We start from the raw sequence: 144,179 nt of genomic DNA on the forward strand, positions 1-144,179 counted from the left end.
CCACTGACATACAGAGTAGACCAGTGGTTCTTAGCCTTTAATCTAGTACTACCCACCAAGTACATGACAGTATCATCGAATCTCCCCACAATCCATGAGTAAAAAAATAGGACATAAAACAGCACTCCTCCTAACAAGATAACTGTATTATGGATATATAGGTATGTTTATGAGGGTCACAATATTCAGGTCTCAGGCATTCATTCCATGAAACCTGGGTTCCCCATGGGCCACAAGCCTACTCCTTGGGTGCATCTGAGCACTTTTTGGAGAACCCGCTTCTCTCTGGTTGTTGTTGCTATGGAAGTGCCCCACCCCTGCTGTTTTCTTTCAGTCTCTTTGTAAATGGATGGAAGAGCGTTATTATTGTTGTCAATTTGGGGTGACTTTTGCTCCAAAAATCAGGAAAGAGGTATTCCTGTCTGATTCCTTTCTGCTGCCGCCACTTCTTTGCGGGCCTGGGAGTGGGGAGAAATTTAGAGTCTGGGATTTTATCAGGGCGCAGTGAACAATATACAACAACTCTCCTCTGCTAGCTGTCAAAAGTTATTGCCAGAGGGAAGAAGGGGCTGCCTAAAATCCTAAAATCTCTCCATTCCCCGCCTCCCCCAAGTTCTAAATCCTACTCCCCCTCGTGATTTGTAGATCACCGTCTAGGTGGCCATATGGCCCCAGTTAAGATTCACCAGAGACGACAACACTACGTTAGGATAGTGTTGGGTCTGACCAATGGAGGCTGGTGGCTCCGAATTCAGTGGGGCTGTGAATCTATTCTGTTTCAGTCAGAACCAGTTGGAACCCCAAAGGCGCTATCTAAAGTGCTGAACCTATTTTGGGGATCGCGTTCAGCACCTTGGATGGGTCCATTAGAATTGTGGCTGGTTCAGATTGAACCCCAGAATGGATTCACAACCCCACTAATAGCATCACAGAATAGTAGAGTTGGAAGGGGCCTATAAGGCCATCGAGTCCAACCCCCTGATATCCCACCATCTCCCACTGAGTCTGACTCAGGAAAAGACGGGTCTCAACAGTGGAAAATCAAGCCCGGCTATGACACGCACTGGAAACAGAGAATTCCCGGGGACAGCCAATAGCGAAGGACCATCCTGCCTCCGTCGCTGCTGTCACCATGCTCCCTCCTGGAATTAGACTACGCTGCAGCTTCCCAGCCACCCTGAGTAAGGGCTGGCTGTTGCCTATATACGTCCTAAGCGCCTCCTAAGCTAAGCGCGGGCCCGGCTGGCTGGCTGGCTACCTCTGAGCTCCGCATTAGCCCCGCGTGTCAGCTCCGAGCTCCCCTTGGCAAGGCCGGGAGTAGGCGGGACTTTCTGTTGCATCAGGGGCCGAGGGGGCCGGACTTCGAAGACAGCTGGGTCTTCTTACATATGCATGAGAGCGGAGGGGACGTGGGCGTGGCACGGGGCGTGGCACGGGGAGAGGGGGTGTGGCAGGCGGCTGAGCCTGGAGCTGGTCTGCGGAGTGTGGCGGTGACAGCTGGGCAGCGATCCCGGAGGAGACGAAGGCGCCCCTCCTTCCGCCCTTACAGGAGGCTGCCTCAGCCCCTTGCACGCTCCCCTCTCCCGCCTCAGCCCACATCCCGCACACCCTCCTGCCCCCTCCGGAGTGGCGCCCATCCGCCACACCCCTTGGAGACCCCCCTCCGTGTAACTGCCCCCTAGCCCCCACCCCACCCCCGGAAAGCGACCCCCCCCATGGATTACAGGCTTCCTTCGGGAGAGGGAGGTATGAAGACCCTTCTGTGCCCGGCGCCCAGGGATCTGCTGCGCGGCGCTGCTCGGGAGTGACCCTGCCCGGCTTTAGAAAGGACCCCGCAGCGCTGGAAGGGAAGACCGCGGCTTCCCGGTTCCTCACCGCCTGCTGCTGCTGCGACTCAGCTCTCCTACCATGGACAGTATCCTGGAACCTTTCCCCGCGGAGCGCCTCTTCCCCGGAGGCGCCTCCAGCTTCTTGGACCTGGGCGAGCTGAATGAAGCGGATTTCCTCAGCAATGTGGTAAGGGGCGATGGGTGAGGTTAATGGGTGCGGGCAAAAAGAAGAAGAGGGGGCGAGGTTTGTAAAGCAGGCTCCCCCCCCCCGAAGGTTTTGGACGCTGGGGAGGGGTCGTCTCTTTTGGACCAAGGGGTGAGAGGGGGCAGATTCATCGGGAGTGGAAAGGAAAGGCGGAAGGAGGCGTGCTGTGTCCTGGGATGCCCCCGGATTTGCCTCCAGCCTTATGTTAAAAGAGATGTTTGCCGGCCGTCACTCATGGGGAACTACAGTGATTTTAATGCCAGTCGGGACCTGTTAAGTCACACGTGTTGCATGCGGATTTACACGACCCGTTGGTCCCCTGTGAATTCAGCCGCCTTTCCATCGCATGCCTGGCACACATGGCTCAAACTGTGGGTTCCTTCACACATGCAAGTGCATCGCTTGATTACTCGAGACTGAATGACTTGCTGCTAAATGTGTGAAGTGAATCCACTGATGTTTGCTATGACCATTCCATCGTTTGATGTACTGGCTGCAAGCCTTGACCATACATGTGTGAACTGGCCCCAGGGCTTGCTTCAAAGCATGGTGACTGGCAGGTGGACATGAAATGATTAACTATGTTTGGATCCAGGCAGATCTCCTTTGTGATCTGAGTGCAAAATGTCATTTCCCCATGGAACAAATGATTGAGTGAATCCATTCTTACATGACCAGATGGGGGATTTTAGTATAGATTTACAACACAGGGTGTGTGTGTGTGTGTTTCTATTGCAAGGGAAGGATTCCATGTGATCCTAAAGTTGTAAGTAGCACATGCTCAACACGAGTTGTACAAGTCTTACAAACCTGGTCAAGAAACAGATGAGATCCTATTAGCCTGTAGTCTTAATGCATATTTCACTGTTTGAGGACCAGAGCAGATGTGATGCAAGAGATATATGATTAGATCTTTTGTTTGTTTTATCTATAAAGTGTGTGTGTGGGAGAGCTCTAATTTCAATCAGAGCATCAGCATTGTGCATGTGGTTAACGCTTCATTCCCCATTTCAGGACATGTTTATGTGTCCATTGGCAATTTCAATTCACATTGTTACTGTAAGGACAATGTGAAAGGTGGTGGTTATTACTGGTGAATCCTTCTAGAATAAAGGGATGTGATCTTGTGAAACCTTCATGTCTGTTTTAATATGTGTTAAATACTACATCTTAGCTAACTCCATCTTGACTATTTTCTATCTGAAGAGCTTCTCCAGAAGTACAGGGAGGTCCTACTATACATGTGCAAAAATGTGTCTCATGCATGATCATAAGAGTGCAAAGACATTAGAAGTGCGGGAAAGAAATCTTTATAAAACCAAAATAAAAATAAAAAAAGACAGGGACTCTTCCGATGGGTCAGCAAAGCTGTACTAGTGACTCAGGCTAATGGAAATGACACAACCTGTATTGATATATTATTCCATTGCTTATATTTTAGCTTAGGGAAGACACTGAGATGTGGGCAGGGGAACAATATTTAAAATCTAATAGTACTGTATGTCTTGATCTGAAGCATCTCCATGCCACAAAGGAAAGGGCTGGATGAGAAATGAAGTGGGAATCAAGAAGAAAACACATTACAATTAAAAAGATGTTTTAATGCTTATTTACTTTTGGGGATTGGGAAAATAAACCCTAAGACCGCTTCTCTTCTTGGTGTAAGGTCTTTTCACCCCTAGGATGGGGGGATTTATTTCTTTTAAAAATGTTCATGTTACCTTTCCAAAATTCAGAGAACAAGGTGGAGAATGTGTTGCACAAAAACAATTACTTTCAGCTCAGGCAGCAATTCTTAACGTTTTTGGATTTTGATCCTTTCTAAATGTACTCTACTTTCTGTATCCCCCTGCTCCCAACTCAACACTAACCATCTGTTCTCAAGGTGGGCTCATAGATGGAGTTCCTTTCATTCATGGAAATTGCTATGGATTGAGATTTTATTTAGGGAGAAGCATTAACATACCCCTGTATTTCAGACCACATGTGATTATCCTCCCTCCCTCCCAATCCCCTTTCCTTTTGTGTCATGTTTTCTAGATTGTAAGCCTGTGGGCAGGGACTGTCTTAAGAAATATTTTTGTAAGCTGCCTTGAGAGCCTTTTTGGCTAAAGGGTTGGATAAAAGTACTATAATAAATAAATAAATGAATAAATGGAGGATATTATTTCTGGTTACCAAGCTAGGAAATGTTCTTAAAATACTCTGCTTTGCAGCAATTTAATCTATAATAGCAGAAGCCTGTCTATCCATCCATCAGAACCATAACCTTAAGAACTGTGAAACCTAGACACCTGAAACTTTGCGCAAGGAGACCCTAAGGAGTATGTAGCTAGTGATTATTTTGTTTTTTCAATGCATTAATTAATTTAAATAAACATAAACTGTCCACATGTTTGAAACCAGCAGTGTCATCTTCAGTCACTAGGTGGCTGACTTCCCTAACCAGCCCATAGCTTTGCAGAAAGCTTTGCTGAATCGAAACTAAGGGCTATTTAAATTCATCTGTGTGGTTGATGCATACAGTATCATTTTCAGACACTAGGAGCAGACCTCTCTAACCAGTGCAATCAGTAGAGTTTGAAGCCATGGGAGATTTGTAGGCCAAGGGGCAGTTATGCACCTTCCCTGTCCTTGCTGCTGTGGGGCAGCCCACACCTCAGGGTAATGGAGTGGACAGACCTCTCCTTTAAGGGGCTATGGGGTGCACTATCACAGGAGCCATACCTGAGGGATCCAATGGGCATGCCTATAAGTTGGGTATGTGTGTCACAATGTGTCCAACTTTGACAACTGGTGACTTTGTTTAAAGGTTTTGCTGTATCAAACTAAGGGCTATTCTATCCTGTGCGAAGCCAGGTGTATTCACTAGTATTTAATTTATGCAAGGCAAGGTCTATGAAACTTTCTCTGAATCTTGCCTTCTTTGCCTTGCCAGTTGACCGGGGCATTCCCTCCTTTATAAGTCTAATCATGGGATCATCTTGTCTCCTTCTCAGAGTTAATGGTGGCTGCAATGCCCAACTTTCCTTTAGGGATTTTTTACTTCCTTCAGCACTGTCTCTACCTCAGGTAAACCTCAGATATTTTGGGTTCTATCTTCAGAACCTAGGTGGGATCTGAAGAAGGCCTATTGCCTAGTGGGAGAGCACATGGATGGCATGCAAAAGGTCTCAGGTTCCATCCCTGGCATCTTCAATTAGGTAGGGTGACCACATGGAAAATAGGACAGGGCTCCTCTATCTTTAACAGTTATATAGAAAAGGGAACTTCAGCAGGTGTCATTTGTATGCATGCAGCACCTGGTGAAATTCCATTGTCATCACAACAGTTAAAGCTGAAGGAGCCCTTCCCTCTTTTGTATCTGGTCAAGGGGGCAGGACTCCTGCAGCTTGAACTGTTGTGATGAAAAGGAATTTCACCAGGTACCACATGCATACAAATGACACCTGCTGAAATTCCCTTGTCTATACAACTGTTAAAGATACAGAAGTCCTGTCCTCCTTTCCATACGGTCACCTTAAATTAGGAAAAGGTAGCAGATATGAAATACTTCTGCCAGAGTAGACAAATAGTCTAAGACAAAGTTCTACGTATTGAGCAATGGCACAGTTTTGCTGTCTAACTTAATAACAAATGGTACCAAATAATTTCTCCCCTCTTATCCAGTGTAGTACTGGCAACCATTTAATGATCCTGTATCAATGACTATCATTAATTAGATATTTTAATGTTTCCCACCTCGTCAAAATTGCACAGATGGTACAGCAGCCTTCCCCCAGCTGGTGCCTTCCAGATGTGTTGATTGCAATTCCCATCATTCCCAGCCAGGATGGTCATTGCAATATTGTTGAAGTGGCAAATATTAAAAGATCTAATAAACAATACTAATTACTATAGTCATAGTACAGCAACCTCAGGAAATACTGGTAAATGGTCCCTTCCTCCGCCCCCTCTAGTCTGACATGATGAAGAGCTCCATCAGATGAGCATTTTATTGCATGCTTATTACTTGGCACTCATGTATTTTCGCAGTTCCCTCTCACAATGTTGTCTGCCTCCCGAATGCTGAACGCCCCTTCTAGCCTTTTTCGTGCCACAAAAAACACCCCAATAAGTCAGACTTATTTTTAAAGGCAGAAGTTGTTGCTATCTCCTGCTGTGTGCAGAAGAAGCAGCGGGATCAGAACAGCCCACTGAATGGGCCACGTGCACGTTGTTTACTTCCTCTTTCAAAAGAGGAATTAATGAGGGACAAACACGTGGGTGGTGAAGCAACGGTAAGGAAATGCGATTTACCCCTCTGTGATGGCACTCAGTCAGAATAAAGCAGATAACATGTATCTCAGCATATGTTATGTATGAGTAGGCAATAGAGGACATATGTTGCTGTCCTCTTGTGAGGGGACATTCATAAGAATGCCATACAATTTCCATATCTGTTCACATAATCAGGGTGTTTGAAAGAAGGATGAAAATCTCCTTTTCGTCTAGAAAGTTCTGAAAGGATAGAATGGTAATGACCTCACTGCTTTTATTTTCCAGATTATCAGTCCAGGTTAAAAAGCATTGTGAGAATGTAAAATCAACAAAATGCATTTTGTATACATAGTGGGGCAGGCCATGAGTTGCAGAATGAGGTCTCTTATTTTGCCAAGTCAACCCTTTTAAGAATTTAGCAGATATTGAAAGATAACTCCAATGACGACCCTGTTCTTCCAAACAACAACAGCAGAAATCCTCCAAAAATGCAGGCTTTAAAATAATTTTGGTGTGGTTTAGATAAAATCATCCTCTTCCAAGAGTAGCGGTTTAAAAAATGACAGACCTTTCCATTCTGATAGAGTGCTTCTCCCAGTAGGAACTGACCTGTACACTTCATTCAGCATCTAAGGCTTTCCTCCAGGTGCCTCCTCTGAGGGAGGCTGAGGGTGGCAACAAGGTGGAGGGCCTTCTTGGTGATGCCCCCCCCCCGCAATTATGGAATGATCTCCCCAAAGAGGACTGCCTGGCACCAACATTATTATCTTTTGGGAGCTAGATTAAAACTCACCTGTACTCTCAGGAATTTGGCAGCATTTTTAATCAGTTTTAAAACAGGTCTTGGATTGTCTTTGGTTGATTCTTTAAAAAATGGTTAGATATGATTTTAGATACATGTTGGCTGGGTGTGTGCTTTCTGTCTATAAATTTTTATGTAAATGTTTTTGCACTTTATATAATGTATTTTAATGTTTGTTTGTTTTTAAAAAATCTTTATGAACCACCCAGAGAGCTTTAGAAATATAGAAATATAATAAATGAAATGAAATGTTCTTGTTCCCTGCTCACAATAGACTGGAGAGGGGTCAGGGCCAGAGGGGTCTCCTTCACTACATGCAAAGGCACTCTTGTAATTCTGGCGTAGCCTTGTGCTATGAACACCCACAAGGAGATTTCCCATATGTTTAGAGGCTAGTGGGGCAGAGCGGTCCAGAATGCACCACTACCTGTCGTAGCACAAGCTTAGGATTGGGCTGTCAGTTTGCAAAGATGGTTACCATTCTCACCGCAGTTATCCTCACATCACTCCTGTAAGTTGGTCATTATTAATTCTACTTATGCAGATCAGTGGTGCAACTAGGTAATTTTAGACCTTGGGCTTGGGGGTCTTTTGGCCTGGAGCAGACGGGCGGGCTTTAAACTGCCACATGTATTGCTTCCGTTATGAAGCACCCAGCTAACATTTCTCTTTGCCCCCAACTGCCATTCAATGCTTTAAAATAGCTTCTACATTCCTGATATGTTAGAACAATGGCAACCCTGATTTTAAAAAGAAGAAGCCTGCATGGCTGGCTGTGGCATGCTGGTAGCTGTAGGACACCCCCCACCCCCGTCTAAACATGTATTAGATTGTGCCCTAAGTCTCTCTGACTCCTCACTAACTGTTCCTGTCCTGCTTCTAACTAACTTCCTCCAACAGATGCTAACACCACCCATCATTCCATTCCGGCCTCTGCTGTCAATCATTCCTTTACTCACCCTTCCATTACGAGGCAAAAGAACCCAATGAGGGCTGGATATACGCAGCAGGCACAGAATATTGACTGACAGTTGCTGTTGGTGGGGAGATAAAATGTTTGGGGAGGGATGCAATGGAGTATCCTGGAAAAGGGAATAGCTGGCTGGCTAGAATCCCGAGCAGAAGCAACCCACGCTGAAACATTTTGTTACGGGTCCCCCTTATTTCTTCAATTAGGGATGTGGAACCCCTGGGCTGCGGGCCTAATCCAGCTCATGGAGGTTGTGCAACTAACCCGTGCTGCGCAAAGCCAGGGACTTGGCCAATACTGGGAGGAGCTGTTCTTCCTCGCAGCACTGGTCCTTTCTCTGTGCTGGGAGAGGCACAGAGAAAGGCCAAATGCCTGGGGGTGGAGCGATGATGTCAGAGGGCGTGGCCATGACCATGGAGAGGACCTGGTGGGGAGGGGGCAGAGTCTCTCCCATTTGACCTTTGGAGATTTGTGCTTGAGTTTCCTACATGAAAGGAGTCTAAGTAAATTTAATCTTCCTTTTCATGTTTACTTATAGATTGCCATGAACTTTCTCGTTACATTATTGTACTTGCTCATTTAACCTTTCTATCGTTAGCACTAGATTTTGGCAGTTGCATCATCTTGCCAGAATGCCCCTATTCATTCATTGTTTTTTATTAATGTTGTGACTGAGATGGCAGCTCTCACATGTCTCTTCAGACACAGTTACCCTTTGAGGTTTTGTTTGTTCTTTAGCCGCCTTTGCTAGTTTGCTCACTGGCTTTACGCCATTGACATCGGTGAGCCAATTTGTCTATTTCTGAGTTTTTAAACTCAGGGAGATTTACACACTAGCTGCTAGTAGCTGGCAACTTTAGGAATTAATTGGGGATTATATCCTCAAGGTGGTTCTCTTCTTGTTCTTAGATCTGGAAAAGGACCATGTGCTATTTATATGTTTTTTGTTTCACGATATTGCCCAATAGCTGCAGCTCTCTGGGCACTTCTCAAAACAAGACTTAACACTGCAAAGTACAATGACGTAATAAAAGCATAACATAAAAACATTTAAAACTGAATAAAACTGGAATAAAAATCAAAGTAAAAGCCAACAGAAGTGCAAAGATCTTAAAATACACTAACACAATTCTTTTTTTAAAAAAAAACAACAACCCTGAAGGTCTAAAAAGCCTGGGAGACTAATGAAAAGATCTTCACCTGGTACTGAAAAGACCACAACTTAAGAGCCAGGCAAGCCTCTCTGGGAAGCTCATTCATCAACTGGGGTGCCACAGCAGAAAAGACCCTCTTTTTGCCTGTCTTACCTCATTTGGTGGGGACACCTGGAGAATGGCTTCTGAAGATGACCTTTAGGTCTTGGCAAGTATATATGGGAGGAGATGATCTTTCAAGTAACCTGGGCCCGAGCTGTTTAGGGCTTTAAAAGTTAATGCCACCAGTTTGAACTGGGCCTGGAAACAGACTGAAAGTCAGTGCAGATTGCAAACCAAATTGTAATATGGTATCATCACATTGGCCAGTCCCTGTTAACAATCTCAGCGCCTTATCTTGGATCAGCTTAAGTTTCCTTACCATTTTCAAAGGCAAACATGTTGCAGTAAGAGCATGGCTAACTATAGCTAGGCTATCTTTCTCCAATTGGGTCATGACTGGTATATCAGCCCACTTGCATACCATTTTATGTGCATACTAGCAAAGGATGATTGGCACAACAAGCTTTGAATAGACTGGGGGAGGGGTCACCTGATGAGTTCTTGACATCAATTGCTTCATGCCCCAAATTGGTTATTAGTGTTCTTAAAGCTGAACACAGCAACCGTCTATTTAGGGTAGGGGCAGAGAACCCCTTTCAGTCCAATGGCTGAATTCAATTTCAGAGAGGCTCTTGGGGCCACTTTCCAGTGGTGGTGGGTGGGTTGGGTCTTCATGGTCCCAGGTTAGTGCTGTGTCCTTTAGAAACCCTGTGGCTTCCCACCCCCAGTGTGGTGTTGGGTAATTCTGATGCTGAGGAGGGAGTGCAGGGGTTCTGGGCGGCCATCTGGGGACTTCTTGGTGGAAGGCGACCAACTGTAGGTCGCCTTCCACCAGGCACCGCCCAGCCAAACCTCTGCTGTGACTCCAGAGCAAGGCTTTGGGGCTGTCTTAATGTTGCCTTGCTCTGGGGAAAAAAAAGTGGGGGTAAGTCCCTGACTTTTTTCTCCACAGCTTTGGCAGAAAGCCCCAGGGTGGGTGTGCGATTGCAGGTGCATTGTATAATTGACGCTGCAGCACCACGCACGCCACCCAGGGGTTTCTGAGCTTTTAGACAGCCTCTGGGCTGAAAGCGAAGGGAATGGGGCCAAAATACTCCAAAACACCAGGATATTTTAGCTTAAAGCTCTTACTGCCAGGACGTAAGTCTTTGGAGAGCCAATGTGGTGTAGTGGCTAAAGTGTTCAACTGGGAGTCGGGAGATCTGGGTTCTAGTCCCTACTCAGCCATGGAAGCCCACTGGGTGACTTTGGGCCAGTCACAGACTCTCAGCCCAAATCCAAAATATATAAATCCTCCCAGATATTGATCATATTTCCTGTGCTCATTCTGGTGGAGCCAGTGAGTGTATCACCCAAATTTTGTGGAAAAAATTTCTATTCTGAACTGGTATCATCTTCTTCTTCTTCTTCTTCTTCTTCTTCTTCTTCTTCTTCTTCTTCTTCTTCAGGTAATGGTTCAGGAGAAAAGAAAGGTTTGTTCTGTTCTTTAGTTTAGGCTTGGTTTCACTTCCTGCTTCTGAGGTTGCTGGGTGTATGGAGTGGATTTAAAAAATAAAGAAAGGGCTGGTATTTAAAAACAAAGTTTATTTTGTTTCAAATGACTAAATGTAGTTGCAGATCCTGTGAAGAGCTTCTTCGGAGACAGACTATATATCTATATTTCAATTAAAAGGCCTCCTGGGAGTCCAGGTGATGGACTTAAGCTGGGCAGATTGTGACATCAGAGTCAGAAAAGAAAGAAGAAAAGAAAAAGGAAAGAATTGGCACAGGAAGCTTCTCTATGGATTTTAAAATCACCATGTACTATTTAATTAGCATAACAGATCATGCACAGCTTTGGCAAATATAATAAATAGTTTTGGGTTTTTAATTTTTTGAAAGAAAACAGCAAATATTGTGTTCACAGTGGATGAAGAACTCACTTAATTGAAAAGGGCCATGTGCATTTAATTCTGCTTGAGTGTTCCCTCCTTCGCCCTCCCTCCCAGCCACCCCACCAAAAGTTGGAACTAAAAGTCTAGCCAGGAATTCTTACCAATTTCCAGTTCTGCTGGATTCCACAGTGCAGTGAGAAGCTGTCCCAGCTGCTGTGAGAGGTACACAGATGTCTTTGGAGTTGATGCCAACCCAGCACTGTGGCCTACATAGAAAGTGTCATGCTTTCTATTTTATAAGCTGTTAACAGTTAGTTGATGCACAGCATCTTTTGAATTGTGGTTAGTTACTGTGCTCTAGTTAGTCTAGCAGTGAGGAGTAAAAACGTTGGAAATACCTTAGGAGATGTTGATCTCAGTTAATGAAGGCTCATCTTTTACAGCCCTTTTCGAGGACTGCAGCACATAGGTTTGGTGCAGAACTGACAGCCTAACCATTACTTGATTGCTTAATAGTGGCACCCAGTTTGAGGACAATGATACATCTAGTCTAGCATTGTGTTTGCCACAGAAGCCAAACAATTGTCTCTGGAAGCCTATAAATAGAGTATGAAGACAATGCCTCTCTCTTGTTGATGCTCCCTGGCTGTTGGAATTCAGTGGTATCCTGCCTCAGATCCTGAAAGTTGCTTATAACTCTCATGGCAGGTAGCCATGGCATAGATAGACTCATTCTCTATGAATATGTCTTAATCCTTTTAAAAAGCTATCTTTACCAGCAGCCATCACCATAACCTGTGGTAGTAAGTTCCAGAATCCTCCAGAAGCAGTTTGAACTGAGATTTAGTTTGCAGTGTCAATAGATACACCATGCTGGTTCAATGTATCATACTTATCTTGGAATACTTATTCCCAAAGATATATCTCAAATGATTAAGCTTTATTTGAATAAATTGTTTAATGAGATTTCTTGGGATTTTAATAGATGGACATTTTTAAAGCTGAGTTAGTGGGGTAAGGTAAATATATTTAAGATTAATATTATACCTCAGATTGTTTATGTTATATGTGGGATCTCTTAATCTATACTGGGCAAATATTTCCAGAAAATCAGTACTTTGTTTCATACATTTTGGTGTGTGTGTGTGTGTGTGTGTGTGTGTGTGTGAGAGAGAGAGAGTTCCTCTCTGCCAAGAATATCCCTGAAAACGATGCAAGTTCCAATTAAAGAAGGTGGATTTGGTTTTCCTGATCTTGTCTTATATCATCACACTTGTACTGAATTTGACTTGTACCTGACTTGTACTGAATGTTGGGCTTTCCTATCTGCATTGAATCTTCCACCTTGGTCAATTTTGGAATCTTCTTCTCTGATTCCTTTCTCCAAATAGATGGCATTAGTTCTGAGATGTACAAGAATGCACATTAACTCTGTATTTTAACCTTATATCAATTTTGCTGCATGGTTTTATCCTGGTTGTGCTTTTTATATTGTATTTTGTATTTGTATTTTTAACTTGTTGGTTGTTTTATGATGATTTTAATTTTTGTGAACCGCCCAGAGAGCTTCGGCTATTGGGCGGTATAAAAATGTAATAAATAAATAAATAAATAAATAAATTATTTCTCCCACAGTTTCTACAGTTAGAGATGGGTGGCATATAGGGTTTAGACAATTACACTTTGATTCATTTTTTTATGCTAAATTGACTCTATGGGACAATGTAGATCTAATAATTGGTGAGAAGATGATTTTGTGATGGACTTGGACAGATAAGGAAATTTTTAGTTTGGATCAACTGGTGGGTTCCAGTGATAAGTTCTTATCATTTTCTATCCTGTGTGCCAAATATGACTTGCGAGCTATGGCTGAATGGCAATACTTGCAATTACAGCATTTATTAGTATCATCCATTTAATAAGGGATTGTCTAATTCATTTAATTGCTGCAGTGCAATACAGCTAATACTTCTTTTAAACATAACTTTTAAGTGTTCAGTAGTTACTTCTTTTGGGGAGAAGGTTATTATATGGATAAATTTTGTACTGGAAGAGTCTTTAATATTTGCTGATGTACACACTTGCTTCATGGAAATTAACGAACGGTCAGGATAAATTCATTCTCCACACCCTCTTGATAGCTAAAAGACTGATATTGCAACTTTGGAAGGATAAATGCTCAACTCCTATAATGCAATGGTTTGAGGACCTTATAATGCTTTCAGCATTTGAACAGGTGGCATATAGATGCCACCTTCAAATGGATACTTATTTGGATATCTGTTCTGCCTTTCTTGAAGCCTATGTAATTGCTAGTAAGTTGTATTTTCCTACATATATTTCATATGTATCCATTGCTATGTACATATATAAAATTCATGTATGTATATTTTTTTAAAAAAACTTTTAAAACACTGTAAAGAAATTGAATCTGGTGGACTTTAACATATTAAAAAGCAGCTGTAATTGTAAGGGTAGGCAGGCGTTGTAATGAAGTAACACTGGTGACGGCTAGAATAGGCATGTATCTTGCTCAAGAAATTGCTTTCCTTTGATACTGAAGTAGGGCAGAGGAGGGAGGGAATTATACCTCTCAAATGTTGGACTAAGCATAATATGCATGAACCATGAATTACTATTTTGTTGTCTTTTGGGAAGTAGTCATGGACAATTCCATGCATGGTTTTCTTTGTAAGCAGGTAAAATTGCTGTTTGGTATGAGTTTAGATGATAAGTAAATCAGTACCACTAGATGGTCTTCACTATCTCCCATATGGAGAGAGAGAGAGAGAGAGAGAGAAAGTGAAAGAAGGACATTTCATTCACAATGTTCTTATTAAGTGCCTTGTATTATCAGGATAGCTTCATCCCTCAAGCTCTGGCCATGGTCCTAAGAACAACCACAGATAAGAGTTGTTGTTGTTGTTGTTCTTGTTGTTATCCTTCGTTTTGGAGAAAAACTTGAGTGACATGTGTAGATAACACACATATCTAATGAACATTTCCATCCTAATCATATTTACACATAAGTAAGTCTCACCAGGTTCAGTGTGAATTACTCCCAAGTAGGTGTCCAAAAGACTGCTGCCTAATAGAATCTATTTAAAAGGCTGTTTATGATTTAATGGAGATCTTGTGTTGGTCATAGCCTTGGATTCTCACAAATGGATTCTAAATATAAAATAACTGTCCATTGATCTTTCTTTTATTTTTCTGAATACTGAAGATACTTTTACAGCATGTAATAGAAGCAATTGTTCTGTCCAATGACAGAAGCCGATATACACCAGTTGCTGGGGAACATGGGTGGGAAGGTGCTGCTGCACTGTGTCATGCTTGTAGGTCCCTGGCCGACAGCTGATTGGCCACTATGTGAACAGACTGCTGGAACAGATGGACTCTTAGTCTGATCTGGCATGACTTGTATCTTCTTATAGGAGGAAGAAGCCCATGTTACTCCATTTTGTCAGCTAATGTTTTTACATTAGCTCCTGAAACCTGCAATGGCGTGAGGTCCCTTTTGCTTTCAGTGGTTTCAGAAGATGTTTCTTTGAATTTGTTATCCATATTGTGAGGGCTTCATTGACACCTATGCCATTATAAGATAGGATGCTGATGGTTTTATTCCAGTTTTGCTTCCGGCACTGCAGGACCAAGCAAATGGGGTGTCTTCCTCCAAATTAATTTGATTTGGGGTAAGTCAAATGTATCTTGCTGATGTTTTAAAGAAAAGATATATTCTGCCCCCTTTTTAATCGTAGAATCATAGAATAGCAAAGTTGGAAGGGGCCTACAAGGCCATCGAGTCCAACTCCCTGCTCAATGCAGGAATCCACCCTAAAGCATCCCCGACAGATGCTTGTCCAGCTGCCTCTTGAAGGCCTCTAGTGTGGGAGAGCCCACAACCTCCCTAGGTAACTGATTCCATTGTCGCACTGCTCTAACAGTCAGGAAGTTTTTCCTGATGTCCAGCTGGAATCTGGCTTCCTTTAACTTGAGTCCATTATTCCGTGTCCTGCACTCTGGGAGGGTCGAGAAGAGATCCTGGCCCTCCTCTGTGTGACAACCTTTTAAGTATTTGAAGAGTGCTATCATGTCTCCCCTCAATCTTCTCTTCTCCAGGCTAAACATGCCCAGTTCTTTCAGTCTCTCTTCATAGGGCTTCATAGAGTTTCCAGACCCCTGATCATCCTGGTTGCCCTCCTCTGAACACGCTCTAGCTTGTCTGCGTCCTTCTTGAATTGTGGAGCCCAGAACTGGATGCAATACTCTAGATGAGGCCTAACCAGGGCCGAATAGAGAGGAACCAGTACCTCATGTGATTTGGAAGCTATACTTCTATTAATGCAGCCCATAATAGCATTGGCCTTTCTTGCAGCCATATCGCACTGTTGGCTCATATTCAGTTTGCGATCTACAACAATTCCAAGATCCTTCTCGTTTGTAGTATTGCTGAGCCAAGTGTCCCCCATCTTGTAACTGTGCCTTTGGTTTCTATTTCCTAAATGTAGAACTTGGCATTTATCCCTATTAAATTTCATCTTGTTGTTTTCAGCCCAGCACTCCAGCCTATCAAGATCACTTTGAAGTTTGTTTCTGTCTTCCAGGGTATTAGCTATCCCACCCAATTTTGTGTCATCTGCAAATTTGATCAGAGTTCCCTGCACCTCCTCGTCCAAATCATTAATAAAAATGTTGAAGAGCACTGGGCCCAGGACTGAGCCCTGCAGTACCCCACTCGTTGCCTCTCCCCAGTTTGAGAAGGTTCCATTGATAAGTTCTCTTTGAGTCCAATTCTGTAGCCAACTGTGAATCCACCTAATAGTTGTTCCATCTAGCCCACTTTTAGCTAGTTTGTTAATCAGAATGTCATGTGGTACTTGGCAAAAGCTTTGCTGAAGTCAAGATATATGACGTCCACAGCGTTCCCACGGTCCACAAGGGAGGTTACCTTAACAAAAAATGAGATCAAATTTGTCTGACAGGACTTGTTCTTGACAAATCCATGTTAGCTTCTAGTGATCACCGCATTGATTTCAAGGTGTTTAATAATAACCATAGTAAAGCTTACACATTGTTAATGGCATTAGCCAAGTCCCGAATGGATTTTATAAAGCAGAATGCAGTGGAATGTATACAGATGTTGAAGGAAGTCTTTTTTTACTGTTTGATTTTAACTTACAAGTCTTGTTTTATGGATTAATCTTAGATTTTTAGGTTTCTGGATGGGAATTCCTTATTTCTAGAGTCTTGTAAGGCAAATAAATAATAAATTTAAAACCTAGTGGTGTAATCCTATACATCAGCCTTCCTCAACCTGGGGCGCTCCAGATGTGTTGGACTGCATCTCCCAGAATGCCAGCAGAATGCCAGCAGAGCTGGCTGGGGCATTCTGGGAGTTGTAGTCCAACACATCTGGAGCACCCCAGGTTGAGGAAGGCTGCTATACATGTTTACTCACAAGTACCTCCCAGTGTGTTCAGTGGGATTTACTCTCAGGCAATAGTGCACATAATTGAGCCTGACTCAACAGAACTAGGAAGGGCAGAAAAATTCTTAGAAAAAACAGTACAGTGAGAATCTGAGGAAGCAAAATGCCAGATTTCCTGTAGTTTGAGAGCATACAGAATAGGATCAGATTTGTCTACAGGAGGCACAATTATCTCATATCTCAGCAACGTCACAGGGTTGATGAACTGGTTCCTATTTTGAACACCATTTTAGTACTATAACTGTTACTTAGGATGTGATGAACGCATGGGCAGTTGTGAATCCAATGGCAGGAATCAAATCAAGAACGTCAGGTGTGATGAAAGATACACAGCACTGAGCTTCGATGCATGGAAGCAGCGCTGTAAGTAGTAGGTTTTGTGCCCTGGGCAGAGCCCTGAATTTGGAACTGCTTTCCAGTTTGTTGCTGGCACTGGCAATGTGCTGGAAGGCAGCACATTGATTTTCATATGTGCCCTCCACGTGGCTGTGCTCTCAGCAAGAGCCCATGCTGGAAGTTATGTTTTAGCTATGAAAGGAGGATTATGTTTCTACTGGAATGCTGCGCCATCAAGAAAAAGGTTTGAAGGAACTAGTATGGCATTCCCCAACCTGGCTCAATCCAGATGTGTTGTACTGCAACTCCCATCACCCCCAGCCAGCATGGCAAATGACCATCTGGAGGGCATCAGGTTTGGGATGGCTGCCCTAGCTCTACAGACATCTCAGTAGGGAACACAAACTCCTGTTGACTTCAGTGGTCTCACACACAGCAGATGAAGAATTACTCTCAAAACAGCACTTGGCCTTGGGATGCAGGTCTTTCAAATTCCGGACCAGTCTTCTCTTCACAGGGTCAGGCTATGCATGCAACATGTTTTTATTAAGATATGTTCCTGAGGCAAGCATAAGCAAGAAAAGAAAGGGATTGTTTCAAGAAGAGAACGACCGGAGAAGAAAGAGTGAAAATAGCTAGAGATGTATTCAGCATACTCCTGAGTCATCTGGGCCTACTGGCCCAGCTTCAGCTGGACAGGCTCATGGGTTTATCCATGGTGTGATGTAATCGCCATAGCCCTACTCTGATATTTCCCCCTCCCCCCTCTTCCAGTTCTGAATGGCCCTGCATCTGGTGCATGTTCGGAGCGGGTATTTTGATTTCCTGCTGATATATGTGGAGATTTCCTGGCTGCTCCTCAGTTGCTTATGTTTTTTGTTGCTTTAGCAGAAAGATGCTGTCCGGCCAGAATACAGAGCAGCTGGACATGGCTTTCTTGGGCTTCAAGCCAGTTCCTTAGTGAGCAGTGTCGTTATTACTCTGAAGAACAGAAATGCAAAGGACAAGTGGCCTACTTCCATCTCACTCCTGTGGGAGGAGACATGTGACACACCACCATGCCCATATTTATGGCAGAGACGAAAATGCTTTCCCCCATTTTCAGAAGGACTCCCCCTCTTTGCATCGTCTGGTAGATCTGCATGTGATTATTGAGGAATGAAAACTTTATTTTGCATGGAAGGACCCTTCTGTTTGGGTTTCCCTACAAATAAATCAAAAGTGGGAAAAGTGAGACCTTGCCTACCAGCCAATTGGGGCTTGTTATCCTAGAATATACAGTCAGATACAAGCCAGTAAACCCTTAGAGAGGCCTCTTTCCAATCCTTCTGGCTAAACAGTGCTTCTGCTGAACATGAGCCAGGGGGGTTGAGTCATTGCTTTGGTTGGTATTAACAGAGGTAGGTACACGCCCTGGTCCTTCCATAGCTAGGAGAAAGCGACAGAGAGAGCCACACCTGTCAGTAAGAGAGCCAGAAATAGTAATGATAATGACGGAGAGTCTCAAACTCCACTAATATAATCCGAGAAAAGTTCAGAATCAAAAAGTGGAAGAGAAAAGGTGGGGAGGAAGTGTCACTGAGTCCCCACAATCTGACACGTCAGTTGATGCTTGAAGAGACTTTCCCATCTGGGTCTAGATCAAAGCAAAAGCTTCTATTGTCCAAGGTAGAACATTTCCAAAACGCTATTCAAAACCTCCAGAAAAATGAACCTGAGATGTACAGTTAATTGAAGCAAAACATCAGGAGAATGAAGAGCAATGTCTACATATTTTGAAGCTGCATTAAAGCTTAGATGGATGTAAAATAATTACAATAATGTTGTACTAAACAGTGTTGATAACACAAACATTGTGGTATCGTTAAGCTAATTAACACTGGTGCTGGAATAAAAACCTATTATTTTAATTGATGCCACAGGTGATAGAACTGAACTTCTTGATAAATGTCAATTCAGCATTTTCACTCTGGCGTGTCACAATGGAATTCCTTTATTCAAGAATGTCCACCTTATGGTAGAGTGTCCAAGGAAGTTTAAATGTTCTCCTACTTTAAAAGTAACTGTCAGCTAGATGGTCACATAATATACAATAGGTTGCAACAAAATTTGGATGCTCCTTTGTACTCATGAATAACTTGTATACTGCTGCACAACTGAATGTAGTTCAAGGGCCCATTATGGACATTTTTAATGACAACTTTGTAATCTGATACTAGGGATGTGCTCCGCTCCGATTAGGAGCGTAGAAGCAGTAGCGGATTGGCCTGCTCCGCCTTACCCAGAGGCGGAGTAGGAGCGGACCGTGGACCCCCTAGAAGCAAGGCGAAGAGAAGCGACCATTTTTCGGAGCTCCGAGTTCAGGCGGAGCGCTCCGGTCGCCATCTTGAAAACATTTCGCCATAGGATTGCATTGCGGCAAATAATCGCGCATAACTATTTTGTTTTTGAAGCTATCGCTCTGGAAATTCTTGTGCTCAGAGAGTCGTGGATGGGGGTCATTTTGAGACCACTCTCACCTCTCTGCGTGCTGTGGTTCACGTGCAATATTTTTTAAAAAATCGGGTCAACCGCGCGGCTCAAACTGCGTTTCGGCTTTTCGCCCATAGGATTGCATTGAGGGAAAGAATCGGGGATAACTGGGGGGGGGGTTTAAGCTATCATTCTGAAAATTCTTGTGCACAGAGAGTCGTGGATGGGGGTCATTTTGAGACCACTCTCAACTTTCTGCATCGTACGGGTCGCGGGCTAGAAGTTTTTAAAAAATCGGCGGGAAAAATACCTTTTTCAAAGGGCTGAGGGGCAGAGTCAGCTCCCGGTCATGATGATCCCAAAGTTGGAGGAGGGCATAGGCAAAACAGGTAACTTGGAATTCTGGGAAACTTCTCTTTCTTCATCTGAACGGGCTTTTCCCCATGTTTTTTAACACAGTAGCCCCACCAAATGCACAAACACAACCTGAAATCATAAGAGATAGAAACACAGCACTGCTCCCCACCCTAACCTTGGTGAACAACTGAATCGATGTGGTGCAAGGGGATGAGCTCCCCTAGGGCATCTCATCGTGGACGTGCCCCCACTCTCTCCTGCACTGGAAGGCCATAGAGCCTTCCAAAGAGAGTAAAATGGTGGAGCAATGCCTATCATGAGTTGAAGTGAATGGTCACTTTTCAGTGGTAGAGCAATGCCTGTTATGAGTTGAAGTGAGCGTTTTACTTCTTCTCAGAGCTGTTGGTGGCTGTCATTGTCTTGAACTGGCAGCTACTTCCCCCTCCCCCGGGCACGTCCCCCTATTGCTGGTAAAAGACAGATATAGCCTTTTTAAAAAAATTCTTCTTGCTGTTTATTGAGCAACACTGCTTCTTTTAATTCCACCCCTCCTTTGTTTATTGATTGATTTATTCCATTTTATATGCATTACTGGCTTATCCTTGGCTCACTTCCTTATGCCCCCAGAAATGCCAGCTGCATGCCTGCCTGCCTTCCCTCCCTCCTCCCCTGCCCACCTCGCAGGGATGTTGTGTGTGGGGTGCCCGATTTTCAAAAATTCGCCAAAAATCAGGGGATGATGGGATTGCTTTGAAACTTGGCATGCGTGTGTATATCCCCATGAGGTGTCATGGTGCCAAACATGAGGTTTCTAACTTGAACAGAAAAAAAGTTGTATAATTTTTTAGCTTTCAATGCAAGCCTATGGGGGGGGGAAACGGAGCTCCGGATCCGGATCCGGAGCTCCGGGCGGAGCGGAGCGGAAGGGGGCGGAGCGGGGGCGGGGCGGAGCGGCCCGATCCGAAAAATGGCGGATCTGCAAGTGAAGCGGAGCGGGGGGTCCGTGCACACCCCTATCTGATACCCTTTCCAGCATTTGATGGTATAGTCAAGCTTCAGACATGTGGTCTAAGACTAGACACTGGAGTGTTACTGCTTCCAGCATGAATGAAATAAGAAACTGAGAAACAATAAATAACTCTAAAAAGCTGATTGAAGAAGTTGACACTTATCAGGAGTGAAAAAGAAGCACAGTTGAAAGAGGAACATTTTTGAGAATAAGAATATAGAAGATGAAGGAACTCTGTCGTGTGTGAGAGTTTAATGTCAGAGTAAATGTGTTCAATGTCAGTTTTTTTTCTTAAGCTGAGCATTTATAATATTTTTTTCAATTCAAAATGAGTTCTTAAAGAGGAGAATATTTTTTAAACACCCCCCCAACAATTCATTAAAATATCCAAGGGGAAAATACAATGCAAAAAAATCAGTACTATTACCTTAAAAGTGGAAAGAATAACACATTCTAAATAATGCATTCCACTATGGATTCCCTAATGGTAGAGCTGAGGGAGTTAGATTATCTCTGTGTAGGGAAACTATGTGTGTGGCAGCCCTAAATACTAGTAAGATGTATGTGAATACATGTGAGTTACTTGTATGTGAAATAGTTGCTTCAGTCCAAACACCAATGGTCTCTGCATGCCGACAATCTGTCAAAAAGTAGGTGACTTTAAATATTCTCCTCTTTTTAAAACATTTTGGACAGAAACCTGCAGTTTTAGCATTCCACCCCACCCCCACCCCCACAAAACACTTCCTGTGTAATCCTATAGATGTCTTCTCAATATAGAGTGGTCACTTGTACATCATCAAAAAAGAGAACATGCATCACTAAAAAATAAATGACATAGATCAGCATAAAATCAGCATAAAATTTGAATATGATGATTTCTATAAATAGATAGATGCACATTTAGAAATAATTTCTATACTTTAAATAGAAATAGTTTGCTGTCCAGATGCCAATTATGAATGGGCAAATTTTGACCTGGACTTGGATTGAAGAGGCCTTTGAATAGAGGATGCCTTCAAAGAGAGGACTGTTGTCCTCTTTGAAGTAGAGCTCAGGTCATCCATAACTCCATGGGGTTTACTCCCAGGAAAGTGCAGCCTTAAAAGTATGCAGATGTGTACTTTAAGCAAAATCCTGTTCAGCATTGTTGTTTCCTCTGACTGATGCTTCTCTACTGACATTTTTTTTTTAAAAAAATTGGCAATTTCTTTTTCCTCCTTCTTGGATGAGCTGCATAGGTATGTCCATTCAATCAGTGATCACACAGTGAACGAAATAGCAGTGGCTACATGTTAATGTCAGGGAAGGCAATGTACATGAATAAGTGAATATTTTCATTGCGAATGCCATGCCAAAAAGTTCATCATAAAACGGAGGCCGTTTCTGGCCCTTGCCAAAAATAGTTGTGAAAAACAGAGAGTAGGTTACGTTCAGCTCTACTAAAATGACCCTGGCTTTGGCTAAAAAAATATACTCACAGATTTAAATGGGGTCAGACTTATGTAGGGAACTTAAAGGTTTGCTAAAGCCAAGCAACGAACTCAAAAATGTAAATTTATCATCAATGGACATTATGAGAATTCTGATTCAGTGTGATATAAGGGATATTTACTGCCGTGTTGGGATTGTATGCTGTTGTTTTCTCAGCTTACCACTGACTGCATCTCTTTGTGAGACACATTTTTGCAAACTTAAATTAATCAAGAGCTATTTGACATCTTCTGCTCGTTGAAGATAAGCTGTCCGACAATATAATAAATGAATTTGCTTTACAAAAAAAAAGAGGGGTCAGGAAAGTGTTTTTGCAATACTCTGGAATGATGCTATAAGAAGTAAATAAAATGAAGTACTCTTTTTAGTAGAGGGTCGTTAGAACATTATCCTTATACATAGACTACTGTCATTACTATAATGCACTTTGTTGTTTGGCTAATATTTTCCAATTATTTTCATGATGAATAGCAATTACTTTTCTAGTAACAACAATTTTTCTAAGGCTATTTAATGCAACAAATACTGCAATCAATACTTTGATATTGCCAGCATATAAAAAGTCTGCCCCTCACCCACACAATTGCTATGGTCTTTGCAAAGGTTCCCCAAACCTTTTGTACAGCGTTGCTTCATCTTTAAACCAAAGACTAGCAGCTACTGTACACAGTATTTGATATTTTGGCCCGTCGGCAACTTTGAGATTAGCATTCAAGATCAGACTCAGAGGTTTAAGTTAACAATGACATGGTACATCTGCTAAGGTAAGCTTTGAATGCTCATATTGAGGGAGCTGTCCCAAGGGGGTGGTTGCTGGGAGGTAGCAGCAATAGCCCCCCAGCCTTTCACCATGAGCCCCACCCACCCCCCACCTGGCCATGGTGATGCTTGCTTGTTCCTGGCCTTCTTGTTCTTGTCCTGCTATCTTTCCTAGGCCATAGCTAGACTGGGCTTTATCCCGGGGCGCTCCCCGGGATCGTCCCTGTGTGTTCACATGATGCACAGGGGATCCCGGGATCAGGGAGGGATGATTCCTCCCTTGCCCCGGGATCCCACCCTGCCCTTTGAGCCCGCTTTTTCTGTGGTCTAGGTCTGAGCTTGAGACCGCAGAACGTGTGGGTGTGTGTCACGGTTTGGCCTGGCTCCTTGCAGTTACTCGCGAGGAACCGGGTCTCGCGCATGGGGAGCAGAGCACCTCAGGGAATGGGGTAGGGGGAGTGGGGAATATATATATATATATATATATATATATATATATATATATATATTTATTTACCTTCTGCGCACAAGCACTTGTGCGCTCCTTTTTCTTTAAAAAAAAAAAAGGTGGCCGCGATGTTGCGTGCCACGTGTATACCATTGCGATGATCTCACGATCATAAACTCGCGAGATCGTCGCGGGTAAACCCCCTGGTTTAGCTGAGGCCCTAGTCATCTTTTCCTAACACATCCCAAGCAGTGCCATTGGGAAAGGCCCCTGACCCAGGGAGCAGGCAGAGCAGAAGCCAGCCCTGGCCACACACTCCAACAGGTAACACAAGTCTACCTGTGTTGCTCTCTGCTCATGGGACACATGCTGGTGCTGCTGGTGCTGAATTGCAGCATTTGTTTGAGCAGTGCAGGCACTAGGTGGAGCAGTGAGTGAGCGAGCGATGGGGAGGTGTTGGAGGCAAGAGCTGTGTGTGCCATGCAGCCTGCCCTGCACTTCCTAACCTAGTCTAGGGTGGGATGGGGGACCCTATCTCATCACCAGTGTTGAAGTACGACTCAATTGCAAGTCCAGCCAGCCTCTTTACATGGAATAGCCGTTAGGACTAGTAGCCATTGGTAGCCTTTTCCTCCAGGAATTTCCTCCAATCCCCATTTAAAGCCATCCAAATTGGCTTTAATTGTAATGCCATTCAAAGCCATCACAACATTTTGTGGTAGAGAATTCCATAGTTTGACTATGCGCTGTGTGAAAAAGGATTTCCTTTTATCTGTTCTGACTCTCCCAACAATCAGTTTCATGGGATAACCCCGGGTTCTAGTATTATGGGGGAGAGAGAGAAATGTTTCCCTATCCACATTCTCCACACAATGCATATTTTTGTACACCTCTATTGTGTATTCTCTCACTCATTTTCCCCCTCCCTAAATAAGCTAAACAGACCCAGACATTGTAACCTTTCCTCATGAGGGAGTCGCACTGACTCCTTGATCATTTTAGTTGCCCTTTTCTGTCTGGATAGTTGAATCTGCTTTATGAGTCAAAACAGCCCTTGTGCTCAAGATGGCAGACCATTATAAGTATTAATTATGTTACCATGGCTGGTATGTGTTTTTGCAGCACAGTACTCACATGACGTTGTTCCTGTCCTGCACTCATCTCACCTCTTCCCCTCCCTTTTCCAACTTATTTTGGAGTGGGGAAAGTCTGTTTCCCCCCCCCCCCCATGCACAATAAAGCTGCTCCTCCCTCCCGTGTATTGCTCTCCTTGAGCTATATCGGACGATCCCGTTTTTTGTTGGGGACATGTGTGTTGAAGGGTGGTATCCCTGACAAAAGAGGAGGGCGGGGTGGTTCTCCACTCAACTGCTCAACCATGAAGGGGGAGGAAGAGAAGGGCAAGGGCGCTGCCGCCCGTGCCTGGGACTTGCTCCCATTCAATTCTATAGTTCTTACTCCTGAGTAGGCATGTCTAGGTTTCCTGACCAGAACAATGTTGGTTTCCCATTGCCATGCCAACATTGACCACAAACTTCTCCAAAAACTAATTGCAATACTTTCTCTTCACTTATACATCTTGACAGGAGAAAGCCCTGGGGTGGATCCACAGTGGTGGCAAGTCATAGCAGAGTTTCATATAATTAAATAAACAAATTAATTAATTAAAACAAAATGGATCTCAGTGCAGGTGCACTGGAATGGGCGGTCCACCGAAGGCTGCTGGACTGCCTCCACATCCCAATGAACTTGTGCAGCTTCACCTTAAAAGAAACGGGGATAAAAACTCTAAAGAAACTCTAGCTAAGTGCAGGTGGGGGGTTCATCCCCATGCGTCCCTAGAACTGTGAAGGTCACAGTTAAAGACTTGGTTTTTATATATATATATATATATATAGAGAGAGAGAGAGAGAGAGAGAGAGAGAGAGAGAGAGAGAGAGAGAGAGGGGGGGGGCACAGGTGTGCCGATACCTGAGCTGCAGTGCACGTTACCTCCTCCTCCCCTGCAAACCTTTCCCAAGCCAAGCTGTCCATCCTCTCTTCATACAAACAGGTAGCGGTAGCAACAGTCTTGGTCCATGTGTTCCCTCCTGCTTCCTACAGATGGCCTCCCTTCCTTCTCTACCTGTAGCCCTGGAACTGGTACAGAGCCCACAGCTCAATCAGTCACCACCGTCGGAGTTGGGATCGTCTCCAAAGGCAGCAGTAGAGAAACTGAGCCAATCGGCTTTCTGCCAGCGGTGGTGGCCAGAGCAACAGCTGCTGCTGCTTTTTTCAATGAGCCTCATTCTCTAACCCCATCATTTATCTCCCAGTGCAATGTTTCCCATACTATTGTATTTGCGTATATATATGGTGTGGTGTAGCGGCTAAGGTGTTGGACTGGGAGTCATGAGATCTGGGTTCTAGACCCCACTCGGCCATGGAAACCCACTGGGTGACTTTGGGCCGGTCACAAACTCTCAGCCCAACCTACCTCATAGGGTTGCTGTTGTGAGGATAAAATGGAGAGGAGGAGAAGGATTATGTACACTGCCTTGGGTTCATTGGAGGGGGAAAAGGCGAGATATAAATGCAAATATATACAGTATATTAACTCCAGGGGGAAGGATAATGTAGGGGGCGGGGTGGAAGATTTCGCTGGCTTAGTAGCGATACAGGTGAAAAGATACATGAGCACAACAATGCTGAGACATAAAAGTGCCCAGTGCTCGACTCGCTAAGGAAACGGAAGGGGAAACCATGGATGCAAACCGGGGGGGGGGGGGGGGAAAGTAGGTGTGATGGAGCCCATCCTCCTCCACTTGTAGACCTCCTATGTTTTCCCACTGCTTCTTTCATTTTTTCTCTTACTGTAGACAATCTGTTAAGAAAAAGAAAACAACAGAATCACTACACTATACTTTCTCATTGCTTGTGCTAGGAGCCCTCCATCTGGAAGCGCCCCAATGTTTTTAAAATCACAACAGTTCTAATAGTGGGGAGCTTCAGCACAACATAGTCTGTGAAGGTGGCAATTAAGAACTACTCTTTAAATAAACAAACAGTTAGATCCCCAAATACTACAGAATTATGTCCTTTCCAAAGAATAAAAAGTGTAATTAATCTCAGAAAAAAGTACTTGAAATGTTGGTTTAAAAAAAAAAAAAAAAACCACCAAAATTTCTCCTGTGTTTTGGTTATATGTGCCAAGGTCTATACAAAGAAACATGCTATGGGGAACAACCCTATGGATGAGTTACTCATTAAAAAAAAAGGCAAAGACCCCTCCTGAGCAATTTCCTTCCCACAGGACTGGTGTGGTTAGGATAAATAAAGGGCCTGGTATGGTGAGCCCAGCATAAGGGAGTGTAAGAAAGGCACGGACTCTCCTTTCTAGTTATAGACAGCCCCAACCCACATCAAAATGCTTTTAACACGACTGCCTTCACTGCCCCTTTGTTTATTTATGTAACTTTGCATGAGATTAATAGCTTAATTGTATGTAGCAATGCTAAATGTCATTGTGACGCGAGTTTGGCTGTGGGTCTTGCTGTTTCCCACCAGTCCTTCCATTCACTGTAACTTCAAGCTGAATTGCATCCCCAGGGTCAGCCAATTGCTCATGGTGTGAAACACTGTGGGAAAAGATTGGGACATAGTCTTAAAGTATATGGATTGTGTCATTGGGGTTCAAGAGGAAAATGGCTGGGGCGACCATATCTGGTCACTAAGAGGGCAGGGCTCCTGCAGCTTTAACTGTTGTGATGAAGAGGGAATTTCTTTCACCAGGTGCTGCATGCATACAAATCACACCTGCTGAAATTCCCTTTTCTATATAACTGTTAAAGATACTGGAGCTCTGTCCTCCTTTCCATATGGTCACCCTAAAAATGACACCAGCCAGAAAATAAAATAAATGTTTACTAAAACATGATTGGCAAGCCTTTTGAAATAATAATAAAAAGTATCATTTGTGCTATTCTACAATTCCACACTTCTTAAAAAAACCTCTGTCTTTTTAAAACAAAAATGAAAAGAAACAATTTTACAAAATTCTGGAAATATATTTCAGAAGAGCCATGGTTTCTGATATTTTGAGTTCTGATCTCTAAATCTATCTGGTAAAGCAGAACCTCAGCATTTGAGGTGGAATACTGAAGAGGTGGGTTCTGTAAGCATCCTTGTCAGAAACTGTCCTTGTATGGGGCAGTGTTTGAATTAGGGATTATAAGAATTTTGATTCAGTTTGCAAATCATCAGAACTTGCTCCATTCACAACCCCAGACCATAGCACATTTTTCGGAAATGCTTGCACATTCTTAGGCTTGCAATCGCATTTGGAAAAAAATATTTGTTTAAAAATACAAATTTTAAACAAGCAGTTTGCAAACACAAGAAACAAAAAAAATGCATTGTCATGCTTTAGTCAATGAAGGAAAACTGTGCACATTTCCCATTTGAAACAAACATTTTCCCAATTCAAACACAAAGAAAAATGGGTCAAAATGAAAACAGGAGTGAGGCAAACTCAGCTTCAAATTGGAGTTTGGAAAACTTTGGCGAATTCAAGCATCCCTGGTCCTCCATTCCTAGTTTGAATAAACAAAATGCCAGTGGCGCGAACAGAAGAATCAATAACTTCATATCATTTACTGTGGGCGTCTGTGGTATCATGAGGTCAGTGTCCTGGTGAAAGTCTTGTCTGCAGTCATCATGTCAAGAAATTTGGAAATTATAATAGATACTTTGGAAAACGAATGTCTCCAGTTGGTCCTAGGACTATGATCAGAGAAAATATTTTCCTAGGGTTTTTTTTTTTTGTCAGCAACAGAGGTGGTGGTGACAGTCTACCTGCTAATACAGCCACAGGGCGCAGGCTTACAAAATATTCTTCTTCCTGAACTTCATTTCATTCCAGTCCTGTTGATGGGCTGTGCCCACAAAAGACAGCTGCCTGGCCTGCAAAATCCAAACTCTCTCTGGCACGCAAGGAAGTACCTTCACTTTATGCTGGCTTCTCCAGGTTTTTTATTTTTATTCCCCAGCCCTCAAGTCATGGTGAAAATGATCTCTCTCTTTTAAAAACAAAACAAAACCTAAGATTTAAATGTTAATAACCTCTCTGATTGCAAGGCACAGTCTTTCCATTGGGTTACTGGCATCAAGTTAGAATTCTACATTATAAGCCAAAGCACTTGGAAAATACTCTCTGTGCCTGAAGGCACACATACACAGACACGTTTTTGCCAATAGGCTCCCAAAAAGCCCCCTTGCATGCCATGGTGCCTAGACATATCACATCGCTCAAACCATGAGCAGTCTAGCATCTGGTGAGATCCTGCTCAGCTGGCTAATTACATCACCATCCTGCTGAAAGTATAACCTTAAAGACTTTCCCAGCTTGGCTTTAAGAGAACTTAGATGAAATTGAGTTCTGCATCTGGATTGATCATAGTTCTTCCTAATCTCATGCCATTTTGGAGAACCAGCACTATCCCATCCCTTTTCATGAAGAACCTGAGAGTAGTATTCTTGCCACCTGTTATGGAAGCCTTCAGCACACTATGCATAATAATGCATTCTTGCTTTCCCTGGGCAATTTCGGTATCATTTGTGGCTTGCTCCTAGGATTATCAAAGAAGATCACAGAAGATCACTCAGTCATTGTTCTTATGGATTTAGCCTTGGGTATCAATAAGGAAAAGGCTGTTTCAGATTAGAATCAGTGCAAGAACATCGTAACAGGATGAAGAGTAGTAACAGTAACACAGAGAAGAGTCAGAATTGGCAGAAATTTCAGGGTGATAATGGAGCAAGGGCAGAAGGAAAAGTAGCACCATTTGGGAATCTGAATCCTAAATTGTGGTAGTTGGCATTTCCTATAGAGTTCAGTTGGAGGTAGATGAGCAAATAATTACCATTGCACAGAAATGTATCCGTGATGTTGAATGGAAGCAAACTCGTCTGAAAAAGAAATGAGTTGTGCTTCTAATGTTAATGAAGTGCTACAATCTGGGCTGGGGATTCCTTACAGCAAACTTCCCAAACTGGTACCCTCCAGAGAGGTTGGATTACAAGTACTTGCATCCCCAGCCAGCATAACCATTGGGTGTATGAGCTGGGAATTATAGGAATTATAGTCCAAGCAACTGAAGGGTGGCAGCTTGGGGAAAGCCATCTTAGAGGGACATCATTCCTTAATATGCTGCCATTCAGATGTTTTGACCATAAGAGAAACACACTCTTCCACAGAATCACTGGGTGTAGGAATACCAATTCCTCACTGTTATTTAATACTAGAGATGTTCTTTTGCACCTCTGTCTACATCTCTGATTGTGATCTTGAGATAGAGGAAGCAGCCAAAGGAGAAAATGTTGTAGTAATGCAGGGGTGGGCAATGTGTGAGCCTGTGAGCCTAATGCAGCCCCTACAACTCCCCACCCCCCCACCGCAGTGCAGCCTCTCTCAGCTCCCAAAATTCAGAGGGACTGCAAAAGAGTATTGGTGTTTGGAGCTTGTTTGCAAGCTAATTTTGACTTTTGGTCCATCAGACCACCCAAAGTTGCCCAGCCCTGTAGTAATGAGTCATTGCAATGACCCACATATTGGTTGGAACACTTAGGACTTGGCTAGACCTAAGGTTTATCCCAGGATCGTCCCTGGGTCATCCCTGTACGTGTAAATGACACACAGAGGATCCCGGGAGCAGGCAGGGACGACCCCAGGATAAACCTTAGGTCTAGCTAAGGCCTTAGTCATGGAGGCAACTAGTAGGGAGGTGTCCCTTGACTTATTCTTGATTGGTGCCCAGGTGTGAGATATCAGTATTGTTGAACCACTGAGGAAGAATCAGCATTTTCAGATTCAAGACACATGCAAGCAGAAAGTCTTGAATGCTATTTGAAACCACTATAATAGATCAGATAAATGTATCATCCAAGAATGTGCTTCTGTGATTAACTAGCAAAGGCAAGGAAGCTATAAAAGGCTTTCTTTAAAAAGTGGAGGTTTTGTCCAAATGAAGAAAATAAAAAGGAGCATCAACTCTGGCAAAACAAATATAAGTTGAGAAAAAGGCACATGAAAATGAACTTGAGGGGCAAATTGTTAAAACATTAAAACAAACCATACATATTTCTTTAGCTACATCAGAAAGAGGAAATCAGCCAAGGAGGTGGCTCAACCTTTAGAAGTCAAAGGAAAGAAAGAATCCTGATGGAAGAGAGAGAGGTAGCAGACACGCTAAATGAATCCCCACCCCCACCCCGCCATAAGTCTTCACTCCAGAAGATGGTGGGCTGATGTTTTATTTTTCCAGGGAGGACAAAGAGCTATTGCAATTATAGCTAAAAAGAGGTGGGAGAATTAGGGCTAATTAACAAATTACAAAATCACTAACAGTAAATTAGCAGTAGAGGAATGCAAAGGAGTTCAGCTCCAGGTCTGCACTGCAAGAGCATTTCATAAGATAGGGTGCTAGCACGATGTCTGACTACTGATACTGGGATTCCAAACAGTCTCCAGTCCCCTGGCCATTTGTGTCCCATGACCACTGATTCAACGCTGACAAGGAAGGCTGTTGCAACCCTTAACTATCCTTAGGTAGTAGTAAGGATTATTTGACAGGTAGAGCAAAAGATGGCCAAATAGGCTTGATTTATCAGCAGGGCTGGCTGAAGACAATTTCTGCCAGGGGTGGAGCAGCAACCCACCAGGTTGATGCGCATAGTTGCGAAAGCCAGTCAAGTAATCTTGGCAGTTCAGTCAGAAAATTCCACAAGCACTTCTCCGCCTAAATGGTAGTAAAACAAACGAACACCATTAACAACAAATGAAATAACTAATAACTTCCTGTCTTTGCATGACACACAAAATCTGCTGCCTGAGACAGCCACCTCAGTCTGCCTCATGACAGGGCCTGTCCTGCTTATCAGCTGTTGAATTTAGCTTTAACACGAAAGTGTAAGTCACTGTTTACATTCCTGCAATTCAAGCTGATCTCTAGGATCTGCTCTTATTCTTAGTCTGTGTGATGTAACTGAGGAGTACATATTTTTGCTTAATTAGAAGATGCAACAGCCACAGGAAATGGATTTATACCAAGTCAGATCTTGGCGCCATCTGGTTCTGTATTGTCTCCGACTGGCCCTGGCTTTCTACTATGTTGGGTAGCCTTTTCCCAGCCTTGCTACTGGATTTCCTTTAAGCATAAGACTCCAGACATGAAACCTGGGGCCTTCTGTATGCACAGTACATACTCTGTCACTGAGCCATGCCCATTCCTAATTTCATGTAATGCATCATGTTGTAAAACTCTTTTAAAATGTTGCTGTCCATTCTAAGCCCATGACATGGGGTTAGCCCTTGACTTTGTATGTTTGTGACTTGCAGAAAAGAGATAGGACAAATACTCCTTCTCCAAGCATATACAGGCCTTTGCACTGGCATTTTGTAGTATACTGTGGCCTTAGCTAGACCTACGGTTTATCCCGGGATTGTCCCAGGGTCATCCCTGCCTGCTCCCGGGATATCCTGTGTGTCATTTACATGAACAGGGATGATCCCAGGATAAACCTTAGGTCTAGCTAATGCCTGTGTATCTCTGGGCCAAATTAGATGGGCCATTTTTTGTCATGAAAACAGAAGCTGCAGGAAGGCTGAACAGTGTCAGGACCACATGGGGTGAAGAGGAGGAATATTCCCTGCAATGAAGATCCCTCCTCCCCCAGCTGCATTTGCATCAGGAGCAAATGCCAATGTGGAGGCTGCTCTCCCGAGGCAAATAGCAGCTTTAAGGCTGTTTTCTTCAGGACTGCAAATATGGGGAGAGGGTAAACTCCACTCCAGGGCTGTGATGATGATGCCCAGCTGCTATTTACATTACAAAAACTGTGCACCTTAATTTTGTTCATGCAAGTAATGAATGGTGACATTTAGTTTGGGCCCCAGCTGGTAACACAGGATTCACCCCCACATGTGCTCAAATGTTCCAAACCAGTGAGCAGATCATGATGAAGTCCCCCTGAGTACTCCACATCCTATGATTCAGTCCTTCCCAGAAGGGCCTAGTGATTCTTTGGCGTTTGTCCTCCTTCCCTTCCATACACACACACACACACACACACACACACACATATATATAATCTCTTGTGAGCTATAAAAGTACTTCCAATCTTTGGCAGCAAGACCAGCAGGTCCAGTGACCAGCTACGGTCAAGAGCAGGGATGGGAGAACCCGGGATTCACTCCCATTTTCATTTGAGACATGTTTTTCAATTCAATCAAACCTGAAAAGTGTGCACTTTCTACCCATTGACTAAAGTATAAAAGTGTGTGTATGTGTGTGTATACAAAATGCACATTTCAAAGTGTGCATTTTTTCAAAAGAATACATATTTTTAATGTGACTTTATGTTTGGAAATATGCAAACCTTTTTTGAAAAATGCGGAGTGAAATGAGGAAAAGGCAGTGGTAGAACTAAGTCCTGTGAGGCTAAACCAGCAGGTATGGTCTCTATGTCTGTATTACAATGTTCCTCAAGCTGATGCCCTACAAATGTGTTGGACTGCAACTCCCAGCATTCCCAGCCACCAGTCAAACACTGGAGGGCACAGGGTTGAGGAAAGCTGCTGCATGAGGATGAGAATGAGTGAGATGGGGGATGAGTTGTAAAGACCTGGACGCAGTTTTCCTAAATCATTTTTTTAAATAAAGGCAGGAAAAACAAAAACCACACATACCCCCACCCCCACACACAGAGGTTTTTTTTTAAAAGTAATAGGGGGTCTCTGGACATTCCTTCCCAGTGAATGGCAAGGTTGAAAATGTGCAGTGTCTCATGACTTGATTCTTCTGGCCACAAAGTTTTGATGTGGTCTCCCTTGTGTGTCTGGGTGCTCTTGACATCATCATGAATTCTGTCAGTTTCTTTTTCCAGTGTGGACACAGGCTAGTCTGTGTCAGCCGCAGATAAAGTTGGGAAACCCAAATGAGCTGTTTCTCTGGCTTCTAAGGACCAAGCTGTTTGTTTCATGAAGAAATGTGGGTAACACAAGATCCTGACAGCTCTTCTTTAAAAAAAAAAAAAACACCCTTGGAAAACTGCTTTGAGAAAGGCCTATAGAGAAGCAAAGAAGCCTGAGAGGGAGATAAACCCTTTCCTGTCCATCATTTCCCTGCTTCACATTGCCCCTACCCCCAAGTAAATTTGTGAGGGTGAGGGGCAGAGAAAGGGCAGACAAGAAACAGTTAAAAACTCCCTGCTTCTCTCTTCTCAATCGCCCCTCTTGAGAAAAGATAGAAGACAACAGAAGAAACCAATATGGCTCCACAAAAAGCTTAGGGCTTTGCTAGACCTGCCGGGATAAGCCGGCAGGGAGGCGGGGCTATGGCACGCTAAGTTTAACGCGCGCCACCCAGCCTCCTAGACGGCCGACCCTGAGGCCGGAGCTGGGGAAAAGGCGTGGCATAAGCGACTTCGCTTATGGCGGGTAAGACCAGGCCTCAGCGCGGCCTGTCTGCGGATTCCCCTGTGCGTCATCTGGACGCACAGCAGGGAAGCCGGGTCAGAATGCACGCTAAGGCCTCGTCTAGGAAGGCCCATAGAGATGACCTGTAAACAAACAAACAAACAAAAAAGGACACATACTGTATAGGAGGTGGAAGGATGGCCAGGCTACAAAAGAAGAGTACAGACAGGTAGCACCGAAGTGCTAGAATGGCTCCAGGAAGGCTAAAGCTGAGAATGAGCTGAGGCTAGCAAGGCATGCTAAAAGCAACAGAAAAGCTTTCCGCAGGTACATGCATAGTAAAAGATAGAGGAAAGAAATGGTGGTTCAACTACACAATGAGGATGGCAAATTGATAAAAGATGACAAAGAAAAGGCCAAAATACTCAATTCCTATTTTGGCTCAGTCTTCTCCCAAAAGTGGGTCTATGTAGAAATGTATAAACTGGTCAAAGAACACTTAATTTCTTTGAATGAGTTCAAATCTCCAGGGCCTGATGAACTGCATCCTGGAGTGATAAAGGAACTGGCAGAAGAACACTCAGAACCACTGTGCATTATTTTGAGAAATCATGGAAGGCAGGTGAAGTGCCGGACAAATGGAGGAGGGCTAATGTTGTCTCTATCTTCAAAAAGGAGGAACTGGGAACTACAGACCAGTTAATCCCTGAGTAATTTTAGGAGCAGATTATAAAGAAGTCAACATGTAAGTGCCTTGAAAATAATGCAGTGATTACTAAAAGCCAGCATGGATTTGTCAAGAACAAATCCTACCAGACTAATATGATATCATTTTTTGATCGGGTAACCTCCCTTGTGGGCTGAGGGAATGCTATAGACATAATATATCTTGACTTCAGCAAAGCTTTTGACAAAGAACCCCATGACATTCTGATTAGCAAACTAGCTAAAAGTGGGCTAGCTGGAACAACTGTTAGGTGGATCCACAGTTGGCTACAGAATAGGACTCAAAAAGTGCTTATCAATGGTACCGTCTCAAACTGGGGGGAGGTAACGAGCGGGGTACCGCAATGCTCAGTCCTGGGCTCTTCAACATTTTTATTAATGATTTGGACGAGGAGGTGCAGGGAACGCTGATCAAATCTGCAGATGACACAAAATTGGGTGGGTAGCTAATACCCTGGAAGACAGAAACAAACTTCAAAGTGATCTTGATAGGCTGGAGCGCTGGGCTGAAAACAACAGAATGAAATTTAATAGGGATAAGTGCAAAGTTCTACACCTAGGAAAAAGAAACCAAATGAACAGTTACAAGATGGGGGATACTTGGCTCAGCAATACTACAAGCAAGAAAAATCTTGGAATTGTTATAGATCACAAGCTGAATTTTAGCACAGTGTGATGTGGCTGGAAAAAAAAGAAAATGCTATTTTGGGCTGCATTAATAGAAGCATAGTTTCCAAATCATGCGAGGTACTGGTTCACCTCTATTCAGCTTGGCTAGGCCTCATCTTGAGCATTGTGTCTAGTTCTGGGCACCATACTTCAAGAAGGATGCAGACAAGCTGGAGCATGTTCAGAGGAGGGCAATGAGGATGATCAGGGGTCTGGAAACAAAGCCCTATAAGGAGAGACTGAAAGAACTAGTCATGTTTAGCCATGAGAAGAGAAGGCTGCGGGGAGACATGATAGGACTCTTCAAATACTTGAAAGGTTGTCACACAGTGGAGGGCCCAAGATCTCTTCTCGATCATCCCAGAGTGTAGGATACGGAATAATGGGCTCAAGTTAGAGGAAGCCAGATTCCGGCTGGACATCAGGAAAAACCTCCTGACTGTTAGAGCAGTATGACAATGGAACCAATTACCTAGGGAGGTTGTGGGCTCTCCCACACTAGAGGCATTCAAGAGGCAACTGGACAGCCATCTGTCAGGTATGCTTTAAAATAGATTCCTGCACTGAGCAGGGGGTTGGACTCAAGGCCCTTATAGGCCCGTTCCAACTCTACTATTCTATGTATTTTCATGTTAACAAAGGGCAGTCAGTTTGTTTGCATCTAACACAGAATTTAGTCCTTAACATTCAGATCTACTCACAACATGTCTTGTTCTAGAACTGCTGTCCAAAGAAAGACCCAGATGATGATTCAGAAGTATAAAGTAATTTATTTTAAAGACTTTATCCCGTTATATGAAGAAAGGAGAACTTTTTTTCTCCGCTAGATCTGATATACAAGGAATGAATAGTGCTAACTGAACTCCAGAAATGAACATATTATATTTGAGATGGTTTAGAGCAGCTTTCCATAAAGTGGCAGCATGTGGGAGGGGCCATAGCTCAATGTGATAGAGCACATGCTTGGCTTACAGAAGGTTCCAGGTTCGATCCCTGGCTTCACCAGGTAGGGCAGGGAAAGAATCCTGCCTGAAACCGGGGACAGCTGCTGCCAGTCAGTGTCGACAATACTGGGCTAGAAGGATCAATGGTCTGACTCAGTATAAGGCAGATTCCTATGTTCCAGATGGGTTGTACTACAATCCCCATCATCCATGTGAAGATGGGAGTTGTAGTCCAACCCATTTGAAGTGCTGCTGCATTAGAGAAACGTAGTTCAGAGAGAACATCAAAAGTCTGACAACATTCTCGCTTTCAGAATATTGCTTCTGGGCCACATCACAAAGTCTTTGATGATTTAATGCTAGAAGGTAGTGCTATTATCAAACAGATATAGGGGTGGTGTTGTACTATATTATTACATGCTCTCCACTTTCCTGCATGATAAGAAGCTCCAGGGACAGTGGATTTGCTTGGATTTGGCTTCCTGTAGTTGGAGAGATCACTGGAGAATTTTGGCCTATTGTAACATTTGGGTTTGTATATTTATACAAATAGAGGATGGGCAGAGGAAAATAGAATATCAGTCCTACAACAAGCAGACAGTAGTGTAGATCCATTGCTCCACATTGGATTCCCAGAGAGGCACTCCAAGATCCTCTTAGCTCATTCTCTGCCTCTGTGTTTTCCTAAACAGTGGTCTCTTATCACACAGAGACCTTGGAGCAGCCCCCACCCCTTAGCTGGGATAGAGGTTGGGAAGTAGGATGAGTCATCTTCCCTAACTGACAGTTCTCATGTTCCAGGGACCAGCAAGAAAGCATCATCCCAACAATTAGTTTCTGGGCCATTTACCTATAATTTCCCTCACAAAAGAGGTGGCTCTCACAGCTTAGACACTGACCATTAAAGAACATTAATTAGTCATTCCGGCCCTTCTAAACTCTCTCCCCAGACTCATTCACAGCAGTCACATAGCAAATTTGCAACTCCATAATTAAATGGGGTGCACTAAGTCATGATAGGAAGGGTAACAGTGCGTGCTTATGAATTAAGATATTGAGGGAACATGGGTGGGAGGGTGCTGCTGCACTCATGTCCAGCTTGTGGGTTTCCAGTAGACAACTAGTTGGCCGCCATGTGAACAGAATGCTGGACTTGATGGAGCCTTAGTCTGTTCCAGCAGGGCTCGTCTTATGTTCTGAAGTGAACTTTCAGATCTGTTCCCACCCCCCTTTTAGCAAAGCAAAAAGCCTGAGAATGATAAATATTTGGTACAGCACCAAGAGAGAAATCGGAATTGGATTCCTTTATATCCATCTCTGCATGGCTTAAGTCAGCCTTTCCCAACCTGGCAGCCTCTAGATGCATTGGACTACATTTCCCAGCATCCCCCAACCATCCATGCTGGCTGGGGGATGCAGGGAGTTGCAGTACACATCTGGAAAGTGCCAGGTTGGGAAAAGCTGGATTAATTTACAGATATTTGCAAAGTACAAGGACTGTGACAATGGAGAAGGTTTTTCTTAATTATGGGACTGAGAAGTGGAACAGCATTATCATGCATATCTAATATGAAATCTCTTCAAAGAGGAAATGCTTGAAGTAAATTTACATGGAATCCCCTGACGATCTTTAGGGTATGTTTGATTAGTCAGTCACAGTTTAACTGAACCCAGCTGTGTTTCCAATGGAAGCAGCCAGTCTTCTCTGTAGCTACTTTGCTACAGCAATATGTTCTTCTTGGTGCTGACCCATTTCTACATGAGAACATAAGAAGAGTCATGCTGGATCAGACCAAGGACCCATCTAGTCCAGCATTTTGTTCACACAGTGGCCAATCAGTTGCTCATGGAAAACCTACAAGTAGGACATGAATGTAGGAGCAGCTTCCCACCCATGTCCCCAGCAACTGGTGTACATCAGCCTAATGCCTCTGATAGTGGAGGTAGCACATAGCCATCAGGACTACTAGCCATTGATAGCCTTCTCCTCCAGGCATTTGTCTTGTCCGATCCAAGATGATTTGTAATTATTTCAGAAAAAGAAACAAATAACCAGGATGGATCCAGCAATGTTCACAGTCCTTTGATGACTAAGTACAAATATGGTGTGTTGGCCCATATTGATTCTTTGCATAGAGTGCCAGGTATACTGATCCAGTCCTGGACCTCAACGTGCCGATTTCCCCCATTCTAGAGAGGCTCACAGGTGGCCAGAAAGGGCCACTTGTCAGAGAGCGCTAAGGAAGCTATTACTTCAGCAATGGTCTGGCTGTTACTATAGACTAAGAAGAGAGCCTCTATATGAGCTAGAGGCTTCACCCCTTCCTAGCTCTCACCAAGCTCCAAGCTGGTCAAATGGCTCCTCCCAAGTAGTCTCACAAGAAGGGTAGCCTTGTGCAGCTAACCAGTATTTTTCTTCCATCCCTGTAGCTCCGGACTGGTTTGCCATTTCCTCTGCTCCTGTAGCCATAGGAATGATGAGAATTCCAGGACTCAGACATAGGCCTGGGCAAATGGTATGGGGACTTCTGGTCTTGCTGCTGGACTCGGGCATGAATCAGAGATTCCTCAAGATTGCCCACAATTTTCCTGTCAAATGGGTTGCTGGCTAGGTTTTGCTGTAGAATTTGCTCCCTCTGAGGACGCCTCAGGTTTAGGGTCTGGGCATGGCTGGACACAATAACTAAGAATAATAGTGTAACTTGCTTAATGGGCATGCAAGTCATTATAAGATTCCCTAAGGATAGAAGGTGTGGATAGCATCACGCCCAGTATGATCTGTGAATCAAAAAAGAAGTGATGGCAGGAGATCATAGAATCATAGAATAGCAGAGTTGGAAGGGGCCTACAAGGCCATCGAGTCCAACCCCCTGCTCAATGCAGGAATCCACCCTAAAGCATCCCTGACAGATGGTTGTCCAGCTGCCTCTTGATACATGATTGGATCTCCCGTGTTTCCTCCCAAAGGTAAGACAAACTACAAGGGGAGCCCCCTGAACAGGAGTGGAGCCATAGTGCTCAGGGGGTAGGATTAGGCCTTCATCAGATGTCATTTCCAAAATCTGCATCTCCTCAGATGCTATTTCCCTGCAGGGGAAAACATACAAGTATGGCACCTATATGACTTTTTTATTACAGGGAAAATTGAAACCATGGAAGTGGGGAAGCAATACCAGGAAAGACACCCTACTCTGTAAGTTACAGTTCTGATCCAGAGACCACGTAGCTTCTTGTTCTTTTGGTGTTTCAGTTCCTGTTTTAAATCTGATATATTGCAGTGGTTCCCAATTAGCTAAGTACTGCGGACCCCTTGTTTTTCAAATATGAAGCCATGGACCCCCTACTTTTTAGGTATACTAAAAAACAGACCATAAAATTTGTGATATTATCACACAAAAATGACAATAATTTAGTTAGGAATATAAAGATGAATTTAATTTTACTAACGTCTAGTTTACAAATGAACAAATTATGACATGTCTAGCAGCTACTAAACCTGAATGTGATGGGAGAAATCATGCCTCTTTTTGTCCCGAACAATCCCTTTCACATCCGTTCAATATTTCCTACTTTTAATCTCGAATCTGGATCAACATCGAGCCAATTTCTATGCTTGTTCTTCATTTAACAAAATGTCGAAAATGTTTGTTCACAAAGATATGTGGAACAAAAGGGAACTAAATGTTTCAAAGCTTTTTCATCTGACTTCTTATAATCAAGAAAAACCTTCATCCTGAATTGGTCCAGTCTATATCAACAAGTGCATCTTGCTCTTCCACAGATAGTGTTGTTAGTTGTACATCACCATATTCAAAAGGATTCCTTAGCCATGAGTTTTCAGGATTCGATGCAGGGAAGTAATCTCTGAAGCTAGTCGCTAAATCACACAGGTGCTCAGTGATGTTATATTGTAATTCTGGTAGGAAATCGTTGTCAGTGGACTCCATGAATGGTGAATATGTAAAAGGTGCCACGGACCCCCTGGGTGGGTTATGTGGACCCCCTGGGGTCTGTGGACCACCAATTGGGAACCACTGTGATGTTGTATTTTAAACCTTGCATTGTTGCTAGGTTCAATTTGGTTGTTATTTTAATTTTGTATACTGTAGTTTTAAACATTTAAACTTTTATGTTGTGTTTTATTGTCCTGTATTTTATGGTTTTACTTGTTGTGAACCGCCCAGGGAGCTTCAGCTATTAGTTGGCATAGAAATGTGAATCAAGAAATAATGAAATTTGGGGCGGGGGAGGGAAATCTGAGTAATCTCATTTGGCCCTTTGTTGCTTCCTTATGGCAATAAAGGATAGTAAACTATCTTCTATATTTTATTTATTTTAAGTAATTTTTAGGCCACCTTTAAAAGTATGTACAATCTCCTCCAGGGAGCATACAAAATAAAAACAATACAAAAATATGCAGAAACAAATAGAAAAACAATAAATATGCAATAAAATATGATTTTAAATACCCTTATAAAAAGTGTTTGAGAAGCAGAGATTTCATTAGAAAGATTGTCTCTCACTCTCTGGCACTATTCAATGAGGCAAGATGTTCCTGCTTCTCATATTAGATGTGGGAGCAGAGCCTCTCCAGGACATGACCACACTCCAGTTTTTCCTCTGTAGCTGGTTTACAAGTGCAAGTATGTCCTTGTTGCTGAATTAGCTGGGTTTTAATACTGCTCCTTGCTCCTCCTTCTGTAGTCTTAGCCAATTCAGATCACCTGAAACAGACCTGAAAGCCTTGAGTGCCATTTTTGGGTAGAAATATGAGGTATAAATCAAATAAATAAATAAATAAATAAATAAAATAAAGTCCTTGCGCTTCTGTGTATGGTTCTGTTCCCTTTGGCTGGTCTGGCCAATCATTTCTGCTTGTACAAACTAGCGTTCTCTTTCTCCTGTAGCCCAAGTGCTTCACGAGCAGAGTGGGGCGTGTTAGATCAACATGACTCCCTTTTTACAGATTACACCCAATGCATAAAATAGTTACTCCAAAATAGCATTACTGATGGTTGAAAGCTCAGTGACTGTATCCACAATACCACAGAGTAAGTGATTGATGGATTGCAGCCTGGGCCTCTGATTCTAAATATTTCCACAGGCTTATCTGCCTGCAATGCAACAGTCAATGCAGTCCACGCAAAGAATTTATTTGTTGATGGAGCAAGTCAGAACTGAGCCAGAATGATTTTTCTAACCTTAAAACAAAATAAATGGAATGTAGCTTGGAAATGCAGGGCTTATTTCTAGCTAATTATTGTAAACTGCTATCAGCTAACTGGTAACGATGAACAATCTTTTGAGTAGTACAGTCTCATGGGCTTGAGGGGACGTTTGGAATTGTTCAAGATTAGTAGATCCACATTAACTGTGTGGCTCGATTCCCGCTCCCACACACAGTGCATGACTCAAAGGGGACAGGCTGATGGGCCTTGGGGAGGTCAAGGTCCTAGAGTATGAAAATGTCATTCAAATTCTTTTGGCATTAAGGCAACATTAGGCGACCAGACCTTTTCCAAAAGCCCCCAAATCCAGGCTGTAAAGAGATTGTTCCTAGCCCCACATCCAATGTGTAAGGACCTCCTGGACCAGTTGCTTTCATATTTCTCTAAAAAGCGTAATTCAGATACCATTAAATCTGAACCACATGGCGATGGATGTCGGAGGCACGAAAGAGACTTTCCATCTCACAACAACTTGACCACATTTCTTTTCTGAAATAGGTGGCAACTTCAGTCATGGCCACACAAAAAGAATCAGTGAAAGAAACATGTGATGAAGACTTGATGAAAAGCACCAGGACATGGGAACGCAAACTCTGGCGCTTGTTTTTGTCTTCCTGGTTTGGGATGTTTGCATCCCTGCTGCATGGGATCCACCCACATTATTCTACAGCCTTCTTCCCCCAACCTGGGGCACTCCAGGTGTGTCAGACTTCAACTCCTATAACACCTCAGCCACTAGAGCCGGCTGGGGGATTATGGGAGCTAAAGTCCAACACGCCTGGAGGGCACTAGGTTGGGGAAGGCGACTGTTCAACAGAATGTCCTAATTTGGGGCTCACGGCTGTGCCCCATAGCACGAAGGCTGCGTTTGCCTTCCCTTTTCAAGGTGAGGCTGTGACTGACAACCTCTGCCACTTGTGGCAACAGCAGTCGGGCAGTGAAGGTGTCGCGGGCCTGCTTTCGGGAGCAGCCTTCTCTAAATTCTGGAGATTTCCCTTATCTGCAAGCTGTGCAGAGAGCGAGCGCGTCCTTCAAAGCGAGCGGGCTGGCTGGGGCCCCTACTCAGCCCCGAGAAACGCGTCAGGACAGAGCGGCTGCTCCATTCTAACCCTGCACTCCTCTTGATCTGCTCACCAAAAAGGCTTCTCGGCTGGCAGGCTCTTCCCATTGGCCCCGGGTCGCTAGGAGCTGTCCAATAGGCTGATAGGTTTCTCATTGTTTCTTTCGAAGGCCTCTTCTGGGAGTATGTTAACCCCTCGCAGGCGTTTAGATTAGCTGTGTGCTAAGGGAGTTCGCGCGTCCCTTTTTGTTTTCCCCGGCTCTCCCCTCCTTTCTGGCTTCCCCCCTTCGTTCTTCCTGCTCTTCCTCTTACTCCACTGTGCACTATTTCCTTTGGAACCTTGCAGCAACCTTCATCCCATATACTGTCTAGACGCAAATAAAGTCAAAGTAGCCCCCTTCCTCTCAACCAGCCAGAATAAAAGTTTTCTCAGTCCATTTTTCAATGCTATCCAAAGCTCCCTTCCCCCTTGGGTCTGTGTAAAGTTCATGTTTCTCTTATAAAACACCTCAGGCACAAGGAGTCTCTGTTATATTTTCCTAACCCAGGTATAAATTGGATCCTCAAGTTTACACTCATGTTCTCGTTGAATTAACCCGGATTTCTTTGGGTGCTCCCAGGCTTTCATTGAAATTGTGCAAACAACCTGCCTCATGCATGGAATTTTATGGGCCCAGAAGTTGGGTGCTTCCAGGTGGAGGAGTCCTAATGCTATCCGGACCCATTGTGCAGCTATTCCATCTTCTCTCTCTTAACGGATTTTCTGTAGTAAGAAAAAAGATAGAAGAAGCAGTGGGAAAACATGGAGGAACATAACATCTAAAGCCCCGGTAAAACCCCATAAAAGAGGCAAGGTGATTCCAGATTAAAAGCCTCATCTGCAAGCTTCCACATATTGCCGTCTTTTGTTCGTAACCTTCCTGAGTTTTCCACTGCTTTCCCCCATCTTTTCTGCATACTTCCCCCCCACCCACAACTTTCCCCCCTTAATAAGTTAAGGAGTGTGGGGTGGGGAGACAGAATAGCGGCATAATTTTTTTTTATAGGTAGTGCTAGGTGCAGTCTAGTCGAAGGCCATGGCTAGATCAGACCTATATCCCGGGATCATCCCTGTGCATCCAAATGACACACAGGGAATCCTGGGAGCAGGCAGGGATGATCTCTCCATTTGCCTGGGATAGTCCTTAGGTCTAGCTAAGGCCTATATGGCAGCACCATTTGTCACAGCTGGTCCTGTCGTTACAATGGTCAACACTGCTGTCCACGCATATTACCTCTAGAGGTCCTTTTCAGGGAAGATAGAGGCCCAATGTTTAGTCCAGCTTTCCCCAACCGGTTACGTCCCGATATTGGACTACAACTCCCAACGTTCCCTAACCAGCATGGCTGGCTGAGGGTGCTGGGCATTGTAGTCCAATACATCTGGAGAGTATGTGGTTAGGCAATACTGGTTTAGACTGTAAGCTCTTTGGGACAGGGACTTGTCTTGCTTTATTTATGTATTTATTTACTTATTTATTACATTTCTATACCCCCCAATAGCCAAAGCTCTTTGGGCAGTTTGCAACAATTAAAACCATAAAATACAAGACAATAAAATACAATATAAAAGTTTAAAACTACACTATAAAAAATAAAAACCAAATAGAAGCTAGCAGCATTGCAAAGATTTAAAATACAATACCAGATTGAAAACAGAAACTAAAAAACTAAAATGCCTGGGAAAATAAAAAGGTTTTCACCTGGCACCCAAAAGAGCACAATGTAAGTGCCAGGCAAACTTCTCTGGGGAGCTCGTTCCATAACCGGGGTGCCACAGCAGAAAAGGCCCTCTTCTTAGTAGCAGCCCACCTCACTTCCTTTGGTGAAGGTTCCCGGAGTAGGACAGCTGAAGGGTCCAGGCGGCTGAATACGGGAAGAGATTATGTACATGTGGTTACTTTGCACCACATGTACATTCGTCCTGTTCAGACACCATAAGCATGCATGGAGGAATGGGACTATGCATGCCCAGCCTCTAGGTGTTCATCATGAGGTATGAAAGAGCATCTACTTTTTCAATGCTGTCTTCCTTTAGGTTCAAGTTCCACAGCCATCAAAAGGGAGAAGGAAAGGCAACAGAGGCTGCATCTCCTTCTCCTTATACCTGTCATTGCTCACTTGATCAGAAATGTGAGGAGAACAGGCAATGACAGCAAGGAGGAAAAGCAGATAGGCCAAGAGGCTCCAGAGGTTGGCAATGGGACCCCAGCTGGCATGAGGGCCCCGGCAAATACCAGACAATGCCAACTCTTGGCATTTTTTGTGGTTCTGCTACAATTTTCAAACCATTTTTCATGGGTTTCTTATGATACCTTTTGCAGCATGCATGGGACCCAACATGAGGAATCATAAATCCACGCCTTTGGCATAGATCTTTTGTTGGAAGTAGATTTGCATGGAAATTGTGGCTTCTTCAAAGGGACAAGGACTGTAGCCAAAGCAAAAGTATATTTTACATATCACCTTCCACTGTTGGGTCTCAAAAATGTTAACACATAGGAAGAAAATATTTCTCACTACGGTTTAGTGGATATTGTGTGTGTGTGTGTGTGTATGTGTGTTGGTTTTGATTATGTAAAAGTGCCCCCTTTCCCACCCTTATTTTTGCTGCTGGCAGGAAAGCAGGAATGTCAGCCCCAGAGCCATTTAGAAACTCAAGGATTCCAGAACTCAATGAACTGGACCGGATTCTTTTTTACAACTTTCCTGCAGAAGTGATAGGAAAGGAAGATGAATCTGGACTATTGAAGTAAAAGTTTGAAATAACGACTGGGCAACAATAGTTCTCCGAGTGGCCCACAGTTGGGCCACTGCAGAGCGTCATGATAAAGGGAAAGGTGCTTTAAACAAGCCTTCCCCAACCTGGTACCCTCCAGATGTGTTGGACGAATGCCTCTGAACGGCACCAGGTTTGGGTGTGTGAGCTTTAGACAGTAACCTATATATCAAAATATTTTGTATTTTTATGAATTATTGTAAACTGCCCAGAGAGCTTCAACTATGGGGATGTATAGAAATAAATTCCCTGCTTCTTTCACTTCTTGCATTTTCCATACCACTGAAAGATTTCAGGCACCCCAATTTGGGTGAATACCATATTATTTCAATGGAAATTCAGGCTTCACAGAATTCTACAGGATAGACTTCATAAGGCTGTTTCACACATTGCATGGATTTCTGTGTATGGAAAAATATGTACACCAGTATTTATGGTGTTTTCTTAAGCTTCCTGACCCTCAAATTCTTAGTAAAATAAATACTGGGATTTCATTTCAGATGTGCACAATTCCTCCATGAAAATGATATATATAAGAAAAGGTCATGTGTAAAGTGGCTTTGAACTTCACTCACAATCCAGTTGTAGATCATGAGTGAAGAGATGATCAACCCACAGGAAAGATGTGGACAATTTCAGCCAGGACCAAAGTGTTTGAATTAAAGGTCTTTGTGGTCCATTCTTTCCCAATGGAGCTATTTAACAAGAATAGTATCTGCTTTCTCCCCATGTGTCCATTGTTGCTGTTTACTTAATTTGCACCTAATATTTGAACGTATTTATTTATTTATGGCATTTATATCCCGCCTTTCTTCCTCCAAGGAACCTAGGGCGGTGTACATAATCCTCCTCTCCATTTTATCCTCACAATAACAACCCTGTGAGGTGAGAGTCTGTGACTGGCCCAAAGTCACCCAGTGGGTTTCCATGGACTAGAACCCGGATCTCCCAACTCCCAGTCCAACACTTTAGCCACTACACCACACTGTGAAGTATAAATACAGGGTTGCATCGAACTTGATGCAAGTGCAAGGAAGCCTCACATTAGGGGATTTCTCCATCCACTTCCCTCATGCAGCCCCAAGAAATCTCTTCTGAGGGTCAGAGAACTCTTGGCAACAGCGTAGCATTGAACATGGAAGATGCCTTGGGCCCAAACCTGGGGCATTTCTCCATCCTCCAGCACTCCCACTCCTCATTCCACACTGTTGCTAAGGTCTTTGAGGTTCAGGGACCGCAGGGAAGCAGCAGTAGGGAGTAACCAATGGATGATCCTATAGTTTGAGGTTTCTTTCCACTTGGGGTAAATAAGATGTAACCCACTGACCGAGTTCAGACAATTAGCAGGGGAATAATGCAATATGGTTTGTTTCCCCTGCCCTCACGCATGCTGGTCACATTGCAGTAGGGCTTGTAGTAGGGGTTGTGAGGTGGTGAGAATTCCGGTTTATCCCGGGATCATCCTGGGGTCATCTCTGTTCATGTAAATGACACACAGGGGATCCCGGGAGCAGGCAGGGATGACCCCAGGATAAACTTTAGGTCTAGCTAAGGCCTGTATGCAGGGTTCAGACAACGTGGTAACCTGTGACACAGCATGGGTAATTAGAGAAATGCTGGTCTTGTGACCAGCATACGTGGAGGTGGAGAAAACAACCCACACTGCATTGTTTCCCCCGCTGATTATCCGAACGTGGCCTCTGTGTCTACTTATATAAAGTATTTGTTTATTGGTTTGGTTTGGATATAAGCAAGGCAGGCTTATTATAATTAGATCCTAATGTCTGCTGATTGTTCTCATCCTGTTAGAATATCTACCCATTAGTTTGCTAGCGTGAACTGAGCTCTTACAATTCCGCAAAAAAACTTAGGTGATTGTTGTTGCTGTTTTCTTTTTCTTTCTTAAGCACACTTTCTGTAATTTTTTTTTTATTCTGAGTGACCTGTAAATCCATGACCTTTTAATATTAAAGGGGAAAACATATACTATACGGTTGGTGGTATTTTGATTACAAAATGGACAATTTGTTTGTATCTTCATTGAAAATGCCATCCTGTAAGTATAAGAAGAAAGACTGTTGCTTTTTTATATAATGTAGTAGTTGGGGAGGGATAGAAAAGTAGCGGGCAGGGGGAGTGAAAAATCCATGCCTTAGGGTTTTTTTTTAAACTGAGTTGTGTGTCAAAAATCTACATGTCTGTGAGATCGAAATGTAAAAATACACTCACTGGGTTGTGATTATTTGATGGTACATGCTTCTAGTACCCTTTTCTTTACTTCCTGACAAACAGGTGACAATTCCATTTGTCTTTGCTGTTACCAACATGCTATGAAAAACTTGTTTTATATTGTATTTTATATTATGGTTTTATACTGTTGTTTTACACTTTGAATGTTTTTAATTTTTGTGAACCACCCCGAGAGCTCCGGCTATTGGGCGGTATAGAAATGTAATAAATAAATAAATAAATAAATAAATAAATATAAATTGTTCACATATGTTTTAAAAAAAAACCTACTTTTTTCTCTCTGGTCTCAGGACTGCCTAAAGAGACATGATGTCTGGATTGACAAACCATAGTTTGTGATCAGTTGGAGAAGTGATCAGTAGCTTGAAGTGTCTTTGCAACCCTTGGCTGGTGCTATGATTTAACTACGGCTTGTATTTGTATCACTGCTGTTAGCCTTGAGAACATGTAGTGGAAAGGCAGGATACAAATTTAGCAAGCATGATGTCTGAATTGATGAACCGTATATTGACACATACCATATACCTCTTTCATACCGTTTTCATAGTGCTATATCCTGCTTGTTGTGGCTCCTGCCTTTTATATACCGCTTTCATAGAGCAATATCCTGCTTGGTGTAGATTAGGCCTAAGTGATAAGATGATGGAAGGAGACAAGCACCTTCAAGGTAGGACTTGCCTTTTGGACCTTTGGAAGCTCAAATCACAGTTTGAGTTTTATCTATGGTTAGCATAAACCATGGTTTGATATGATGCTGGAATTGAACCATTAGGGGAGTCATATTTCAGACATGCACACAGGCATTCAGACACACACTCTTGCACACAGGACCCTAAACAACTTGACATGTGTATATGTTTTAAGTCACTGTGCAAGTGTTCTCAAAACATCCATTTGTTTCCACGACCACACATACACACTAAAAGCATAATGTGCAATGTGGCTGTCACATGATGGAAAGCATGGAAGTCCGGGAGTGAAACAGTGGCGTGCTAAGGACAACAGGCATTACAGGACAGGGAAGGACTGAATGGGATAAGTTTACAGTAATAGTGAGGATCAGCTCTGAGGTGTGCTAACCAGGCTGCAAGACCAAAGTATGCGAAGCAGCTAGCCACATGCTGCCTGTCTCTGGTTAGCACTGTCAGTTTCATGAGCATTAAAATCCACCACTTTTTTTTTAATAGATGGAAGGATAGAACTTTTTGGGAGTGTAAAGGAAACCTCAGCTGTGAAGCTGGAGTGCCGGGGAGGGGAGGGGGATTCATTCCTTATTGAAAGGAGAGAAGGGAAATGCAGATGTCACAGCTGGAACTGGAGATTTGTCTTGGCAGGCAGAGAAGGAAAATATTTTTTAAGAAAAAGTAAAAGAGAAAACTTATAAGAATCACCTCCCGGTCTGGCACAGTTGGCCAGCATGAGGAGAACCTCTGACTTGCAAGCGGCCTTCATCTTCTGAGTTTGGGCTTCTGTCCAGTAGTATTGGCCTTTTGCTGGTTGCTTTTTGGAATGAGTTTCAGTTTAGGAATGTCAGGACTGGGAGAACTTGTATGAATCTGAAGGGGGGGAGCAGGGAACTCTCCTGGAATACCGAAAGGGACAGAGAGGGCTGCGGCCAGATGCTAAAGGAAAGAAGGGTCCAGGCTTTTCACGGGGAAAAGGCCACCCCAAGCACCAGAGCATGTTCGACGGGGGGAGGTGGGAAGAGTTCATCTTAGTGTATTTTGCGCATAGCCCCTGAGAGCAACTTGTATACTCAGAAGGCGGAGGTCCACAACGGCTTTGGTGGTGTCATTCCGGCGGCCTTGATTGGGAGGTTGTGTGATGGTGAGAACATGTGGTGGAAATATGTTTGGAAGGCTCCTCCGATCGTGCATCTGTCACTGGGAGAGTGCGGGTGCCACGGCCAATGACTTGACAGCCTCACATGCTTGCCTCAGGAATGAGGCAGCTTAAACGTGAACAGATTTTCCTGTGGAAAGACAGTCTGTGCTAGAGAGAGTGGTGCCCACACTACATGTGGTATCAAGAGATCCGTGTCTCCTCTTATCTCCATCTGTATGGGAAAGAGCTGAGCTAGCCAGAAGCTTTGGCTTGGGTCAGGAAATAGGCATGGCCCCACAACAGGCCTGGTGAACCTTGGCTGCCCTTATGGTAATACTGCTTTGGGAACACATCTTATGTTATTTCTTGGCTGTGAAATAAGGGGGGGGAGGGGAAAGCATGAAAGCAAACACGGGTGAGAGCAAGAAAGGAGATAACAGAAGAGAACACTGTATAAGGCTGCTTTCCATAGCCTATTGTCTTCCAGATGTGTTAGACTACCTCCCAGTATCCCCAGCCAGCATGGCCAATGGCTGGGATATGGAGTTTGTACTTTAGACTTTGGGCCCCATTTGGAAGCAGCTTCCTTTACAAAAAGATGCTGCTGACATTCACAGTTGGCTTGCCTCAAACTGGTGGACCCTTAACCGTAGGCAGAATTCGTAGCGAGGATCTTGCTACATGAAGCTTGCTGCAAAAACCTTCTTCTGCAGCTTTGAAATCACTCAGTTCTGAGGATGCTCATTTGGTTTTCAAAATCATTTAGGAGAGACCATTCTGGATCAGGATGAGACTGTACAACCTTGGCCTTGTGCTTTTACTTATGGCCTCCATTGCCACAGAGAACCTTGCAAGTGTCCAATTTAAGTGTTATTCCTAGTAATATTCATTTCTTCCATAGAATGTCCTTAGTTACCATAGTGCAAAAGAGAATGATCAAAACTTTTAAAGTTTTTATGTAGCCCATAATGTTCTCTGTTATGAAATGTTGGGTCCTAACCAGCATGTGATTAATATTATCTCTGCAGCACACCCTAGACATCATCAGTGATTATTTCACTAGTTGTAGGTTATGTACACAATAGCTCTTTCCTGATGTTGCTTCCCAGCAACTAGTAGTAACTTTGAGAGGGACTGTAGCTCAGTGATAGAGCACATACTTTGCGTGCAGAAGGTCTCAGGTTCAATCCCTGACACTTCCAGGTAGAGCTAGGAATTCTTGCCTGGAGAGCCACTGCCAGTCAGTGTCTAGATACTGGGCTAGATGGATGAATGGACTAAATTGCTATAAGGCAGCTTCCTATGTTCTTATGTAGTATTCAGTGGCATACTGCCTCTGAAATTGGAAGTTCCACCACCTCCTCCTCCTCCACTTCTTTGTGACTACTAACCACTAATAGACCCATCTTCCATCCATTTTAAAGCTATCCAACTGGAGGCTATTACCAAATCTTGTAGTAATGAATGCCATAATCTAATGATGTGTAATGTGAAGAAGTACTTTCATTCCTCTGACCTGAATTTACTGTCAGTCAGTTTCATTGGAGGAGATCAAGTTCTAGCATTACAAGAGAAGGGGGGAAGCCTCTCTGACCAGTTTCTCTATACTGCGAAAAATGTTATAATCTGCTATCATCCACCCCCACTCCAACTAAGGGGCCTATTGCACATGGCCAGCCCTGCTGATTCCAGCCCATATATGGAAGGCTTCACCAGCCCCAATCCTTAAGTGGACCCTATGTCATGCTTCCGGGGGCAAACCCAAAAATGAGCGGAAATGCTAGTTTCTGGAAGAGGGAAAGTTGCTGGAGCCCTTCCCTTCCAGAAACAAGCATTTCCACTCATTTCGGAGCTTGTCCCTCAAAGCACAATATCTGTCATGCAAACAGTAGGGTTTGCTTGTGAGTCAGGGCTGGCAGGAACCAGCAGGGCTGGCCACACATGGTCGGCCTCTGTTAGATACTGCCCTAAACAACCCCAAAGGATATAGCCTCTCCTTGCAGTGAAGGCATTCCAGCTCCCCGGAAATTTTGGTTGTCCTTTTCAGCACCTTTTGCTGCGATACCTTCCAAGTTCCTGCTATTGGTTTAGTTGTGGAATTGTTTATACACTGTATATTCAGGGTGTCTCCAAGTAGGTATGCCAGGGTTTTATGCAGAGATCACCATCCCTGTCTTCATAAACAAGGAGTCCTAGAACCCCTATTCAGGCATTACCTTTATTCAGCCAACCCAAAGATCCCAAAAAAGTGTGCAAGCTTTCAAGTTCTCCAGAACTCTTCATCAAGGAAATAAAGCAAAATTGTCAGTGAGGGAGAAAAAACACTGGCTGGTGTTGAGCCATGGAGTCTGCATTTAAGATGGAATGTGGGAGGTGGTTGCAGACATTCAAAGGAGGCTTTACTAGGTTCTGTGATGATTTCTGGTTGTGCCTAGGATGGTCCCTTTTGCTGCTGGGATGAAGAAACAAACACTGGTTGATTCCCCATTTTTGGAAAAATAAAATCCAGCTGTTACCCAGATCTATCTCTATCCTTACGTTCCTTGCTAGATGAAAAACAGAAATAGAGAGAAACTAGACAGGTTTTTTTAATTAACAAAGCTGGAGATAATTTTAGATGGGGTATTAGGTTAAAAAAAAGTCAACCGAAGCTAAATTGGGTAGCTTTACCTAGTAGCTGAAGGAGAAGTGCCCTCAGCGAGTAAAGTCCCAGCTTCAGGTGGAATAAAATTCTCTTCCTCCAGTGTAGGAAACTGCTATTGAAGAGCTAAATAAATTCAGTATTCTCCAAGTCACACAAAAAGCAAAGCTGTTGGCTGTAAGGGGGGGGGGGGAATCCAAAACCTGTATTAGAGAATGCCCTTATTAGGCCAACCCCAAAGGCCACAAAATACTGTGCAAGTTTTCGCATTCTCCAAAACGCTTCATCAGGGTAGATGGTAAATTAGGGTGAATTTAGAATCAATATCTAATAAACTGATAGGTCTGTAGTTGCTAGGGTTTGTTTTATCACTTTTTTTGAAAACAGGGAACACAACACTATTTTTCCATCCAGGGGGCATCCAACCTGAAGAATTTATGAAGGAGAGCAGTCTTGCTAGAACAGGTGCCCACCAGTCTGAATTAGTTTTAAATAATTCTGGCGGTATCATATCCTCACCTGGAGCTTTGCCATTAGACAGCTGAGAGAATTATGTTTTAATTTCCCCAGTTGTTACAGGGGCCCATTCTGGAGTGTCTTTCAGAGGCTGTAGTTTCTCCTCTACACAGGGCCTCTCTTCTTCCGACTCACCCAAAATGGCTAGAAAACGCTCAACCCACACAGGTTGCAGTGGTTGCTAACAAGATCAGAGCAAGGTGCCTGAAAACTGTTTCTGTAGACAGGGCCGGCGCTACCATTAGGCCACCTAGGCAGCCGCCTAGGGCACAGACCTCAGAGGGGCACAGTACTGACCTTTAAGGGTCACAGTTTTATACAAATTAGCTGTTTTAAGGGGGGGGGACATAATAAGTTCAAGTTTTGTGCTTTTTAATTTTTCTACAAAACTTGTGTTCTAAAAAAACGAAGTTGGCAATTTTGGGGGTGGTGGTGGTGGTGGTGGTGCAAGTAGCTCGCCTTGCCTAGGGCGCAAAATAGTCTGGCACCGGCCCTGTCTGTAGATTGTGCACATGATGAATTGATTTGAGTGGCCTGTTCAACTTCTTTTCCCCTTTGTGATTGTTTTTCTTTTGTTGTTGGTGCAACAAGATTGTAAAAACCTATGGTTATATACAATAAAATTGTACTGTAGCAAAAATTTAGGTGTGCAACTTGTGGCCCTCTGGAGTTGTTGTGGGACTGCATCTCCTATAATCCCTTGCCATTAGCTATGCTGGCTAGAGCTGATGGGAGTTGCTGTCCAACATCATCTGGAAGTGTGTGTGTGGGGAGCTGGCTGATGCTAAAGGTATAGAATTCAAGAGTGCTTCAGACTCACACCATTGCAGATTATCCTACGATTATCATGGCGTTTTGCGCAGCAGTGTAAACTCCATCCACCAGAGATAACAACTTTGAAAAGAGCTAGCCAAGAGCTTATCATCTTGCCAGGGGATGTTGCTGACTATCTTTCAAGTCTGTTCAACCCTTGATTCATCCCCTGAATGCATAAACTATGATTCACCCCTTGCCTGAAATTAAGTAGCATTTTCCAAATTTGGTGTATACTACGAGCACTTTCTTCTTTAGGGGTATCTGGTCCTCTTACAATCTTTGGTAATGGATGGCGCTGGAGCGTCGGGCCCATACCTGGCCGTCGCCGGCGATGTGGGCCGCGGGGGCTACGCCGCGACGAGTAGGAGGGCCGCTGCGGTGGGCCTTGAAGCCTAGGGCGCGGGCGCGGGTGGAGCCGCCGCAGGTGCAGATCTTGGTGGTAGTAGCAACTATTCAAACGAGACACACACACACAATCTCAGAGCATAAACTACTTAAGTGTAGAAAGCCCTTATCTCTGTGAGAGGGAGGCTTTAGGCTTAGCTAGACCTAAGGTTTATCCCGCGATCGTCCCAGGGTCATCCCTGTTCATGTAAATGACACACAGGATATCCCAGGAGCAGGCAGGGACGACCCCAGGATGATCCCGGGATAAACCTTATATCTAGCTAAGGCAGGAGTGAGAGGCAAACAAACAAACAAACAAACAAACAAACAACACCCATACATACATTCTAAGACATACCATGTTAAGTATTAATCCAGAAAATAAATGAGAATTTATCTAGAGAGAAAAGGGACTGGCACTGATGAGGAAGCATTTGCACTTGTGAAAGGGTCAAGAGAATATGCCATGGGGGGTGGGGGGGATGGAATTGTAGAATGATAGAGCTGGAGGTTGTCTTGTAGGACATCTAAGTCCAACTCCTTGCTCAATGCAAGAAATCCAGAGTTAGAGACCCCAACAGATGGCTGGCCAGCCTGTTTGAAGACCTCCAGTAAACCAGATAAGGCCTTTCTCTATGTAATTGGTTCTATTGCCAAATTGCTCTTCCTGTCCCATTGTTTGACTAAAATCTACCCTCCTGTTACTTAAGCCCATTAGCTCCAGTCCTGCCCTCTGGGACAGCAGAACCCTAGTCTTTTCCCTCTTCTATGTGACAGCCCCTTAGGATGCTGCAGGCCTGATGTTATAATTATCTCTGACTTTTCAGCATCTCAAATATGAGGTGGAACTTACCCTCAACTCCTCCCTTACATCATTTTTTTTCTTAGGCTCAGGACCAGTCCTGCCCTGCAGGAAGGTGAATTGACCTGCGGCAGGCAGCAGGCACCACGATAGATGAAGGTGGGAATGGTTCAGCAATGCTTTTTAAAATGTTGGCCATAATGGGGAGGGGGGAGTGCCATTTGAGCTTTGCTTCAGGTGAAAAAATGTCTTGGGCTGGCCATGCTTAGGCTTGGTTCTCATTGAGGTAGTAAACCTGTGTCTGGGCTGTACCAGTTTAGGCTGGAGGTGCAGGTTCACACAATGGAATGTGCCTCCATAGGGTAAAATACCCTTCCCCTAGAAAGCTAGCATGTCACAGAGGAACCTTTCCCCCTGACATGCTAGTTCTCTGTGTGGAGATGAATGTGTTTGTTTGTATGGAAAAGCATTCCATCATGGGAGACCCACTGTTTAACACTCAGCCTAGGAGAACTCCACCATACCATTTAAAAGCAATGCACGTGGGACTGACCAAGTTCAATCTAATGGCAGAATAAAGAAAGAAAGAAAGAAAGAAAGAAAGAAAGAAAGAAAGAAAGAAAGAAAGAAAGATACAAAAGCAATGCACTAAGTAACTGTGGGTTTGATGTTCCTGTGCCATGGTAATTCAAAAAATCAGTTTCAAAACCTCTTGTTGTATTATCCCCCATGGTATAGGAACTCAGGGCTTCAATGAGGGCTTCCCATATTTAGCCAGGTACATCATGAAAAGGAGGACTATCCTTGAGGCAGGCCACTGAATGCTCCCTTGTGTTCCTCTTCACCAACTATAGGTGAAGTATGCTTACACAAATTGGCCCCCAGTAATTTATAGCCCAATTGCCTCCTTTCCCTCTTCAGAAGGGAACAGGAAATAGGGATGGGTGAAAATTTTGTTTCAGTTTGGTTTTGATAAGAATTTGCCAAGATTTGCAAAGTTCTCCATAGGAAAAGAACATGAGGTTAAAAAGATCTGAATGTGGCCCTGGGCTTTGAGTGCTTAGCTCTTGAAATTCTAGGTTTGAATCCCTGTGTCCTCAACCACGTTGGGCTTAATCAGGTTGCCACATTTTTTCCCTGAAGGTGCCTCGTCTTTTACAGCTACAGAGCAGGTCCTCTCCATGCTTGGGAATAGCTGCACCAACTGAATTTGTCTGTTGCAGTTGAATGAGAATTTAATTTCAGCTCATTTTTTATAAGAAATTACCGAAGTTCTTTCAGGAGAGAAAGAACTTCATATTTAAAAAATGTAAATGTGGCAGAAAGCAAAATTGGTAGATTCATCAATCCCTAAGAAGCAGCAATACAATATGACTTCTGCAACATGTCACACTGGATAATGCTGCCTGGTCTCCTCCCTACATATTTTGCTGAATCCTCTTCTTCTATTCCTGCATTCTATTTTCCAGCCAAATACAAAACTGGCAGATTTCTAAAGTATATCACGGGTTGCTAACAAATCTAAACATTTCCCCCCTTTCAGGAAATAAAGGCTTACTCACAAAACAAATGTATAGTTTACAGTGGATTAACTGGCCAGAGTTCACCTTGCTGTAACAACACAACATGCCCAGATTCAATCAGCAAAATAGCCCTTTATAATATCTTCTAGGCACGTCTCTCAAAAGAGCACAAAGATGAAAAAGTCGAAGCGTGAGTGGCCATTTTGGCGTAAGTGATAGCTAGCCATGGTAACTTAATGGAGTGTCCATGTCCAGAGGCAGTATATTTTCAGTACTAGATGATGGAAACAAGTATGCCTCCCTCATAAGCATCTGAGGGCCAGGTTCATTCGCAAATTTAAAGATGTTTGTTTTGTTTTGTTTTCGCTCTGTAGTTTGTGTGGTGATTTTCTATTAGCTATTCCACATGCTGTGATAGTCATGGTGTAAGTGCTCCTGTGTGCATTTTGAAAGCTTTCACCAGTGTTGATAACTGGTGTAGAAATAATTCCTGGTAGTAGTTCAGTGTACAAATAATTCCTGGTAGTAGCTTCTCCTATGTCACTGGTGGCTGAGGATGTAGTATCTAACTATAATCCTCTTCCAATGCCAGTCCATTACTTCCATCTTTTTAAGAATAAGTCTGATGGCTTATAAATGAGACCTAATAGTTGTTTCTCTAACCAGCCTTCATATTGCCTGGCTTCTGTTTACACAATGATACTGTGCTAGAGCAGAACAAACAAACCTTTGTATTGAAACAGGAACTTGCACTCTGTAGTATCCGGGGTGCCCAGGTCAGCTCCTCCCTCAATCTTTCTGCTGTCAGGTCTGTCTTGAAAGATTTTGTCACAATGGCCTTTCTTCCCCAATCTGTATTAAAGCAAGCATAGCGCTGCAGAGTGGAGTTTAGAAAGGATGCACCTCACACTAAAACACATCTTTTCCTGGTGTTTCCTATAAAACGCTGTGGCCTGGTTCAGACAACACGCTAAACCATGCTGCTTAACTACAAAATGGTTAATGGAATGCACGCATTCCGTTAACCATTTTGTGGTTAAGCAGCATGGTTTAGTGTGTTGTCTGAACCAGGCCTGTGTTAAATACCTAATCCTGCCCCATTGAAAATGCTGTCTTTCAGCAATTAATTGATGCTCTGCAGCAGAACTGGAATCCAATCAGAAAAGTTTTTTAAAAAACAAACAAATATTAAAACGGAGTAGGGTTGCCATCTTTTGTGATGTGTTGCTCCATACTGTCTTGTGAACATTGACTGATCTTAAGAAAGATGTTGTTTATGTAAGGTGTTGTGTTCCTAAGGATATAATAATATACACCAGCCTTCTCCAACCTGGTGCCCTTCTGATGTTGTGGACTTCATATCTCATCAATCCCAGCCAGCATGGCAAATGGTCAGGAATGTTGGGCATTATAGTCCAAAACTTCTGGAGGGCACCAAGTTGGGGAGTGCCTCTATACACACTTGAAAGTCCCATTGAACTCGCTATGGTATACATTTGAACTGGGCTCCTCTCTCAGCTGTTATTAAAATGACAACACTATTAAACACTATAGTGTTGCCATGTTATTAAAATGACAACACTATGGAAGATTCTCTTCATGGATTCCCCCAAGCCTCATCTAGTCTGTCCTTAAGGCAACTTCACATGTTCATTGAAATGGTAATAGAAATGGAATTCATAAGAATGGGGAGAAGGGATGGCTGTAATGTAGGAACAAAAGGGGAGGAGACCTCAAAGGTTCAAGAAGATAACGTTATTGCTCAGTGTGTTCCAAATATCAAAACTGTTCTTCAAGGCAATTCTGATTAACTGTGGTCATCAAGAATCCTAGATGGTGCGGAAGGAGACATATTTGGGGTTTCTCTTCGGAAGAACTACCCCATCCCAGCTGGTCACTTTTGATCGATGGCTAATTTAGATTTCCTGCCAAAAATGCCATCTGCAGAACACACCTCAGCTCATAGTAAAGGGCAATCCAGCTTGATTGGTCCCTCAGCCCCTTCCCCAGAGTCTGGGACTGGCATGTGTCTAACACCAAGGGGGGTGCATCTTCCTTCACAGCAGTAGGAATGTTAGGCAGGGGAATTCCCAATCCATTCATCTGGAGCTGGGAACTTGTTTCCCTTCAGATACTTTGGATTACAACACCCATCATCCCCAACCATTGGCCATGTTAGCAGGGGCTGATGGAGTGCAACAACATCTGAAGGGCTACAGGTTCCCCACCATTGATCTATACACAGCAGAAGGAGAAGATTCATGCAGTAGGGCATACACATGAAGTTTACTTTTGTGTAGCTAATATGTAATGGGTGAAGTATTCCCATAATCTTTTCCCCCTTTCTAGGTTCTTCACCATTGGTCAATGAATCCCTTTGTCCTCTGCCAACAAATAATATTGTGCCAAATGGAAAAATTGGGAATAATGAGTTTTTAAATGGAATTAGAAGCTGGATAATTGGAAATGTTGTTTGTATTTATTGGATGTTAGTCGTATAATTATTTATTGGATGTTAGTGGTATAATCATATTGATGTTACCAAGCCATATTTGAACTTTGGTTTGTCAGCAAGCCAAATACTCACAGACATGATGTGACTTCATGATATTTTCCTTGGGCCCTCAAAAGCTTCCTGGAATCCTAAAGGAAATTAAAATGTCACAGCCCTTTCCTTTTATTTTGATTAAATTTATTCTTATTAAAAATTGGCAGAAACAGTTGTTCATGTAATCTCCAAGGGAACAGGGCTGCATCTTGATGTTTGAGGAGCATATGGGAAGACTTGTTATCTCAATGGCAGTATCTGCAGAGAACAGAATTGTGTTGTAGCTTCCCTTTAATTTTGCAAGGGGTTTCCTTGGCTTTCCACCCTTGTTTTCCACCCTTGTTTTCCTTGTTTTCCACGCTTAGTTAGACAGATGGGTGGATTTGTAACAAAGGCCTTTGCTAGACCTACCTGAAAATCTGGGACTGACGAGGGGAGAGCTCGTGATGTAACTATCGCAGGCTCTCACCGTAGTCTACACCTCAGGCGCGACGAGGTCAAGAAAAGACCCGTTGCGTCCACCATTTTTGTTTCTTTTGAATAGGGCTGGATGTGCTGTTTTTTTAAAAAAGGTTTCCCCGCTCCCCCCACCCTGCCCCTGATCTCCCTACCCTGCCCCTGATGGGTGCAGCGCTCCTGGGGAGCGCTGCGCCCTGTGCGCGGCTCCCAGCTACACGTGAGTAATTGCATGCAGCCAGGAGAAGCCGCTTCAAAGTGCCACACACTCGCGGTCTACCTGAGCCCGGGATCCCCTGTGCATCATCAAGACACACAGGGGCAATCCTGGGTATTAGCCTGGGATAACCCTTCGTCTAGCTAAGGCCAAAATTGCACCACAGCAAACCTTTCAAGTGTTTGTCACCATGAAAGGTGGATGAGGTGTGTGGTGGTGGCAGCATGGAGATGGAAGGCAAGGAATCCCCACTGGTCCTTGACAGGTGGGCAAACTTCAGTGCCTAATAGGTGTGTGGGGAGAGTTCTATTCCTTGAGGAGTTGTGAGGGGAGGTGGGGGAAAGACTTAGGATACAGTCCTATGGAGATGTAGGATGCTTTTTTCTGTCTAAACATCCATAGGATTGTACTCTTAAGAGATCATTGTGGGAAAGCTTGATAGAAACAGGTTAGGAACCTCTAGGGGGTGGATAGGAATGATCTGGTGGGACTTCATTAAACCAATAAAGGAGGTAGAACAGCTGTTTAAAGAACAGCTCCATGCTTTAGGAGTGTGATACTAGTAGTGCTTCCTGCAAGCATGTAAAACCTAGGACAGTTCAGAGGGGATAGGAGTCCATTAAATTAGGATGCTTAAATTAAGGTATAAAAGACAGACAGGCAGATATGTCATTGTGGATTTTGGCCTGTTGGTGTTTTTTGTTTTTTAAAAAACAGCGTTCTGTAGCTATGAAAACAGAAAGAATAAAAGATGGATATAGTTGTTTCTCATCCAAATGATTTGGCTCCCGATGTGTCTGGCTTGAGATACGTTTCAGTGGAAGGCCCTCTAGTCTCTCACGGAGGTGATGCTAACTCTCTCCTTTCGCTTGTCCCCTTCTCAGCATTTCTCCGAGAACTTCGACCACTTCTCCGAGAATATGGAGGACTTTTCCAATGAACTGTTCAACAGCTTCTTTGACGACCCCATGCTGGCTGAAAAGAACCCTTTGCTGGACATGGATCTGGATCCTCCTACTCCTGGCATCCAGGCAGAGCACAGCTACTCCTTGAGTGGAGACTCGGCTCCACAGAGCCCCCTCATGCCCGTCAAGACAGAAGAGAATGCCAATGGTGAGCGCATGCTGGGTCCCGAAACATAGGCCTACAGTCCTCTTAACAGAAGAGAGAAGCTGGCTCAGACAGGGCCATGATGGGTGTGCTCTCTTCCAAGAGGCCATGCCCTTGGAAGCAGATGACCTCTGGCTAGCAAACAAGGGCTGTCCTTGCCTCCAGTTTCAGTACAGTTGGGCTGGAGCAGCCTCCCCCAAAGTAGTGTATTCCTGCTGTCTTTTGGACTACAACTCCCATCAGTACCAGCCATGGTGACCAATGGCCAGGGATGATGTACGTCCAAAATATCTGGAGGATGCCAAGCTGGGGAGGAGTGGGTTAGAGTTAAATTTGGCCCTGGTCAAGTAATTTGATTCACTTTGAACTGATTTGAATCTGCCTAATCATAACAGAGCTGTTCATGAAATTATCCATTGGAAAATCAAAACACCCAATTACTCAAAACTGGAAAGGTGTCCATGCCTTGGTCCTTCTCTCTCTCTCTTCTTTTGGAGTATCATTATTATCAGGAAGCCCACTGCCTTTTGAGAAGCGTTCTGAAGAAGTTGAGTGATTGTGCTAAAACCAGGTAAGGAATAGCCCAGGAAAGGAAACCTAGGATATGGGAATAAGGCTGCAATCCCACACAAAGATGTATACGATTATACTGAAAATGTTAGCAAACTAAAGAAAGCCAATTTCAGCTTGCCTTCTTTGCCGTTGTCCTGTGTTTACAGCAGCAATAATAAAAGGGGCTGAAATGGATCATTTCAAATAAAAACAAAGCTCTGATATAAGAAGAAAGTATACCAGACTTAACAGTGACCTATGTTTCCTCATCAGGGTCTACAACAACAGACTAAACAGGGATTTTGCCTGTGTGACTCACAGCAAAAAGTCACTAACCCACTGTTTTAAAAAGGGGGAAACTTACTGTCTTGTCATTTAATGTGATAACTGGCTATTTCCATCCTGGATCTTGTCCAATAAACTGACTTCTCAGTACCAACTCTTAATATCCACTGCTATAAATGTTTCCATATTTTGAAGCAGTGCTGGCTGTCCAAATTTTGCTCTCTTCTGAAACCTATGCAGTAAGTAAGATCCTTTGGGGATCTATCCCAGTTTGCTCCTAATTCACTGTATGTCTGATCTACCATATTGAGGAAGAATTAATGGAACATAGGCATTTTTAAAGGCTCTTCATTAGAACATCCAGTCTAAAATACAACTAATGCTTGTTATGGCCAAAGGAACCAGTATCCAGCCAAACAGTTTGATACATAGAACTGTGCTCTCTTGAGGTTTCCAGATCACGTTGTCATTGAACACCTGGCAGCTGCCAACTGTCTCCTTACCCACATTCATTGAACACCTGAGCAGAGCTCCATGCATGCTGAGGAGTCTACATCATCAGCAATAGACCGCTCTGTTTATACAGTTGTACCCACCAGGGCTCTGTTCAGATGCTCAATGGAGAAGGGCTGTAGCTTAGTGGTAGAGCACATGTTCTGCATGCAAAAGATCCCAGATTCAATCCCTGACATCTCCAGGTAGGGCTGGGAAAGATGAGATGCTTACCAGAAGCTGTGTCGTGCTGCTGTTATCAGTGGAGACATAAGAAGAGCCATGCAGGATCAGACAGCTGTCTATGGGAAGCCCACTAGCAGGACATGAGTGCAATAGCGCCTTCCCACTCATGTTCTCCAACTTCAGAGGGGATTATCTAATCCCCTTTAAAGCTGTCCATGTTGGTGGCCATCACTACAACACTGTGCTCTGACATGGTATAAGGGACCTTCCTAAGTTCCTAAGGATTCATCTCCAAGCTGGAGAAGATTTCTCATCTTACACGCAACCCTCCAATCCCCCTTTCAGTTTCCACTCACTTAGCATCCCACAAGCACCTTCCCTCTTTTCTTTAACTCACAAAGCAGCATTGGTAAGAGCGTTCCAAATGCAATACAAAAAGGTAGGAGGAAAAGAGGTGTTCTGTCCCACCCTTTCCTCTCTGACATCCTGCTAGCATTCTCAGAGGAAGGGCTCTGGTGGACTTTAGGCAGCGGAGGCTGGTGTCTCTGATGTCAGTGGGGTGATGAATCCGGTCCAGGCTTCAGTCAGCACCAGTCAGAACTCTGAAGGAGCTATACCAGGTACTGTACCGCCCCACTGACATCAGAGCCACCAGCTGCCACTGGCTTTAGTTAAATTGTAGCTGGAAGAGGCAGGTGTCTTCAGAGACTGGCTTGGCTTGGGAAAGAAACCGAGCTATTTCTAGGGCTATGATTGCAAGTAAAACACGAGCTCATCAAAGTTCCCCAAATTCCACCTTGAAGCTCGTTTCATCTCATGGCCAAATTAGTTTGCAATCTTTATTTATTTTTTCTTTTTGCCTGAAAATTTGTGTGCATTTTCATGCACATTTTCCCATGAAATGTATGCATCAGTTGTGCATCTCTTTAAAACACATCCTTCCCCATTGATTAAAGAATGTTTGTGCACCTTTTTTAAAAGTAAGCACTTTTTTCATGTGCATTTTTCAAATGCATGCATGCTGTCAAATGCATTTTTATAGGCCTGCAAATCACATGGCAGCCTTGGAAGGTATGGGCTTTGCCCACAGAATGCATTTGAGTCTATGTTCAGTCTGGGAAGTATGAACTGGGTAAATCCTGATCAAAACCCAAACAGAAACAAATTTGTCAAACATCCCTAGCTATTTCTGACTTTTGAGAAAACCGCTTGGCTTATTTCTGAGGCAATCTGTTGTAAGCTGAGGGAAGAGTCTTAGCTCAGAGGCAGAGCACATGCCCCACATACAGAAGGTCCCAGGTTTGATCCTGGCATCTCCAGGTAGGGCTGGAAACCCTGGAGAGCCATTGCTGCCAATCAGTGCCGACAATACTGGGCCAGATGGACCCATGGTCTGAATCTGTCTAAGGCAGATTCTTCCTATGTTAGCTCACCTGACCTACAGAGATGCAGATTTCTTCTGTCTAAGCAGTCTGCTTCTTTGCATGCTCAAGGAGGCTAATACAACACTCCATCTAGGAAATGGGGTGCTTCCCAGTGAGTTTCTGTTCAAATTAAGCCCTAGGAACATTGTGGGCAACATACTGTCCTTGAACTACAGGCAGGGCTGTTTGTGTTCTGAGTGACGTCATCACCACCCCCAGTTCTGTGCCAAGAAAAATAGAATCTGGTGATCTGTATACATCATGCAAATGAAACACCTTTGCAGAATTTTCTCTTACTTTGCATAATTTATTCTGCTTCTGTGAATCATGGGAAGGGGCAAGGAGCTATACCAGGTGCTGAAGCCCTGCCTTCCAGTATCAGGAAATATTAATCAGCAGCCCTTCTGGCTTCTGAGATTCACTAGGCATTGACTCCACTCTTAAACATATCTTCACAATCATAAGAGCTGGAAACTTGCTTTATTTAAGAAAAGATGTAAGAAAAAGAAAGGAAGTTGAGATTTGCAGAAAGATGTATTCTGAGGCCAATGTAGATCACATTCTGTGCTAGTGTGGGATCACTGTACTCATACAGCTCCTGACTACAGATTGTGTGGAAGCAGAATCATCGCATCTTACAGTTGGAAGGGAACTGGGAGGTCATTGGGCCCAAACCCGTGCTCAATGCAGGAAGCAACTTGAGTATCCCTGAGAGTTGACCATCCAGACTCTACTTAAATATCTCCAGTGAAGGACAGCCCATCATTTCCCAAGGTGGAATGTTGCATTGCTGAACAGCTCTATTATATTTGTCTGTTTGTTGCATTTATATTCGGCATTTTTTCCTCTTGCAAGGAACCCAAGGCAGCATACATAATTCTTCTCCTCTCCATTTTTATCCTCATAGCAACAACCCTGTGAGGCAGGTTGGGCTGAGAGTCTGTCTCAGAGTCACCCAGTGAGCTTCCATGGCTGAATGGGGACAAGAACCCAGATCTCCTGATTTCCAGTCCAACACTCTAGCCACTACACCACACTGACTCTCCAGGAAGCATCTCTTCATACTTGCCTGAAATCTGCTTCCTTGCAGTTTCGACCGTTTTCACGTCCTGCCATCTAGAGTGACAGAGCACAAGTCTGCTCCAGGAATCAAAGCTGCTGTGCTTGCCTTAAGGCGGTAGAGGCTGGTGGCTCTGATGTCAGTGGGATGGTGAATCCACTCTGGGTGTCAGTCACAGTGCTTCACACCTTGGATAACTCCTTTAGAGTTGTGAGTGGTTCTGACTGAAATCCGGAGCGGATTCACTGCCCCACTAACATCGGAGCCACCAGCCTGCATTAAGGCCTAACGTTCTGCTACCTGTCTGGAAAAGTTCTGTCAAATTCCCACTCTGAGAAGGAGGCCTAATAAAAGGTGTCAACTTCCCCTCTTTTTTTCCTCTGGCAAGCTGTGGGCAGGAACTGAGAGGTTGCTGGGTGTGGATGCACAGAAACTCTGAGCCTCCTCTGGCACTTTTGGCTTGGGCGTAGACAGAGTGGAAGTTGCTGCCTGCAGCCAGTGCTTATTGGCGCGTGTGGAAGACTAGGTGGCTTTCTTTCTTACCAGCGGATCTCTCCGCAGGAGACGCGGAGAGGAACAGTCATTTCAAAGCCTATTTTTAAAACAATTCATTTAAAGATAATTTATGACGACAGGATATTTTTAGAGCAATCCCAGCAGAAGATCCTGTAATTTGTGGGACCATGTGGGTGTTCCAGCGGTTGAAGGACAACAGTCAGCCTGAAAAGGGAATGGCACAGATTCAGTATACAAGAGAAGAAAGGCCTTCCTTTTAGTAAAAGCAAGGAATAGGTTTTCCTGCTGTGGTCAGGGATTATTCAGGCAGAGTGGTACCAAATTTCAAGAAGAGAGAAGGCAAAGAAACAGCCCCTTTCTGTAGATCACTCTTCTTTCATTGTAGGGGTGGGTCCACTCTAGAGAAATAGCTAGTCATGAGGTAAACCTGTTCCTGGACTGTACCACTTCAGACTGCAGGTGAGGGGTTAGGGTTCAGTCATGCCTGCAGGGCAAGGGATTCCCCAGAGATCCTTATGTTTTAGTAAGATAAATTGGGAAAATGTTACAGAGTGGTGTGCTCTTGTTCATGGCTGGCTGGAACCCTGCCCCCTTCCAGGATATGCCATTCCATTCCCCCCTCCCCCCTGGTTTCCCATTGCCCATTCTCCAACAGTCTGTTAGCATTTTGTGGCCGCTGGGCATAGTCCGTCCTCGTTTGGGGGCGCTCACCTCTCCCCGCCCCAAGAGTTTTTTTCTAAACCTATTTTGAACTCCTGCAAATTTTGGAGGTCCTCCAAGTCTACTGATACCTCTCTCTTCTGCATGGATGGTGCCGTTCTGGATACCTAAGTACCAGTACTCTGAGAATTGAGATTGCTGTTAGTGTATATGATCCTTATTATACATCATGTGGCGTGTGCTCAGGTACAGGTTGTGCATATTTCCATTCCTCCTGGCACAGGAATTCCAGAACTGAATGCATAACCTTCTTGTTTATCAGTTTTCTCCATGGTCCTCTGCTCAGTACAAACCTCCCCAAGCCAAAGTTGAGCAGAAAGGTGGAGGCCCCCTGTAAAACTGGATGAACAGGAATCCTGTGTCCTTGTGGAAGTAATGTGCTAGCTGCTTATTGGTTCCACTTATAGGACTTCTTCACATAGGAATGCATTCCTTCAGAGCCAGGTGGGTGGGGATTTTGGCTCTGAGCAATGGTGAATGGACTGTGGCTCTGTAGAATGGAGAAGTACAAGTTTACACGGGGAAGCATGAAAGGCAAGATGAGAAAAGAAGATGGTGCATTTAATAGCTTTCCCTGACATTTCCCTATTTCCCTAATAGCTCATCTCCCCTTAGTGGCCTTGAGCAACTCTGGAGAATCAATGGCTTTCTCATAGGTCCATTGTGTTTCACACACACACACACACACACACACACACACACACACACACACCCCCCCCCCATATATCTGACTATATAAACATAGTATCCAGGGGAGATTGCTCAAGCCTGCTCTCTTGGAGTCCCATCCCTAGTACAGGAGGGGGCAGCTGTCTCTCCATTGTTTGTAGCTTATTTCTTCCTTTCGAATCTCCAGTGAGCCCGTGGAGTGAAGTGGGAACCTGTTGAAAAGGACTTCTCATAATCCAGCTCTTACCATAGCTCTTTAATCTCTACTCTTCTCACACCTAGGTTCACAACCTGAGCTCCGCTGAAAGCTCTCCTCTCTCTACTGTATGTTGTGTTCACTTACTCATAAACCATTGCTTTGCCCTGTCCTGCCTTCTGAAGTAGTTTCTTTCTTTCTTTTTTGACATAAAGTCATAATATTATTGGGTAATATTTGTATTAGGCCCAATCAAAATCCCACAAAAATGTGTAAGCTTTCATGATCTGCAGAACTCTTCATCCGGCTTGGTGGAACAAAAAGAAAGGGACAGGAGAAGAAAAATAACAGTTTCCCTCTTTTTTATTGCATTTAATTTTGCAATGAACCTGGATGTACTTATTTCAGAATAATTTGACATGAAACACAATTAGCAACATTTACTCTCTGGATAGGTAAATGAGAGGGGATGAAATGGAAGCAGTACACTGATTTTTGGCCTTCATTTACATGCACATAGAGTACAGAGGCAGTATTTATAGAAAACTTGGCCAATCCAGAGGCATCACACTGTCTGCCACTCACAGGAGCTTAAGCTACAGGCACACCTGTATTTCCTTCTGTGGCCCCTTTCAGAAGACACTTTAAACCACGGCTTTAACCATGGTGATTAAGCTAGAAAGCCGGGCCGTGTTCAGAAGACACCTTAAATCATCGCTTTAACCACAGTGAATAAGGCTTTTTGCCTTAGTCACCATGGTTAAAGCCATGGTTTAAGGTGTCTTCTGAATGGGGCCACTGGCTAACATATGTGCAGAGCTAAGCATCCAATACCCAGCGGGTTTCTGATTCAAATCCCAGCATCTTTGATAGGTAAGAGCCTCAGGAGTTGACTACACATTTCATGCAGACACTTTTAACTGAGATCCAATGATCTTTGTTTATTTTAATGAAGATCTACCTTGGAAGGGGAATTTAGAACAGAGAAGTGGTGGCGCATGTAAATGTAACATGCAATTAACCCCGCATTCCTTTTACAGACAAGGAAACTTAAAGATGCTTTTTTATAAAATGCACCCTAACGGACACACCCTTAAGGGAGCTTTTTACACTTAGATCGAGGGAGATATCTTTTTTATGAGGGTATATGGCTTTAGCCTGTTTCAGGTTGGGCCAGTTTCTGTGTTGATAGGGTAATATTGTTCCATTCCTAACCTTTTACAATCTGTTTCTTAATGTACACTCCTGCTTGACACAGACCCACTTTCAAATTTCACAGGGATCCTCTTCTAAACACCCAGATTCATTGGTTGAATTAAGATGGTGTTAATTGCATGAATAGTAGCAGGGAAAGCGTGTGCCCAGTGCCCTTTTGACACTATATAATACTACATAATGGTGATTCTAATAGCAAATTTCCCCACTGAAGAAACTCAAGAAGAGATGGTCAGAGAGGGAAATGTCTGGCTCAGACAGAGGTAACCTGTCATCTTGATTCCACTGTGTTGCCAAACTTTAACTACTTCTGGTATATGCTTAGGCTCAGATTGTGCTCCTTCATTTGGGAAACTGTGGCAGGACTTTTGGAAGCCTGTGGTGATCAGCGATGCAGTGTATGCCCTACCTTAGGGTGACAGTATGAAAAAGAGGACAGGGTTCATGTATCTATAACAGCTGCATTGAAAAGGGAGTTTCAGCAGGTGTCATTTGTATGCATGCAGCACCTGGTGAAATTCTCTCATCATCACAACAGTTAAAGCTGCAGGAGCCCTGTCCTCTTTTGTATCTAGCTAAAGAGGGCAGGGGTCCTGCAGCTTGAACTGTTGTGATGAAGAGGGAATTTCACCAGGTGCTGCATGCATGCAAATGACACCTGCTGAAACTCCCTTTTCAATGCAGCTGTTATAGATACATGAACCCTGTCCTCTTTTTCATACAGTCACCCTAAGGTAGGGCATGCATACAAATGACACCAGCTGAAGCCATGTCCTCCTTTTCATGTGGTCACCCTACCTAACTGCTTCATGACAGCCTGCTAATCCTCATTCAAAGACAATTGAGAGTGTGTGTGTGTGTGTGGTGGCAGACGTTAGTGGTAGTTCTGTTCACTTCTTTTTAAGGGAAAATCATAACTTATTTATTGTATTCCCCACTTTGCAGTTTAAAAAAAAAAAGCCTGAAATGCAGCTTATACATATAGCTAAAACATGATCAATCATCTGTTAAAAATAATAAAGCAACTAAAATAAATCAAACCAGCAGTAAAATGACAAGTTAAAGTAAATAAATCAGGGTTTTTATCTGGCTCTACAGATGTTGTTGGATTCCAGTTCCCCATCAGCTGCAGCCTGCATGGCCAGTGGTCAGGGATGACGGGAACTATTGTCCAGCAACATCTGGAGGGCCATAGGTTCCCACCCCTGCAATAAAACTTACTGTTAAATGATCTGGCATTTAACCAGATAGAAAATTAACTGGACAATTGTGAATATATCTATCTGGGGACGGAATTCCACCTCTCTCTCACCAGTAGTCACTGCTTAACTTCTGAGGCTGCAGCACATAGAGAAGGCCTCCATGGGTTATCTCAGTTGATGAGGAAATTCATATGGGTGGAATGATATGCACTGCAGTGCTGGAAAGAGTGAGCGCATGTTTACATATTATTATTACATTTATAAGCAGCCTTCTTTCCTGCAAGGAACCCAAGGTGGCTGACATGATCCTCTTCATTTTATCTTCACAACAACTCTGTGAGGTAGGTTAGGCTGAGAATCAGTGACTGGTCCAAAGTCACCCAGCAAGCTTCACAACCAAGTGGGACTTGAACCCAGATCTCTAAGCCCCAGTCCAGTGCTCTAATTGCTACGTTACACTAGCTCCCATTGCCTTCAAATAACTACATTTATATCCCTCCCTTCTTCCAAGCTGCTCAGGCTCTTCTCTTCCCTTTTTTATCTCTTTCCTGAGAGAGAGAGACTGACCCAGGGTCACCCAGCAAGATTCATGGTTAAATGGAGACTTGAACCCATATCTTCCTAATATTTTATTTATTTATTACATTTTTATACCGCCTAATAGCCAAAGCTCTCTAGGCGGTTCACAACAATTAAACCCATAAAATACTACGTAATATAGGGCTTCTTTAAACCATCGATTTATAGCATGCTTGTGACTGGTCGCTCAGTCATGGAAGTTCGCAGGTCATTTTGATGACCATGTGAGCCTCCTGTGTGTCTCCCGCTCCTTTTCCTGGTTATTCCGTTTAAAAATAAACCTAGGAAAACCCAATTCTTCTGAAAGTTGTGCTATAAAATACCCACTAGAGGCCGCTGTTCCCACTCAACTATATGAGCTGGGAGATTTTATATTACAGGCCGCTGCTCTCTTCCCACATAATTCAGCTTGTTTCAAATGCGGAAGAGAAGCGGGAAGCAGAGCAACAGTAAGGAAATGCGATTTCCTCCTATCTGAAAGCACTCCTAGGCTAGATCTACACTACTATTTTATAGCAGTATTGAAGTTCACTGATAGCTATTTGGGCACAGGGCACATTCCATATAACCTTTTCATAGCATTATATCCTGATTTTTATTCCACATTCATAATGATTTGACACAGGGTGTAGCATTAGCCCTAGTCTACTCTAACCATCACATCACATTGGCTCTTACACTGGAAGACCAGGTCAGAGGGGGTGATTCCTGTACCTTTCCTTCAGGAATAAAGCTCTTGGGCTCAAACTAGACAAAAAAGGGGCAGATCTTTCTCTTTAAAATCATGTGTAAAGCAAAGGAGAGTCCAGTTTTAAAGGGAAACAAGGTTACCCAAGTAGATAATCTTGTTCATTCCTCCCCTTGTTTTCTTCGCCACAGTCCTTCCTCTCAGCTGGGAGAAGGAAGGAACCTAGCTCAAACAAAATGAGGTTGTGTGACAGTTAAGTCCCAAGAAGGGCTAGGTTTAGCATGCCCCCATGTCCCCTTTGTTCTTAAATCCCCCTCTCATCCTGTTTTATAGAGGTTTAGGGCAGATGTAGATTTGAAAAGATGGATCTGCCTCCATTTTCTCTAGCTTGGATCTCAATCCATAACAGAGGAGAAAAAAGAGGGGGCTGCTTTCTGGGGCAATGGTGTTTATTATCTTTTAAACTAGAATGTGTCTATCATCTGTTAAAATGGTCATCAGTATTTAAATTATGAGATTTGGGGGTCCAGCTCATCACAGACAAAGGTATATGCTATGTCTCTTACCCACAATGAAAGAGATATGTGTCTCATGACATTATATGTGCTGTGCATTCGGTCTGTACCTGCCATTGTTCTAAAAGCCTCCCATAAATTCCTTTAATGCTCTAACACATGTCACAGGTTTTCTGCCTCTTGATGTACAGTGGAAGAAAGCAGGAGCATCCTGGAATTGCATTACAAGAGAACTCCTCCTCTGGGTGGCAGGGGATTCTTTATAGGCGCCTATATTTTTATTTTATTCATTTATTTGAAGTATTTTTATGCTGTTCCTCAGCCAAAAAGGTTGAGGAACAGGTTTACATAGAATAAATTAAACAAGACAGGCTTACAATTTAAAAAGTCATGACACACAACGAAAAAGGAATGAGGAGGGACGAGTGGAAAATGCTGAGCATTGTGTATTTCTAATGCAATTATTTACTTACCTGTGACAAAATGTTGCAGTGATCCAGTCAGACATGAAAAGCTCCATCACACCGGGGTTAACATGCTCCCTACCTTCGCTTCTCAGCCTGTGTTTTCATTCCTCAACTTACTTCCTCTTTTCAAAAGAGGAAGTACAGAATGAGCACAAGGCCCATTGAGTCCACTGCTCTAACGGCGCTGCTTCTCCTGCACAGAGCAGGAGAGAGCAGCAATTCTGAGTTTAAAAAAACATCAGACTTAAAGAGGGTTTTTTTGTTGTGCGAGGATGGGCTGAAGGCTGCAGGGGCAGATGATGTCATGTGAAGGACCTGAGCAAATCCGTGAGTGCCCAGTAATGAGCGTGCAATAAAACGCTTGTCGGCTGGAGGAAATTGCCAGGATACTCCATTACATTACCCTTTCCCTCCATTATTTTTCCATTCCCTGCTCTCCACATCACCCAGCAGTCTGTGCCCATTGAACGCTCTCTCTCTCTCTCTCTCTCTCTCTCTCTCTCACACACACACACACACACACACACACATAGCCTTTATGTTTTCTGTCAAATGTCCAAGGTATTCAAATGTCCAAGGCATTTGAAGTGGAACGCATTTATACAGGATTACTTTGATATAATGTCTTTTCTCTAGAAGCTAAGACTTGTGTGCATGGGCTCAGTCCTCACAACAACCCTATCATACACTCCATCTGTTACTGTTTACCAGGGATAATCTGTATTTTGTGGTAAATCCGTTATAGTCCAACACATCTGGAGGGCACCAGGCTGCGGAAGACTGAACTAAATGTTAGTCATTTTCTTGAGGAGAAAGATATCAAGTCATTTTAGAGCAGGGTTGGACAAGCTGGTGCCCTCCAGATGACACTAAGCCATTTAAGGTGGCTAAAACAAAAAGGAATTGTGAGGAGCTCTAAAAGGATCTCTCCAAGCTGAGAAAGTGGGCATCCAAATGGCAGATGTGTGTAAGGAAATATAAGGTGATGCACTTTGGGACAAAAAATCCCAACTTCAAGTATAAAATGTTGGGAACTGAGCTTGCAATTACCGCCCAAGAAAGAGATGTTGTGGTTGTGGTAGACACCTCAATGAAAATGTCAACCCAGTGTGCGGCTGCTGTAAAGAAGGCAAATTCAACATTAGGCATTATTAGAAAACAATTGAGAATAAAATGGTCAGTATTATAGTGCCTCTATACAAATCTGTGGTGCGACCACACTTAGAATACTGTGTACAATTTTGGTCACTACAGCTAAAAAAAAGATTGTAGAGCTGGAAACACTACAGATAAGGGCAACTAAAATGATCAAGGGACTGTTTATCTTCCCTATGAGGGAAGGTTACAACTATTGGGATTGCTCAGCTTGGAAGAAAGGAGGCTAGGTGGTGGGGACATGATAGAAGTGTACAAAATTATGCCTGGTGTGGAGAATGTGGATATAGAGAGATTTTTCTCCCTCTCCCATAATACTAAAACCGGGGGTCATCACATGAAGCTGATTGGTGAGAGATTCAGGACAGATTTAAGGAAGTAGTTCTTCACACAACACATAGTTAAACTATGGACTTCACTACACAAGATGTGGTGATGGGCGCCAATTTACATAGCTTTAAAAGGGGATTGGATAAATTCCTGGAGAAGGCTATCAATGGCTATTAGTCCTGATGTCTATGTGCTACCTCCAGTACCAGAGACAGTAAGCCTATGTACATCAGTTACGACAAAACATGGATGGGAGGATGCTGTTGCACCCATGTCCTGCTTGTGGGTCCCTGGTCAACAGCTGGTTGGCCACTGTGTGAACAGAGTGCTGGACTAGATGGACCCTTGGTCTGATCCAGCATGGCCCTTCTTATGTTCTGGACTACAAGTCCCGCACTCCCTGTCCATTGGCCATATTGGCTGGGCCTGATGGGAGTTATAGTCTAAAACATCTGGAGGGTACCAGTTTGCCTACTGTTAGAGTTTAATAGAACATGTGTTCCCTTTTGAAACATCAGCACTAATTACAAAGCTGACTAGACATAAGAGAAACATCCAGATTGCCACTACTGAAGCTTTTCCTCTGTATTAGAAATCATTTGGAGGGATAGGCACACACACACACCACATGCATCTTACACTGATAAATCCCCATAAAGCTCTGTACAATTTGACTTTGATGTGTGTGTTTTCTTCAGAGCTGGAAAATGGTATGTGGTCCCTCCAGCACAAGCTCTGTTCCATCATGGTGAAGCAGGAGCAGAACATGGCGCCAGAACCTCCAGAGGCCCAACTGCCAGCTAATATAGTGCCCATGTTGAACCTTAACCCACTGCAAAGGTTGCCTGTCCCTGAAGAGGTGAGTCCATTGCACTTGGAATGCCTGTGATAATCCAAGCATCCAAAGTTCACATTCGGGTTGCTTCAGGCCCTTCATTCTAAATGAAAGGGCCTTTGTGGGGTGGAAGATAAATGATAACATCAATAGTTAACTATTTCTTATTTTAGTCATTGCTGATTTGAAATAACTAAGAACTCTTTTTTTTAAAAAAAAAAAACACTAACAGAGCAAAGGGGAATGAGGACCTTTAAAGCATCTCTGGATGGAGTGTTGCTTGAGTGCTGAACACAAAATGCTGGCTCTGGAAATCTATGCTTAAAATTTGCAGGCTGCCCACATGGGGACCATCCCGATCTCCTTCCTTACTGCTCATCCAAATGGTAGATAGGATTGGTATGATGAGCACAAGTGACAAAATGCAATCCAAAACAGAAACTGTACAACAAAACACTTGTAGTAGTTGGTACCCCTTCCTAGAGGCACCTAATTGACCGCTTTTGTTTAGCACGGCACTGTTAAATGAGTCATGGGGAGGAAGCTGCCATCTGGTTGATGCTGAGGTACACCGGGGCACTTGTAAGCTTCCATTCTACAATGGAATAGATTCAGTAATTACAAGTTGCCCAGTTTCCAAAAGAAGACGCAATCTGTGTGTCATCTACTAACCATGTAATCCTTCCCTAGCGATTCTGTTTAAGGAAAGCTCTTTTTTTTCCTGTCGAGCTGATGTTTCTTCCTACTTGCCTAGTTTCTTCAAAGTGCAGAGCCTGTTGCTGGTACTTTGCCAAACATCATAAATCCAGGGTAGCACTGAAGGAGCTGAGATTAACATCAGATGGAGAGACCTAAATCTGACCAAGCTTTGTCTCTTGTTTTGGCATGTTGAGGTGGCCTTCGTATGTGATCCCTTTCTTTTGAAAGCTTTTTGGTTTATATATAAAGAATATATCACAAGGGAGTGCTGTAGTCAGCATTTTATTCAACTGCCTTCAATGCCATCGCCTAATGCAGGGATGGAGAACCCTTGGCCTCCGCACCTGTTCATCTGGCTAGCAGCCTCTCTTCTTTGGCCAGCTCCCTTCCTTCTCAGCTTCACTACAGCTTTCTCTTCTACTGGTTCATGATCTTGGTCAGAGGCATCCTGCACCTCCAATCAGAGTTATCCAACAACAACGCCCTCTCCTGCCAGCCTTTCCCGTTGGGAGAGGCCAACTGGAGAGTGGCCGGTTGCATGAGGCTGGTCGGAGGTGCTCAAATCCTTCTAGCCAGCAATGTGGATTGATTATTTGGCTGGTTGATTGATGATGCTTTTAAACTACCCAATAACTCAGGTTCTCTGGATGGTGTACAATACATTCAGAACATAAAAATACAAACAATAAATCAATGAATAAGATCAGCAAGATAAAATCAGCTGCAAAGAGTAAAACACTCCAGCACATAAACCCAGCAGGAATAAAAGTGTGGTGATCTGAAAGCAATAAGAACAGTTTTCAAAATACCCCCTTCTGCCAGGGTCCCAGTCATGCAGCAACCCCTCCCCGGACCCTGGCAGAAGGGGGCTCCTAGGGGATAGTTTTCTATTTACATAGGTGAATTAGAGTGTGATCCCCAAGTACGTTAAAGTATGTGCTTAAAGGAGTGCCTTAAGTACTACTGATCTCCCCACCCCTGCCACGGTCATTTTGCTGCTATGGGGATGTTTTCAGAGGTCTGTAGAATAGTGTGGATGTTTCTAGACATGTCTGGGGTTGGAAGTCAATCAGCTGGGTAAAACAACAGGGTCTGAGGCTGGTAAAGGTGACACTGAGACCCTATTTACTATGCACAGGTCAGTTTGGAAGATCAGAAGCAGCTCTCTCTCTCACATCGCCAACAACCTTCCAGCTGTCCCCTGTGAAGTGAGAGATCTCTAATGTGGGTGATCTTCCTTCCACTTGTGGTGGGTAAAAAGGAACTTGTAGGAAACAAGCCAGTGACGCAAGCCAAGCATGTACACAAAACTTCCTTCTCTGTTTATTCAGCTTGAACTCACTGTGCCTACAAATGCAGATCCACACGATGTGTGTATTTGACAGCCGGACCACGTTCACTCCCCACGCTGTGTTTACAGTCTGTTTAATGTTTTATAAATCTCTCTTTCTCTCTTTCTGGTATTTGGTGGGATAGGAAGGGTCAGTCACTTTGGGGCAGGGGGAATGAAGTGCTCTCCATGTTAACTCTTCATCTCATTTGATCAGAAACAGCTGTTGAATGTGGCCCTGCAGAAAGTCCAGTGAACAGTAGAGGGTATTCTGAATCTCCAAAGCCCTATGCAAATTCATCCTGCTCAAATTACAGCAGAGGAAAGAAAGCAAAAGTTTAAGCAGAACTTTTTAGGGCCTGGAGTGGAGAGGAGGTAATGGCAAAGGCAACTCTGGCCACTATAGAAATGCCACCTGTGCAATGCAATGCACCTGCATGATGCTCACTCTCCCTTGGCAAAAACGTTCTTGCTTGGGATGGTGTCTTCCCTGGATGGAAAAGCGTTTGGAAGTTCCTGCTTGCCTGTGAGCAATAGGTTCTTGATACTCAAGTGGGTTTGAAAAGGTAGATCAGGAAAACTGGGAGACCATCTCTAGATCACCGAAGGGACAGAGGAAAAGCTAGAATGGTAGGGGCTGCAATCATAGGGCATGTTGGTACATGCGACAAGCTTTATTCCAGGAGAGTGCTGGTTGACATTGGCTTGGCCATCCGTGATATGCAGCTTCTGCATCCCTAGCAGGCATCTGGAAGGGGCCACAGCTCAACGACAGAGCACAAGCTTTGCATGGACAAGGAAAAAGTGCTGACAAAGTCCAGCCCACAATGCCTGGAGAGGCAGCAGGTGCCCAAAGCAGAGGAGACAGCAGGCAGGCAAGGAACCAGTCTGGACATGCAGAAGGATACTCTCTACTGATAGGGTGGCTACTTTTTACTTATTTATTGCATTTCTGTACCGCCCAATAGCCGAAGCTCTCTGCAACACCAACAAAAAGAGAAAAGACAACACTGATTGGTATAAGATTTGCATATGCTAATGTGCATGTATAGATGCACATTTAAAAATAATTATTATAATTTAAATAGAAATAAACTTCTCATCATAGAGGGGGAAAACATGACCACGGGACTAGCATGTCTGCCTGCTTAGCAATTTATAACATGCTTATGACTGGCCACTCGTGGAAATTTGCAGGTCATTTTGATGACATCGTGAGCCTCCTGCATATCTCCTGCTCCTTCCCCCAGTTATTGCTTTAAAAAAACACATCACCCTTGGATATCCCGGTCTTCTGAAATATTTCGGGATTTCCTGCTGTGTGCAGCCAAAGTTGTGCTACAAAACACCAACTTCACCCTGTGGGGAAGAAGATGCGAGGGAGACTGGAGCAGGCAGGGACCATCAGAGGCTGCTTCAGTTGGACTCCCCCCCGCCCCCAGGGCTAACTGCCATCTTCACCCTGTGGGGAAGAAGAAGGAGCTGTTGGTTTGCCCCTCCATTGGGAGATGAGAGGACGGAGCAGGGCCTTCCCACCAGCCTAATCAGTCTCCTTAATTTCTTTTTATTTTCTCCCTCTTCCCTCCCCATCCACTTTTCCTTATGTGTCATGTCTTTTTTAGAATGTAAGCCTGAGGGTGGGGACTGTCTTCTTTATTGATAAATTGTAAGCCGCTCCGAGAGCCTTTTGGCTGAGGTGCAGGATAAAAATACTCTAAATAAATAAATAAATAAACTAGAGGACGCTGTCCCATTCAAGCACATGAACAGGGAAGTTTTTACTTACAGACCATGTGGTCACCCCTCTCCTCCCATGTAATTCAGCTCATTACAATTGCAGAAGAGAAGTGGGAAGCAAAGCACCAGTAAGCAAATATAATTATCCTTTAATCTAAAAAAGCTCACAGTCTGCTGTCCAGGTGCTAGGTATTGATTAGCAATGTCAAGGCCCCTGCTGTCTCCTCTAATGGTTCTTTATCTTTAAATGGGACTTGAACTGGACAGTCCTTCAAAAAGAGTTTGCCTTCAAATAGAGGACTGTCCTCTATAAAGAAAGACACAGGACCACTCTACCTATTCGCCTCCTTCAGTGATATATTACCCAGACTGAAGGAGTGTAGCAGACTATATACAGGCAGTAGCACAGGATTAGTCCTTCAGGATCACTTGGTTCTCTGGAGGATCCTGGCCTCTGTTGTTAGCAGCCCACCTTAAATTGTCTGCAGTTCTCTCTTCTGACCAGAGCCCCAGACGGTATCAATGTTTGACCTGCAGTATCTAACAATTCTAGTTCCTCAGAGTTTCTTTCTATTTCCATGTCTCATGGATAAGCTAGTGGCACTCCCTCATAGGAAAGAGAAAATTAAACCCACTGCTGCCGGTGTCGATGAGTGCCACAGAATTTCACCAATAGAAAAAGATGTGTCGGCTAAGATGAGGCCTGAGCAGATGAAAGAAATGACACTACACCTGTACACAGCCAGATTGTCTCAGGATGAATCCAGGTTGTGTGTTCTGACCCAGGAACACCAAAGAGCTAGTGACAAGAGATGGTGCAGTCCGTTGGTGCCTACATGGCATGGTAAAGAAACCACTTAATCTGCAGGGAAGGCTAGGCCAAAGTCATGCATGATTTGCCTTTGAGAAATCAAAGTACTCATATCTGTATTCTTTTACAGGCTCCCATAGAAATGATACCCCAACCTGTAATCAAAGCTGAACCCAGAGAGGTGAACCAGTTTCTAAATGTGCCAACAGGTAAGAGGATAGACTCATCTAGCTTTCACTGGCCTTCCAGCCTCATATTGTTCATTGTTAAAAGAAAACCCCACACCTATATGTTGCATGATGTCAACCCATTTGTACAAGTACCAAAACTCATGTGCAGTGGGCACTGTGTTTTCTGTGGATGTGCGGGATTCACTTCTAATCTTCTTTTATGCAATGTTTGCATGCATTCTAGGAAGTTAACATTCAGATCAAGCCAAGAGCAAGTATAAGTAGTATTTACATACCTGTCTGTTACTTGTATCACCGGATCCAAATTTCAAAATTGAGCAACCACATAGACCTGGGATAACATTATATAACTCATTTAAGTTATTTCAAACACTATTTATTGCCATCATGTCAAAGTGGCAGCAGCACAGACTTAAGGAGAAAGCAAGAAATAATTGTTAACATGGCTTATCTCCTTGTTCATTTTTTAAAAATTGAGTAATGAAAGTCCTTGTGTTCTCTGGATATAATTTTGCCATCCAGGCAGTTAGTGCTTTCATGATTCCATTGGCCATGCATAGTGAGTTCTGAGTAGGTTCAGGGTTCACAGCTCCTGTCCTTAGAAACAAGTGGTGTGGGTTCAATCTATGAATCTAGATTGGAGCCGGGTTTCCCTTAGGCAGCAGAACTCGATGGCCTTGTAGGCCCCTTCCAACTCTGCTATTCTATGACTCTATGACTATTTCTTGCCATGATGTCAAAGTGAAAGCAGCACAGGCATTCTTTGTGGCCTTCTTATCCACAATGCCTCACTCCGAGAAAGGGCCTCTTTGTCAGAGCATGGCATTGAAGGGCGAGACAGCTTTGGAAAGCCTGAGGGCCAATAACAGAGCTGCAAAGTAATTTTTAAAAGGCAAGCCAGAGGGTGGGGTAAGAGGCAGAGTTGGAGGCAGGTCTGCCTGCTTCAGGTGGCGCATTGTCTTGTGCTGGCTATGTGCATGTGTTTGCCTGACTTGCATGACAAAAAGCTGTCAGTAGCCTATCAGACTTTGCAATGTTCTTCCTTAAACGTTAATCCTTTGTACAGTGCCCACCATTACTATATCTGAGCACCGTGCAAAGTTCTGCAGCAGCTTAGTTAAGTGGTCAAGATGGGAGCGTTCTCAACAAAGTCTGTAAAAGATTGCCCACTTCCAGCAACCGCTATTAGAAAATCCAGCAGGCATTTTTTCTAGCAAGTCATTGGAAGGATATTAGTGTAGGATGCCAGTTTTCTGTGTGTCTGGTATCACTGTAAAGAATATGTGATTTGTTTCCAGAAGGATAATGACATCAAGAATGCAGCTTGGCAGTTGCTAACACACCACAGAGGGGTCTATTTAGCACAAATGAGCATATTTATTTATTTACTCTCAAAATGTAATATCACCCCCCGGGTGCTGGACACTCATATTTAAGGAAGTAAACAATATTTCACATAAAATATTAGGCACTCTTGAATGCTTGGCTCATTATTTGTCCCAACAAAACAGGCTTTCTTTGTAATGTAGCCATTAGCAAGTCCACCATCTTCCATTAACAGTCCAGGAATTAGGAGTTCACAGTGGAGAAGCAGCAGCTAGCAAATCCAGGTTCTGGCAAGCAGTAGCCGGGAGTATGTTCCAAAAGACTTAGTGGGACAACTCCCATGATTGGAATGTAGCATTTGAAGGATATAACTTGTTTAAAAAGAAATAAATGGAACAGAAAGGAAGGGGGAGTAATGTATAGGTCAAAAATGGATATACTTGCACAGAAATTCAAGCGAGTGAACAAGCTAGCCCTGCGGAGAGCAACTGGATAAAAAACTGGATAAAACCCCCACAACCATTGTAGTCAGTCTATTACAAACTGCCAAACCAAGGACAGGTTTTGGATGATGTTATTTGAAACAAATTGCAAGTATTAACTTTCAGGGAAGTATGAATTAGCTGTAATGGGGAACTTCAACTACCCTGATACCTGCTGGGAGACAAACTCCACTAAGCATGGAATCTCCAACAAATTCCTGATATGCCTTGCTTACAACTTCCTTTTACAGAAGGTGGAGGAAGGAACGAAGGCATCACCTATTGTTGACTTGATTAATAGGCAGGAGTTTGTCACTGAGATTAATGTAGCAGGAACCATGGGGGAAAGTGACTATATAATGCCGGAATCCATGATCCTATGGAAATCCAATGATGAGCATAGTCAGATGTGTGCCTTGAATTTTAGAAAAGTTAATTTTAGGATTCCAGGGTTGGGTAGGATTCCAAGATTAGGTGTACTAATGCTGAAAGGAGCACAAGATAGGCGGGAGTTCTTGAAGGTTTCTTGGAGATTTTGCTGCTGCCGGCCTTACTCAGTTCCCCCTTCTGCTGCCACCATCCTATTTTAGAGCCAAGCAGGAGTTCACCTCCTACTTAAAATGCTGCCTGTGATGTTATTAAAGATAAAATTATCAAACATATGGAAGGAGAAGCCCTGCTGAAAAATGATCAACGTGGCTTCTGCAAAAGTATGTCTTGTCTCACTAACCTTTCAGACTTCTTTATAAGTGTCAATAAACATGTGGACAGAGGTGATCTGGTAGACACTGTTTACCTGGACTTCCAAAGGCTTTGGACAAAGCCCCTCAGCAAAGACTCTTGAGCAAATTTAGCAGTCATGGAATAAGTGGACAGGTCCTCTTATGGATCTGTAATTGGTTAATGAACAGAAAGCAGAGAGTAGGAATAAATGGTCAGTTCTCGCAATGGAGGGATATAAACAGTAGGTTCCCTCAAGGATAAGTAATGGGACCAGTGCTTTTTAACTTGTTTATAAATTATCCAGGGTTAGGGTTGAGCAGTGAGGTGGCCAGGTTTGCTGAAGACACCAAATTATTTAGGGTGGTTCACAATGGGCAAAAAAGCTTAACCATGTATACGATGACAGGGGCTGAGCTGGTAGTGACTGAACAATAAAAGGGATCTTGAGGTTGTGGTGCACAGCTTGATGAAAATGTCAACCCAGTATGTAGTTGCTGTGAAAAGGGCATATTCCATGTCGGGGATCATTAGGAAAAGAACTGAAAATAAAACTGTCAATATCATATTGCCTTTGTACAATGGTGGGAGATTCAAGACAGATTAAAGGAAGTACTTCTTCACACAGCACATGATTAAACCATGGAATTCACTCCCATAAGATGTAGCAGTGGCCACCAACATGGAGGCCTGGGCTTTAAAGGGAGATTAGGCCAATTCATGGAGGATAGGGCTATCAATAGTTACTGGTCATGACGGCTTAACATTACCCCTAGCATCAGAGGCAGTATGCCTATGTTCACCAGTTGCTAGGGAACATGAACAGGAGAATGCTGTTGCATTCTTGTCCTGTTTCTGGACTTCCCATAGCCATAGGCATCTGGTTTGCCACTGTGGGAACAGAACGTTGAACTAGATATGTGTTTGGTCTGATCCAGCACAGCTCTTCTTATCTTCTTCTGTAAGCTTCCACCCTAAATCAAAGGCTAAAATGTTGACTTCCTGCTGTCTTGAAATGATGGGGGGAAAACAACTACCCTCTGCTCATATTCATAGGTTTGCACAACTCACAGCTTAAAAGCTCCATCCAACAAGCGTTTTATTACATGCTCATTACTGGGCACTCACAGAGTTTGCTCAGGATCCTCACATGATGTCATCTGCCTCCTGCATGCCTTCCACCCCTTCTGGCTTTCCCTGCGTGACAAAAAAAACCCTAGTAAAGTCCGATGTTTCTTTAAACTCGGAATTGCTGCTCTCCTGCTGTGTGCAGGAGAAGCAGCGCCATTAGAACAGTGGACTCAATGGGCCTCCTGCTCGTTCTGTACTTCCTCTTTTGAAAGAGGAAGTAACTGAGGAACGAAAACACGGCCGGAGAAGCGACGGGAGCGTGCTTCACCCCAGTGCAATGGAGCTCCAAATATATCTATCAGCTCCCCAACGTATCTTACCCGACAGTCCAGGGGGCTGCCTATGTGGTGCCAGGTTGCTGTCACAATAAGCAAAACCTCATGCTTTTGCTGCTTCGGGGTGGCATAGCCAGGCCTGCCTCCTGCCATCTACCTGGGCAGATGGTGACCAATCAGGGGTCGCCACCTGCCCAGCTATGCCTTTGCCATGACTCTGGAGTGAAGATAGACAGTGAATGCACCGTCTTTGTCTTGCTCCAGAGAAAAAAGTCGGGTAAGTCCCTGACTTTTTTGCTTTGCAGCTCCACAGGAAAGCCCCGGGGTGGCTGCAAGGTGGTTGCTGCGTGGTATAATTTCATTGTGTAAAGACACCCCCACACACACCCCGATCATAGAATATCCCACAGAGCAAGTACATAGCATAATGGTGCAAGCGGAATAATTAGCTCCAGAGGAATCAGACAAGTGAGCCAAGCTTGATGTTATGTCGAAAGACAATAGCCACTCTACCCTGCACTATTAGCATATCTTCCCTTTTGCATCTTCATTTAAGACCTTGGTAGAAACACAACCAATATGCTGAGTTATCCCAAGGTCACTTCATGGCAATGAAATCCCTTATGTTAAGTCAGGCCATGGGTTTGTCTAAAACAGTTGGGTTTACTTTGACTGGCAGCAACTCCCCACCCCCCAGGTCTTGTCAGAGGAAAGTCTTTTAGCTTGTGATGCCAGGAATAAAATCTGGGACATTCTGCATTGGAGATAATGGGGTATGTGCTCTACCACTGAACCATAACCTCCTCCTCCCATGAACATTAATTCAAAGTCACTGCCAGGGCTCACGAGAGCAGTCCTGGTTCCATTGAACTCTTGCTTCATCTAGAAACCTAAGATAGTGTGATCAATGCATTCTTTAGTGTCCGTGTCTTCATGTAATGTTTCCTGGGTTTTGCAGCTATTTCTCCTAAGGTAGGCTGCCTCTTCGTTACTGGGTAAATCCCCAGTCAGGATGCTCCCTTCCATACCTCCGTCGACATGTTCCTTTTCCATTCCTCTCATTGAATAGCTTTTTCTCTGTTGCCATCCATGAATGACTCAGTGTGCTGCTGCTGCTGCTGCTGCTAACCTCTTCCCTGTATCTCCCACATTAGATGACCTGGTGCAGATGCCGCCGACTCCTCCCAGCAGCCACGGCAGCGACAGTGACGGATCTCAGAGCCCAAGGTCCCTGCCCCCCTCCAGCCCAGCCCGCCCCACTGCTCGCTCCTCCACAGCCATCTCTTCTTCTCCTCTCCTCACAGCACCACATGTAAGCTAGGAAAAGGGGGCTGGTGGACTAAGAGTGAGAGACGCTCCCTGGCTCAGAGCAGGAGCTTTTGTGCGCCTCTTTGGAGGCAGGCTTCTTGCAAGAGGTGGAAATATAAAACCTCTTCATATACCCCCGGGACTGGCACAACCACAGTTTGCTCCAGATCAGGACTGTGACACTGGAATCATTCATAAACAATTCCACAAATGAGGATTATATAGAGCAGGGCCTTGAATCTAGGGGTAGATGCTCACCCGCACCCGGCTTCATTGGGTGCTTGCTGAGCCATCGCTGCGCCCGCCCCTGCTCACGATGCCACAGAAGCTTCTGGATGGCCCGGCGAGCACCCAATGAAGCCACGGGGCCACCTGCCCCCTTAGTGAGCCACCATGTTGTTCAACCATGGCAGCTCAGGCTTTTTCAGTAAGGTGATGTTACGTAAATGGCAGCCATACAGGGGCCATTTATGCAACATCACAGGTGTGCACCTGTACTGTTGTGTAAATGGCCCCTTTCTGGCTGCCATTTATGTAACATCACCCCCAGCTGCCACTATTGCATAAAACGTCGGCTCACTAAGAGGGCAGGTGGCTGCCAGGTGCTCGCTGTGCAACGAGCTGCTCAATGAGCAGTTCTCAGTGAGCATGGTCTGAGAGGGCAAGTGCGGGGGAGTCTGTCGGACTCTGTTGCCTTCCACAGACTCTCACAACATCCCCAGATGAATCTCTTTCAGCCAGGGGGGCAAACCCAGTTTTGGAGAAGTTCTTGGGGCAGGGTGTGTGTGTCTGTGTGCATTCCAATGGACAAGGCAAAGATGACCGAAAGCATGAAGAGTAAATTTTAAGCAAGCACAATTTGTGACATTGGAAAACATCACCACTGATCTTGGGGCTGATGTTAAGGCATCAGCCTTAGCTTCCCATTTCCTGGCTTCATGGAGCTTGAGCTACCATGAGATAACCTTAACCTTGGTCTTAAATCGGCAGTTTTTTTAAAATCATTGAATCCATCTCCATCTATCTATCTATACATCAGTCTTCCTCAACCAGGTGACATCTAGATGTTTTGGACTACTATTCCCGGCATTCCTGACCATTGACCATGCTGGCTGCAGCTGATGGGAGTTGAAGTCCAAAACATCTGAAGGGCACCAGGTTGGGGATGGCTAATACATAGGTGCCACAAGTATCTTGTCTGTGTTTAGTGTAGAGTGGAGTGCTACAAAATCCCCAAGGGAAATAAATAAATAAAATGCTTCATCTTCCAATCCATCCTGCCCCTAAAGGACTGTGGTTGAGGACATTGACATTTTCTTCTTCTCTCTCATAGAAGTTACAGGGGACCTCAGGACCCCTGCTCCTAACTGAGGAGGAGAAACGTACCCTAATCGCTGAGGGGTATCCCATCCCGACCAAACTGCCCCTCACCAAAGCAGAGGAGAAAGCACTGAAGAGAGTTAGACGAAAGATCAAGAACAAGGTCTGTATAGGATAACTCGGGACTCTGTGGGGGTGGGGGTGTACATGTGTGAAAGAGATTTATGTAAGCATGCATCTTTAACTTCTTGCCTCTTATGTATACTATTCATCTGGTAAAATTAAATTGTTTTACTAAGGCTTTGCGTACTGTCATAAACTTTGGAGAAGGGATTCTACATAAAGATCACTTCCAACATAATAATTTTTGAAGGTCTGTCTGTCTGTCTATCTATCATCTATCTAGTGCATGGGTAGGTAACGTTTTGGGGCTGTGGGCACATTTGGCAATTTTCCTGGGCACTGCCGCAAAATGGATGCCATGGGAAGCATGGTGAAGGACAAGTAACCTGCTCAAAACACTGTGTACAAGGCAGAGGTTGGCTCTGAACCCTAACACACTAAACAACTTGTTTTAACCCAGAGCTTTCAGCACCAACAGAAACCTATTTCACAGCAATCCCAGCTGTTGGTAAGAAAATGTGATCATTTTTTTTAAAAAAAGTGGGACAGGTCAGGCATTTTGGTGGTCACCAAGAACGGTGTCCGGTGGGCAATTTGGGGCCTGTGGGCACCACATTGCCAATGCCTGGTTGAGTGCCATCAGTGTGTATGATGCTTTAGAAGGTATTTAAAGGACAGGCTTGTGTCCAAGGGGCCTACAATGTAAGGTTTGGCACAGGGGAACTACAGAGGAAGGGGAAGGAAGCAGAGTCAGGGATTATTTATTTATTTATTTATTTATTTATTTATTACATTTCTATACCGCCCAATAGCCGGAGCTTTCTGGGCGGTTCACAAAAATTAAGCAAGGATAAGCAAGGAAACAGTACATAGTGGTTGCAGTTCCACATGCTTGGGCTTAGTGATGAAAATCATTGAAGTGGGATGAGATGGCAAATACCTGTGCAAATCAAGATAAGCCAAGCACCACTCATTCGAGCATCACTCTCATGCTCCCTCCCCCTCCTCCGCCATCCCTTTCCTTATGTCTCGTGTCTTTTTAGACTGTGAGACTGGTTTTTGGTTCCTGTAAGACTCTCTGGGAGTCTTTCGGCTGATGAATGGGACAGAAATACTTTGAATGGATGAATAACTAAAAAATTCCAGGTATCCTGGCATATTCTTGTCTAAAACTTGCATAGGTACTTAAGAGAAGACAAATAATAGCCCTCATGTTTGTGGAGAAAAACACTCAAAATGTATGGCCAGTCTCTGATTAAGATACAGAAGTTGGAAGGATTTGTTATGGTTAGAGAACTGGATGTCTGCATTAGAAAAGTCACTAGGTGCTTCCAGACGAGGTTTTTATTTCACCATCACCATACCTCATCCACAGAACTTTAGGGGGAATCCAGACAGCAGCATCTTGCCTTTGTATCCCTCCTATATTTTCCCACTGCTACTTCTTTTTCCTTACCGCAGAACATCTGGCAAGGTGGAAAATATGGAATAGCTGCACAATGGCTTTTGATTGATAGCACTAGGAGTCCTCTGTTTGGAAGCACCCACTCTTTCCTTACTCATAGTCCATCAGCCTCTTCTTCCATCCAACCCAACTCATGTGCTGCTCCTCACTGCTCTCCCTTCATACTTCAGTCATCCCTTCCTTGCCCCAACATACTATACCACCAATATACAATATTAACAATATACAATATTCATGAAGTTCCTGAGATAAATTAGAGAAATCAAAGACATTGATATTCATTTGCATTATTTCATGTGATGACATCCCTTGGGCCTTCTGATTGCAGAATTTAGAAGGCTCTTCTCCCTGCTTGCCCCCTTCCCATATTCATATATTAAAATATTAAATCAGCCTTGAAGATAAGTATAAGTTTACCACTCACTTGCAGCTTTGTTTACATAATGGGCAATGTGAATGGTTAATCTCATCAGCTAATTGCCCGGAAGGAATTGTTTCTCGCCCAAGTGAATGAACAAGCAATTGTCTGCAAAGTGTTATTAAATGCTAATTGTGGGTCCCCACTAAATGTGAGCTCCCGTATTAAAAACCCACAATAGGCATTAGTCACCTGTTGTGACTCAGAGCTGCTCTTCTGGACAAGATACAGTAATCGTGTAAATGATTCAGTTGGCTTTGGAAATTCTGATCCCCAAAGAAGTGAAGTCATAGACGTTGTCTACAAGCTGATTTGCATTCTGATCATAACGTAAGTGTGATTCATCAACACACAAGTGCTTAAAATAGGATGCTAGCACCACTCATCGAACACCACATTATGCTGATCTTGTGGGAACTTGATGATGGTGTTTCAGGCAGAACAGCAGATATCCCAGAGCAAATGTTTAGGAATAGGGGGCCAATCCTAGGAAAGGAGGATGCACACAGACGAATGCCTCAACTATCTGGGTGCCTCAACTCCAAGGATGTGAATAGTCAGTTGAATATATAATACATGAAACGGCTTTATACTGAATCAGAATATTGGGGCCTTGCTAGACGATAGCACTCCACCCTTTGAATGACAATATGAGAACTGTTCATAAGGGGTATGTTTGTGTCACATTAGCTCTGCTAATGTTTGCATTCTTCATTCCTCAGATTTCTGCACAGGAGAGTCGCAGGAAGAAGAAAGAATATGTGGAGTGTTTGGAGAAAAAGTAAGTCATTTCTTCTCCCTGAGCAGCTGTACTATGTTAATTCTGGGCTAGCAAGACCACTGGTTTCTCTTGCACTTGACTGTACATTGAAGATTAATTTACCTCCAGTTACAGATGCTGGGGTGGGCGGGGGGGATTTTTTCTGGTCTGCATTTTTAAGCAGACCAAACTGATTTGCACTTCCCAGACTGATATTTATTTAATTTATTACATTTATATACAGCCCCATAGCTGAAGTTCTCTGGACACAGTCTACAAGCTGCAGTTGTCTGTCCTTTGGATTCTGCATTTCTCCCAGTTTGCTAATGCAGTTCTCAGCTAAAAAAAATAATAGAGCACAAATTGCCTATATTAGGAAGAAATGTGTACAAACTGCATATTTTAGAGGAAATTGTGTACAAAAATTAATGCACCTTAAGGGGCAGTATCCAATTTTATCATTCCACTAGCGCAAATGATGCTGCACTAAGCAGAAACTTAGGATTTGAACTATGCGCAATAGGAGAATCCAACTAAAGTTACATTTGCACAAGTGTGGTTGTGCAAGTGTAATGCACAAACATTTGCACAATGGGACGATTCAGCAAAGGTCCACTAGCACTATTGCCATTGGATACTGCCAATGTATCTTAAAAAAAAAAAAAAAGATTTCCAGAATGATGGGGAATTAGGAAAGGAATGGACTTATGATTGAACAAGTGTGACACTGACACAGATCAATATAGACTGGTTTGTACATCCCATCATGGATATCAGCCATCAAGGACACATTCATCATGCTAGCTGGGGATTATGGGAGATGTAGTCCAACACATCTGGAGAACACATTGGGAAAAGCTGGTTTATGCCATAATAAATGTTAGTCTTCCAGGTGCCACAAGGCTCTTTGTTTTTTATGGTTCACAAAGTCCCCCAGTTTCCCAAAGAGTAGGATATAAATCTAATAAATAAATGCGGGAAATGGTGTGCGTTTAATAATATAGCTTAAAATAGGTAATTTCACCATGTAACCATTATGTAAATGAAACATGAATATGAGCGGGGAGCAACTGTTCCCACACGCTTTTTCAAAAACTCTCGAGCTTACAAATGTGGTTTCCTGAGCACTGCAAATAGCTGAGTAAAGATGCAGCCAGAGTTGTTATAGCACATACATTCCTTAGTTCCTGTTTCCCTGAATGGAATTCGCTGGTCGGTGAGGTCTCTATATCCTTGAGTTTGCTCTCAAATATGCTATTTTTGTGGATGTTCTACTGCATCCCTGATCCTCACGATGATCCTCATCAGTGAATGAGATATTAGGTTTAGTTTGTCGATTTGAGCTTATTGGATGGCTTTGAGCCACTGGTCTTCTTAGCCTAGTCTACTTCACTGGTTTATAGTGAAGGTGAATGCAATAATGGTTGTAAAGGATTTTATAAACAGAAAAACACTATAGAGGGAATGAGACTAGCAAATTAGAGTTTCTTGATACATATTCTGCCAGGAGACATTTTGGAAGAACCACAAGAATACACCTTGACCTTGCTGTTAATTTTTCTGTTGTTTTTTTCAGTCAAGATTTCTGCATTTTCAGCTAAGGAGCTATTATTATTATCATTATCATTATCATTATCATTTATATACTGCACCATAGCCAAAGCTCTCTGGGCAGTTTACAAATATTAAAACATTGAACATTAAAAATCAATATACAGCCCTGGGGAGGCCTGAGTAACCATTAATGTCAGGACTGTAGAAGGGGAAAAAAGAGTTAACTCCCCCTCTCCGCCCCACACAGTCCTGAGGCAACTCTGGCTTCCTTACAGCCTCTATTTATATAGGGTGACCATATGAAAAGGAGGACAGGGCACCTGTATCTTTAACAGTTGCATAGAAAAGGGAATTTCAGCAGGTGTCATTTATATGCATGCAGCACCTGGTGAAATTCCATCTTCATCACCACAGTTAAAGCTGCAGGAGCTATACTAGAATGACCAGATTTAAAAGAGGGCAGGGCACCTGCAGCTTTAACTGTAGTGATGAAGAGGGAATTTCACCAGGTTCTCCATATATACAAATGACAGCTGCTGAAATTCCCTTTTCAATACAACTGTTAAAGATACAGGAGCCCTGTCCTCCTTTTCATACGGTCACCCTAATTTACAAAACAAAAGCATCCACTTTTATTGCATTCACACAATTAACTCACATCTAGTTTGGTCCTTAGGAACCAGATTCTAGACATGGGTGTCTATCATGTCCATGGTTTCCTGTAACAGGGCCTTGTTTTCACTTCTCCAGGGTGGAAACGTATACATCTGAGAACAACGAACTGTGGAAAAAAGTGGAGACATTAGAAAATGCAAACAGGTGAGGAGAATCCAAATTTGATCTTTGACTGAAGAATGTTGCCAAGCAGGGAGGTCAGGGGAACGCTGGGAACAAACAGAGAAGATCCACCCCTACCTACACACACACACTTACTTACTTCTTGGCAGACTTTGGCCCCCTTTAGCCCCTGATTTTCTCCAGTAGCAACAGCAGCAAGTCAGCTGGGTTTGGTTAGCAAATAAGGAATGTTTGTGTTGGGACAGCCAGAAAAGAACTTTTCTTGGAGAAATGGTGGTGGTGGGAATATAGGCAAACTTCTTCCTTCTCATCTCAATGGATCCCAACTCTAGTACTTGAACTCCACTGCTGAGCTTGCCTTCAGAGCAACTCTGAAGTTGACCATGTCTTCTGGTTCTCATGAGCCTGCCCCTCTGTCAGTGGTCTACTTGGACTTAGACCCAATTGGCTGTCAGCTGGGATTGGTTTCTAGGGTGAGGGTAATGGTCAATGCCATGGGTATAAGTTGGATGCTGGGAGTTATAGGCTGTAACATCAGGAGGACTACAAGTTTCCCACAACTGCTTAAGATGGTAATATATACACTTATCTCAAAATGTGGTACACCAGCCACCCTGTGTTTGAGGGTCCTTCTGCTTATTCTTCTGAGTGGTGCCTTGACTGTCTCTCCCAAAGTTCCACCAGAAGTGTTATCTGTAGCGAGAGGACACAAACATTTGGGTTTGGAGTCAGTCAGATCCTGAGAGATCCCTGAAAGAACAGGGAACTGTGGGAAAACCCTACTCTTTCCCAGGTCTTCTGTGCTGTATGAGTGGTTGAGGCCCCTGGTGTCTGAATTTATTAAATGGAACTCTTACCTATGTTCTTTAATGAGAGAAGAATGCTGTCTAGAGGCTAGGAAAGGGCACAGTAGCAGTTTGAAGAGTAGTTATAGGGGGGGTCTGAGGAAAGTTCTGTAGCAAACAAAACAGTGTACAAAAATTGGCAGGAAATAGGATTTGGCTGCATTCAGACAACACAATAGTCAATAGTTAATAGCCAATTCCACTCCCCACATGGCATGATTATAATCAACTGTGGTGTGGATTAAGGCCAGTGTCAAGTTGACTATTAGTCAATGGTGTGTTTGATTGACACATCCCCTGCCCTCTCTCCCCCCCCCCTGTCAGTCCTCCCACTGGTATCCCATAAGCCATTGCGAGTTCTGCTGGCTGGACTACAGCAGCAATTGTCGCTTTGGTCACTCTTGCTAGGGGACTCTGTTGTCGCTTAAAATAACTGTGCAACAAACTGGCAAGGCAGTAACGGTCAAAGTGGTGGCTGCTGCTCTAGTCCAGCTGGCTGTAGGATAGATTTTTGGCATCAATGGCTGATGGGATACTAGCGGGAGGACTGAGGGTGGAGTGAGGGTGAGTCAAATCAGCGTGAACTAATAGTCAATTCAATTGTGACCCTAATCCACACCACAGTTGATTATTATCATGTTGTGTGGGGAGTACCCCCTAGATAAACTGTTGAATTGATTATTACCCCATCGTTGACCATTGTGTTGTCTGAACGCAGCCTCTGTCTTATAGTCTAGGAAGACAGCCTTTTCCTGACTGACACCAGACTGTGCTCTTGTCCTCCGTTCCCCTTAAGGGAGAATGGAAGGAGCAGCAGACCTCTGTTAGGCTCTGGTTAGGGCCTATAGCCTCCCCTCCCCACTATCCAAGGCATAACAAAGAAGCTGATATCCTCTTACCACGAGCTGGACCTCTGCCTGCACAATCCAAGGGGCCCCATTCTTCCCATCTGGCAGCATCTCTGCCCAAGGAATTTGTTTCCTTTGATGCTTACGGAGAGGAGACAAATATCTACTTCATGTAGCAATGGGAGAAAACAGCCGGAAGGAGGGCCTGGAGTTTACCTAGCCTCCCATGAAGGGCCAAAGCAATGTGTCAGCTCATAAAACATGGGCAATGACAGCAGGTTTGGGGACAACACCTTCACATCCGCTGTTGTACACTGGGCTACTGTGCTCTACTTTCACTTTATTTTCCTTCCTGGCCTGTAGGCCAGGTTCACACCAATAATTACATCGGGCCCACTTCACTTTAAAAAGAATTTGTACTCTACCTCCTGAGCTGCTTGCAGGAACATTACACAAACATAGGCTCTGGCCTTCTCTTTCCAGCATCCCGCTATTAAACACAGAGTGTCTGGCTACGCGCCCTGTAAGAAGCCAAGCAAAAAAAAACCCACAACCCTCTGGGATGCCCCCCACATGGCTTATGTGTCCATATGATCATTTTTGAGGATGGAGGGGGGCAGGGTGGGGTGTGAAGGGAGAACTTCAGGTACAAGTGTGAACAGTAGAGCAATAAAGCAGGGTCTTCTTGACTAACTTCTTGAGAAGCCTTCAACACTGTTGGCTTAATGCTCTAGCGTACACAGCCTTCAGTGCTCCCCTGCCCAGCTCTTTCAGTTGCACACAGAGATTCCTTGGGCCTGTGAGACTTCAGCCAAATAGGGAAAGCTATGCTCTGTGACCCTGTTATCCAGAACCTATCTCCTCACTTAATCTTACCAGCACACTTGACCTGACACTTGAGCTTTTTGAGGGCCTTCCTGCCCTCTCTGCCCTTATTCGAAGGTTCTTTGTCACATTCATTTCCTCTGGTTGCCTAACAGCTGGTTCTGAGCTTGTCTTTCTGGTTAGATGCTGCTCCCTAGAGACCAGAGAAGTGTCAAGCCTAGTCTCCGTTTTTCAGTGGCTTAATGCTGCTCACTAGGTTAAGTAGCTTATGTAGATGGTTGATGCCTGCCATCTGCTGGACAATGAATGAACTGCTGTGTCTCCCTCTTCCTCCCCCCCCCCCCACACCCTCCCTTCATTCCTGGTAATTCCAGTCTGTGTGCCTCAAAGTAGTTACGCTGGAGCTGCTCCCCCAGCTCTACATATTCCAATGGAGGTCTAAAATCTATGGTTCACTGTGAGCAGGAGTGATTATGGGCCTGTTCAGACAACACCCTAAGCCATGGTTAAGCTGCTAAGCTTTTTGCAACAAATGGTTAGTGAGTGTGTTTAAACCATGGTTAGGAATGGTTCACACGACACGCTAAGTCATAGTTCACATGACACACTGAGCCATAATGTTTAGCTCAAAATGCTTAGTGTGTCATCTGAACAGGGTCATTATTACACCCTCAAACTGCCCGCATCATTCTTTTTAAAGATAGTATCAAGTGGAGAAATTCAGTATTAAACCTATAGCCTACTGAAGGCTTTCTAACACTAAAACCCAAAGACATTAAATTTAAAAAAGTGTAAGTGTGTGTGTGTGTGTGTGTGTGTGTGTGTGTGTGAATTGCCCTGAGTGCTTCTGCTATTGGGCGTAATAGAAATGGAATGAATGAACAAGCAAGCATTACTGCTGACAATGCTTGAACCCTACCATGGCAGAGCAGTTTCAAGATAGGTCCTGCATTATTTTATTTATTTGTTTGTTACATTTCTATACCGCCCAATAGGTGAAGCTCTCATTTATTCATTCATTTATTATATTTCTATATCAACCAATAACCAAAGCTCTCTAGGCAGTTCACAAAAATCAGACCCCTAAAATACATGATAAAACATAACAAAAACAGCCAAAAAACAATTAATAAAGTACTAGGACCCAACTACCATTAAAGAGCCCCGTCATAAGCTGTCAAATATTTTAAATAGTCTGTACAAATTTAGTGTTAGCTAAGGAATCATTCCATTTGCATGCCTTGTGTATATAGGATTCTACTGCGCTCTTCCATCAGCCAAAGAAATCTTAATTTACTTTTACACTTCATAGCTTAAAATATACAGTGCATATGGTATTCCCATACTGGAGGATCAAAAATAATTATTTTCTGATTTTTTAATGTATTGGGTTTATAATTTTGTTCTTGTTTTCTTTCTCTGATTAAAAAGCACCAAAAAGCAGTTTTCTACTAAAAGTTTAATTTCTCCCCCCAAAAACTCTTCTTTTCCAGGACTCTCCTCCAACAGTTACAAAAGTTACAAGCTCTAGTAGCAGGGAAGGTTTCAAGGCCATACAAAATGGCTTCCACACAGACAGGGACCTGCCTGATGGTAAGATCTGCATGTTAAGTTTGCCTTATTTTCTTCGTACTGAGCCCTACTGTTTTGTATTCATGTATCTCATTCCTTTCCCAGGATTTGTTTTAATAGCTAGGAAAGATGGTGCTTCTGCAGATGCTTTCCAATCCTTTTGCCATGGTTTCTTTTTCTGCCTGCAAAGGCCTCAGATGTTCGTGCGCACGCATGCTGCCATTATAGCATCCTGAGCTTTGTACTCTACAACATAATCACATTCATGATGCAGCACAATTTGTGATTGCAGTATACATGCATGAGAACATTGGTGTTACATAAGGCACCTGGATCTGCATGGAGTTTGATAGCAACCCTAACTTTGAACCCACATCCACTAAGGACAGCTCCAATATGTACACACACTGGTTTGCTCTGATGCCTATCAATCCACTCACAGGATCGTGAAACCATGAGGTGGAATTAGAAGCAATATCTTGAAAAGGCCTAATATTACATGTTGCAATACAAGAACAGTAGGAGTGAACAACTTTGAATTTAATTGCTTTAAAGGATAATTTTAATCAATCCTGGATCTGTTTTTTAGGTTTGGCTGCTAGCTCAAATTTGTTCTTAGATGTATGTTGCCTTTGTGTATACTGTCTGTTATATGTTTTTATGGTTTTAAATTTGTATATAGTTTTTAATGTTTTAATCTTTTTTAAACTGCCCAGAGAGCTTCGGCTATGAGGCAGTATAGAAATGGAATGAATAATAAGTACTTCCCCCCTCCACACACACAACACATGGTGAGGACTGGCATCCCCTATATCAGGAAGATTTGTATTCTTATTACTTTTTAATCCCCACAAATGTAACTTTCACTCTTCTTACTATCTATTAATATGTAATCCCAGTATCCCACTCAGCAGGGTGGTCATATCATGAACTGACACAGAATACTTATTTTAGTTGGCAGATTTCACAGGAGGTGCCATTTTCTTGCTTCTAGCCTTCACCTCCTATGGTCCCTGGGAGGGCATCCCAGGGGCCATAGGCTATATCGGATCTCCCCTTCTCAGGGTGGAAAGAGAGGTCTGAGGGTGAGATCCAACCTCAGAATCCTTTTCCCAGCTCCTGTGGCTAGTTTTTCAAGAGGAAATGAGAACTGGCATAGATGAATTCCCTCCCATTAAGGCCACAAACATTCATGAATTTGGTGGGGAGGAGTACTGCTCTTCCTTCATTTTTGACTCGCTGGCATGAGCCCAACAGGGCTTTGAATTCTTCTGAGCCTCCGATGTTGGAGTTCCCACCCCCAGTAACAGGTAGGATTGCTTTGTTACTGCATTATGAACCTAGGGTTCTCTCTTACTTTTCTGGCAGAGGTTCCATGAGTGTAACATCTTTATGATGGCAGAAATTCAACAGGTGGAACTTCCTCCATCACTATATCTTCTGCCAGTTGTACAGCTGTTAGACAGAGGAGCCCTGCTGGGAAAAAAAGCTGTCAGGAGCTTAGCTTTTGTAGGAGCAAGAAAGTAATGATATATTTCAGCCCCCCCCCCCAATATTGATCTCTTCTGAGGGTATAGTGCTTAGAGTTTCAGACTAGGACCAGAAAGATCCAGGTTCAAGCCCCTCACTCAAGCACAAGGGTCACTGAATGGCATTTGGCCAGTCAGTATCTCTCACACTAACATACCCCACAGGGTTGTTGTGAGGAAAGGCGTGGGGTTGGGTGACACACATGTAAATTGCGCTGGGCTCCTTGAAGAAATGGCAGGATAAAAGTGGAGTAAATACTTGAATGTATTGAATGCTAACGTTCAGATGGCAGATGGTTTTGGTTGGGTACAATTATAACTGCTCAAACTAAATTCTAAACTAACTGAATTCTACTGATTTTTGAAAAGCACTGGAATGACTTGCTATTCTCCCTTACACACATTTACTTTTCACCTCATTTGCCCAGTATGAACACATGTGCACACACCCACATCCTTTCTGTTAGTTGGCTACGTTGACTATTTCTACCGTGTCTCCTCTCCACAGGTCCTAGTTTTGTGCTTTGTTCTGGTTCTGGGCTCCATGATGCCATGTCTCCCAGAATTCTCTGCAACATCACAGACAGTCAAAACAGCTCCAGCACCAGACATTTACACAACCAGTAAAAGTGAGTCCAATACGATCTCATTCTTTGTTAGTACAAAGCTCTTGAAGAGTCAGAACAGTATCAAGCTGATATTGTGTCTGCCCTACCATTTCTTGAAAATAGTGCAAAATTGCCCTGCTATCCCAAGGATATTCCTGTCACCCAAGTTTTGTCCATGTAGCTCATTTTACTTACAGGGAAGTATCATTCAATTGTAAAGATGTGTTCCCCTTCTTTTCCAGATAACGTTTCCTGTTGGCTCCAGTATATTCTTTTCATGGCCCTGTACCCAAGCTGTGCAGAAAGGGCTCCTTGTCTTTCCAATGATTATTTCTCCTTCTTTTTCCCAGGCTCAGATGCTCCCTCCCCTGCTCCTCCCACCATGGGAGGAAGGGAACAAATTAATTGGGAGGTCTCCTTGACCTAGCAAGACAAAAAGCAAGTTTCAAATAAATGTGTGATCTCCCAGTTCATTTGTTCACTGTCAGGCTGCCTTGAGAGGCTCAGGAGCAGTGCCAATAAAAAAAAAGTTGATGCAGGAAAAGCAAAACACACTTCTAATGTCATGTGTGAAAATGCCATCATACTTCTGGGAAAGAGTAAGAATATTTCTCAGTGACTTGTGTCCAGAAGTGACCATGTCTGGATGCTTCAGGGAATCTGGAGAAAACAGTCCCCTATCTGAAGGTGTCCTCTGTTTGAAGGGCTCCCCAGTCAAAGTCTGGTTCAAAGTTAAATATTTATTGCTCCGTATATATGCCCATAGGCAAATGGGGGCTGCTTTGAAGCAGCTGAGTTCCCAGAACCACACAGGTTTTGTGTATGGCCTGGACCCCAACCTCACATGGAGGCTGCTACAATGTGCAGATGAGCCTCTGACACATGTTTTTCTTACTGGCAGACAGAACAACTGAAAGCCATGAAGGCAGGCACAATTGCTCTCCCTTTCCCTTTCTCTCTTATTGAACCGCCTATTTTAGGGCCTTGAGCAGGTGGATATGGCCTCTTTTAAAGCCAGGGTGGGTTTTTTCATTGCTTTTCTGCCCCGCCCTTCCTTTAAATAGGCTGGAGCAACCAGTCAAGCACTGCCCAGACTCAGCTCTGTCTAGATTTAGGGATGGAGCTGTGTTGAGTGATTTTTGATCCTCCCCCCACCTGATATCCTCCAGATATGTTGGACTGCAACTCCCATCATTCCCAGCCAGCAGGACCATTGCAGTCCAACATGCCTGGAAGGTACCAGTTGGGGGAAGGCAGTGTTACAGCAACCTCAAGGAATACTGGTAAATGGTCCCTTTTTCCATCCTCCAGTATGACACAACTAAGTCAGAATAAAACATATGTATGTTCTCAGCATGTGCCCGCCTTGATCAAAATGGAGAGGCGGGTAAGAATTATTATTATTATTATTATTATTATTGTTATTATTATTATTGTTATTATTATTATTATTATTATTATTGGACAACCCTTCCTGGTGGACACATATTTGCTGTACTTTGGGGAAAGGCTGTTTTAGGATGTTATCTGAGCATGCTGTTAGATGCCAGGGCCGGATCTACACTACTTCTTTAAAGCGCTTTATAACAGTTTGGACAACTGTTGGGGCCCAGGACACACTGCATATACAGTTGTCAAAACTGTTATAAAGCGCTTTAAAGCAGTAGTGTACATCCAGCCGAGCAGCCCAATGCCCAGAGATTTCCTAGCATTTGACAATGTCTATGCCGAGAATTTGCATGCAGAGAGAGTGGGTTACTTGTTCCTTAAAGGCGTGGACATTACTATCAAATGTTCTGTCGCTGTCTGCACACACTTGGCACAAACAAAATAGTCTACACTAAGGGTGGGGGAATATGTCCATTTCGATGCAGCTCTGTTTCTCGTCTTCAAATCTTTCATTTGTTTTGGCCTGATTCAGCATCAGGGCATGGTTTATTTACTTTCTGGTAAAAAGTCAGCATGACAGTTTATATATGTTTTTTGTGCACTTCTCCTTAAATATGTATGATTGTGAGCACATTTTTCTAACATTTTTGTGCACGTTTTTTCTTGACATCTTTTTTTGGCAAGCGATTTTCTCTAGCATGCATTTCTGTATGTAATTTCCACAAATATACACATTTTTGTATGCGTGTGTGCATGTGTGTGTGTGCCCACTTTCTCCTAAAGTATACAAAAATTATGCATTTTGTATACCTTTTTCTGAGTGGAGAATTGTATTGCAAAATAGTGCGAATTTCCAAGCATAAGCGAATTTCAGTTCACTTACTGGTTCTTGGGGTGCAAATTTAGATCAGTTCATATATGACATGGAGAGGCCTGAGAGGAATGCCACGCTTGCTGAATATCTGGCTGCTAGGTAGCTGTTAAGAGCACAAGGCGGATTTGGGGTGGGGGGGAATGCAGAGTCCTGCACTAAGTTTATGTCAGGTAATCAAGCTGTCTATGTGTTAACACATGGCAGGGGGTTTGGGGAAACCTATCAGCATCTTGAATTGCCCAGAGAGCCTCAGCTGTTGGGCACTATAAAAAAGTAATAGTTAAATAAATAAATCCTGCTTTCAGCGCTTAATGGAACTCTCCTTTCTGCAGTTCAGTCACGGAGCCTTCTGTTCTACGATGAGCATGGGGGCTCTTTAGAGGAGGGCTACAGCTCCTTCATCTCCGTGGAGCCTCCCGAAAAGTGGGAGCCTGAAAAGAGGCCAAGTGAGGAGTTGGAGGAGGAGCAGCCTCCGGAGCATGTGGACAGTCCCTTGGCTGTGGCCCACGAAACAGCCAAATATCTGAACAAATCCCGCCGGGAGGGGCCAAATCAGAACCGGACCAGCTCATCGCTCAGTCACCCCAAGGAGCGATTCCATGAGAGGTAAGCAGATGTGGAACTTTCCTTGCCTTCCAGCTTGTACCAAGTCTTCTGTCTTGGTGTAGGCCTTGTCTCAGAACGCTAGAAAAATGGCTTTGTTCTTAAGAAAACTCAACACATTTCTGCCCAGATTTTCTTTGGGGTTTTCTTCAGGGGAGCTAAAACAGACATTACAGATTTCGTACATAAAGCAAATGTATGTGAGGAATTCAGTTAAACTTATTATCTGTTTCATAGCCAGGGATTGAACCTAAGACCTTCTACCTGCTAAGCATGCACTCTACCACTGAGCTACAGTCCAGACTGAGAGACTCCTACTTCACCCAATTGGTGACAAAGATTTTGACAGTTAAAACTTCAGTTGCAGCTGAAGATCAATGTGACCCTAGGACAGTGGGAAATAAGGGAATAGAAAGGCCTTCGGTGGATCTAACTAACCACTTTGGGGGGAAATGGAATGAAGGACTGTGGGAGAGGCATCAGAGCAGTTGTCAGAGGGCTGAGTCTTGTGAGGGGAGAAGCAGCAGGTGACAAAATGGCTAATAGATGATTTTGTTTTTTCTTTCTTTTCTGCAGAGACAGAACCTCCAGTGATACAGCTGAATACTTGTAGCAGCTGCCAGCTCTCAGGGCCTCTTCCATCTGTGTGCAAGATTCTTTCCCAACTGTGTGACTTGAGGCTGCAATCCTGTGCACACTTACCTGGGAGTAAGTCCCATTGAACTTAAGTGGGACTTATGTCTGAGTAAACATGCATAGGATTGCATTGTAAGTGGGATAAGTTTCTCCATTTAGTCATCTCCAGATTGGCCTTGACTTCAGTCTTTTGTCTACTCTTTCTTTGGGCACCAGTGTCAATACAGATCTTTCTGTCAGTGATCACCATAATCAGGGACAGCACCTGGCAACATAGACAGAAGCCTCCACCCTCTCATTTATTGCCACTTGTGATCTCCATGGCCACTGGAGTGGTTAGGTTCTTTCTTCTCTCTGCAAGCTGTCACCAAAAGTTATCAACTTTTCAGCACACAGTTATAAACAATCCTCAGCCTGCCTCTGTGTCAGGAAAAATGTAATTTCTACCTAGTCGGGTACTGTTTTGGTTAATCTTTTTATTAGTTCCCCCCACGCACACACCCTTACATAATAACATAAACAAACAAAATGTAGAGAACACAAAGGCAGACATATAAGAACATATCACAATTATATTCCGATGAGAGGAAAAATAGTCTTCCAAGGAAGTGTTTTTTCACTCATCAAACAATAAAGAGTAATTAAAGTTCATAAATCATAATCCATAAAATGAATTTTATGGTGGTTGCTCTGATGATGGTGGTTGCAATCCCATGCAAATGTACCTGGGAGTAAATGTCATTGAATTAAATTGTATTTACTTTTAATTAAAAAATGCTATAAAAATTGTCTATCCCATCTTCTGGTCCAAAGCGTTGGCTGTGTTCAGACATCACAATAGTCAATGGTGGGTTAATAGCCAACTCCATGGTTGATTATCAAGGGAGTACTCCCCATGCGACTTGATTATAATCAACTGTGGTGTGGATTAAGGCCAGTGTCAAGTTGACTGTTAGTCAACAGTGTGTTTGATTGACACATCCCCCACCCTCTGTCCTCCCACTGGTATCCCATCAGCCACTGTGAGTTCTGCCAGCTGGACCAGAGCGGCAGCCACTGCTTTGGTTGCTCTTGCCAGAGGACTCCGTAGTCACCGAAAATTACCAACTGTGTACAACAAAATAGTCAACAGTTCCTGACACACAACATGATAACCAACGGTGGTTCAAATAATCAACTCTGCACAGCGTTGGTTATTGGCGTTGGGTTTTTTTTACCAAATAATCAACCATGGTGTAAAAAGATCCCAACAGACAACACAATAATTAACCATTGCCTATTTAACCCACCGTTGGTTATCATATCGTCTGAACCCAGTCATTGACTCTGGTCTGATACTGTTTTGAACCCCATTCTCTTTCACTAGATCAGTGAAAATATATACATTTTTCTTTCTAAACTGAAAATATTGAGCATAATTCAACCCCAAAGTTGTTCCAGGAATAAGGGAAGGCCTTTGGGACCTTGCATATGGGATTAGGAATCACCTTACATCTCCTTTCAGATGTGTTTTTTATTCTCCTTCCAGATAGTTCTTGGAATTTGTTTCCTCCAAACAAGTAGCCATAATGAGGTCCTTCTTTCTTCATCTGTTTCCCCTTTTAAAACATGAGACTGCAAACTGGACGGGCCTTCATATCAGCTGAAGGAGGATATCTGTTGGGCCATATCAACAAATGTTCCTTATCAATGTGCAGAAGAGTAGGCAGAGATAGCCAGGCTGTACATGTGTTCCCTGCCCCGCCCCGCCCCACTCTTTTAATGTTTCTTGGTGCCAGATGTAAAGGTCAGCAGGCTTCAGCTATGGAGAGATCCTTCAGAGCAATTCTTCTCCAATAAAGTCCAGCAGGACCAACACATACCACTGCAGCTCCCCCCACTGCAAAAACACCCTTCTCCCAACCCAAAACCAGCATAAAGAACCACTGTTCAGTTAATACGTATCCTTTTCATCGATATCATTAGCCGGAAATTCTACCGGGCATAGTCCATGCGTGCCTCGAGTTCATACTGTTGTACAGAGACCAAAAGCAGAAATTGTTTGTACATAATGAACCTTATTTTGTATTATTGCCAATCCCTTAAGATATTGTATTTTGGAGACTTTCAGATCCTATTTTCTGTATTGTATTTTATTAAGAGTTATTGCGGGCTTGGCCTCTATGAACTTCCTCTCTTTGCAAGGTGCTGTTTCCTCTTAGTCTAGCAGCTGATGTTTTCCTTGTTTTTGTTTTGTTTTTGCTTTAATATATCACTGTTTTCTTCCTGTTACTAGCTCTGCAATCGCTTTCAAGCAGCAAAATTAAAAAAAAAGATGCAGCATCAGCTCTGTTGTTCAGATTGTTCATTATTTAATTGAGGGGTTATTAATGTAGTTCATGTTTGTACAAGTGCAGCCCTGCCGTTACCCATGGAATAATAGCAATGCCCTTACAACATGCACAGAGGTCTCCAAGCTGAGCTGATAATGCTCCTCTAAGGGCTTGTAAAGAAACTTTATTACTGATGAATATTGGCAGCAGCTTTCCTCTTAGATCTATCATTGCAGTAACCCCAATCCTGCAGCAATCACCTGGAAAATAATATCATAAATATCATATATATAATATAATATACAGTGGTTGGGGAAGAAAGCTTGTGTGGCTATTCTATCTGCCAGGAGAAAAGCATATTTGTTCTAAAAACAATATTTGCTCTCAACTGCCAGGAGAACGAGAGGAAATCCTTTTAAAAAAATAACATAGTAAAAATATGTTTTTAAATAGGAGGGCATTTAAAAGAGGGAAGCTGGCTTGGGTTTTCTATTTGTTTCTCAATAACAGCCCTGAATGCACATGGATTACAGGGGAAATGAAATCTTTTTTTAAAAAATCAAAATTTGGGCAGGCGCACGTGGTAGTGCGGGGAGTATCTGAGCTCCATCAGAGAAGCGTTTTATTGCACACTCATTACTGGGCCCTCACGGATTTTCGAGGGTCCCTCCCATGACGTTGTCTGTCTCCCGCACGCCTCCCACCCTTCTAGCCTTTGCATGACAAAACAACACCCCAGCAAGTGGGGCAATCAACTATCAGGATTTCCCCAACCACTATTAGCATGGCGGGGGGGGGGGGAATAATGCACTTTCCAGAGGCACGGGAAAGCGTGCCTTCCTACGGCCCCACATTGCTCCAATTGGGGACTTAAAAGCCCCAATTGGAACAACGGGGGGTGGAATGACACACTTTCCCCTCCTTCGCTCCAATTGGGGCATTTAAGGTGGCGGGGGTGGGTGGGAGTGGAGGAAAACGACGCATTTTCCAGAGGCCCCAGAAAGCCTCTTTCCTGCCTCTCCCCATCCCTGGGTGTCCTCAGCGGGATCAAAACTGGCCCACTGAATGGGCCATGTACAAGTAATGAGGGACAAATGCGCGGGCAGAGAAGCGACGGTAAGCAAACACGATTTCCCCCTGTGTGATGTCGCTCTCTGTTATCATCTGTTGGTGCCTGTGACAGCTGCACTACCATGTTGCACAGAGCAGGGATGGTTCTGGCAAGGGGTGAGGGGGAGTTTCATCCCATTTCACCAGCAAGCACCAGCTAGTGCTGGGTTCCCATCAGTGGCAGCAGCACGACCCAGAGGCCCAAAGTGGGTATTCCTTACAACCAATTACAGCCATCTCTCAAGGAAACAAATGTGTGTACGGGTGCTAAAGTCCCACTGTTTAAAAACCCTACTGGTGGTGTGAGCTTTCAAAAGCCCTTCCACAAAGATACAATACCCAGCCAGAGCCTCAGAAATATTAAGACTTGACAAATCTACCTGCAAGTTAGAACCTGCAAATCTTGCTTCAGAATATTCAGACAGGCTTGCAGCACTACACCCACCCACTAATCTAAAAATATTGTAGCTTTGGGGAAATTGCCAAAGCTTTTTCCACCATAAAATGGGAACAAGCCCTTACACTTTGAGTAAATATATGTAGACTGCTTTCACAAGTCCCATTATAACTGGGTTTTTTAAAAAAATATCCTGCATTTCCCTCTTGGTTTTAAAAAATATATCAAAACTGCAGTACCTAGAATGGCTGTTAATCTTTAAAATGGCTCTCTTTCACTCTGCAATTACAGTGTTCACAGCATCAAAAGGAAAGTTTCAGCTGTCAGGGGAGATCAGCGTGCATGTTACAGCTCCTTAACCTGCAGAAAACTACTGGATGGGTGGGGTGTTGGGAATATGTTATATATTTCATTTTCAGGCTAGTTGGAGGACATTTAGGCTGAAATTCTATACAGGGTATAGTACTACACTACAGCACCAACCAGGAAGTAGAGGCTCAACTTCTTGTTTGGTGCAGTAGTAGTGTCCCACCAGGAATGCTGGAAGTGAGTCTGGGAAAATGTAAGTACTTCTCTTCACCCATCCCCTCACCTCAATATATGTTCATGTTGATGGCAACGCAGCTATCACAGTGGTGCTGTAGTTGTTCCTTGTCAAGGTTGAAAGAGCTTGGTTATACCTGGGGTTGGGATCAAGCTGGAAGAACAAGACAGAGACAAAGCCTGGAGTCAAGAAAATTGCTGTTGACTAAACCAAGTCCTAGCCAAAACTAGAAGTCGTTTATAGTTCTTCCTTCCTAGTCGGGCCCAATGACCAGCCTGGTTGGATGGCTGGGTCCAGTCCAAGCCTGCGCATGCTTCAGGACTTAGGAAAATGCACCAAGCCACAGTTCTTAAGATGCCCCCACACACACACCAAAAAAAGAGGGCATGTGTCACACACACACATACACACGGCGTGTATTTGAATAACAGTGTGCATGTGTTAATTTGTATGTATAGATGCAAATTTAGAATAATTACTGTAATTTCAGTAGAAATATAATACATCTCACCATAGTGGGGAATATTGTGACCAGGTGATCTGTGGCCTTAGCTAGACCTACCTGTTATTGCGCGACGGAGGGGTGAAGATCTCATGATGTTTTTATCGCGAGATCCCCCCTCTGTTTTCACGTGGTGTGCAACGACCTCAGAGGGAGAGGTATCGCGCCCACCATTTTTTTATTTTTAAAGAGGCAGCAGTGCACAAGCGCTCGTGCACAGAAGGTGCGTTATTTCCCCCACTCCTCCCACCCCATCCCCGCAAGTCCCGGCTTCTCGCAAGGAACCACAAGGAGCCAGGACAAACCGCAGGGCCGGGCCACGTTCCGCGGTCTCAGGCTCAGCCCGAGACTGCAGAAAAACTGGGACTAAAGGGTAGGACAAGATCCTGGGGCAAGGGAGACATCATCCCTCCCTGATCCTGGGATCCCCTGTGCGTCATGTGGATGCACAGGGACGATCCCGGGGATCGCCCTGGCATTTCACCTCTTCTAGCTATGGCCTGTTCAATTTGCTGGCCAGCAGTAGCTAACTGTTGAAGTGGCTAACTGCCAGTTCTTCTTTCTGATGGTTCTTTATCTTTAAACTGGACTTGGACTGGACAGCCCTGCAAACAGATGTTGCCTTCAAATTGATAGAGGACTCTGTGAAGTAGGACACATGACTGTCCTACCAGGACAAACAACAGGAAGTTCAGTTGCCTTCAGCTGCTATATACAGACCTTCGACAGACATCTAGCTGGACACTGTTGAAAACGGTGTTGGTCTAGATGGGCCCTTTGTCTGATCCAGCAGGTCTTTTTGTATTTTCAGATTTTGAAAATGTGGTAAGTTATTCTTTATGCTGGACGTGTGCAGTGAGCTCACCACAGGGATGCTGCTTTCAGTGGCATCCCAATGGTCAGTATAACATGCTGTGCTTCATAGGATTGCTCTTTGAATCCACTTAACTTCTTCCAGGCATGACTGGGTGTGCTTTTCTTTCGGGAGCAAGAAACTCCCAAACCTGTTCTATAATGTCACATTTTGGCTCCATATGCTTGTTTACCACGGTCCTAAGTGGCAGGAAAGCTTCCACAATAGGTACAAATTAAGCACTGCACCATTCGAACACTTTGAAACATATGGCTGTGATTCAAATGGGGGCCTCTGCACTGCTGTACGGCGAGGGCTACACTTCCTCTCTGAGCTCAGTGCCATTTACGCCTCTGCAGAGACAGCCCCCGAGTGGGCGCGTCATTCTTCCCTCACATACCTTGCGGGAAGTGGGTGGGTTGGCGATCTCTACACTGAGCCCTGATGCTTTTGTCAAAGGAAAACACGTTGGTTATTATTTCTGAGTGGCACAGACATGATGTGAAAGTGGAATGATGACTTCTGTTTTAAAGTAATAGCTCTAGTTACTTGGGAACATTTTTTCTTTTTTCTTTTTGTCAAGAGAGCAGGGATCCCTGAAGCCGGTTGCTGCAATGTGTGATCTCCTTGGTATAATCACATCTGAATTTGCTCTTGTCAACCTGACTCTTGGTTTGCTCTAATACAGGATCTCATTGCAAGGGAGTTGTGTGGTGAGTCTGACCATGGCAGCAATGGTTCTCCAGGGTTTCAGGCAGGATTCTTTTCTCGCCCTACCTGGAGATACTGGGAACTGAACCTTCTGCAACCAAAGCAAGTTGTCTACCACTGAACCACGTCCCCCCCTTGAACTACACCAAAATCCTAAACAGGTTTAAGAACAATGAGTGCAGAGAGAATTTGCGGTAGCTCACAAAATGTTTTTATGTAGTTATTCATTCATTCAATTTATGAGTCGCCATATAGCTGAAGCTCTCAGGGCGGCATGCATACTCAAAATAAATACAACCCCCGCCGCCCTCCACTTGATAAAACACATTTAGGCTGCAATCCTATATGTGTTTACCTGGGAGCTAATCCCATTGAACTCGTTAGGACTTACCTCTGAATATGTATGAAAAGGATTGTGCTGTGCTGTATAAGAATGTAAAAGCATCAACAATAATTTCAAATTTTAAAAGAGGTAAATAAATATCAAAGCAGTGAAAACATGGGAAAGGAAAGGATGATTTTTTAAATGTAGCTTCAAACATATCAGTAAAGATAACACCAGCAGCAATTTTATACAAAATATTTTACAACCCCTCATGATAGTTAAAGTGGTTTAAAACAGATACATGTAAGATTTCTGGGTAAGATTTCTGTTGGGGACATTACCTGCTAGACCTTCTGTCAACACTTTGCTGAAGTAACCATTTTCAGCAGTCATCTGATGTTAAAGGGCATTTTCGACCCAGTACCTCACTTGAACAATCAAGTTTGCACCCCTGTGAATGGCATAAATTCACATTGTATGCTTCTTTCTCCCATTAGGATTAGAAATGTCACTAGGACAGGAGCCATCTTTTTGTTCCATGACCGCACTACCATCTGGGACCTTTTATACTCCAAGGAAGTCTTCCGGTGGTGCCAGATCTGTGCTAAAAATTTAATGCTTATCTTGTGGAGCCAGATAGAGGGTGGCCTTTATTTGACTTCCCTCCAACACTTAAAATTCCTTGCTAGCTGAGGGATCTAGTGACACCTCTTCCTCTCCCCTGTGCCTGGCAAAGATAGAGGTTGCTGAGTGGACACACCTGCATGCAAACAAACACAAGCACACATATGCCTTCTAGCTGCAGCAGTTTCCCCCTGCCATCTAAATAATAATAATAATAATAATTTATTTCTTACCCACCTCTCCGATTGGATCAAGGCGGGGAACAACAGCAAGCATAAAATACTGATTAAAAAAATAGTATACACTGTTAAAAAAAAAATCCTAAAAGCATACTAAAAGCATCCTTTAAATCCCACTGGATAGACCTGCCGGAAGAGATCAGTCTTGATAGCTTTCTTGAATGCTACTTGAATGATACTTAGTGGTAGATTAATAGAGGAGAGCCATTCCCTTCCAATCAGTATAACACATGGCTGGCTGTGAGATGCTGGGAGTTGCAGTCAGGTACATCTGGAGGGCAATAGTTTGGGGAAGGCTGCTCTGAGGGATTTGCACAAGAATTGCCATTTGATCAGAAAGAATTGCCATATGACCAGAATTGACATTTGATCAGTTTACTGTGCAGATTAGCCAGAAAAGTATGGAGAGAAGCACAGGAGCCGATCAGGTACTGGTTTGGTTTGGGGTGGGGGTTCCTCATAAGCTGACACCTCTATTTCTTTAAGAATTCTACAATGAATGTCATCTGGCGGCAGCAATTTACGGCTTAGTTGCTTAGCTCTACAGTAACTTTGCTTGCGGCCTGCACTTTGTACCGGACTTCTAATCCATTAAGACAAGTTTATTGTGAGCTTCATTAAGCTCTTGACTCATGCCTTCTCTGTCTTCCTTACTGTACATTTACACTAAATGTGCTGAAGGCTGGAAACAGATAATAGTATTAGCCTGCCCCCCCCCCCAAAATTGAAGACACTAAGACTAAGGCACTGATGCTGGTGCTGTGTGCCCACACTGTTCACTTTTGTCTCCGGTAAATAGATTTGGCAGGTTTGTGTACTGTTTCCAAAATGAGCAAAGGCCAAGGACAAAAGGAATGGGTGTGTGGTCTTGGATGGCTCTATCCCACCACTGTGTTGCTCTAGATCAATAAACCACTTCTAGGAGTTTTCATCTCCACCAGGAGCAGGGCTTTTGTCAAGCTAATGGGTCTTAATTGCCCATTCAAGACCAAGCCTCCCTAAAAGACTTTGCATGACAATAGGGGGGAAATATATTATTGCTGGGAAAATTCATTCCCCCACAACTAATTTGAGGATTGCAGCTAAGCCAGAAACTCTGGCAGGTGAGTCAGCGTTGCTGGCAATAAAAAGGGCCCCTGACTCCATTACACCTCTGATTTCTCCCCTCCCTAAGAATCCTTCTACTTTTTTTATACTCTGCTTTTTAAACCATGATGCTGGTCACATTCATGGTATATAAATCTGAACCTCGGTGACAGCATTTTTAAAGCAGCTTCCAAACTGCCTAAAGTGAACTGATCCTCCAAACTATACAATTTTCAGATGCCTTTTGACTAATCCTCTAATTTTTGACTAATTTCCCACTTTTGAAAAGGAAAGTGACTGAGCCAGATTATCGGAGCAATTTCCCACCCACTTGCATAACAGCTGAAATGGGGCTGTGGCCACGGTTGCCAAGCAGCTGAACAGTGCTTACCACTTGCACCAGGGTTAGATCGAGAACGAGGGGGTGGGATGGGCAGGGAGACAGAGGAGAGAAATGGTCTTCTAAATGAAGATCATCACAATTGAAAGGCTCACTGTCTGCAGGATTCGGCCTGCCTGAGCCTCAATCTAGAAGGAACAAATAGCTTCTATAGGATGGTATAATATCAGTGGAGAGGGGGAGAGAAAGCCCTTCATCTGAAACAATTTCCCTCCTTTCATTTCTCATTTGCTTTTACACTCACTGGACAAAGCAGATCACTTTTTGGTTCTGTGATGACCAACTACTCCAAGACACAGGCCTTTATGGAATCTTGGAACAGCTCACCCAACCCCCTTCTGATGTGTTGGACTGTAAGTCCCATAATTCTCAGCCCGTATTTATTTATTTCACACTTACACTCTGCTCATCCTCCAAGGAACTCTGGTAACTTAACCCTGGTTCTCATATGGTCTCCATCCAGGCACTTTACAAGACCAACCCTGCCGAGTTCCAGCTGTAAAACTGCCTACAGGCCATTCTCAGGCCCAGGGTTTGAGGGGTTCATTGGCAAAGGGCCTCCTAGTGGGCCTGCTCCTATGTTTATTTATTTTATTTATTTATTTATTTATTATATTTATATACCGCCCCACAGCCGAAGCTCTCTGGGTGGTTCACAAAAGTTAAAACAGTAAATATTAAAAAGTATACAAAATTTAAAAACCACCAGAAAGATAACAACAACCAGTATAAAAACAACAGTATCCATTTTAAATTAAAATGTTGTTGGGCACATCGTTACTGGGCAACAGTGGGTGGCCACACAGATAGTTTCCTGGCTGCAGGAGTCCATTCAGGGCAGTTGTCATTGCAGTGACACATAGGAAAGGCACTCTAGCTCAGTGGTAGAGCACCTTCAGCCTTGCTCCCTGAAGGGGCCTGACCTATTCCGAGCCACTTGACAGACAGGTCCTCTGACCTGTAAACCATGCCCATGTGCCAACATGGCAGGACTCCTTCAATAAGTGGGCCCTCACCTTTCCAAAACTCTCCCAAGTTCCCAGAGAACCAGCAGCTTCAAGGCCGAGACAGGGAGTGAGCAAGTTACTCCCATGGGAACTTCCAAAAGAGACCCACTTGCACAGACATTCCAAAACTATTCCTAATAAATCTATCTACATTCAACAAAGCCTCTGGCCTTGTTGAAGACCTACACATGGCACTGCCCTTCGACACATATGCCCCCAACAAAAAATGGGATGGTCCAATATAGTGCAAGGACAGCAATACATAGGACGGAGGAGAGGCTTTATTGTTCACAGAGGGGAGAAACGGACTTTCCCCACTCCAAAATAAGACGGAAAAAGGAGGGGGAAAGGCAAGATGAGAGCAGGACAGGGACAACATCATGTGAGTACCGCACTGCAAAAACACATACCAGGCATGGCAAGAGTGTGATAAATTGCTGGTGTGATAGAGCTCGTAGTGATAGCCACCAATTTGGATGGCTTTAAAAGGAAGTCTGACAAATTCCTGGAGGAGAAGGCTATCAGTGGCTGCTTTTCTTGAGGGTTATGTGCTCCCTCCAGTATCAGAGGCAGTAAGCCTACATATACCAGTTGCTGGGGGACATGGGTGGGAGGGTGCTGTTGCACCATGTCCTAGTCATGAGTCCCTAGTCAACAGCTGGTTGGCCACTGTGCGAACAGAATGCTGGACTAGATGGACCCTTGGTCTGATCCAGCATGGCTCTTTTTTGCATTCCTAAAACAAGAGAGCAGCTTCAGTGAAATGAAGGAATTTAGAGCTGCTAAGGTCCTTCCCAGCATTCCCAAGGTCCCCTTGCTTTGAGTTCGGCACCTCAGTGTCAGCCATAGCAGCAGCAGCAGCTTCAAGGAAGGAAATGTCACCTCCAGCTGACTGGAAATCACACCCCCGGGTTCTCTGTTGGCTGCTCTGCTAATTAGCCCTGGGGGTGTCGAGCAGGTGTCGGAGGAAATGTCACAGGATAAAAGGCACTAATGAAATAATGCCATGGATCAGTAAACAGAGACACCGGGAACTCTCCTACAGCGCCTCCTGCTGGGAAAGGCAGAGGCTGCAGCTGCCCTGAGCTCCCATGAGGGCCTCTGCTCCTGCTCCGCTCCCTACAGCTTGAGGAATCCTCTCTTCTGCCCCCAGTGAGGTGTTCTCTTGCCCATTTCTCTGCTAGGCTGCAGCCACATGGGTTTCCTCCTGTATCCAATGCTTCATGTCACTCCTTTCTTAGCGTTAACCCTGCTGCAGATTTGTTATGGCTTTTTAAACAGCAGCCTGGGTTAACTGAACAACGAATTGTTGTCAAAAGCCATTGTGACTTCTGAACATGGTCATTTGTAATGCTTGATTTTGAGATTAATCTTTATCATGGGCTGAAATTTTGAGGCAAAGGATATCCCTCCCAGCTATGTGACATCAGCAACAGAGTAAGATGAAGCTCCATTCCCTTGGAAATTGTAGCAACAGACTTCCAGGGGATGCTATTTTTCACTGGGCTTGTATACTGGCACCAGGTCAACACCGAAGCAGTTTATCCCTTTGGGGAACATACTTATGGGGATCAGCAAGGATAAGGATGTTGTTTTGTCTGACCCCCACTTCTCACCCCCTGAATTAAACTGCATTGGAGGTGTGGGTATTTAGGCACCAGGTTAATATTTTCTCCAGAACTTTCTTGATTACATTTTCTGTACCTATCTGGGTTCTTGCTCAGCAGTTTTATGGTGATTGTGGATGCTTTTGATTAGGGATGGGTGAGAATTTAGTATCAGTTCATTTTTTTTATTAGAATTTACCAACGTTCATAAAGTTCTTCATATTCAGGAAAGAAAGAACTTGAGACATTAAAACATCAAATGCAGGAGAAAGAGGCCTTCAAGAGGCAAGAGGCCTTTAAGAGGCAGCTGGACAAGCATCTGTCGGGGATGCTTTAGGGTGGATTCCTGCATTGAGCAGGGGGTTGGACGCAATGCCTTGTAGGCCCCTTCCAACTCTGCTATTCTATGATTCTATGATTCTAAGAGAAACTGATAGATTTCCTCATTCCATACATATATCTGGTGTGTGTGTGTGTGTGTGTGTGTGTGTGTGTGTGTGTGTGTGTGTTTGAAGGGGGCAGGTCTCTATAAGAAGCATCCAGCTGACAACCATGGAGGGTTGGGCTTAGAGCCCCAAACCCCAACTATAAGGCCTTAGCTAGACCTAAGGATTATCCCAGCCAAATGGAGGGGTAGTCCCTGCCTGCTCCCAGGATCCCTGTGTGTCATTTGTATGCACAGGGATGATCACGGGATAGAGGCTTGGTCTAGCTATGGCCTAAGCATCTTAAAAGTGGCGACTGAACCAAAACACCAGTCCTTTGTTGCCCACATTTCTCAGAAGGCAAATGGTGTAAAGCTGAAAGACAAGGGCAGGGGTGGGAACTGGTAGAGATTGTTGGACTACAACTCCCATAATCCCTGATCACTGGTCATGCTGGCTGCGGCCGATGGAGTCCAACAACCTTTGGAGGGCCGCAGGATCCCCATTGCTAGATAAGAGACTTGCCCAAGTCTGTAAACCTGCTTATCCTCTTTCAGACTAAGGGCAGAATTCCCAATGGTTGGTCAGGGGGAAAGGAGGTGAAGCCATCTCGGTAATCCTGCAGGGCTGGATTGGGACTTTAGGTGAGCCAGATTTGTCCCCTGGTGGAGCAGAGTAGAAAGCAAAAAAGCAAAAGAAGAAGAAAAAAAAGACCATTATACGTAGTGGTGTGATGAAGACTGCATTTTTAATTCAGGGGAAAAGCACAGTGCACAGTACAAAGGATCCAACAGAAGTACAAAACAATGCCAGTGATTTCTTTTGGGTAATGCCAAGGCTATCAAATCTAAATAAATTTGTTTCTTCTGCTCTGGAACAGCCCACACTTTAACCAGGTGTTGGAAAAGTTCCCACACTCCCAGCTCAACCCCATTTCGGCAAGTCATGAAGATAGTTCAAAGCATTCCACAGAGATCTCCGTCTGCCTTACATCAACCCTGTAAAGTAGGCTATTTTTATCATTATCACAGGTATTCCAATAATGAAGCTGTAGAGATGAGAGTGCCGAGCTTGCCTAAGACTGAGAGATCGGGAAGGCCTGCATAACAGAGGTGGTGGGTCTCCATTAGACTTTGCATCATCTCATGGCATTGTGTTGCCCATGAAGGGAACACGTTGCCATTGTTTCCCTTAAACAGGCCAGCGGGAGCAAACAAGCCATTGGTATCGATGCACCATTTTGTTTTCAGAGCAAGACAGCAAGAAGAATGGTGGGGGAAGCAGCTCAAGATATTTGGGGAAGGGGAACATGAAGAAGATCTGCTCTTCAGAGGAGCTAGACACACAGCTGGAATTGGGGCTGCTTGGCTCTTCTGAAAAGTAGACCCAAGAGAGCAACCATCCATCATGATCATCAATGTTGAAACCATCTTCCGTCAATTGGTTCCTCTTCTCACCATCCACGGACTCCGTAGCCTCCTGCACACCTCATACTGAAGCCGGTTCCCTGGCCGCCATAGCTTCCATAGCCGCCGTAGCCACCAAAGCCACCAAAGCCACCATAGCCACCACGGCCTCCACTATAGCCACAGGGTACGGTGCAAGACACAGCACAGGAATCATCATTGGATGCACTCATGATGGGCCCAGGGACAGTGATGCAGAAAGGAGGGGGCTGGATGGCCACATGGTGAGGGGGGCACTGCGATTCACAAGTAAAGCCACAGCTGCTTCCAAAGACCATCTTGGCAACAAGAGTGGAGGATCTGAAAGGAATGGGGAGAGAAAAACGTGAAGTCCACGTTTGAGGAGAAAGAATATGTGCAACATAATGCTTTGCCGATGAGTCCCATGAGTTCCTGCTCCCAAGTAAATATGTGGGGATTCAAGCCCAGACGTTTAAGAGCCAAGCCAGCCCCCCCCCCTCCCGCCACAGAAATGTTTTGGTCAGTGGGCACATTTGGAGTTTTGGGAAAGTGTCACAAGTGCTCTCACAAAATGGCTGCTATGGGGGGGGGGGGAGGTATTGCTCATTCATAAGATGACGGCCAGAGTGGGTCTAGACACTCACAAAACACTCATTTCCTAGAAGGCAAACTGCTGAAGCTAAAAGAAAAATAACTTGCTCAAGAACTAATAAAAGGCAGAGGTAGGGGCTGAACTCAAATACACAAAAACACTCTTTGAAGTCCAAATAAAGAAGTTGTTGGAGGTGGTTCCCCCTCCCACATTTTGGGCAGCATGCAGGCCTCCCAGTCCTTTAAAAAAGTGTATCATTTAAAAGGATCCTTAATTTTAAAAAATCAGAGTAGCAGGGAGCCTGGCGAGTTCCATGAGGTACCCCGTTGGAGATCCCAAGTCTCCTTCTCCATCCAAAGCTGCCCTCCCTAGCTGCCTTCCACTGAGTCAGACCATTTTTCTATCTAGCCCAGTACTGTTGGCTTTGATTGAGAGGTGGCTCTCCGTGATTCAAGCATGAGATATGTCTCAGCTCTGCGTAACGTCTTTTTAAATGGTGATGCTATGGACTGGACCTGGGAGCTTCTGTATACAAAGCAATCTACTATGGAGCTATTGGGCCACCAAGAAAGGGGGATTTTTTAAACCAACGAAATCTACCCACCTCTTTCTGGAAGTCTCTTCTTGACCCTGTCAGGCTTACCTGGTGTCAGCAGAGAAGACGAAGATGACGACAGGACTGTTGCAGACCAGGAGAAGCTGTTGAGAGAAGCACAAAGCGAGCTGCCTTTATATACGATTTTGGGAGGCAGGTATGAAGACACTTCCACACGACAAGTACTAATTTGGGGACAGCCAAAATTTGATGTTTGATGCTTCAAGCTGTTTTAATAGTTTGCCTCGGTGCTTGTGGCAACACACCTAGTGCTTGTGATTGTTAGCCTATAATTAGGCTATCCTCAGGCCCACGTATTTTGGAGAAATGCAGGGGCTCAGCGAATCCAGTGTCCATGCTTTGGACAGATGTTTGTCCACCTTTTTCTCCAAATAGAGATCTCATATGCTAAAAACAACTTCATTCTCTGACTGCTGTTACCAAACAGCACCCCCCAGGCACAAGAGGCCCCCCAATTATGGAGCTATCTCCCCAATGAGGCCCTCCTGGCACCAACATTGTTATCTTTTCAGTGCCAGGTTGTCTTTCCTTTTCTCCCAGGCATTTAACAGCATATGTTGAGTTTTAACTGGCTCCAGAATGAGCTTTGGCCTGGCTGAGTGTTTTAAATGTTAGATGTTTTTATGTTTTTGTTTTTAAATTTTGTATATTGATTTTTATTGTTCAGTCTTTTTAATCTAACCTTTTTAATCTTTGTAAACCATTGAGAGAGCTTCGGCTATGGGGCGGTATATAAATTAATAAATAAATAATAAAGAGGGAGGTATCAGCAGACTTCATGGGGGGTTGTATGGTGGGGAAGGGACCCACAAACAGTGTAATGAGGACTGAATGTGTTCAGTGGCCACAGAATGCTGGCTGAATGTTGGAGGAGGAAAGAAGGGGGAAGCGGGTAGTGGAATGGGATATCTTAGAAAAGGGCATGGCTGGCTGGAATCACTCCACATTGTGTTGCAGGTCCGACTTACACTTCCAAAATTCTCCCCCAAATTGTGGAATTCTTGATTATCTGCTCTAGTTTCCAAAGGCGAATCGAGGCATTACTTGTGAATTTCCCATTGTTCTGGAGGGTGGGGGGTGTTGTGTCCAATTTTTGAATGGAGCACCGTGTGCGCACTTTGATGCAGCTTTCAATTCTATCCGTACCTTCATGTCTTTCCTCCCACCCGTGTGTGTGTGGATTGATAAAAATTATGCAAAAAACAGAACTATCTTCCGAAAATGGTATGTATTGTTCCATTGAGATTATGGATGTAGAGTATTTTCGTAGTGTGCGTATTCATTTTTGTGCACCAATCAAACACCACAAACAAAAAGCAAACCTAGAAACATGGTATCATAGAGTTTTTAGCACTGGAAGACACTTGGAGGTCAGTTAGTGCAATGCAAGTATCTTGCAAGTACAGCATTTCGGACAGGCATTTGTCCAGCCCCTGCTTAAATATAGACTCATCATTGTCATAATTTATCTCCTGCCTCATCTGCTAAAAATGCCATCAAGGCCATGAAATAGACATGATTGTATGTCCATTTGCAGAAAAAATTCTTATAGCACAAGTTTAAACATGTCTACTCAGAAGTAAGTTGCACTGAGTTCAATGGTGCTTACTCCGAGGTAAATATGTTTAGGATTGCAAGCCTAAATGTGATGTTTTACTGCTGCATAAGGCGCATCAATAAAATACGGCAACACAATATCAAATAAATGTCTACAGCTATTTTAGATATAGGGTTGGATCCAGACTAAGTCAGTCTTAGGGCATCATCAGACGAGTGTTTTATCACGTACTACTGCCCACTTACAAATGTTTGCATGTCCTTTAGACAATGACGGCCGCCTCCCACATGCCTCCTGCTCCTCCTGCTTGTTTTTCCATGCAAAATAGACCCCTTTTAATCTGACTTTTAAAAAAACCCAGAATGTGCTGCAATATCCTGCTGTATGCAGGAAAAGTGGTGCTATAAAAATGCCCCATGGATGGCCACATGATCTTTGTTTACTTCCTCTTTCCTCTCCTGGAAGAAAGAGGAAGTAATGAAGGACAAAAGCAGGGGCGGAGAAGCAACGATAAGGAAATGAAACTTTCACCCATGTGATGACACTCTGAGATTCATCCTACTGAAATCATTGGGATCTAAATTGGTCATGCTTAAGATGTCCCACTCATTTCCTGACTGTTAGAGCAGTACGACAATGGAACCAGTTACCTAGGGAGGTTGTGGGCTCTCCCACACTAGAGGCATTCAAGAGGCAGCTGGACAACCATCTGTCAGGTATGCTTTAGGGTGGATTCCTGCATTGAGCAGGGGATTGGACTTAATGGCCTTGTAGGCCCCTTCCAACTCTACTATTCTATGATTCTATGATGCATTGGAACTAAAGTGTGACTAACTCCGTCTGGATCAACCCATTTTTATTTATGTATTGATTTATAGAATTTCATTAACCCTGACTTCAATGTTTGTATTTATTGCTTGGTGTTTCAAGAAAAAAATCTTTTTTGTTTGTTTGTGCAGAACCCCACTCAGTCGTATAGCTCACTAGCTGACTGCTTTGAGCTAGTCACTCTCTTTCAGCCTAACCTACCTCACAGAGTTGGGGAGAAAATAATATGATGGAGGAAACATGATGAATTCCATTCTTAGTCCCGTTCATATATATCTATACGTCTACATCTATGTGTTTATGTATAACTATATCTATATTTCAATCATGCGACGCCATGCCTTTTTACTCAGGGGTAGGGGCTTACTTTAAGGTAGGTGTGTATAGGATTGCAGTCTAATTGGGCAATCTTATTTATATCTATTCAGGTGTAAGTCATATTGAGTTCAATGGAACTTACTGCCAGGGAGATGCACATAGGATTGCTGCCTAATGATTTTGATTTTCCAGAAAACATGCACAATCAATATCGAACACTAAATAAATCAGTACAGTCACAATCATAATAAAAACGATAATATAGAGCTGTGCCAAAATTTCTAAAAAGACCTTTTCCCTAGAAAATATCTGATATTCCCCCTTTTTTCCTCACTCCTCCCTAGAAAAACGAGGCCACTTTGCAGAATTCTCTCTAATATCCTCCACAATTTTTGTCGTGGCAGCCACCATTCCCACCCTCCCACACGCACAGATACACTGTTCCAGAGTGATGCTAGGTTGAGAAAGGCCTTCATTTTAGAGTGGGGTATATTGGAGGCGAATAACTCCAGAGTCAAACAGAATAATTTATAATTAAATGTGCTTCTGTTTGCACAACATGTAAACATTAACAGCCATTCTGTGCTGCACCTTGAAGTTTTTTGATAGGTGGAAGCATCACAAGCTACCCTTCTTTTTGGCAAGGGTAATTATCCCCAGGTTTTATGAAGATTGTCGAAATACTTGGATGTGTTGAAAGGCAATGAAACATTGAAGGTGACTTTCATGGAGGGGTTAAACTTTAAAAGTCATAATTTCCTACTACCCTGGAAGAATCATTTCAGATCATTTCCGCTTGATAATTTCCTAGTGGAGATCTTCAACCAGAGGCTGGGCAACCATCTTGCTGAGGTTGACCTAACTCTGGATTTCCCGCATCTGACAGGGGATGGAGCAAATCAGGGGCTGTGGAATCATAGAAACATAGAATAGTAGAGTTGGAAATAGAGTTTGTGATATCCTATGACATTACGTTAATCTCACTCTTCTTCCAAGGAGCTCAAGATTATGTCCATGGTTCTCTCTCCCCAACTCCATTTTATCCTCCCAATAATCCTGTGAGGTAGTTTAGGCTGAGCAATAGTGAGTGGCCCAAGGTCACCCAGGGAGTTTTGTGGCTGAGTGGGGATTTGAATCTGGGGCCATAGCTAGACCTAAGGTTTATCCCTGGATCATCCAGGGGTCAAACCTGTTCATCTAGGTGACACACAGGGGATCCAGTGCTCAGGCAGGGGCAAAACCTGGATGATCCCAGGATAAACCTTAGGTCTAGCTGTGGCCTAAGTCTCCCTGTTCTGATACTTTAAGCTGACCCTCCCCAATCTAGTGCCCTCCAGATGAATTGAACTGAAGCTCCCATCATCCCCAGCCAGCATGGCCATGTGGGAATGATGGAAGTTGCAGTCCAAACATCTGGAGGCTGCCAAGTTGGAGAAGGCTGCTGTAATATTACACTACATTAACTCTCACACTGGCTTATGAAATTATAATTGTGAATGTTTTGATTTGTGTGTCGCGTTGGGAGCCTTATGGATGAAAGGCAAGGTCACAAAAACGACATAAATACACGAGTGTGAGGAGAGCCGAAAGCTTACTAATCCCAGCACTGTATGGGTGGGGAACTTCTGGCCCTTGAAATGTTGTTGAACAACAACTCCCATCAGCCTCAACCAGCATGGGCAATGGTAATAGATAATGAAAGTTGTCATTCAACAACATCTGGAGGGCCACACATTCCCTATCCCTGCAATACTGCCTGCTTCTGAATTAAGATGCCACAACAGGAAAGCATCATCAGACCAGTACAGGTCAGAGAAGAGTAAGACAAATACCAGGGGCAAACTGAAATGTATCAAGCAACAAATAGTTCATCACTTCTTCTAGAGAAATTGTAGGCTTCTACTCTATACCTGCGGCAGAAGGAGATGGCAGAATCCTGAGATGATGGAATGGGCCACACCACTTCAGGCCACAGGTGGAGGATCAACTTTTTAGTGCTCCTCGTATTTTTCCGGGGATGGGGGGAGGTTCTCTCCAAAGAGTGGGTTGGGCTTCCTGATATGTTTGTGGTATTTTTTAAACTTGGGAGAATCCTTATGTGGGGGAGCATTCAACGATGGCATCTGTAGCTTGAAGTGGTACAGTCCATTCTAGCACCTCAGGATTATGCCACTTCATTCTGCTGCATTTGTAGAGATGAACTTCATTCAGAGGGTGGGGGGAAAGATTTTGTTCAAATACATGGCTTCGTAGCTCCTATTATTTGACATGCACCCTGATCCTACAAATGCTTACTTGGGTGCACGTCCCATTGAACTCAATGAGGTTTACTCCCAAGCAAATGTCATTGCCCCCCTGCTCTCCTCTGGCTTTCTTCATTAAGGACCTTGACTGCCATCACACAGAATGACTGAGGCTGCTTTGAGGGAAACTGAAGGGGGCTACGTTGCACATTGCAGCAGATATTTCTGCAGCTTGACAAAGCCAAGGGCCTCTGGGTACATGAAAGGCAAAAAAGAAAGTGCTTCCCTGTGTCTGCCAGCACTTGTTTGTGAGTGTGAGACAGGGACTGTGAAAATGAGGTGAGGAGGAGCAAAGGCAGAGAAAACTCTCTGACCCCATTGCTCCTTCTCACAGTGGAGGAGGGTGTGTGGCTTTGGCTCAAGAGAGCAGCTTTGCATACCACAGCTAGGGTGACCCAATGTAGAAGCTGGGGACCCTCTACCTTTAATGGAGAACGGAGGCTGTCAGCAAGTGCAGGTTATCATATGTATCATTATCATATCATTGGAGAGGCTGTAGTTCAGTCGTAGAGCATATGCTTTGCATGTGGAAGGTGCCGGTTCAATCCCCGGTGTCTCCAGGTAGGTCGGGGGATGATGGCAACTGGCCATGCCCCTTCCCTGGCCCACCCCATCTCCCTCAACCACTGACCTGTTAGTGTTTCCCCAGCTTTGGTGCAGTTTTTTCTCCACCCTAAAAAGTTGAAATTTATTTCATATATTTATTGCATTTATATCCCACCTTTTTTTCCTCCAAGGAACCCAAGGCAGCGTACATAACCCCCCCCTCCATTTTATCCTCACAACAACCCTGTGAGGTGGGTTGAGCTGAGAGTCTGTGACTGGCCCAAAGTCACTCAGTGGGTTTCCATGGCTGAGTGGGACTAGAACCCGGATCTCCCGACTCCCAGTCCAACACTTTAGCCACTACACCACAAATGCTGCTCCTGAGGCTTTGTTACAGGCACTAAGCGCTTTAAGCTACAATATACTGGGTGTGTCTGTATGTATATATTGGGCTGGCCCCAAATTAGTACTTGTCATGCAAACATGTCTTCATACCTGCCTCCCAAAATCGCATATAAAGGCAGCTCCCTGTATGCCCCTCTCAACAGCTTCTCCTGGTCCGCAACAGCTCCAGTCATCATCCTCTTCTTCTCTGCCGAGAACCAGGTAAGGCTGATGGGCCAAGAAGGGACTTCCATAAAGAAGGGGGTAGATTTTGTTGGGATTGATTATGTTGGTTTTAAAATCCCCCCTTTTCTATGGAGCCCAATAGCTCCATAGAAGATTGCTTTTTATGCAGAAGCCCACAGGTTCAGTTCTCAGCATCTCCATTTAAAAGGACGTTAAGCAGAGTTGGGAAAGACATATGGTTAAATCCTTGGAGAGCCGCTGTCAGTTAAAGTCGATAGAAAAATGGTCTGACAGCGGAAGGAAAGGGGGGGGCTCACTGTTGTTGGGTAAACATGAAGGACCTATATTGTATACTTATTGTACTAATATTAGAAGATAGAATCAGCACAATATAGGTCCTTCATCTTTACCCTGACTTAGCGGAAATCAGCTAGGGAGGGCAGCTTACTTTGTTCAGGAAGCTTCTCCTTGAAAAGCTTTGGAAGGAGAAGGAGACTTATGATCTCCAACGTGGTACCTCTTGGAACTCGCCAGGCTCCCTGCTACTCTGATTTTTTTAAATTAAGGATTCTTTTAAATGAAACACTTTTTAAAAGGACTGGGAGGCTGGCATGCTGCCCAAAATGGGGAGGGGGACCTCCCACCAACACCTTCTTTATTTGGATTTCAAAGAGTGTTTTTGTGTATTTGAGTTCAGCCCCTACCTCTGCCTTGTATTAGTTCTTGGACAAGTTATTTTTCTTTTAGCTTCAGCAGTTTGCTTTCTGGAAAATGAGTGTTTTGTGACTGTCTAGACCCATCCTGGCCATCATCTTATGAATGAGCAATATCCCCCGCCCATAGCAGCCATTTTGTGAGAGCATTCATGACAATTTCCCAAAACTGCAAATGTGCCCACCAACCGAAACATTTTGGGGGCCCTGGCTTGGCTCTTAAAAGTCTGGGCTTGAATCCCCACGTATTTACTTGGGAGCAGGAACTCATAGAACTCAGCGGCAAAGCATTATGTTGCACATATTCTTTCTCCTTAAACGTGGACCACGTTTTTCTCTCCCCATTCCTTTCAGATCCTCCACCCTTGTTGCCAAGATGGTCTTTGGAAGCAGCTGTGGCTTTACCTGTGAATCGCAGTGCCCCCCTCACCATGTGGCCATCCAGCCCCCTCCTTTCTGTATCACTGTCCCGGGGCCCATCATGAGTGCCTCCAATGATGATTCCTGTGCTGTGTCCTGTACTGTACCCTGCAGCTATGGTGGAGGCTGTGGTGGCTTTGGCAGCTATGGTGGCTTTGGTGGCTATGGCAGCTATGGTGGCTATGGTGGCCAGGGAGCAGGCTTCAGTATGAGGTGTGCAGGAGGCTACGGAGTCCGTGGATGGTGAGAAGAGGAACCAATTGACGGAAGATGGTTTCAACATTGATGATCATGATGGATGGTTGCTCTCTTGGGTCTACTTTTCAGAAGAGCTAAGCAGCCCCAATTCCAGCTGTGTGTCCAGCTCCTCTGAAGAGCAGAACTTCATGTTCCCCTTCCCCAAATATCTTGAGCTGCTTCCCCCACCATTCTTCTTGCTGTCTTGCTCTGAAAACAAAATGGTGCATCGATACCAATGGCTTGTTTGCTCCTGCTGTCCTGTGTAAGGGAAACCATGGCAACGTGTTCCCTTCATGGGCAATACAATGCCATGAGATGATGCAAGGTCTAATGGAGACCCACCACCTCTGTTCTGCAATCCTTCCCAGTCTCTCAGTCTTAGGCTTTCTCATCTCTACAGCTTCATTATTGGAATACCTGAGATAATGATAAAAATAGCCTACTTCACAGGGTTATTGTAAGGAAGATGGAGATCTCTGTGGAATGCTTTGAACTATCTTCATGACTAGCCAAAATGGGGTTGGGCTGGGAGTGTGGGAACTTTTCCAACACCTGGTTAAAGTGTGGGCTGTTCCAGAGCAGAAGAAACAAATGTGTTTAGATTTGATAGCCTTGACATCACCCAAAAGAAATCACTGGCATTGTTTGTACTTCTGTTGGATTCTTTGTACTGTGTTTTCCCCTGAATTAAAAATGTAGTCTTCATCACACCACTATGTGTACTGGTCTTTTCGGCTCTGGGTGGTATTTTGCTTGTTTGTCTGTTTTTTGCTTTCGATTCTTCCCCATATTTACAAGGGTTGATACTAAAATGTCATCTCATGTGCCTCAGACATTGCTTATAGCAGAGGTCCAGAACTTCTTTCCACCTGGGTACAAATCTGGCCCACCTGAGCTGCCAATCCGCCCTGCAGGATTACCCAGATGACTCCACCTTCTTTCTCCTGACCAATCACTTGGTGGTTTCCTGACTTTAGTGCAGTTTTTCCCCAGTCTAAAAGGTGGAAATTCCTCTCATAAGTCTTAGTTATTGACAGTAAACATTTAAGTTCACATTTTGTGAACCACCCAGAGAGCTTCGGCTATTGGGCGGTATAAAAATGTAATATGGTAAATAAATAAATAAATAAATAGAGCTAAAATATGCCAGAGTAGGGTAGATTTTCTTTCTTTATTTTCTTTTTGTCCTCACTCCTTTTGCCTTTGGGAATATGGCTCCCAAGAACCTTTCCAAAATGGAATTTGACCCTCAGGTTGACAGATGTTTCCTACCCCAGTAATAGAGTAGTAAAATAGTAGTAAGACAGGGTTGTTCTATTCATCAGACAGAAGACCAGACTAGTCCTTAGAGCAAATTCTAAGGCTAAATAAATATCTAGTGTGACCATATGAAAAGGAGGACAGGACTCCTGTATCTTTAACAATTGTATTGAAAAGGGAATTTCAGCAGCTGTCATTTGTATATATGGAGAACCTGGTGAAATTCCCTCTTCATCACAACAGTTAAAGTGCAGGAGCTGTACTAGAGTGACCAGATTTAAAAGAGGCACCCACAGCTTTAACTATTGTGATGAAGAGGACATTTCACCAGGTTCTCTATATATACAAATGACAGCTGCTGAAATTCTCTTTTCAATACAACTGTTAAAAATACAGGAGCCCTGTCCTCCTTCTGAAATGGTCACCCTATAAATATCCATCCGCCCGCTGCTAGAGACCCTGGCTGCCTTTAGCCCCATCCAGGGCTGGGCTTGATCCCAGGATGGTGGGAAAGAAGAAAAAGGCCATAGTCCACATGAAAGCCTGAAAAACGCTTTCGCTGTTGGAACCTATCAGTTACTTCAAAAGGAATGTACATTTCATGCAGTGACTGTCATTTGGGCACAGAAGATGACAGCTAGTCTAGAGGAGAAGAACTAATGCTATCTGGGGGTTGATGGGGCTGAGTCATGGGAGAGATTAGAAAGGAAAGCCTGGAGCATTTGGCTAAATGACAAGTCACGACAAGGCAGTAGGGAGATGTGGGAGGTGTGGGGAGGTTAGAGATGTCAAGTGATTGATGGCGTAAACCCCACAGAGAGCAAGAGAAGGCAAGGGGATATTAAAAGGCAGTGATGTCACACAAGTAGCATTTCTCATTTGGGCACAAATTTTCAGAGGTCCTTTAACTCCCTGGTCCTACCATTACAAGATTTTCTCCTGCAATTGGGGGCAGTTCCTCTTACAAAACCCTAGCAGCTCCTTCTTACATATATGCATGTCTGATGAAGTTTTCTGCAGGGAGCAATGGACTTCCCCCTTGTTCAGAAGGCCAATGAAGTCCCATAAGAAGAAAGTTGACACACGAGCAAACCTTGGTGGAATAAGAGACACCTGTAGATTCCTGTTCATTTTCATGATAGAAAGTAGGCTGCCAGCCATAATGAAGTTGATCTAGGCAGCATGTGAGAGGAGATGTGTAGGCAGCAAGGCCAAGATACTAGTAAGTAACAGGAAGTGTTGTTGGTCAGGGGGAGTCCTTATTTTATTTTTATTTTTATTGCATTTGTATACTGCCCCATAGCCAAAGCTCCCTGGGTGGTTCACATAAGATCATTGATTATATATAACCCTTTTGATTATAATTAAGGCAGTGGGGGGACTCAAGTGTATAGATTACTGGGAGTTGCTCAATCAATTAAATTCCTTATTATTATTATTTATTTATTTATTTATATAGCACCATCAATGTACATGGTGCTGTACAGAGTAAAACAGTAAATAGCAAGACTCTGCCGCATAGGCTTACAATCTAATAAAATCATAGTAAAACAATAAGGAGGGGAAGAGAATGCAAACAGGCACAGGGTAGGGTAAGCAGGCACAGGGTAGGGTAAAAATAACAGTATAAAGTCTGCGCAAGTATAACAGTATAAAGTCCTTAATTTCAAGTTTAGCTTTAAAAATGTATTTTGTCATCCAAAGGTGCTCAAAGTGCACCAAGAACATATTGATTGTTTAGATCATAAGTATCTGTACCTGATGTTTTTCTCTATTGGCTTGGTATTTCACCTGACACAACCTTTTTCTATTGGTAGCAAGATAGTCATAAGGAATTCCAGTCCATAGCATGATGCATGTGTGTGTGTGTGTGTGTGTGTGTGTGTGTGTGTGTATGCACACAAATATATATATATATATATATATATATATATATATATATATATATATATATAGTTAGTCCAATGGTCATGAGTGATACCTGGTGCAATGCACTCTCCTAACCTCTAGAAGCCTTTGGAAAAATGCCCAATGTGACCAAGAGACAGGATAGAGATACAAAAGCTATGAAGCAAGGTTTTGGTGGATTTAACATAATATTTAGTATTATTTGACTGAAAGAATATGGAAGGATCCTGTCTGGGCAACTCACACCAAACCATTATCAGGCACTAGAAGAGTGTGTAGCTTTTACTGCCATTCCAGTCCTTTCCTCCTTTTTATTTATTATTACATTTGTATTACATTTACATTTCCCCCCTCAAAGAACCCTAAGGTAGCTTACATGATCTTCCTCTCAATTTTAACCTCACAAAAGCCCTGCGAGGTAGGTTAGGCAGAGAGTTAGTGACTTGCCCAAAGTCAACCAGTGAGCTTCATGTCTGAGTAGAGGACTAGAACCCAGATCTCCTGAGTCCCAGTCCAACACTCTTAACCACTACACTACACTGTCTCCCCTTTGCTTTTCCACATTGGAAAATTATATAGACAGGCATTGTTGGAGGAATTTAATGCATTTTGAGTGCCGAGAGCTCAAACTAGATCAGCCTTCCCCAACTTGGTTGTCTCCAGATGTGTGGGGCTACAACTCCCATCCCACCTCAGCGAGCATAGCTATGCCAGGGGTTTATGAGAGTTGTAGTCCAACACATCTGGAGGCCATCAGGTTGGGAAAGATTTTGTTCTTCTATGGGCACCTGCCCCAGCCTGGTGGTTTCCAAATGTTTTGGACTACAAATCCTACCATCCCTAAGCCAGCGTGAGGGGTGACTGGAGTTGTAGTCCCACACATCAGGACGAGGATGCTAGTTTAGATGGCCCCTGGTTGCGAGGGGTGGGGTGGGGATCTCTTTAAGCTTTGAATTCTTTGCCAAGCAAATTGCCTGTGGAACAAGCAGCAGGCAGTGGGGGGCTGGTGGCTCCGATTTTGGTGGGGCTATAAATCCATTCTGGGTTTTGGTCAGAACCAGCCAGGACTCTAAAGGAGCTGTCCAAGGTGCCTCCAGCCTCCACTGGCGATAGCAGGAGCAGCAGCAACAAGGAGCAGGTCGTGTTCCAGCGCTGCGGCTTGTGAAGAGTTAAGTCCCCGTTTGCGAGTGTCTCTAAGGTGACACTGCTCTCCGGTGTAGCGCAGCGCAGCCCCTCCTCTCCACGTCTCTCCCTCGGGCTTTGTCCTCCGCAGCGGCAGGATCCGCGCCGGCTCTCTGGTTCCCCGTTTGGTTTGCTGTCCGGGCTGCTCTGCAAGGGGACGCCAAGGTTTTGCGTCCGATCCCAGAATCAGGCTCCCCCCCACCCACCCATCCAAACTCCTTGGCGAAATTGACTGCCTTTTCCATTTCTTCTTTGGATCCTCCGACGAGCGCCTTAACTTTTCCCTCCCCTCCACAGAGGGCTCTTTACGCTCCCTGCCTCCGGAGAAGCCCAGGGATCTCGGGCGCTTGCTGGGGCTTGCCTAAGTTTCCGGCTTGTTCCCACTTAGGCGCCGAGGCTTCACGCGTTCGCGGCCTGACAGAGGGAGGCTGCAGCAGTGATTCTCAGCAGAGCCGCTCGCCGCCCACCCCAGCAGCTGCCGGATCATCTCCCTCCCTGGCGGACGAAGCCGGACTTCCCTTTCCTCCAGAAGACCTCCCGAGGCGCCGCAAGAGCGCCGGAGTTCTCCCGCGAGCAAGGGCGCAGGGAGGCGACAAGCAGCCGAGCTCACCTCGTTGGCAGCAGAGAGCATGGCTGAAGCTCCCTGGACCTGGAGGGGATGCGATCCCGCTGGAGAAGAGGAAGGAGCCGCCGCCAGAGGCACGAAAGGGGCGGCCAGAGACGGATGGAGGGTGTTGGGGGCTGGGAAGTCTCTGCCACCCAACCTTCAGCTGGGCAACAACTTGAACCCTCCGTCACCTTCTGGCGCCGAAGCGGGTCCATCGTTCGGGGCACAGGTGGAGGACCAGTTTCTGCACTTGGCCATCAGAAAGCAGGTGTCGTACAGGTAAGAGCGCTCCCCCTGTCAAATCGCCCAGGGGGCTAATCCTAAAGCAGCCTTCTACACCCTGGTGCCCTCCAGATGTGTTGGACTACAATTCCCAGCATCCTCCAACCACTAAAGCTGTCTGGGGATCAGTGAAGGTTGGTGACTCTGATTTTGGTGGGGCTGTGAATCCATTCTGGGCTTTAGTCAGAATTAGCCATACCTCTAAAGGAGCTATCCAAGGTGCTGAACCCTACCCCAAAGATAGTTTCAGCACCTTGGATATTTCTTTTAGAGTTTTGGCTGGTTCTGACTAAAACCCAGCTTTGATTCAAAGCCCCACCAAAATTGGAGCCACCAGCTTGCACGTCTGGGGATGTTGGAAGTAGTTGTCCACTATATCTGGAGAGCGCTAGGTTGGGGAAGACTCCTATAAGGAAATAAGGGTCCTTTCCCAAGGCATGTTGGGTTGTTGCCTCCAATGGTTCATCAAATTGTTTTCATCGCACCGTAAAGTGATCTTTGAAACTCCCCAAAAGAAAGGGATGTAACATCCAAATCCTATGCATGATTACATTCAAATAAATCCCATTGAGTTAAAGGAGGCTTTTCCTATCAGCAGTAAATCCATTCCAGCAAAAGTGTTCTAGTGGCACCAAAAGGGGACCCAACATCACAATATAGGTTGATTAATGGAACAGACTTAATTTTATTAGGGAATCCAGTGTGGTCTGATAAATCAATGTAATATCCTCCTGAGATATATTCCTTAGCGTTATCCTGTTGCCTCCCGTCCCCACCCTTAAAACCCCCCCCCCACATGCACACTTCCATCATCTGGAGGTTGCAGAGAAGATGAGCAAGTGAGGTAGTGAAACTTCTGAACTATTTGACTGGAAAACCTGAGATGGAGGTGGAAGACTGGACCCAGTAAGTACACTAAACCCAAATGCAACCATTTGTGTTCCTGTATTATTGTCTATCCTGGAAACGCACCCTCCAATCCAGCCCATTTTTGGCTCCCTAATGATGGGCTACCATTTTATGTCAGAGCTGGTTGCCAATGCTCATGTCTGTGTTGTATCTGGCAAAGCACAACCATTGGCCTAGGGCATGAATCCCATTATAAATCTACAGACCTCATTCAAGGAGTTGGCAAGACATTGTGGTTACATTCTCTGAAGGGACCAGGAAGAAGCACACCAGTATTGTATATGCTAGAATACTAACACGGAGTGGTGGGACAAGAACATCAGAAAGCCAAGGGACAGCTACTACTATGAGGTGATGCAAAGGCTGGTGAAACATGACAGGAAAGCCCTCCTCCCACTGTTTTGTGACTTTTGCAGAGATACAAATTGAGTTTGTATAGGTGAGAAATGTGAAAACATTCTCAGCTTCATGGAACTTTTCTTCAGGAAAACTAACAACAACAACAACTCCAAACATGTTAGTTAGCAATATCACTTTAGTTATGACAGCTTCATGGTCAGTCCTTTGCACTTTTAAGAGTTGATAGCAAAAAATGAAAAAGCTAGGTGTCACAGGTTTTATTTTAAATTAAGAAGCCATGGCTCACTGTGAAAGGAAGCGCAGTAGCAGATTTAAACCTCCTCAAGCCACTTGAAGAAGAGCACTGTGATACTCAAAAGCTTGCATATTTTCTCCCACAAAAGCTGCCTTACCTACCTTGCACCGCTGATACTCAGTGATCACTGTCATATAAACACTGTAGCAATTAGCAAGTGATAGCAGAATTGAGGTGACACGCTCATGGAACTATCATGAGTAGCTTATTAGAGTGGCTCTGTACTTTATATGGAAAACACAATTGTTGCATGGACATCAGTATAAACAGTGTGTGGATGACATATCCCCACCTTTAAATACGCATGTACATGCATCTGAGGAACCTGGCCTAGTAGTTCTTTGATGATGAGCCACTGTGTATTGCAGTGTCTAGAATGCTGGACTTAGATGTGGAAAATACCTGGGTTCAAATCTCTATTTGGCTCTGAGGCTCACTGAAAGGGCTAGTCACTTTCCCAGGCTAACCTACCTCACAGGGTTGTTGTGACACTAAAGCACTGCTCGGAACTTCTTGGAGGAAGCATGAGCTTGAAATGTAAGAAATTAAGAATGGAAATGTGCCTGTAGAGCTCTGATATTATGGGGTAGGAAAACTATCCTTGTGCATAGCAGTTCTGTTGCCCATTGGGTTTCAATTCAGAAAAATGGATGGTGCTGCATTAATATATCTGATTCCCACAGTATTTATGGGCAAGCTGCTTCACTTAAGACTTCAGTCTTAAGGACTTGGCCAGCACAAGTTATCTGGTCCATCCAGCTGGCTTTCCACAGGAAGCAGATTGATGTCCTAGGAAAAATGTATTGGCTTTTTTCTTGGACACTTAATGTAGTCCAGGTTATGTGCTGCAGAACCAAATTGGGATAGAGGAAATCTGTCACTCAGATGCCCAATTCAGAGTTAGCCCCAGGCATTTCGCCAACAGATTGTTCTTACACATAACAATCTCCCAATATGGACCTGAACAATCACTAAACAATGCCCCTAAGGCTCATCCCTACAAGGTGATCTGGAATGATACTGTGGACAATAGTGCTGAAAGCCATCAAAGTATCCACCCAACCAACAGGGAAGCACACCCATGTCCAGTTTTTGCCATAGGTAAGCAGCTATGGAGACCAAAGGTGCTTCTAGATCCTATGCTACTCTCCCCTATGGGAGGATCATTTGCCCTGCCCGCCCCTCTCTTTTTAGCTTCCACCACAAGGAGAAGACCATTTTGTTTAGCTAAGCGTATTATTATTATTGGTATTTTAAAGTGATTAGTCCTTTAATTATCTGCTATGTTGGGTCTGGGTTTTTTGGCTTTTAGTTCAGTTCACCTTTATTGTTTGTAACCCTAGGTCATCCCAATATGACAGAAAGAAAATATCCAGAATATTAAAATATTTAGACAAATTAAGAAGAAAATGATGAATAATTTGAAACTAAACAACTGAAATTAACCATAAAAGTTCCCTGAAACTAATTTCCATTTTTCATATAAAAGAGTCTGTTAACCAGATTAAAAAGAAAAGATACAAGGATAAAAAATTTAAAAATTAAACCTTCTTTGATGTAACCTACTTCATCTGCCTTATTAAATCTGGTGTGGACTTTAGCTAATGCCATTAGGAAAGTAGTGACTTTTCTCAAGGTCTTTATATTCTTGTTGTAAAGCAAGAGGTCAATCTTCTGGCAAACTGACTGGTTTGTTCCAATTTTTAGCAAGCCAACAATGTATTTTTTCCTAATGTCTTATGTCAAACAATAATTTACCAAATAACGTGGAAGATCATTAACCTCATCTGAATCACACTGATAAAATATTTTAATTGTTTTAATTGTTGTTTGTTTTATTGTGTTGTGAATGTTGTTAGCTACCTTGAACACTACTTTGCTAAGTAGAAAAGTCGGATGGAAATGATTCAGATAAATAAATACATTTGAGAGATGTGCCAACAAACAAACAAACAAACCTTGTAGTGTTGCAAAAGATGCTGAATTCTTGTCATTCTGTGATGTTTCACTAGTGCCCCTAAAAATGTTGCACTGTCTTGATATGCTTGTGCCCTGATACCTTTCATGGGAAATTGTGGGACCCATGATACTGCACAGAAATCTGAGGCAGTACCCCTAGTTACTAGGTTCCGTTAAGTCATGGTGAGAGTACCTTTTGGAAAGGGTAAATGGAGCAGGGGTTTGGACTTGATGGCCTTATAGGCCCCTTCCAACTTTACTATTCTGTGACTCTATGAAAGAGGCTGGCTGGCTTCAAACTGCAGGCATAATTTGCCCTAACATAATGTTTGCAAGGAGCTACTCTCCGAGCCTCTGATTTAAATGCATTTTGTTCTTGATGCCACCAAGAGTGAGGGATGATTATGCCTGGAAAAGAGAGGTGAGTAGGATTTGCCTTTCTCAGATATACTTCTCCAGATGCACAGGCTACATTTTATAGATGTATTAGATGGCTGCAATTATCCCAAATTTGCTGTGGCAGGAATGGAACATATTGCAAACTAACATGATTAGCTTGGATTTGCTCCAAATTCTCCCTAGTATTGCCAGGGTGCTGTTTCATCCTTCTATGTGGCCAAGGGTTCTTTTGCGATAGCTCTGGTCCATCCTTTGCTCTGAATAGGACCTGCAAGAAACATCAGACGCCTCTGAGGATAACTGAACAAAACACCTCTCACACCTATATCCTCCACCCCTACACTTGCAATTTCTATGTATAATTAATTCTGTGATAGTTGTTGAAGGTGACTCACTGAGTTGTCAGTCGGGACAAGATGTTGAAAACTTCACTTTTTAAGCAGTGACGTTAGAACAGACACCTTTTCTTGTTATGCAGAAGAGATGTATTCTATTTGGAGGCTGGATCCCCTGCGTTGGTCCATACTTTATTAACCAGGGGCTTGTCTTCATGAAGGTTTTGCCGCGGGGTGGATTTGGAGTGGCGGCAGGTCATCTACATGACGCAGCCGCCATTGTGAAGCCATCTGGGGGCAAACCCCAGAAACTCTGCTTAAAAAAAAAGTCGGGGACTTACCCCAACATTTTTGGCTGTGGAGCTGATGATGCCCCCTGATTGGTCGCCATCGGCTGGGCTGGACAGGGAAGGAGGCTGACCGGGAGCTCCAAGTCAGGCTGCACTGTAAATAACTAAATAAATAAAAACCGGGGGTGGTAGGAGAGGAACGGGGCAGCCGGGACACCGCTGACAGGCTGAGCACTGGGGAAGGGGCTGCTGGTTCTCCTCCCAATGACCGCACTCTGGCTGCCCCGTTCCTCTCCCCCTTCCCATTTTTAATTATTTTTTAATCTGTAGATGCGAAGGTTCACATCTACAGATTAAAATTAAAATAAAAAGGGGGAGGAGAGGAACAGGGCAGCCAGGGCGAGGTTAGAGGTAGGAGAGCTGGCTGCCCTGTTCCTCGCCACTCCTCAATACTCCGCATTGGCACGCCTTCCCATGCAGATGTCAGGAAGGAGCACCAATTCAGGAGCCTGAGGCCTCACAGCACAGACCCGCCACCATCAAGACAGGGGCCAGATGTCTAATCTTCAGCTACATTGATGCGTGGATGCCAATATCCCTTCTAACCAGAATGCAAGGAGGGCCAGCTTTTTAAATCAGTATCCAACCTAGAATTTGAAAGAGAAAGAATTTTGAGATTGTCTTTGAAGAAGGGTTGGCCTACTTCCTATGCCACTATCAGTACACCAGGCCTAGTTACTCCCTAGAGAGATTATATAAAACAGGGACACATTATTGCATTACAATATGCTGGACTAGCCTTAGGTCACGCTCAATGGAACAGCTAGGTAATTTTAGACCTGGATTTAATGGCATTGTGGGAGGGGCCTTTAGACAGCCAAGGGTGCAATCCTATGCATGTTTAGACTGGAAAAAAGTCCTATAACTTTTTTAAAAATCAGCTATCGGTCTTTTTCTGTCTAAACATGCATAGGATTGTGCCCCAAGTGTATCACTTCAGTTGGGAAGCACACATTTGACTTTTTTTACTCCCAGCCCCACCAGAATTCCATGCTTTGCAACTGCATCTACATTGGACCAACCTGCCCCCAACAACCCCATTTTCCAGCCATGATATAGAGACAGATCCTGAACATTACACTCTGCGTTTGCTAGGCTTATTTTGCATCCTGAGACTTTGGGTGCTTCCAGCTGGAGGGCTCTGAGGCTCTTAAGCATCCAGGGGAAGAACCTACAATGGGATCTTTCGTCCATGCAATGGGTTCTTTCGAACCCAGTCAAATACACTCAAGGATACCTTCAAATAGAGCCCTTAAAATACTCTCTCAAATACTCTCTCATCCTATCCCCGACCAGTGTAAATCGTGGGATGGACAACCCTGTGATTGACCCAGGGCATTCTGGAATGCTGGCTTGAATCAAGGAATGGAGAATTTGCCTAAAGGAAGAGGGTGTGTAACAGTCTAAAAAAAAATCAGGTAGAATGAGCATATTTGCATAAATCATGTCTGACTGTGCCAAAGATAAATGTATGTAAATGTAGACAAATTCAAAACATTTGCAAAAAAGGCAAATCCAGACTATCTTGTTTCCTAATTCTGAAGTTCCTTTAACTGAAAACAAAACAAAACACCTGGACAGATGGGAGTCATAACTACCAAGTCCAAAGAGAAAAGACATAGGAAGCACCCCAAGGACACATCCACAGGAAGGTGTTGAGATGGGTTAGATGCGCATACTGAATACATACTGAACTGTATGAATATGTACAATACATACTGAACTGATACCTGCCTATCCTTTTCAGCATTTGTCAAACAGGGAGACAACTGTAGGATCAGAGTTGGCTCTCCACTCCATGATTGGCTTTATGGTGACAGCAGTGGAGAAAAGTTGCTTCTTTATCAAGAGACTCCATCAGAAATTCTGGGAGAGCTGCCATTTGGCTGCATTTCTTTTTCCTAGCATGGGTTATTCAGCATTCATTCTTTAATCTCCTGGGGCATGTCTACACCTGGTGATATCCCAGGAATCATCCCGGGATCCTCCCTGTGCATCCACATGACGCACAGGGGATCCCGGGAGCAGGGAGGGAAGATCTCTGCATTTCCACAGGATATCGCCATACCCTTTCTTCGTGGCTTTTCCTGCGGTCCTGGGACAATCCCAAGAACTGCGGGTGGTGTGGCCACCCCTCCCGGCTTCTTCCCTCTTCCCCATGAGTAGCGGGGGTCATCAGAGGGAAGGAGTCAGGATGGGAAGAGTCCAGGGCCATCGGAGGTGGGGTGGGGCGGGGCGGAGCTTCTTCTTCTTTACTTACCTTTGCGTTGGAGTGCTGGTGTGCTCCTGGTCGTGTCTTTTTTTTTAAAAAAATGGCAGGCACGATGTCCTCCTTCCTTCCTGGATGTCGCGCGCCAGGTGTGAACACAGGGGGAGGATCTCGCGATCAGCATATTGCGAGATCCTCCCTCCTGTGTCCCAGAACTCCAGGAGTTGTAGACATGCCCCTGGTCAGCAACTACCTTTTAACAGGGGCCATATTTTGAATTGAGCATGGATTGAAAGGCCGGTAATATTGGCTCCCCACACTTTCAGCTGAGCCACTGCAATGCAAACGGCTCTGTGACAACATGGGCTTTCGTAGAATGCTCTCTTTATGCACCTTAGCTGCTCACTCCCTTACACCCGGGATTTGGTTAGTGCAGGGGAGTGAATGAACAACTGAGATACGTAAGGAGAAGACTCTGGAAAAGCTTCTGTTGCTTTTCGCCTGTGTTGGCATCAAGACTCCAGCAGGGGCCCAATGACAACAGCCCCCTGGACTTGCTCCTCCTCTTCACCATTGCAACCTACTTGATCACTTGGCTCTCACTCTGGTACAGAATGGCCCCATTCAGAAGACACCTTAAACCATGGCTTTAACCATGGTGGTTAAACCAGAAAGCCAGGCTGTGTTCAGAAGACACCTTAAACTACGGCTTTAACCATGGTGAATAAAGCAAAACGCCTTATTCATTGTGGTTAAAGCCATGATTTAAATTTTAAGCTGTCTTCTGAACACGGCCTGGCTTTCTGGCTTAACCACCATGGTTAAAGCCATGGTTTAAGGTGTCTTCTGAACAGGCTCACAGCAGTCGTGGTTCAAAGGAGGAGCTGTAGTTGCTGCTGCATATGTACACATCACCTCACTGCCTGTTAAGCAAGCAAGTGGTAGCAGTGATGAGAAGAAATAATAATAATAATAATAATAATAATAATAATAATAATAATAATATATTTCTTACCCGCCTCTCCACTTGGATCGAGGCGGGGAACAACAGTGAATATAAAACACATAAAAACTGATTAAATGACTGAACGAATAAACAACAACAATACATGATTAAAACATCTTTAAAACACCCTAAAATTGAGGATGAGGAGCAATAGCCGAGGTTTGCAAGAAGGTTCCCTCACTGATGGAGGATCTCCATTGTGGGTATTTTACCCAAGGGTCTTTATGAATTTGGAGTTGACACTGATCTTCACATTGGGAGATGAGCGGGTTAAAGAGCCCTTTTTGTTGTAGGTTGCAATAAAGCAGCTGAGATGCATGGGGTTGGGATGGATGGGACCATGGGTTATAGTAGGAAACCAGGCTAATCCAGACCCCTTGTGAACCAGATTAGCCCCTGTCTTGCCCAATACTATTTTCCCACTTTGCTCTTCCTTCTTGGTAAATAACAATACTTCTCATTTTTATAATGCATTTCAAGTGTCCAAAGCCCTTCACATGTATTATGTTAGTCCTTCTTCCAACAGCATTACAAGATCGCCCAACATTATTATCCCCGCACTATGAAGAAGATGGGTGGGCTTAGATGGAGAACACCGCGGCTTGCTAAAGGCCACCTAATGAATTTAAGGCTAGGCTGATATTTGAACAGGCGTCTGGAAAGGTGATGACTGAGCCTAGAAAAATTGCAGTCCACACCTGGGAAGGCAATATTTTTTCCCCAGCCTGTCAGAGTGGAACCAAAACATTTCATGCTATGTGAATTGTCTGTGTGAGCGGATGCTCCTTGCCTGAGCCTCTCCTTGCCTGCTTTGGGCCTGTTCCTGCTCTCCTATGGCAACCAGCAGGAGGGAGGGATGGCATATGCCTTTACATAAAGGCTTGGAAAAGAACACCCTTGATATTTTAAGTCAATGGAAATAAAATGTTTCTTCCAGAAATAGAGGGAATGTGGTGTGAGGAGGTGTCTCAGGCGGGTAGAGCGTGGGCTGAATACACAGGTTATATTTAGCACTTCCCGAGCCAAGACTCTTAATGACATTGGATTTGCAAGGCTCATTGGCTCCAGTCGTTGCTGCTGATGCTGCAATAAGAACCGTTTCAGGTTTCAGGTTTACACACTTGCCTCTGGCAGTGATTCGCATTGGGGATTTGGGTGAGTTGTTTAGAGAATCAAAACAAGCCAGACCTTAGTCCATTTTCTCTAATGGCCTTTTCTTCTCTTCTCTTTTTTGCATGCTACAAAATCAGCAGGTATCTTTTGCGTGTGGATGGATGGACATCATTATGTGTGAGAGGGACAAACAGTGTTTGAATTACAGTGGGGCCCAACCCCTTACCTTTCTGGAGGGCCCCCTTAGCTGCTGCTTTTAGAAAGCTAAAAGGGCATGATTTGCCTAAAATTAGGGTGTTTCAGGGGTGGGATTGTAGATTTCATTAAGACCCCACCAGCACCACACACACAATTTTCACCACACATTAAACCACTGGTGGAGCATCTTTTTTTGTGTACATTCGCACTGTAACAAACTACAATTGGCAGCAAAACCCTGCAGTAGCCTTCCCTAATCTGCTGCCCTCCAGATGTTGTGAATTTCAATTCCTGTCAGCCCCATCCAATATGGTCAAGAGGATTCCTGGGAGTTGTAGTCCGAAACATCTGGAGGGCATAAGATTGGGGAAGTATGCCATATAGCAGGTTTCTAAAAAATACCTGCACTATGTACTACGTATTGTTTGATTTTGTTATGTGAAACACCCCTGTGGGTACATTCACATGCCTATGTGTTCTTGCCACATGGCTACCTTGTTCAACCATGCGACCCACCATACAGCTACGATAGAGGTCCACAATCACCCCAGGCTTATAAAGGGCTCAGTGCTTTCACCTTTCAGGTTCACACAAGTTAGGTAGCCTTGCTTGCTAAATTGATACTGCATGTGTTGAGCTGTTCACAAACTCAGAAAATGTGGATGATCAAGTGACTGCAAAAGGGTTCCTTGCAGTGTTTGCATGTGTGTGTGTGTGTGTGTTGTACAAATGTTGTATAAATCTGCCAATATGATGTACAAACCATCACTGCGGCTCGAGATCTCTACCAGTGCCAAAAGCAGATCAGAAAGACCACGAGGAAACCAGTTTTTAAAACTTGGATGTGTAGGTCAGTCATGTGTCCTCTTTTGCAGAGGACTGTCCTTTGTTTGAAGGGCTGCCTGTCCCAGTTTAAAGAAAGATCCATAAGAAGGGAGATCGGGGGCCTTGATTTTAGTATTATGAGAAAGGGAGAAAATGTCTCCCTATCCACATTCTCCATAGAATCATAGAATAGCAAAGTTGGAAGGGGCCTACAAGGCCATCGAGTCCAACCCCCTGCTCAATGCAGGAATCCACCCTAAAGCATCCCTGACAGATGCTTGTCCAGCTGCCTCTTGAAGGCCTCTAGTGTGGGAGAGCCCACGACCTCTCTAGGCAACTGATTCCATTGTTGTACTGCTCTAACAGTCAGGAAGTTTTTCCTGATGTCCAGCCAGAATCTGGCTTCCTTTAACTTGAGCCCGTTATTCCGTGTCCTGCACTCTGGGAGGATCAAGAAGAGATCCTGGCCCTCCTCTGTGTGACAACCTTTTAAGTATTTGAAGAGTGCTATCATGTCTCCCCTCAATCTTCTCTTCTCCAGGCTAAACATGCCCAGTTCTTTCAGTCTCTCTTCATAGGGCTTTGTTTCTAGACCTCTGGATCATCCTGGTTGCCCTCCTCTGAACACGCTCCAGCTTGTCTGCGTCCTTCTTGAATTGTGGAGCCCAGAACTGGACGCAATACTCTAGATGAGGCCTAACCAGGGCCAAATAGAGAGGAACCAGTACCTCACGCGATTTGGAAGCTATACTTCTATTAATGCAGCCCAAAATAGCATTTGCCTTTCTTGCAGCCATATCGCACTGTTGGCTCATATTCAGCTTGTGATTTACAACAATTCCAAGATCCTTCTCGTTTGTAGTATTGCTGTTTTTGTACACCTCTAACATGTCTCCCCTTGCCCTCCTTCCCCTCCCCAAAGCTAAACAATCCCAGCTTTTGTAATCTTCCCTCATAGGGGAGAAGCTCCAGCTCCTTGATCATTTTAGTTGCCCTTTTCTGTACTTTTTCCATCTCTACAATATTGTGTTTTTTAGGTGTGGTGACTAGAACTGTACACAGTATTCTAAGTATAGTTGCACGATAAATTTGTATTAAGTCAATATGATATTGGTACTCTTATTGGAAGAGACCCTTTGGTTATATCCCAAGTCCGCTGACAGTGCTTTTTAGGGACAATACGGTTGTCCCTAATGTTCAGAAATCAATGCTACAATCAATAGTAATACTCTTGAAATGTTTAGGCTGAAATCGTTTAACCATTTTCCTGGGGTAAATCCTAATCAATTCAGTTGGACTTACTTTTAAGTAGCAATGTATAGGAGTGTTCTGTTCATCTGGCTAATTTTATCTATTTTAATAATATTATGTTGAGTAGGATGCTGCTACTTATTCTTATTGTTCCGTTGCCATTTTAGTGTTATTCATTTTTATACTCTGTCTTACATTGTGCTTTTGATGTTTATGGTGAGTTTGTTTGATGAGATGATGATTTTAGATTTATACAAAGAAAGCCAATTGTTAGGGCTTGGTTCTAAAAGGTGAGTTATAAAGAATGGGGGTGGGGGGAAGTAAATGGGTGTGTTGGTAAGAGTCCAAGTGAATGGCTGAAGTACAAAAAGCCACACACACAACCTGTACAGGCAACTTAAAAATTGAGTGTGGGGACTGGTATCTGAGTAGCTGAAGAGAACAGGAAGCATATTTGTCATCCTCCTCCTCCTCCTCTCATGAGCACTGCTGCCATGTGCAGGGCCTGGCAACCCCCTTCACTTACACCCATCTAGGGCTGCCGTAAGATATTTTGCTGCTTGAGACGGAGCAGCAAATGTCACCTCTACCCACTCAAATCAAGATACCTAGTACCCAAGGCTAATCAAATTATTGTGGCACCTTACTAGAAAATCCAAGCACCCCTATATTTTATTTTATATTTTAGTAAAAATATAGGATTACGAAATTAAAAGTGCAATCTTATGCATGTTTAAACAGAAAAGGGTCCTACAATTCCCAGCATTCTCCAGCCAGCAGATGCTGGAAGTTATAGGACTTCTTTCTGTTAAAACATGCGTAGGATTGTGCTCTAAATAATTAAGCATTTCCTGCCCTTTCATGACACCCAAAACCAACTGCCTCACTCTGCCTAATGGTAGAGCCAGCCCCACGGGATTCTTTGTCTTTTTATCCCTTTCCCAACTCTTCATCGTTATTTGCTCAGCAACTTCCTCGCTCTTTTTAAAATCCCTTTCCCCTCCATATTTCTTTCCACCTCTCAAGACTTTCTTCCTCATTTCTTTCTCTGCTCCTGCATTATTAACCTTTCTCGTTCCCTTTTTCTTCTCATATACCTATTTCCTCTTTGTTTTCTCAACCTTTCTTGGAAGAAAGGCTTCACACAGCGTTGCTCTATAACCTCTTTCAGCTAGGACTGAAACTACATGTTAAAAGCAATTGCATGAAACTTCCTCTGCCTTAAAACACACACACAAGCACACACAGGACAACTGTGAGATTAAATGGAAGAACAGCAGTGGGGAAAGAGGGCTGTTTAGCCATTTCCCATAATAGCCCCCTCCCAGCTGCTTAAGTAGAAGGAGGATTTTGAGCAGTGCCTGGAATACCTCCCTGATCTTCCTCTGCTTAAATTCACATTCTCTAAAAGCTGCTTTAATGGAAATTAATTAATTAATAAAGTAATTAATACCTGTGCAATCCTAGGGAAATATCCAATGGTACTACACAGAGTAGACCCATTGAAGTGAATGGACCTAGTTTACATAGGACTGTCATTGCATACTGCCCCCCATGCATGTTTAGACAGAAGTGACTGGCTGGAGGATGCTGGGAGTTTTCTGTCTAAAACATTTATAGAATTGCACCATCAGACGGTCAGCTTTATGATCTCTTCCCTCTTCTCTTTTACTCCCACAGCCTCCTTTGCTCAACACCAGCCTTTCCCCAACCAGGGTATTGAAGTCAGCATTAAATTCTCTTTCAATTGATATATAAACATTTGAATTCCGTGAAACAAAACATTTTCTATAAGCATGCAAAGTTGCAAACATGAAAATTTCAAAAAGTGTCCACCATTTTGGCCACCACTGTAGCTTTGTGGATCATTATTATTATTATTATTATTATTATTATTATTATTATTAACATTTCTATATCACCCCATAGCCAAAGTTCTCTGAGTGGTTTACCCAATAAGCAATGGCAACAAAGCTTAGGAGCTGCTGCAGACCTAAGTTACCATTATTTCCTGGGCTTATAACTTCTTTTTTAACCTGTTTCTGCGGCAGGAAAAGGAACAGGAAGGAGGCTATTTAGCTTTTAATTTTCTATCATATTTCAACACTTCAAACACTTGAACGGCTGTCTCCTAGAAGAAGCCCGAGACTGCCCCAATGGACAGTATTAGACAAAATGGATTAAAGTGATAGGAGGATAGATTTTGGTTGAATATTAGAAAAAAATGCATTGAACCAATTACCTAGAGGTATGGTGGGCTCTCCCTTGCTGGAGGAGCTCAAGGAAAGGCTGAGCAGCCATCCATAGCTGCAGCAGCTCAAGCACTGAGCAAGGGGTTGGACTACATGGTCTATACACCCACTTTATGATACTCCCACTTTATGATTCTATAAAAAAGCAAAAACCCTCCTCTTAATTCTGGAAGATTAATCCATATGTCCCCAAAGACAAGAGTTGCCTCTTCCAATAGACCCCACACTGTTGTCACTCATATGCTGACATGACCACTTCAGCATCTATTCTGCTGCACAGAAGCTGCACAGGAGCAGGTGTCCCATTCGTGTCCATCTGACTCTAGCAGGTCCAACTGGCAGCAATTTCCTTTCAGGTTACCACCACTGACCCTGCCTCAGTTCCCCTGGAACTAGCAGCAAACATTCCATGAGCCATCTGGAATCCAGCCTTGTGGGGGTCTAATTCTACTTCCAGATTTATGGAAATGACTATGATTCACTGATTCTTTAGGCTCCTGCAGTTTGCTACTTGGGTTTAGGATGCTGTGCACTATCACAGTGTGATCCTAAATATTTTTACTTGGAAGCTCACCAAGTTCAATGGGACATACTTCCTGCTTAGGATTGCACAGCAATAGCAAAACAATTGAGACATCATGGGACATTCTGGGAGGGCTGAGGTTATGCAGAGATTAACAGAACGGGTTGCAGAGGAATATAATACACAAAATGCACTTTGAAACCTGTCTCTTATAGTGTCTTACAAATCCACTTTAGCTGACAAAGCACAAAGAGCTATTTGCTATGAGGACCTCTTAACTATGCCAAAAAAGTTTTAACTACTTAGATCCTGGACTGCTGAAGTGCTTGTTTGGCTATTATGTGCTGGTCTTGTCTTGTCCCTGCCACACACATTCCCATGGTGAGGAGGGGGCAGTATAATCCTAGGGATGGACCTGTGTTCTCTGCACCGCTGTGAGAAAATCAATTAAGCCTTCACACTGGGAACCTCAAACTGCGTAGGTTTATGCAGTGATGCGGTCCTTTTTAGGATCATGTCATTAGTCTGCTAATGAGGAGGTTTCCAAGAGAAGTACAGAAATAAGGAATATACATAGGGCGTCCATATCTCCTACTTTACAGAGGACAATTCTCTACTTGAAGGCATCTTCTGTTTGAAGGACTCTCCAAGCCAATCCTGGTTTAAAGATAAAGAACCGTAACAAGGCAGAACAGGGCTTTTGAAGCTGCCTATCAAGAGTTAGCACCTGGGCAATAGACTGAGAAGGTAGGCACACAAGTCACCTGATCTTCCCCACTAAGGTGAGATGTAGTGTATTTCTATTTAAATGTTAGTAATTATTTCTAATTGTGCATGTGCAAATTTTGTTCAAATCTATGTTCACTTTTTGACAATCCATATATGGCCACCCTTGGTAACATGGAAGAATCAAGGGACAAACAAGATAAGCATTTTGAAAATTGGGTAAGGATTCTGGGGGTAAAAACAGTAGTCCAATGACCTTGTCATCCATAATGCACCCCAGTGAAATCTTGACAAAGTGTCTTCACTTTCACTGCCTATTTTAGGCCTCAAGATCAAGGCCTCAAGATCAAGGCATGTATTTAGCCAATGATTCTGCTATTGCATAGAGAGAGGAAGCACAGACATAGGCATTGCATGCAGAATTCAGTTATCTCTGATTCTCAGCTTTCAAGTTTCTATCCCTTTTCAAAATAGCTTTGAAAGTGTGAGGGCAAAGTGTGGTGCAGTCCCAGCTGTGTAAGGTGCAGAACAGGACTTCCAGTAATGTGCTAGGGGCAGGATGTCTGTATCCTGCAGAGTAACTTGCCCCCTCCCATAAGATTTATTTATTTATTCATTTATATAGCACTGTTATATAGTAACAGAAGAAGGGCAGCCTTCCTCCAACCTGCTGCTCTCCAAAGGTCTTGTACTGCAACTCCCATCATTCAGCATCATCACCGTCATCATATTGTGCCCAAAGCAGCTCATAACATAAGAAATGTAAAATATATTTATTTAACAGAAAATATAATTTGCAAGGTATCAAACAGCAATAAATGCAACAATACTTTTTAAAGTACAATATAAAGAATAACAGACAACCACAATGCTGGCAGATAAATACATAATAGAAATATCACTACATTCAATATCCAATAAAACAGTACAAATAAATTAAACTAATCCAACTGAGCTCTTAACAGGAGAGAGAATAAAGCACAATACAGAAATATTTGAAAACATAAATCTCCATTCCACATGGGGGTTCTCCACAATTAGCCCACAAGCACAAGTTGACAGCCACATCTCTCTGATGTGGTGGCAGCCTCCCTTCCAATTCTCCACTGCATCTCCTTTCATAGTTCCTTCCTCATCTCTAGAGGAAGAGATTTCCAGTCCTCTTTCAAGCCCCACATACCCAACAGGGTGGACATTATTCAGTCTCTTTCCACCCAACACCCCTTCCTGCACTGGTCTTCAAGAAGAAGACTTTTTCAGGCTCCAATGTGGTGGGTGGTTTGAGGCAGATGGAAATGTTCAACCCCTTGATGTTAGTCCCTCTCCACCAAAACATTCCTTCTGCCTGGGAATGATGGGAATTGCAGCCCAACATGTTTGTTTATTTATTTGAGACATTTCTTGGCCGCCTTTCAGGGCAGAAGCCCTCACAAGGCAGCTTACAACAATAGAATACATAAAACATTAAAAGCAATAACATATTGAAAATATTAAAATCAATGAAACATCAATTAAAGCAATAAAAACAACAATAAAAACAGGAGGATCAACACTAGCAGCAATAACAACAATAACAATACTAGGAGGCACCTGATTGGGGAAGGCTGGAATAAGGCATGCAAAATGTGCAAGCCTGTGTAGCTATGAAGAAGTTCAGCTTTCCTTTGTGCAGTTACCTTAGCCCAGACTTCCCCAGCCTGCAGCCCTAAAGATGTTTTAGACTACAACTCCTGGGATCCCTGGCCATTGGCTATGCTGGCTGTTGCTGATGGATGTTGCAGTTGAAAACATCTAGACTGGGCACCCGGTTGGGGAAGGGTGCCTAGCATTTTGTTTTGCTTTGGTTTTTGGCACAAAGTACAGCACGCAGACCCGCCCAAGAGTTTCAGTTCACAACTTGCCAACGTATTGCACTGGAAGCAAAATGCCTCCAGAACAGCTGATGTGCTTCCGTTCCCGTCGTGGATCTTATCTACTACCGTCTCCTCATTTCCTTTTACCTTAATCAATAATGTTAAGTGATTATATATATATATTCTTCTCTAGCATAGTAACCACAACGCCTGTGCCAAACACTCACAATTGTAAACAGCTCCAACTCCACGAAACAGAGGAGGGCACTTTGTGTGGCCAGGATGTGGGGT

The 144,179-nt window shown here is 43.9% G+C and overlaps 1 protein-coding gene and 1 long non-coding RNA gene across 2 annotated transcripts; one reads left to right on the forward strand and one right to left on the reverse strand.

The window, feature by feature from the left end:
- The first annotated feature begins 1,766 nt into the window (after nt 1-1,766).
- CREB3L1 (cAMP responsive element binding protein 3 like 1) lies at nt 1,767-100,537 on the forward strand. The gene is made up of 12 exons (XM_063117461.1): nt 1,767-2,016; nt 60,325-60,553; nt 73,500-73,660; nt 78,344-78,422; nt 83,493-83,650; nt 84,980-85,129; nt 87,695-87,753; nt 90,037-90,105; nt 94,096-94,195; nt 96,212-96,332; nt 98,907-99,180; nt 99,754-100,537. Exons 1-12 carry the CDS (start codon nt 1,909-1,911, stop codon nt 99,788-99,790), a joined length of 1,545 nt encoding a protein of 514 aa, XP_062973531.1. The 5' UTR covers nt 1,767-1,908; the 3' UTR covers nt 99,791-100,537.
- Nucleotides 78,679-82,191, reverse strand: LOC134392818 (uncharacterized). The gene is made up of 3 exons (XR_010025063.1): nt 82,061-82,191; nt 81,009-81,102; nt 78,679-78,735 (listed from the first exon to the last, which is right to left on the reverse strand). It is a non-coding gene; the product is annotated as an uncharacterized LOC134392818 (long non-coding RNA).
- Nucleotides 100,538-144,179: the final 43,642 nt, after the last annotated feature.

Source organism: Elgaria multicarinata, chromosome 2, assembly GCF_023053635.1.
Source record: "Elgaria multicarinata webbii isolate HBS135686 ecotype San Diego chromosome 2, rElgMul1.1.pri, whole genome shotgun sequence".
NCBI lineage: Eukaryota > Metazoa > Chordata > Lepidosauria > Squamata > Anguidae > Elgaria > Elgaria multicarinata.

Bases quoted from the DNA above. Each gene is read 5' to 3' on its own strand.
- CREB3L1 (XM_063117461.1), top strand. From the start codon at position 1,909: ATGGACAGTATCCTGGAACCTTTCCCCGCGGAGCGCCTCTTCCCCGGA. The intron at 60,554-73,499 runs GTGAGCGCATGC...TGTTTTCTTCAG, and splicing joins GACAGAAGAGAATGCCAATG to AGCTGGAAAATGGTATGTGG. The intron at 83,651-84,979 runs GTAAGCTAGGAA...TCTCTCTCATAG, and splicing joins CTCTCCTCACAGCACCACAT to AAGTTACAGGGGACCTCAGG.